Here is a 118,225-nt window from a genome sequence, read left to right on the forward strand (position 1 = left end):
GTCCCATGGGGAGGCGCGTCCACACGTATGTTTCCCCCTTGTGATAAACGCCGTAATTGTGCCTATGCTCCGGAGCAATAGGTATCTGTGATATTCAGCCACCAATATCGAGGTGAAAACTCGAGAATCGGCCTACATATTAGCTTACTGATCTTTCAAAATTCCCACCCTTAACCGCCATCTTTAATTTCCCTCCCTGCATTCCCTGCACCACCCCTCCCCTCCCCGACCATACCACTTTCCCCTATCCAGCATATTTTCAGTCTTCATTGAAGAAGGCCTCGGAGAGGGCTGAAAGCTGGAACAATTTATCGTATGAGTGTTCTTTTATATGTTGCTATTCTATTTGTGTTCTATTGTGCCGTCCCAGTATTATATATATATATATATATATATATATATATATATATATATATATATATATATATATATATATATATATATATATATATTATATATATATATATATATATATATATATATATATACTTGATATGCCCCTTTGAATCCCTGTGGACACAACAAAGCAAGAAATGCTGAGAAAACTAAAAAGCCTAACTGCCAAGGACTTCCAAGGGTGCTTTATACAGTGGAAAAAAAGGTGGGGTAAATGCTTAGCAACAAATAGAGAGTACTTTCAAGGGGACAAAATCTATGTACACTAAAGTTTGCAAAATAATGTTTTGATGGCCTCAGTTCATGTTGTTATTGGACAGACCTCATATGTATGTGTATATGTATGTATATAACCTTGATTTAATATACATCAAGGTTACTTGATGGTGAGAGGAATGGGTATTAAGGCAATTGAAATAACCTAAGACCAAGGGTGTATACAATATTATTGCAGAAATATTTGAATGTTTAAAGAAATGTGGGAGGAAGACTTTTCATGGATGTACTCATAGGAATCATGAGGGACAAATTAGGCTGGAAGTCATCATCAGACCAGTATTATTCCAAAAAAAGGGAAGGGTGGGCAGGTATCAGGAAAAGATAAGAATAAATTTGATTTGCATGCAGCATTAGTGGGTCTCTGGGTTAACAATAAAAGATTGGACAGCAAGGCAAATAATTGCAAAGGAGGGGGATAGACGCAAGAGCAATATTCAGGCTGCTAATAGAGAGGAGGATAAAATACCCCCAGGACGTATTTGGCTTTTTAAGGATTTTGAAAAGGCAATTAATAGAGTAATGAGGGCAAAGTCATTGATGGGGTTGCAAAAAATAAGAAGAGAATAGAGTGATGGAAAATTTATCTACAGTGTTTACCTGCCACATTCTGGACAGGAGTGAGGGGTTGATGGAGAGACTTGATGGAATGTACTAGGAAGAGGAATTAGGCAGGAGTGTTTGTTACCACCTGTGCTGCTCAATGTACATGAAAAGAATTAGCATAGGAAGAACTGCATACTTTTTCACCACCTGCGCTGCTCAATGCACTCGTATTAGTCAAGGAAATTGCTTAGGAAGAACTGTAGATAGAAATAAAAGTCAGTGAGAAATATTCAAGTTAGGTTTTCAAATTATCAAACTTATTTTGACTGATAGCCAGGAGATTGTAAGCATTTCTGAGGGCATTGAAAAGTCAATGCAATAGTTGTGCTGTTAGAATAAATGTAAACAAATCAATTGGGTGAGTGATCAACCAATTCAAAGTTCAATTTTTGAATTTTCACCATGGAAACCATCAAAGTATATGCAGGCACATTATTCTGATGAAAATGCACTTTCAAATTCTCCAAATGTTGCTTTTTTTGCTATTTGTACCTTCAGGTTATCAAGAAATGGTGATAAATACTCTCCTCTTATGGCCATACCTTTTTGAAGATTGTCAATGAACAGAATCCCTTGAATATTGCCATCACCTTCCTGGTTGATGGAATCATCTTTATCTTTTTTGACTTGTTTACATATAAAATGTTTGATTATTAGGCCCTAATCAACCCGTTGTCTTGCTAGAGTAGAAGGATAACCCTTCATTCTTGGTCCTAAGATGATCATGTGCCAGAGAAAGTTTGGATTTTTACGTGTGAATTGAGATTCACCACTGTTTAAAATGATACCTCTAGGTAATGGCTCAAGGGGTTCATTGCTAAATCTAAAAATGTTGCAAGGTCCACCGTTTTGCCCAGAAAAGCACAGCTTGTGGAAGTTTGCAATGGCGGGAATAACAAATCATATCAACTTATAGAATTTTACCATAAAATAAAAAATTTACATTTACTTTTCTGATAATAATGAGGATTAAGTTATTTTTTGCAGAAATAGGTAATTGGGATTGGCATTGAAGGAGGCTTTTGAAATTCAATGCATTTATGTGAACTCCAATTAAATGAGTTATCTCCATTTTTCTGATGGGACTCTGAATATAGTTTGGAAATGCATTTTTAGTGGGAAGAGGCATTATTAAAGAGATAGAAGGATACTACCATGGGGACAAATGTCGTTCTGGGGGGCTACAGTTATTACAAATCTATTGTCAGCGGTCCCATATTTAGGAACTACCTTAGTACAGTGAGTATGAGGAGGCTTTGCCGTTGATAATGCAACCTTAACTCGATTTTTTACTTTCCATTTTGAGACCATTACTTACTTTCAGTCATCTAATGAAGCCTCACTTATTTTTTTAATTCATTCAATAAATGTTTTTGTGGAAACTCTTTCAATCGTAATAGGTATGAATCTATGATTTGTTCCACAGATTTCGGAACATTGCCCATAAAATAATCCAGGACGATTTATGAAGAAACTAGTTTGATTAATTCGTCCTGGGGTGGCATCTACCTTTACCCCTAGGGCCGGAACTGTTCATGAATGAAGTACGTCTGCGGCTGTAATTAGAATTCGTACTTGGGCGGTTTCCATTTTCTGGTTATCTAATAGATTTCGGTTTGTTTGCTTGTTTCAGGTTATTGATAACATTAAGTACCCTACTATAACGGTAATAATAACTAGGATTATCATGGTGTGGTCATGAAAGTTAATCATTTGCTCTATTATAGGAGATGCTGCTTCTTGGAATCTTATTTGTGCTCAAGTTGCCATTTTTAATGGAAGAATAAATTCTTCATTCATGGGGCTTAATTCCATAGCACTTTTCTGCCACATTAAAACTTTGTTAAAAGTGGTAGTTCCGAGAATCTGTGCTCTGTTGGAGGGGTCTTTTGGTATCATTCAATTGATGTATTAAGGGCTCTTGGGGATAGGACTTGTCGTTGGGATACTAGTGCCTCTCAGATAATAAACAACAGCGCAATCACGGGACAATGTAGTAAATTGTGCCTTTAGTATCAGATTGTTTAAGGATACTCCTGTAAACAGAGGGAATCAGTGGACTAGCCCTCCTATAATAGCACCACAGTTGCCAGGACTCAAAATCTCTGTGTTGTCCATCATTTAAATCTTGGGAATGGTAATTGAGGCGGTTTACCGTTTCCTTCCTCAATAGTGTTTTTAACGTGAAACCATCACTTACTGGCCGCCCCGCTGGGGTCAGACGCCATTGCAGCCGCCTCACTGAGGAACAGACGCTGCGTGGACTACCTTTCATCTGGCTCCTCACCGTCGACCTATCTGGGGGTGGGTGACCCTACCAGGAGCAATTATTATTACTCCCGCCAGCACAGCTCTAGGGGTCATCGGAACGCACAAGCACTTCCACCACGTCAAGGTTGTAGTCCGGGGAGGCCATGATATATATATTCTTCAGATGTGAAGAATAATTGTGCGATCATAACCCCAAGAAATCTTGCTGGAAATTCTTCAATTGATCAGCTAAAATTGGATTTCATCCAGAATTTAAACAATAGGTTAAACATGAGGATCCCTTTTAATGCGGACTACTCATCGGCGGGATTTTTCTGTAATTACCTTATAGACTCTTACAGCTACAAATTAAGCATCAACTGTTATTTTCATTAATTAAAGAGTATAATATTATTACATGTTCCTGAATGAACAAGGGGATCGAGATGGTGCGGGGGCTAACGTACTGGCTTCCCACCCTGAGGGCGCGGGTTCAAATCGGTTCGCGACGAATCGACGACCGCGCACGCTCTCTGCCTCACCGAGTAAGTAAAGAAACTATCAAAGTAGTGGTATTTCACCGTCGACTGCGGTCCCCGAGGGAACTACAGCTCCCACTTATGCTACACCTCTCATGTCTCCTTACAGTGCCAGACTAGAGTCAAGCTCAACAGGGTCTTCTTTCCCCGCTGATTCTTCCAAGCCCGTTCCCTTGGCTGTGGTTTCGCTATATAGTAGATAGGGACAGTGGGAATCTCGTTAATCCATTCATGTGCGTCACTAATTGGATGACGAGGCATTTGGCTACCGACTAAGGAGGGAAGTTCTGCAGAGCACTGGGCAGAAATGACATTGCGTCAACGCCCGCTGTGGCCATCGCAATGCTACATCGATGGAAATAAAAATATATAAAGAACGTAATATTTTCTTTTCGGATATAAATTCCTTCCACCAAGTGATACCTCAAGCCATTCTATCCTACACCTGGTTAGAAAAGTGTGTAAAAATGACACATGGGAAGATCTGGAGATGAGATGACAAGTGGAAAAAGGGGCATATCCTTTATGACATTATTTTACAAAAATATTCCAAACCGATGGAAACCTCTCTAATTAAGAAAAAGCCCTCCCCACATGCTGTTTCCCACAGCCCCTGGCTCCCTCAACCACAAAAAACGAAGACAATCCGAAACGTGTCCAAGCAATACAGCCGTCAACAATCAGCTGAACAATCAAAATGGCTGCACCTCTCGGTGCAGCCATTTTGATTGGTATTGGTAAAGGTAAGTAACTATGAAAATGTAAAATTAGTGGCAACTCATCTTTGGCAGTGATTTATAATCACTTTTGGGCTTATGACCCTGCCAGCAAAGAAACTCCACAGGTGGAACTGTGGTTCATGATAGTCCCTTACTGTGAATGAAAAGGATAAAAGCAGCAAGACAAGTTAAATGACCACACTCAAGAGTATGTAATAACTACAAATAATTATGAGACTGGAAAGTATAAAAACTTTATTTGCATAATTTTATATCATTTATAAAATTTGTACTTTACATACGGGAAAACACCAATGGCACAATGGTAATTAAAAAAAATATAAAATGCCTTCAAATTTCACAGATGCCTACAAGATAATGCTCCTTAATAAAAGGGCAATTTCGTTCGACACCAAATTGGCGACAATAGATGAGCAATTAACATACTGTTGAAACAAACACAATGATCTCCATTAAACATGAGAATTTAGGGAAAATTCTATCTTGCTTATTCTATCACATTTCCACTGACTATATTTCAACACAATTACTTTCACAGAGTCATTGTAAAAAAGAAATTCATAAACCATAAGAGAAAAACACAACTGCCAATTTACTAGATGAAAAATTCCACTTAACATATGTTGGCAGGCACACATCCTGAGAACGGTATGCCAATAAAATCCCCTGCAGTTGGATCACCAATGTCCACAAAAGAAGTTATTTCATCAAGCAAATTTACTGTTTATACCCCACACAGACAGCATGTGGCATTGACAAATAAACTTAATTAAAGGGCAAAGAGAGCAATTCATTATATCCATTATTATCTATATATATAAAACATCAATCTCTTTCCATTTGGTTACGAAATGACTCTTATAAAGAAGTATAGGCATCTGGGCATGGCAATAAAAAATTAAAGATTCACAGCAAACAGTATAGGAGATCAGTTTCATGAAAAACATAAATTTCCTTGGCATCATACATGGCAGTGATGTGTAGTTTTCAAAAACAACAAATCAAACAGGAAAATTAAAAGCAATTTGTCATTAAGTCCTAACTAAACTGTAACAACAAAACCAAGCTACATATATTATTTCAGCTTTAATGGATGGATTGGAGGTTCTGGGATTCAAATTTTAGGCACACCAAAAATATTTCCCTACATTTTTTTCTTTTGTCTTTAAACGATTGATTTTTAATCATCCAATTACCCTTTACAATGTTGATTTTAACCAACTTAGGACATTTAAAAGACTCGTGAAAAAAGTGCACACACCAACAATCTAATAACATATAGTGCTACACACTGTTACTGAATAGGCTACCAACAGGACTATAATGACATCATTAACTGCTTCAATGGCATATCCGATCATCAGAGTACCCACCACTAGCCACAAAAGAGCTGATCATGGTTTTTTTCATGAAACTGGAGAAGGCTCACATGGCTATTCTGACCACTATGCAATGAGGTCTTTTTGTACAAACAGAAATAAAAAAACAGCAATAGCACTCAAATAACCATGACAAATGCACTCTTAAAACAATAAGGAAATCAAACACACTGTGATAAAATTCATTTTCAAAAATGTTTGGGCTCCAGCTCGTAACAAGAAGGGAGGGGTATTGCGAAATAAATCACTTGCAATTCCACACCAAAGCCAAGGGACTTTGACATAAAAAGATTCCGTTCATTCCATTTTTAATGGGTCTCATATCTTTTATTTCTGACAAATGGTAAGTTCTGGGGAAATACAAAGCCAGCTCGTAAGCATGATGATAAATAAGCCAACTTTTCATTATAATATATTGAGCTTTTAAACCTTATTATTGGTATGTACGCAAGTACTACAGAGATACACATATACATAAATATGTATATTGGTGGAGGCAAGATGCCAGGAAGAAAACATGAAGGGCGAAAGTGAGATTTTGCAGCAGCCAAAGGTTTGAGAAGTCATTAGTAAGGCACACTCCATACCAAAAGAACACATAGAAGACAAAAATTATTATAAAACCAAATATAAATGCATTTACTGCAGAGTAAAACATTACATCAAAATATAGGGTGTACACCATCCGAAGTATTAGTCAACCTGAAGGTTTATTGAAAAGATATGAGGGTATAGCTCACCTTGAACATAGCCTCAATTTTTATCTCTAATTCGAAAATTAAGGTCAATAGGGAAGTTGGAAGGAAGAGCAGATCCATATTTTTTACCACATATGGTTTCCCAAGAAGAACTGGAGCTCAATTAAAAACCCAGCTTGAAGGAAACTGCTAAGAGTGCCCAGAGGTGCACCAGGTGCTACGGTAAATTCATATATTGCTTTGGCTTCATAGCTTCATGGTTAAATAAAGACTGTAGTTCTAGAGTTTTTTAGTTACTTAATCCCAAAAGGATTATTCTTTCATTTATGGTTTTGAAGGCTATTTTTTTTATCACCAAAAAATTTGATTTTACATCAATCATAAAGTTGGATTCCTGGAATAGTAATTGCCACATAATTATCAATGATGCAATATTCAACAAGTAATGAAAATATTCTTTTGGAAGAAATAACATTTAAGATAATAATCCATTTTGATGCAGATCCATGGAATGGAAGTAGACCACCTATTTATAGTAAACTAATGAATGGATTCATTTATATAGTGCCTTCAATCCCCCAAATATAAGGTGGCCCTTGATATTACAGTATTTTAAGGGAAAAAAGAAAAACCTATCAAGCCAATAAAATGACATGTCAGTAGCACCTATGGTGTGTAATAGCTAAAAATCAGAAGTGACGGTGGCAGATATTGTGGAGAAGATGAGAGGAGTCTGCAGGGTGACATCTGAAGATGAGTCTAGGTATCAGTTTAGATGAGCAGAATTAAAGGGGACGATTTGTAAGTGCATCAAGTCCACTTTAGTTTCCGAACGATGATTAATGGAAAAACTCAATCATTTAAATGAAACCATTGTGCAACAGCATCAGGAGAAAAGAACACAAGCTACTACATGAATATGAATGGAAAATAAGTAGTGTTTACTTTGAGCCATTTTTAGCCATGGAAACTATTTATATCAAAAATCTGTTCTGGACCAAAATGAGCATGATATTATGTGAAATATGTCCCATTGGAAATGTCAGTGGAAGTAATTATATCATAGAACTTTAATGGAACTGGAGTCTAAAGACAAAACCAGGTAGGTATTTACCTCATCACATGGTCTCAAATGATATCAAACCCTCGAAGCTCACAGTGATTTGATGACTACTTACATTACTGTTATTGAAAACAAAAAAACTAAGACTCCAATGGCCAACAAATGATGAATAACAGTTATCACCCCCTGCACATAAAAATTTGTGAGATGAGACCTGAAAGAACAAGAACTCCAAAATTTACCTTTTCTCAAAAATATTTGAACAAACTGCTGTGACAGCTATCGCATGAAAAAAGAAACTTCATTATATTTCTTGGCATGGATGATAACAAAGTTCATCCTTACAAATTACTCCATTACTCACAATATAAGATTCGAAGTTCATTTTAAATCAGTGCCTTAAAATTGTAACTATTACATGTTTATTAAAAGGCATACCGTTTCTAGTTCCCCAACACATTTACCATTCATCACCATGGGAGCTGAACTTTAGGGGTAAGGGTTCTTATAATTAGCATATGATCATCTGTCCTTTTGCCAATGTTTAAAAAGTGAAAAATTTGAACTTCTTCCTGATTGGGCCCTGGAATCAATTCCCACAACTTACAATCCAATTAAAATTGACCATATCAATGTACATTAATTAGTTTGGTAAACAGCTGGTAAGTGAACACAACACAACATAAATGCTCACTAACATGAGGTCAAGATTTAAAATATATATGACTGTAACATTTCCTACAGTCACTTTATTTCTAATAAAGATGAAGTTAAACGGCACTTTACAAGGTGCCATTTCTCTGTAGAATATGCTACAATAGAATAATGAAAAGCAAAAGAAAGAACTAAGGTAATATGTATTTGCTGAGGAACCAAAGTAAGAGAAGGACAGATGACCAAATGTCAACACACAATAAGTGCACTACACAGGAAACCGTTAGTAACATTCTGATGCTGAGGATCCTACTACTGCAATTAAAAATGCACTAATTGTTCTTAAAAATTGCCGAGGTTATTCATTTTCACTAACATAATAAAATGCAAAAAATATAACGACCAAAATGCATCCTGTCACAGATACAACAGCAACAGACCACAACATTGACAAAGATAAAATACTATCAATAAAAACTAATAAAAATCCATATGCATTCAGACCTCCACCTAGTACATGATTCATGTCCCTCTAAATCTATTAAGATTGGAGTCACATGAGTATTATAAAAATTATAAAATGAACTCAACACAATTTAAAATAATATATGCATGTAAAGCAATTTTCTGTGCACCCATGAACGAGTTTATAAACTGTACAAAATTCAAATTTTTCTTCCCAATCGATTACTGAAATCAACTCACAAAACTGATAATCGCATTTGAATCGATGAGTAAATTTTCAAAGTTGCTCCACAATGCAATTTCTCATACTGGCTCAAATGGGTCAACACTGATGCCTCTGGCAATCCGAGTGCTTCCAGTGGCCGGAGGCTTTTGATGGATACCTACAACTATCTACACCACAACAGAATTCCAATATCATGAGTAAAGTAGTTTCACCAGAATGCCTCTGATCTTAGATCAGAACCTAAGGTCATAATTGAAACACCACCAAGCCATGTTAAATCAAAATCAGAGCCCGACTGAAAAGACCAACGGTATTCACATGGCATCAATGGTAAATGGTCACCCTGAAGTTACAGTGCCAGCAATACCTTTTTAGCAGGGTTGGCATCTCTGCTCAATAACTTCCACATGATCCATGGAAAAATTGCACATAAAACACCACTACAATAAACTAATCCATTGGTGCATTAAGACAAATCCTAAATTCCATTCAAAGTAGACATATAACATAAATAACATTAATTAATTTGTTACTTTCTAAAAGTAACGATGAAAAAACAACTGCTAACGAGAGAGTGGGCACGCAAGAGCAATATTCCAGTGCTACCCCATCCATTGCCCAGGCAACCACTCTCCCCTCACCTCACCACTCATCGCTCAGCCCTTCACCACTGCACATGAATCAATGCTATCCCCATTATGCCTTGCACCAAATCCAAATTAATAAGAAAATTGTTTGGTATTTGATGAGAGCTAAACATTAACATCATAACTTCAATGAAACAATCTAGTATTTTTCAATATCAGCAATGCTTTTCAGACACATTGTAACAATGATTGAAGTAAACACTTATTTATACACGAAAAAATCTTATTTTTCATTTATCAAGCTCTGATGATTAATTGCACATAAGGTTAATCACTTATTTTCTTTAGTTCCATGAGTTGACATATTTTTCAAATAGCCACAAACACCACAGTAATGAGTGACAGACCAAGGTGGCTTACTTACATCTTGGCCACAAGAAAATGGACTAGATGGTGATAACTCAGGGAAACTCCTAAAACCAAATTAAATGCCATAAAAATGACATAATTTAACACTATCTATTACACAAGGGCATAGTACTTTGTTTTCAAATACGTTTTAATGCTGAAATATTTTCCATCCTTAACCAGAAAGGGCATGAACCACCACATGTTCACCCACTCTGCCCTCAGTGAAATGAGCATGGAAGAATTTTGCTGCAGGAAGGTAGCCATGGGCATTGAGAAACCCTTGCAAATGTGGCTGCAAGACATCAAACATAATGATGTGTGAGGGCAGGCTGCCATTGCGAGGAAATGCCTTATTCATCCAAGTAAGTGGGCCCAAGTAGAACAACTCTGCTTCATCCATGTATCCGGGTCTCGATGAGAAGTCAGGCTCACACGAGAGGAATTTTGTGGGGATGTTGACATGAAGATGACTGAAAGGTGAATTCAACACAAAAAAAGGTGAGTGAAAGTAAGTGATTGGGGGCATCTCGTCTGGTCCCTGTGGGTACGACCAAGGGAGCTTATGGGGCTATGGCACAATCTATCAATGACTAACCACATTCATTTAGGTTTACAAAGAGCATCTCATGGCTGAAAAGCCATCAAATGCATCCACTGGATTGCAAATGTTGGGATAGCTCACAAAGGATGGAAGCGCACTCGGGCAAATAATCAGTCTTGGACAATATGCAGAGGTACCCTTAAGGACTTAAAAGAGTCCATCCTTGGGTATAATGACCCAAATCCTATGATGACCAAAAATTGGAATGCGGCTGCTCTATCAAACAATAGGCAGCAAACTGCCTAGAGGAGGGTGCTTAAGTCTAGCTCCCAAATAAAATTCAAGGTGGACACCACCACAGCATTTATTTTATTTTAAGCATGAAAAAACTTACTTTAGCAGCCGCAAAACTTCAGTGGAAGACAATGGAAAACTATTGCATTCCCATCCTGAGAAGTCTCAGCCCACCCAACCTTCCTCTTTGATCATTTATTGACCAAAATTACAGGTGTGATGATAATTCCCTTGAGGAAAATATTCTAGAGTTAAGTAAGTCTCCCGCTTGGATCCCCTGGGCTGGGGTTTAGCCAATGGGCATCATGCACATTAATCGACTTACGAGATACACATAGACAACCTAGACCACACCAAGCATGAGGGAAGTTCGAGAATGTGAAAGCACTGAGTAGAATTAGATGAGATGCCTTGGGTGAAGGAGACATGAAATGTCCTAAGCAAGGAGAGTTTATGATTCATAACTACAGGATCATTTACTCAGGTTCCATAACTTCAAACAGAGTAGTGTATATACTATAAATCAACATTACAACTTTCTGTAAATACTGATCTATTAAGCAGACTAGTTGAAGTTTTATCAATTTCTTAAATTACAAGCAAGATTCCTAAAATAGATCAGTATTTACTCTGGCTATGGTTTATGATTTTGAAAGCCATTACTATCTTCTTATGCATCCCATTTTAATACTGTTCTCAGGATTGTATCCATTCCTTTGGATCCTTGAATTCAAGCGATTACCCCTCTGATAACCAACACACTATCTTTTTGGAGTAAACTGAGAGAAGCCTAGAATTTACAGACCCCAAAAATTACATTACGCTCAAATTTGCATATTACTTTATGGCTTGGATAGCTCTCTTTAAAAAAACTAAAATAATTTATAAATGACAGCAATAAAAACCTCTCACTTACACTCCATAAACCCTGATTGCACACAAACTATCATTGACCCACTTTGATGTTGAGCTGATTTCTATTACATTTTTCCTTTATCACTTTGCTTTTTTATCTCTGTAATTTATATTGTCCTGCAAGAAGAGCATTGCTGGCCGGGGTCCTAGGTTTGATTCCCAATGATGCCTCTGTTCACAACCTTAGGAGTTTCACCCAAGCTGTGAGACATCTTTTGGGCACTAGACATTCCTGGGGAGCTACCGTTGGCACAAATTATTCTCCCCTTCACTACTGATGAGTGCACTTCATACACCTTATAAGGCTTGGAATGAGATGAGCTCTACCCTTGCCTATCAAACCAACCTTCAGGTTGATTACTGTGGTTTTTGTGTATATTCGTTCATTCCATTAAGTTTTTGCCAATAAAATGATAAAAATCCCAATTCCCAATGTACGACAACCGGCAACTACTGAGACATACAAACACAGAAAGTATTCTACGTTATCGAATAATTCATCAAAACTGATGGTAAATGAAACTGATGCTTCAGGGTGAATCATAACCCAAAATCCATTACTCCAATGAGCAAAACTTTATCTAACAGCAAGGATTGTATTTCTTGTCACCCATCCACTCCCCAAAATTGGAAATAGGTGAGCATAAAAATAGTCTCAAGTGAGAAGTAGATGAACTACACACCTAATCGGCTGCTGCCTACGGGGAAATGGTTAATGATTACCTCCTGGAAAGCATAATTGAGGACCTTAGTGATTGCAATTAGCAATAGATATATAACACACATCATATGGTTGGTAAGAGTGCCACATGAATTTCCGCATTTAATTGGCAGGAAGTTGCATGTTCCCAAAGAACAAATCAATTATAAAAATCATGAATTTCCTTGACTCTCTGGACCTCACTTGGAAATCAGAAGGAATGAATCGACTAACACCTCAATAAAAATTATTAGCTTATTTATTAGATTTACAAAGGCATTTTTCCCATGAACAAGGGATCAGAATAACGCTGTCTGACCACACTAGCAGGGAAAAGTAATTTGGGTCAAAAGTAGCCTGGTGTGTAGTATTCACCCCCTGCCACACACCCCAGCGGTGACTTGCAGGGTGCAATGCAAATAAAAAATTATAAAATAAAATAGACTGCCCAGAATTAGCACATTAACCATTTCAGTAATGTAACCCATTAAACCCAATAAGTTTTTCAAGTTGTTAAAACTAATTATGCAATCAATTCTCCCATAATTAGAATCATGAAAATTGGTAATAAATACAAATTCCATTAACCTGCTTTGATGTTGAATTAAAGACGTGAAAAGTACAAAAAGGCAATCAAATAAAAGGTATCCCAATTTTGAGAACCATATACCCATATGAAACAATTATTTTATATCGTAAACATTGATCTTATTTTATGCAAATATAATTGGTTTAATGTTGGTTTCAATTTGTCTTCTGTTAAAAGACAAAGTAATAAGATAAGATATAAATACCTAATTAAATGAAGAATACAATGTATCTCTCCACTGTCCTTTATTCACGTACAACTAGTTTCAACGCTCAAGCGTCATCATCAGGTACAAATTAATCAAGTTGTCAGGTACAAATCAACTAGCTGAATGCGAATAAAGGACAGTGGAAAGATACTTTGTATTCTTCATTTAATTAACATGAATTTCCACAGTGTTGAGCCAGGAACAATTGAATACAAAAATACCTGTAGAGTGGTGTGGAATGGCAAGGCATTAGAAACAAGAAGTTTGGTTTTGGCTGAGATTTGCCGGCCTCCTTGGCTAAATAGTCCATCACATCCACGGTTCCTCGCTGATGATAGAATCCAAAGTAGAACGCAGGAAGTGCATTCCCAATAATGAGCGTAATACCCACAATCCACAGCAGCGGACTGCACCACCAAGAGCATAACAGGAATCATGAAACGGGGTGGAAAATAAAGTAATTCAATGCCATGACTTAACATTACATTTTCATCATAGAATTATGATTAGAATAGTATGAATTAGATTACACATTACCTTTTTGGTTCCACATTTTTATTGCACTTAGAATTAACATTAATGCAAAGCGGGGTGGGGACCCATGAGCAGATTGCTTCCGGAGAGGTCACAAGTCGAGCAAGAGGGGAGGGTGTGAGGTTTCCTCGCTTACGCTTTCATGGGAATCAGATGGTGGCAGAGGGATCACCCAGAATTTCTAAATTTACACACCTCATTCGGAGCTTTGTATTTGGAGGTGAGTTGCCATCAACTGTAAGGTCCACCCTTAGGACTGATTACAGTGGACTGCAAACATGCAAGGGTCCAATGAAACAGTGTCACAAGGACATGGTAAAAATGTCACCTATTACAGCCTATATTTTGAGTAACATTTACCCCGTGAATAAACCAGTACACTGGAAGAAGTTTAGTGATATAATTTTAGATCCACGACTTTATTATCAAGAGAGGCACTCATTTTCTGGAATCCAATTTCTGAACCCACCCAATTCAGCCAGATGCATGCTAGATATAACAGTGATTTAAGTACATTTTGACTCATACCAACTTTCAGTCATACATGAGCTACAAAATGATATTTTCGGGATCATCACCTGGCTTCTGTAGTTTTTATAAACTAATTGAAAATTCTAACTTTACCTTGCCTGTATATTCATTACTTAGGTATGTATGTTAAGGATAATATGAACAAAAAATTACCAAAGCTAAAGTACATGCACATAATGCTCGGCAGAGTGCTGATGGATATTAGTTCTGCCACTCTTCTGCAATGTATAATCTGAGTCCCTTTCATGTGGCCATCAACATTGTCAACTATGTGCCACCAGGCATAAAATCTGCTCCTGCCAGGGGTACTTTCAAGAAATATCTCAAGCATTTTCTGATAGATAAACGCTATTAAAGAGTCGAAGAGTTTCTGGAATCTTTGGAACACGGAAACAGCTGATTGTTTGTTCTCTGATTTGTCCTATATTTTAATTTTTAAAGTCCTGGGACCAATAAATATTATTATTACAGTAGAGTTGCACTGCACACATTAGCGTGGAGATGACATTCATTTAAGAAATTTGGCATGAATACATGACAATGCACCAACTCAATCCTCTACAGTTGTGGCAGCAAAATAGATAGAGTTATATCCCCCAATTTAGAAATATTTATTGTTAAAGCTGATTCAAAATAGCACATTTGACCGTCAATGCTAGCAGTTGCTTTCAACTTTGCTGATGACCAGCAAGTCAAACAAGGTTTGGTGTAACTAGTAAGGCCCTTTTTGGAGTTTTCAACTAAACTTGGTATTCATTTGAACTGCAGGCTGTGTTGGCTCCTTTGTTATAAACCTTCAATTACTGCTAATGAAACTTTTTCTGTCATGGAGGAACTGCTAGTAACAGTTTAGACCTGAGAGTGCCATGTTTCCTCTAAGAGATGGCGTGCTCTAAGGTCTAACAACCACAGGCTTTTTTGTTTTTCATTTCATTCATATTCCCTTAGAAATTACACGCAATATAAATACTAAATATATAAAATAAAAATTAAACGCAACATGTAATTATCAATTTAACAACTAGGAAGTTATGAAAACATAAATACTGGAGTAAATAATACTGATTTTACTGCGGTACTATGCATATGAAATTACATACATGCATTGACCATTTACTCCACATTTTTGGCTCAAAACACACAAAAATATTAAATGCATGGAAATTCTGTAAGAGTATTCTGTATAATTTGATGATCAAAAGACTAAATGATGCCTCTACTTTCACTGTTTTGGATGGCTGCTTACACATGCGATAAGGGAAGATAAAGATAGCTACCATTTACCTGGCACACACACACTCATTTTTTGTCTCCCCTCCCCCCCCCCTACAAAAATGTACTTCACAAAGTCCCACCGTACAAATAAGTACTACAAAATTGGTAAATACCTATTATCACAAAATTTCATAGGAGTCGAATGTTGAAGATAGTTGACGATTAATGGAACTTGACCAGATCCACACTCAAATTACACTCCATCAAACATCACTCAGGGCAGTGCTCATTAGCATTGGTAATAACAGTGGCAACTCATTTAAGAGAAATAAGTTGAAGGATGCATTTTGGAGATCAAAATCAAAACAGGATTAAAGGAAATGAATTTCAAGTAATCTTCAGGATAGCATGAAGTAGCAGTGACTGGAAAAGAGTTAAAAGAAAATGAGACTGTCATCACTTCTTGATGCTATCCCCAACTGGAAAACACATTTAATCAATTTCAAAACAAAAAAAAAACAATGTTTTGTGCACTCAAATCAACATCAAACTATCATAGGAGCAACTTGGAATTGGTTTTCATGGCTTAAGCCTTGATTCTAGATACTAAAGCAATTGCAATGTAGTACCAAACATTCAAAAGACATCTACTATATTTGTGTACCAGATATGTGCGTACCCTCATGTTTCCAGTCCTAAATAAATTATACGAAACATGTGAGGATTGAATTGGTGTGGTGGCTAATGCACTGGTTTCCCACCTCAAGACGGCCAGGATTTGAGTCCCATTGGTGGCAGAAGATATTTTTCAGTGGTATCCCAATCCCTACTTGAGGTGCTTTGTGGAGGGAACCTTTGGGTGAGTACACTGTCCGTCGGATGGGACGTTAAGCATCCGATGGGCCCCTTGGTGTCTTTCGTTAAGAGCAGGCTAAGATGTTCCCAATATCCCATTTATCCTAACCTGTTTTGACTCTTGTTTATTCCCCATGGTTATATTATTCACAGTTACCATTATTTTATACCTTTTAGTAAGCCTCAAACTTAACAGAAGGTATTGGATCATGAACAGGTCCACAAAAATCCCAAAAGAATCACTACAGATTTTCTTTGGGTTATTCCGGAGAAAATGTTGCATGAGGCACATGGGAATGCTTCATTTACAGCACAGTAATCAACCCAAAGTTTGGTATGGTGCTGGTTCCCTCATACTAAGCCCAACGGCATGCAAAAAACACATACCCTTGCATGCTGACAGTGACTTCTGAGGGACATTTGGTGCCCAAAATATATCAGACAGCTTGAGTGAAGCTGTCCGAGTGTGCAAACAGAGACATCACACAAAGCCAAGCCCAGGCACTCCACTCAGTAGCCACTCCACCCGCTGTTTGCTGCCATGCCCCAAGAATATATAGTAACTATTTCAAATAATTAATCATTAAAATATATAGAAATTAGTACATGTATTGATTGTGCATGTAATGAACCCACCACCAGTATCGTCTATTGAACATCATGGAGGAAGATAGTGTGGCATATTTCTGATTTCTACCTAAGATATAACAGCTGTGATTTAATTCTTCAACCAGTAAAAGGCAATTGTCAGATTAGAAAAACAGTGCCAAATGATCACAATCGGTTTGTCTTTTCACTCTTGATGATTAAATGTTAGCAAGTTGGACCTGAATACACACTTAATGCATTCATGTTGGATGCAATGCTCAAATATGATCTTACGTAAATATGGGTGGTATTTGAAATATACCATATGCTTGTGAGTATGGGTCATATTTAAGTTTAACAAATTGACCTTTTGAACTTTGATTCCAAACATTCAACTGATTACCAAATTGAATTGAAACTTAAAGCTTTGCAGTTTCCTAGTACAGGCAGTTGCACTTTACATATATATCCAGGCATTTTAGTAGGTGTGAAAATCGTCCACATTGACTGAGATTCAAACCCAGATCCCAGTCGGTCCAGAGAAGCTACCTGTGTCCTCTCATACATTGTGTATTTATAGAGCATTTAAGGAACATGGCATTGTGACCAATTACTGCAAGCTGAACAGTTTACAGCACTTGGTCAGATATCGAGTGACTTGGGTTCGATTCCCCGTCAAGGCAAATGACTTTGACACAAATTCCTGGTAACTACCGAGATATCTCCGGCAGTTTTTTTGATTTTATGGAAATGAATTTGAACTATCCCATTCCCTGCAGCGCCTACACTGATATCACCACAGTAGGTGCTCTGATAGTTTTGATTTTAGCAATTCGTCATCCATAGAATTCTCAAAACATAACTCTAACTGCTTCTACAATTCCTGGATCCTGGATATCATGTACCCTACTTTATAGAAAAATTAGCCCCTCCCAATTATTTTGAGTTTTCAAAGAAATAGAAAAATTCTATACATTTTCCCAAATTCCTGCTTTTCAGTACTTGGTGGCCACCCTATATGCCTGTATATAACTGGTTATGCAAAATAAATAAAATCACAAGAATACATATAGTACAAGAGGCAAATATTTTCTAGTCAGTATATTGAAAATTGAGAGCATAAATTGCCATTTCTACCAGATTGTCTGTCATGTCCAACAATACTCCACATGGCACGTCAAATTTGTGGTGCCTCAAATTATAATGGAAACACGATTCCCCCAACATCCACTCTCTGTTCCATATTCCTATTTAACAGTCATCACTAAAGAAGGCCTAAGAGTGTTGTATCCAGTGAAAAACGTGACTACTGTCGACTAGATTACTGAAAAAGGTCTTTGCCCAAATGAAAGGGCACTAAATCCAAATGAATGGAAATTTAAGATGTCAATATTCATATGCAAATTGGTTGAAAAAATGTGTCTGAAAAAGAAGCAAGTGCAAGAGTGAGGAGATAGGATGGGCCGAGCGAGCTGGAGAACAGATCAAGGAGAGTGAGCAGGAGGTCACACGCCGGCGGGAAAAGCTGGAAGGAACCAAATGGAAACGGCAGACAGTTGCCACAGACCGTTGCTGTCAGTTGCCCAGTTTCAGGGTAAAATTGTTGAGGGAAGAGAACAAGGGAAGAGGGGAAGGGAACAAAGACCCAAGGTTCAAGTGAAAAAAGTATCATGGATACTTTCACAGGGTGCTTTGCGGGAGGAATTCCCAAGTGGTCATGTGGGCTTTTCTGGGAATGGATGGTGAGGTGGTCAGTCAAACCCCCATAATACCCACCTTTTTGCATTGCGACTCCATTGGGAGAGGCGCCTGCAGCAGATGAAAAGTGCCATCGGCAACACTGGCAGGATGAATCGGAACTCTTTGTGTGGCAGGAAGCTGCATTGGCATCATCATGAAATTAGCACAATAATAATTGATTAAAAAGTTGACACAATGGTTGATTCATAATATCGAATTGACAGAGTGAGAAACCATTCAAAATTCCAGAGGGCAGATCTCAGAATTTCCAGTTTAGTGGATGGGAGTGAAAGGTGTGCTTTTCAAAACCACTCCTATGGTAAGGAGGATGATGGCTGTGGGCCACTGTTTACAGCAATGTCAACATTGAAATTGATTTCTTTGAATATTTTCATCTCAATATGACTCATGGCACAACATGGCACTTTGTTTTTGAGTTGGCAAATACATTTTAAGTTTTCAGAAATGTTTTCAAAATCCTCAGTAATCTTTTATTGTGTGAGGGACTGCATACAATTTTGTAAGGAAATGTCACCTTTGCATTTAGTCTCCCAGTTATTAGATATCTATGAATAAGGTTAGATTACATTAAATATCCCATGACACCAACACTACAACATGAAATATGTCGGTGCTCTTGCCATTTCATTGCTAATTAGATGTCCATTTGATAACACATGCATTATTCATCTGCTGATTTTCTCAGTGTCATGCTGCTCATACCTGTCCATGAAATACACTGACCCTGCCTCCATCTTACTTAATTTTCAAAGCTTCGGGAGCATAAAATCTACACCATGAAATTTGTTGCTTGATTCCTCAAGAAACATGCTAATTTGATTGAACAGGGCTATCTGCAGAACAGAAAACTTTCTTGGTTAGGGAAACTAAATTCGCACGCATTCAGAGATTTTTTTTGAGGTGCAATGATTATTCAATGCATATTTAAACCTCGAAAATTCTTAATGCTGATACATACTTTCAATTTGTTTTCTGAATACTAGATAGACTTATGAATGAGCCATGAATGATCAACAGCATTTTTGGAATGAAACCTATTTTGTACAAAAGCTAGGCATCAATAGATTTACTCCACATGCTTTTATCTAATAGTATTGTATGATAATATTTGAGGGTCTATCACTTCAACGTGGGTTTCGGGCTGACCCAGACTGAATATGCCTACATTCCTAGGCCTAACCTAACAAGGCACAATCTCACACCAAAAAATACGGAAAACCCTCTCCATACTTCATTCCTCCCTTCAATACATCCAATTTTTCTATCCTGTTCCCATGCCTTCTTCCTTTGCTTAACATTCTACCCTATATCACAGTCTCAAACATTCCATTACCAGTCAATATGCTCTGAATCTATCATCCCCCTTTTGATTTCTCCCAACATACGCCTCCCTTCCCCCACCATACCTAGTACTTCCTCATTTGTTTCCCTATCTGCCCACGTCATCTTCTCCATATCAACATTTCAAAAACCTCCAATCCTATACCATCCTGCTCCACTGACCATTCTTCCATGCAGTAGAAAACCATGCTCCACATCAAAGTTTTGACGAGACATTTGTCGATGTCCTTACTCTACTACCTTGATCAAAAATTTCCCGGAATTTATTCAGAAAATTAAAAATACAAGTTTATTCATCTAAATCTATATTGTCCCCTTCAAAGTAATCCCCATCGACTGCAACACACTTATGCCAGCGCTTGATCCAATCCTCGAAACATTTTTTATATTCGGTTTTCGGTATGTCCATCAGTGCTTCCTGCGATTTTTCCATTACTTCCTCTCGGCTGCTAAAACGCGTTCCCCGTAATGGTTTTTTAACTCGATTGAACAGAAAGAAGTCACAGGGAGCCAAATCAGGTGAATTCGGTGGCTGTTGGATGGTATTTGTTGCATTTTTCGTCAAAAAATTACGAATAATGATAGCACTGTGCGACGGTGCGTTATCATGGTGCAAAATCCACGAGTTTTCTGCCCACATTTCTGGTCTCTTTCGGCGAATTGCTTCACGCAAACGTCTCATAACGCCCAAATAATACTCTTTGTTTACTGTCTGGCCTTCTGGCAAAAATTCATGATGCACTACACCGTTGTAATCCATGAAAACCGTCAGCATTGCCTTCTTTTTTGACTGAAAACGACGTGGTTTTTTTGGTCTCGGCTCATTTGGTGAACGCCATTCGCTTGCCTGATGTCTGGATTGCGTGTCGTACTCATAAACCCACGTCTCGTCTCCAGTAATGATCCTTTTGATGAATGTGGGATCGGATTCAGCCTCGCAAATCATGTCTTTTGCGACGTCAACACGGTCTCTTTTTTGCATGAAATTGAGGTCTTTTGGCATGCTACACTACGGAAACCCAAATCATTAACCACAATGTCTTGGGCGGATCCATAGGCAATGTTCAAGTCCTCCGCTATTTCTCTGATGGTTAATTTGCGGTTATTGACCAACATTTCTTTTACTTTATCAATTTTTTCACCGACTTTCGATGTCGATGGTCTGCCACTGCGTTCATCATCTTCGATTGACTCACGACCACTTCTGAACCGCTCGTGCCACTGGTAAACGACCGTTTTTTTAGAGAATCGTTGCCGAAACACTTTTCCAACATTTCCAACGTCCGTGCGCCACTAAATCCGTTTTTTACGCAAAATTTAATACAAGTTCGTTGTTGCAAATTTAAATCCATTTCTGAAATTGTAAAAAATCGCCAACACACACAGAGATAGATGTACTCTTGGCTACGTAACTTTTGCAAATGTCAAGTTATGACACTAAGATTTAAAGGGAATATCAACAACAGATGTACCAATTTAACAAAAAAAACAGAACTCAAATCGGAACGATGGGAGCGCCACACGGTGGTTATTCCGGGAACTTTTTGATCAAGGTAGTATATCCCTCTCATCAATTCCCTCTTCCTCTTTTCTGAGTTTGAATTCTTGCGTTCTCACTACTTTGACAATCCTAGTCCAAAAATTAAAAGATAAGTCAATTGTTTCACCCGCTCTAGCTTCCCAGTCTTTCTCACACCTTTGCTTTCATCCCCAGTTCTTCTCATACCTTTTTTTAACACTTCCTCCACACATATATGATGAAAAGGAAAGGTGATGATGGACCCCCGTCTTATTCTAACGCTGCCCCTCCCAACTGCCCACATGCACCCGAGCAATAATCGCAATTAATAACTATTCTCCTCAAATTGCTATTACCTGAATTTTAATGTGTATTGAATTTTGATTTGAGGGAAAAATATAGGAAAACTGATTTTATAAGTGATAATGCATTATAAGGAATTCATACATAATTGAGCATAAAATATCAATGCATGCATACATGGTACGTCATTCTGAAATACAGAGGAACCTCATATTTACACCCCTGGAAATGGCAATTTCCCATGATATCTTCTTAAGCCCCAGGAATATTTTAATCCTTTAATACAATCGTATCCCACTATGTATACTTTCTATTTTCAAAATACCCTGATAGTTAAAACAATTAATGACCAGTAAGATGGCAGCTAGCAAACTTCATTCATAGCAAATGACAAATAAGACTTTGTTCATACAGTTAATACAATAGTTTAAATATTAAATATGAAACTAAAAAGAATGACTCGTACTTTTCCATAGATTTTATTTTACAGCACTATACCATGTAGTACCGTATAATAAAATCTGTGGAAAAGTACGAGTCTTTCTTTTTAGTATGGATATTAAATACTTCCACGAAGTGAAGCCTGAAACAATAGAATATATTAAATATGAATATTTATTTGGCCGATCTCCTAAAAAAACATAATTCTTTGTTTGCTGGAACTACATTACACCACTGTCATTGCTGAAAAATGTATGCCAAAAACTCTGGTCACTTAATTAGAATTGATTTCAAATGGAAAATCACCATAGAATGGAACATTAAATTACACTTTAAATTTAGTGCATTACGAAAATATCTTCAATTGATTGTTAACTGGCCTACTATTGCCAATACTCTGTTGTCATGATAGCATAAAGGTTACCGCTCCTCTGACCTCCAAAAAAAATGTAAATTGGTCGAGAGTAGGGGGTATTTGCCATTGAATCCCCTGCCTCAAAGGTCACATTCCAAGGTAAACCACTGTCCTTGGGGAAAGAGGGCAAAGGTAATCTCTTGCAACAATGTAGATGTATCTGTGCAACTGGGTTGCAAATAATACACAATCCCTCAATTTACTTTTCCCCATGATTGACACACAGCTCCTTCGGTCAGTAACCTATGCACTGAATTTCCTTTTTTATTCCCATGATGAACACCACATCTTCCACAATTACCCATGGAATTCATGTTGAATATATGACCAATTTCACCACACAGAGCCATAATACAAATGGATATTATAAACATACACACAAACTCACACCCAATGCACTCAAAGTCATTACTCAATAATTTAGTTTACAAAATTTTTAGGACATTTTCCTTCATTTTATTAATGAAAGAAATTCCAAACACTTACAAAACCTGATAGAGAACTATACTTGCCTAAACAAGAAGATTGTCCAGGTGATACCAAATAGGAGAACTGATTCGATGGCTGGCTCTTTGTTCTTGAGAATTCTCCATGCCCCATACAGGAAGGGAATGAGGTTGACTCCCAGTATGACGGGCAAACCACAAAATACGTACCAATACAATCCATGAATCCCATAAAATGCACCAACACCATTGAAAACATTCATCATAAAAAAGTTCCATGGCGTGAATATTAATTTTCCATAAAAGTATGTGTCAACTAATACTGACAGAGCAATGGAGAGGATACTGCAAGCACAAGAAAGTATTACTTTAGGTAGGAGAATGTCAACTTAAATTCAAGAAATTACACAATTAATGTGACATAAATCATGTAAGCATTATAAATTACAACTTACCCAATAGGCAAATATTTTTTTAAAATAACAGCAGTTTTGTTAGATACTCGAGACAAGTGATAAAGGCAGAAAGGAAGCCAAACCACAAATGCTGTTGGTCTCATGACACAGGCCAACCCGACAGGAACCAGAAATGTTGACCTTCCAACTTAAGGGGAAAAGAGAAACATTAAAACTCATGCAGCCAATTCTCAACCTCTGTAATGGCCAGAGTTACAAGAAAATTATCTATGCATAATAATTTTATAGGTACCCAAACACCTAAAATTCTGCTATCCAGGCATTTATCTCATTTCATTATTATCCAAATTGTTTCATACTTCAGAAAGAAAGTATTGAAGTCAATAATGATCACCTCATTTATGCTCTATGTCAATTGGAGCTTACTTTTAAACCAAGTTTTCATTCATAGAAAATCCAGGGTATTCTACTGCACGCCCAGTTTATTAGGAGATTTTGGTGCTGGTTAGCACAAGTTAACCAATGTGTGCAACAAAACTGTATTCCCATCCATATGTTGCCCCTCCCTTGCTGCATTTGCAAGTGGTTCAGTACACATTGGCATGGTCACATTTATGTCCTGCTACCTGAAGTCCTTCAGCTATGAATTTATGAAGTCAATGATTCTGTGTACCCCAAAATATGTGTACGCATAAATACGACGGCTGTACAGAAAGTAATTACCATTTTCGTGTAGCGTGAGGATGTGTGGAGAGAGCCAAATGGTCACTGTATTGACGCACCCATTAGGCCAATACGCCTTTAATTGCAGTGGTTGGAAGGCTTGTTGTTTGTTTGCAGCAGCCAGTCAAAATGAACAGTTCAATTGAAATTCACACCATATGCGACGTTAGTTCAGTGATAAGGTTCTTACTGATTAAAAAAAAAACTTCAAAGCTGGTGACATTCATCATAGGAAAATTTGTGCTCTCTATGGACCAAATGTGATGATTGACAAGAGTTGAATATGTCAGTGATGTCGTTCGTTTACGAGTGAAGGGACAAATGTCCATGATGATGATGACAGAAGTGGCCACCACCGTCTATGGTGAACAATGCATTGCACCTGAAAATTGATGAAAAAGTTTGTGTAAACCGGCATTTTATAATATCGGAATCCTTGGATTTATCCTCAGATTTCTACGACTCTGTTGCATGGAAACACGACTGAAAAGTTATGCTACTGCACATGTTTTGTGCTCACTTCGACAAGGAACTTCAAGATGCCATCATCACAGGTTGGCTGATATCTCAGGTGTCAGAATGTTATTCTGAAGGAATTTGAAAACTAATTCAGAGAAACGGCAAAGTTTAAATCTTGTTGATGAATAAGTATAAAAATAGTAGAGATATGTAGTTTTGAGATGAAAATAATAACTTTTTTGTGCCTATTCGTGTATTTTTTATAGCATAACGGAGGTTACTTCATAGAGAGCCCTTGTAATATGATGATTGGCAGTGGAATGTTAAAGACTGTGACCTCAGGGGAAGTTGGGGAGGCACGACAGTGGAGGGAAGAGAGGATGGGCATGTAGGATGGAATGAAGAGATGTAGGAGATATGTGCAGAGTTGAAGAGGGGTTTCGTGTGACGCAGGCTCTTTCCTTTGGTTCCATGATAGGTGGTGCCTTGAAATATGGCAGTGCTTAGGTAGTGAAACCACCAAAACCCAATATTGACCAGTAAACAGTTCTTAATAATATACAGGTAAGGTGGTTTACATGTGTAACGAGCATATCCTAACACCTAATATTTAGTAAATTCTTTTGACTTTCCTATATTTATTGTTACATGCGACTCTTTTGATAATTCCTTGGAAAATCTTCATGGTGTCAACACTCATGGTATTGGAAAAGGCTTGCTTTTAATACGGCTTATCTCTCATTAGACTGCTATCATGGTGTCAGCTATAGCCATCATGTGATTTCATCATCATAGTCCATTAAAGCAACAAACTTTTGTTTATTTCGAAATATGGAAAAAAAATGACCTCTGTGTATTGATTAACACTTTTCGTGCTGGTGCTCTTTAAATTTACCAGCCCTAGGGGCCGGCCACTTTTTGTGCCTCTGCATGAAAGGTACAAGCATTCAATAAAGCACGCACAACTCCTGAACTATTGAATATTTTAAATGAAATTTTAAATGCATATACACCAGAGAAATTAACCAGATTGTGATAATGTTCAAAGCATGTCCCTCTATGAAGTGGAACACAACAAAAGCCACAAGTTAAGTGGGTTTCACTTCTCGGTTGCACATACTTTACAAGGTCTGTGAAGAATTTTCTTGCTCCCAGCATAAACTACTTTATGCTCTTTAATCTCCACTGAAAGTCCTCCCACCAGGTCCATCTTAGGAGTACACCTCGTTGGAAAAATGTGAATGTTTTTCCCTCTTGAGTGTCCGAGATTGGCTCCTCTGTATCTCTGTGACTCATCCACTGTCTTGCAACTTCATGAAAGAATTTTTTATACACAATTTGTTTTCCATTTGCATGTGTGAGCTCCACACATGCACTCCCTAAAAGAATTAAATGAGGCACTGTTCAACGAGTACAGCACTGTCTTCTTTGACCACTTAGTGGTCTTTCTCACCATTGTGCAATGCGTGTTTCTGTTGGAGGGAGGGCCCAGTGTCTCGTGATCACTTATTCTGTTTTTAAGCACCTGCCCCACAAGGATGACCGATCCTAAACATTTGTCATTTCTCCAATGGTTACATTGTGCTACTTCAAGCTTCGAGATTCTTTGCGTTATATTTATGAGCATTTTGCTCATCATAATGATTTGTTTGCTCCACCATCATTGAAAAGAGGTCACTCCTAATCAATAAACTAACTATGCCCCTCACATTTTTTGGATCATGTGGCATAAATTTCACACCTGGTATGCCAGCAAAATGTTTCTAAAGCAGGAATAATTTCACTTTCCAACCAAAATAAAACATTGCCACTTGTCATGCTAGTCGAATCATTATTATCATTAACTTCAAGATCACCGGAATACTACAAAAGTAGAGCACTAACAGTTTTCTTGGTAATCACAAAATCTTCATCACTGTCACTTTGGATTTCGTTATTGTGTTTGTCAGGACTTCCATCAGTTCCTCCATGACTTGGGACATCAGACAAATTAATGGCAAAAACAGTTTAAAATATGATTTTTGCTCATTCTCCTTCTGGTCTCCACAGCCATGATTGCATAAGGGGTAACAATAAAACAAACACCTTAAACTTTCACAAAAATAACGTGAAAAGCTTCTAGACTTATAAAAATCAAAGAAATAGGTCTTAATAGTTCCAAGTTAGTCCACCGGTGGGCGAAAACGTGAAGATTTCATGAGCACATATTAATACCTGAGCGGCCACTTGATACTGGTGACAAAAACACATGCAAATGCATGAGCGGACAATCAAGGGTTAATACTTCTATTTGAGAGGATTAACTCCACAAGAGATCAAAGCCGAGTTGGATGAAGTTCATGGCACATCTGCTCCTGTGTTTGTGACTGTTTACAATTGGGTAAATGAGTTTAAATGTGGCCATACATCCGCAAATGAAGAACATCATTTGGGACATTCAATTGAAACGACTTCCTCTGAAATGACTGGCAAAATCCATGGCATGGCTTAGAGAGACTAAAGTTCATGATATAGTTAAAGCCACAGGCATGTCATAAGGTACGGTGCTTTCAATCTTGCACAAAAAATAAGGTGAAAAACATCTCGGCAAGATGGGTGGTGCATTTGCTCTTAGGGTAATAAGACAATCTGGCTTCGATAAAACCCTTTTGGGATGGAAGCAGAATTATCTACATAGATTAATCGCAAAATGGACAAATGATAAATAGAGAGTATCATGCATCCTTATTGCACCAGTTGAGCGAAGAACTCTAGAAAAAGTTCTCGTTTGGCAAAGAAAACAATTCTCTGCCATCAAGACAAAACTAAAGTGTCATTCCTAATCTTTTCCACTGAATGACCACCCTCGTACATAGCACAACTCCAACTCCTGGGAATGCCTGCAAGTGAATGAAAGTAAGTAAGTAAACATCTGGTTAGCTTAAATCTATTAACTTACCATAGCCATCCTTTTCATTCCATGGAAAGGAGGATAGTGCAAACACAGTGAGCACCATTTCAATAGTGTTGATTATTGTTCTGGACCCACAATAAAACCAAAACCAAGAAGTAGCTATGGTAACAACAGCCCAGTTTCCTTTGGTACCAGTTTGATCTCGAACCCAAAGCCAAAAATAATAGTCACAGACACTACTCAGAATGGCTTGGAATATTCTGGGAATCAAGATCTAAAAAAAATAAAAAATATTAATTAAATAAAAGGAATGTTGGGCAATATATTGTTTCCTGGAAAATTTATAAGGAGATAATATAAATGTCTTTTTAGTCACACTTATTCCTAATTACTAGGGCCATTATAAATTTAGTTGACCAGATAATATGGGGAGAAATAATTATTTTCAATTCTTACTGGCTTACTATCAAACTCTTCGAGGGCTAATCATTGTCCTGCAAACTCATCGGTGAGAAGATCAACATTCAATTTCATCAGACAATAGAAGACTAAATTCTATTCCATCCTCAGGTTCAAAAACCAAAATTGAATCATAACCTCAAAATAATGAATGGTAAAAATCTTGGTTTACTTTCTGTAAATTAATTTGGCATATACTTGTTCACTTCCAAAATAGCAAACAACCTGTGAGATACGTGTGTATTCATGAATGACATACAACAGGAGACATTCATGCGTGCTAGTCAAAAGTTTAGACCAAAGATCTTAATAATGCCAAACAAGTAAATACAGCTGCAATGCAATTAATCCTTAAACATGCATGGTAATTATAACCCCAATGGTAATAGTGTATACATATATGCCACTGCATTTATAGAAAAGTAAAAGTGTGCAAAAGTCTCTAACTACAGGGAAATTTACAGGTAAATCACATTTTTCTACCATTAATTCAAGTTCATTATCAATAAAATTAATGCTTAATTAGTTGGATTTTACAGTTTATGGCGATTTCAGGTTTGAGATATTCAGTTTTAAAACTTGTGCCTCCAAAAGCAGGAAAGAACTGTATTAAACTGTAATTCGTGTGTGACTGGGATATAACAGTATTAATTACTTAAATGCAATAACTACCCTAGATAAATAAGTATAAGCTAACTTTTAAAAACAAAATTACAATCAAAGAAATCTACAGTTAACCTATACATGAGAGACGTTTATGTTAAGTCAAAAAAAGATCTTATTGACAGTTCAAGCATAACTTTTACAAAACCTCACCTTTGATTGCAACAGTCAATATAATATATACATATAGTCAATATATAGTATAAACTGCATTTGTAGTTGTCAAATTGTAATACCTAAATTCCAATTTTTTGTGTTCCTTTATCCTGTCTTTGGTATGACTAAACACATTTTGTAAATAACAATAATTTTGAAATGCAGGTTTTACTTTGGTTTTGTATAGGTCTGTTGATTTCAATTGAAATACTTCCCTTGAAATGAATTTTCCACAATTTTGGAGGTCTATAGTCACTCCAAATCGGGAGTTCCTCAAATACAACATTAGAGTTCTTTGGTGCATAGATCTTAGCCATTTAAGACATAACTAGTTACACCTATGGAACCATCAAAACATGGATTACTGATAAAAGAAGGTTTACCACCAGCACTAAAACTTAAATGCTCAAGTTATTTGCATTATTAGATTAGATAAGTAACTCATTCTAACATGTGGTTAGTACCCTTTCTAGCCAATGACAGGGCCATGTTCATGACATCTAACTAGTATAGCCATCGAGATCGCTATAATAGTTTCATGACAATAAAAGGAATTTCCCAACTGATATCCTTATGGCTTTCACATAATATCCCCAAGTGATACTGACAATATCTGATCATTTACCCAACAATGCTGCTTTGAAACTTATTGAAGAGCATGCACATTTCCGAGCAGAAGTATGTATGCTGCTATTAAGGTAGTCCCTTCGGATGCTATACTATCTTGTTTAGTAGGGTCAAAGCATGCCATGCCATGCCTGAGTCATTGTAATTTGCTTTCATTGATGGTATGCCGATGAAAATGTGTAAAACGTGACTGGTAGAAAGCCATATATACCCTCAACAGGGAACACCGAACAGGTACTAAAAGGGTGAGCAACCTTTCATAACCTTCGCTTCATTCCCTATACTTAATAGTCAAAGGAAATTCTTGTGCCTTTGCCATTCTCAAAGCCTCAGATTAACAACAATCACTAAAAGTTGAGTTTACATCCTTCAAGGTCTATTTTTTAATTAAGCTGCCATTAACAGACTTACCAAGGCTTCCCTGCTGTCCAAACCAAAAAACTCCAGAGCCTTGTACAGAGCAGCAATAAATGCTGGGTATATATAACTCCTAATGCCTTCACTCCACTCCCAAGTAAGTTGGCCATACCTACATAGAGAAAAAAATAAGTGGAAAAGAGAGAGTAAGCCATTGTCACATTCAGTAATGTACAACATACAAAAAGTAATCAACATGACCGCTTCCATTGTTCACCACAAAGTAGATGGTATTCATAAAATGTGTTGACCCCTCAGCATGGTTCTCAGTGCATGGTACATCATCGTAGTCGGCAGGCCTCATTTGCGGATCAACATATGCCACCGTACGTCCTGCTCTGCTCCCTCGGTTTCAAATTTTTTTCTGCAGTGCCATCAAATTTTTTTAACATCTGTGTTCACCCTTGGCCTCTAAGATAATGATTCTTCCTAATTGTTATGTTTTGACAACATGAAAAGGCACTCTACTATAAAGAAGACAAATCGAGCAAGTCCATCCTTGTGAGAGACCGGACACTGAGGGTTCCGGGTTCATATCCCGGTCAAGGCAAATGATTTTTACACTCTGAAATTCTTGCATAGAAATGCACATTAGCAGATGAATCCGTTAAGAGTTACTCTTGCGGCATCTCCCGCAGTTTCTTTGGAACAAGTTAGTTCTTTGTATGTACACTTTGCCCTCAGGTTATGTTCGTCTTTATTGCTTGATATGATCTTCCTATTAAATTCCTCTGCAACCATTCCTGCTTCATTCTCTCTTTTTGTTTTGTCATAACTGTTGTGAGATCAGTATCTAATTACCGGCCTAATTACTCTCTCATAAATGCTAAAAATTAGTCCATTAAGACTCTTCCCCCAACAATTTCATAAACCATTCAGTAGTTCTTCAGAAATGTTGTCTACCCCCACGGCCTTATTTGATTTCATCTCCCTTAATGCCCTTTCTATCTCACTATCAAGTAAGCCGGGACCTAAGCTATCATCATTTACATCATATTCTTTCGGTCTCCCCTTGGACCTATCTCAAGTTTTTTATCATAGTTCTTCTATACTTTCCTTCCATCTCTCTTTGATCTTTTCTGGTTCAACAAGTGTTTTTCCTGAGCTACCACAGATTGTTAACAAAGATATTCCCTTCTCACTTCTCAACAGTATTTTAACCTTCCTGTATAGTACACCAATTTTGCCCTATTGCACTGTATCTTCCACCACGCTTCTTTTACTCTTATTTTTTAGGTCTCAATTTATTATTTAATTCTTTATCTAACTCTGTATGTACATTCTTCCATTTTCTTCTCATAACTATCTTTCTAATCATTTTATCTGTTATCCATGGTTTCCTTATCCTTTTCCTATTAACAGGTCCTCTGATTTCTATTGTGGTTTGAGATATCTTTATTTGATATATTTCCATTTTTCCTCAATAGCACCCTGCTCCTTTCCCTCACTCATGATTTCCTACACAGCCTGCTGATACTCCTTCCTTGTCAATCCACTAAATGCTTTCACATTCCATTTCCTAAATGTCTTATCTTTTTGAATCAGAAACTGCATTTCATAACTAGTAAATGGTAATCAGTGCCTGCACGTGCTCCCGTGAAACTGCAAATTCATCAAGCTGTTCCTAAATCTGTACCTACACATAATATATCTGATACCTATCTGAGACACCTGGCATTTTCCATGTGCCAGGAGTGCGCCACACTCCCATATCTGCACTGGTCTGACACGCGTTCCGACATCAGGCAGGTCTCCCATGGCAATTCGACCCCACTCTATTATGCAAACCATTTAATGCAGGATGATGAATTTTTTCCCACCCAACTTGTACAACCCCACCGCTGACCTTTTGGTATGCTGCCAGCCTAACTGGCTAAACCTCTCAGTTGGGTATTAAGGTATCTGGGTTCAAACTCTGCTTCAGGTAAAAATATTTTATGCTATTATACCATAATCAATTCTTAATACTTTTGCCTGTTTGATGTATAAACTTTGAAACTAATTCAATGAATGATTTCAAAACAGCTATTCATGTTTTGTTTGAAACAAACTTTGCCATTTCCACAGTTTTTCATCAACTAATTCATTTGCAATTATCCGCTGAGTAATTCAGCACATATTTTTTTCCAAAGAAACTCAGGGAGATACCGCAACAGTAACTTTTAAATGTGACAATGCTTGTGCCATTGCATGTACAATATTTCTTTATAACATCTTGTTACTTTAAAGCTCACAAAACTTTAGAGTTTAAGAGGATACCTTGATAGCTTAACTGGCTAAAGCACCGACATTGAGGGATCTGGGTTCAAATCCCGGTCAAGGCAAATGATTTTTACATTCTGACATTTTTGCATTGAAATACATATTTTTTTAGTTTAGCATGATGATTCATAATTAAATCGTAATAAGCAAAAGTAATAGAATATTATTGGTAGAAATGAAAGCTGAGCCAGCAAACCAATGTTTCTCCAGATCTACATACCACCAAATGTTCATAGGGAGGAAGAAGTTGATAGGATCAATTAGAAGAAAAAATTGCTGGTGCTTCCTGGAGAGAAACGTTTGATAGTGATGGAGGGTTGGCAACAGTTAGGGAAAAGATGGTAGACTATGGTTTAGGGATGAGAAATTACCGTGGGGAAGCAATACAACCCTGACGGAGACGGGGGTTATCCAACAAAAATTAGGTCGAAACATTACAATAAGTGTTTTATGCATGGAAAATGACTGATTTAGGGAGATATGAATTAGACTATATTATGCTTGAAAACAGATTTGGGATGAGCATTAGGGGATCAGGATGGTGGAGTAGCTAACCTATTGGCTTGGACCGGGTTCAAATCCTGGAGGAGGCAGACTTCTTTCAGTGGTATCCTGATCCCCATTTGAGGTGCTTGGTGGAGAGCACATTGATGTGAGTGCGTCGTCCTTAGGACGGGACATGTAACTGTTGACCCCTTAGTGCCTTTCATTAAAAGTAGGCTAATGCCAAAGCAGGGTTTCTCTCCACCCTTCCTCCATTCCCATCCATCCCTAACGGTGCAAATGACCTCGGCCATTGGTCGCCTCCCCAAAATGTACCACTGCTCCTAAGAAGAGCATGATTAAATCGCACGGGGAACGAATGCTGATTCAACTCATAATTTGGAAAAAAATGAAGAGTAAAGAGTAGATTTAAGAGGATGCAACACGGAAGACAGGGTCGAAGAAATGGAATGCAGAATTATTAACCAGGACGATACAAAATAAGAATCAGTAAGCAAAATCTATTTCATTTCCTCTATATGCGTTTTAGTAATGTTAAGATTAATAGAATCTGGAACCTTTGAATCACAAATGGGAAGAAATTAATTTGCACATTAATTTAGTATGAAATTTCCATGGCCCCCCTAGATATTCATCATACCCACAGCCCCTCACTAAAACCCCGGGGACCACCAACCATTGCGTGAGTAGTGAGTGCATACACCAGCGGGGAAGTTTGAACCAGAAGCATAAACGTTATAGTCATCTTGCCAGAGACCTATGTGTGGCCCAAAATCTTCACTCTGACCATTTTGAAAGACCAACTGAACTAGCTGAAAATAAAATAATACCAAAATCCAACACACACCAATAACAATAATAGCTGGTGACCTAATACACCCAACCATAGTGACCGTTGCAATGCATATAAATAATTAAAAGTAAGGTTAATTTCTGACACAAAGGTTCTGGTGAAAACTAAGTAATTCCTATTCCACAAAATATAATTTTTAGCTCTTTCAGTTCTTACATGGTAACAAACAAGCTTCCATATACCCTCACATTTAGTGGTAATGGTAAAAATCCTTAATGTGCACTAACACTGATCGATGAACATTTTCCTTGGGGTGGCTTATCCTTAATAGTATGCTAAAAAATGTCTCTACACTCAGTCATAAGCACTTGATTAGTATGATTACATATCAATTCAAACTGAAAGCTGTGACTTCACTACCTGAACTTAAAAAAACGATGGCTTAACCATTACCCCACAGTACAATTACTATGAATACCTTCGACTACTGTAAGCATACAATCTTTCCAACAACACACCAGTTGACCTTTAAGAAAATATTTACCCAAAAGCCAGTTTGTGGGCAACTTCCAAGGACTGCCAATACTCATCAGGCACGAAATAAGTTCTCACAACGATCACGGACAATAACTTCAATGTAAGAAAGAGAAGAAAGAGCCTTATTTTCCCCATTGCGCTCGGCAGCTGTTCACTGTAAGATAAAAATAATTACTCGGTAAAAAGAAGCAAAATTCCAGCTAAAATTCAAATTACTGAATGAAAATATGAATTTGGTTGGAAGGTATGACATAGATTTACCGCTATGAAAGTTTTAAAAATTGAGTTTTTCGATTCACAACAAACAACACGACCATTTCAATATTTTTGCTTGAACAGAATAAAATCCACGACACTTCGACCTCTTCTTTAATTACATTAAATTAATTAACAGTTTTAGAAATTTGCTAAGTACAGATAAGGTACTGTAGTTCGTGAGAAATATAATTACTTAGGATTCCGTTTACATGGTAAATCAAACACCAACCATGTGGTCAAAATATTTTTTCTATGTACAGCACATTTTGAATGATTTTCCTCGGAATAAACGATGGGCAAAGTTTTATGAACTACCCCGACACGTCTACAAAGGAGTGGAATTCAAACTGCGGCTAATAAAATATTAATAAATTAATTTTGTAAACAGTCGCACGGTCACCACAAGATAAAACGCCTACAATTCTGTGATTTCACGAATGTTCTTAGTTAAAATGCATAGCAACATAACGGAAACAATAATTAAAAACTTAAATTATAAGAGTCTGAACCCTTGCCCTACATAAAAAAATCACTGGAGTAATGCCTCCCTAAAGCTAATAAAGCTTAGTCCAACACATACATATCCGCGGGAAGCCGCGAACCAAGTTCGACACAAATTTCCACCATAACAAAGCGATAGCAATTAAAAACAGGGCTTACATACAGGCATAACACACATTACCTCACCTTTTCGGTGACGGTTTACAAGGCACTCGGCTTGAGCACTAAAATCCCGATGTTTGAATGAGTTAACTCAAAATTCGTTACAGAGGCTTCTCTGCGTGGGGGAACACCGCCTGCTATTTTTTATGGATATGCACACGGAAGGATGGAATAGCAAGATGATATGGAAAAGCTAAAGGCCGGGCATCCTATAGCTGGCGTCCAGCTCCAACAGTCCGGGCTCGGTCGTCTCTCACGTTTGTGTTATAAACAACCTCCGGAGACTATGAACTCGGAACTCGGAAATCAACGATCACACTGCCAGAAATAGCCCTATTACGAAGGGTGTATTTAGTGTGTAGCATTGCCACGTGAAAATTTGTAGCGCTGTAACCAAGGAGCAGGATGATATATATATATAAAATGTCTCATCTACATTTTCTTTGGTGAAGCTTTGGAAAACCCGCTCAAAGAGGACGCTGTTTTACAACAAAACGAATGTCGTATTTTACATCGTTCCGTTAATAGATGCTCGCGTCACATCATTGCCGCGTAGCTTAAATTTCCATAAATTACCGTATTTTCCCATCGATAACGCGCACCCAGAACTTTGCAGTTATCATGAATTTGTATGGATACCGCGCGCCCATGGCTCCATACTTATCTTGAACGTGTATAGATGCCGCGCATCTGTATAAACATATATAAATGCGCGTAAAAATTAATTATAGTTTGTGTAAAAATACGTCTATATTGGATGTGCGTGTGGAAAAATACGTCTATGTTTGGATTAGTTCAATTTTCATTAAATACGCGCATCGTCATTTTTTCGATCATTGGAAGATTTTTGCATAGATAACGCGCGCGTTGTCGATGGGAATATAATTGCCCGCGATAATAATTTCACATTGGGTCTCACCTTTCAACGCAAAATTGATACTTATTTCATACTAAAGGAAGGTCATTTAGGTTTAAACCCAAAAAACATAAGTTAAATATAATGCTGCAAAATTATAAATAGGATACATATCATCAAAAAATAAACCTTCATATCTCATCGCTTCCAACTGATGCATGTACTCCTGCGGAAACATGATTACTAAATACTTGTGCTGCCTTAGTTTACGCTCATGTCCTGGATTGGTTTGGGGAGAATAAGCCTATATAAATGAAATGGGTTATATATATATATATATATATAATCTCAAAAAACAATAATAACAAGACCAGTTAATTTAAGTGAAACATAAAAAGCTTATTTTATGATCATTTTCGATCCATAATAGTGTATAAATACTGCAGAGTTAATTGTTTAAAGTTATTAAATCTTCAATGCAACAATTTCAGAGTGTAAAAAGCCATTCGCCTTGACCGGGATTCGAACCCCGACCATTGATGCAGATGACTCCTTTAAAAGCCATTGTCTCCCGCAGTTTCTTGGAATTTATTAAATCTTATTAAAATTTAAAGTGAGAAGTATATATTAAAGAGTGCATGGGAAATTTAATGAATTAACCCATATTCATACTTTTGTGATAGTAACACGCAGGTGAATCAGCAGATATTGACCCACTGGAAAACACTCCGGTAAACACTGGTAAATCGAATTGAAAAACATACCGCATAGGAAGATATTGAAAGTACATGGAAGTAGGAAATGATGTAATGTATTAACAGAATGAAGAAGTTAATACAGAGAGATAAATAGTAAACAGAGCAAATTAGGACAAAGAAAGCTGCTGGAAGATACAGAACAGAGATATGGAGAGTTTACAAAGGGGAAAATTGTAGCATAATACAGAAAGGTGAAAGCACTATTAGGATGGATGCAGTGAAAATTTTGCAAACTACAAATTTAAAATATAGGTCAGGAAAACTATTAATTGAACCAGGATATATTCAATTAAGATGAATAGAATATACAGAGGATATATATAAAGGTAGAATACCAGCATATTTAGACATAGAAAGAGAATATAACCTAGGTGGGGATAGCATGGGATCAGGTATATTTGATTGCAATATAAGAAGAGTATTAAGTAAAATTAAATAAAATAAGTATGTGGAGGCACATAGCATTCCTGCAGACCTGATTAAGGAATCAGGAAAACTTGAGAGGAAGAGTTGGAGGAGGAATCTCACTGGAATACATATACGAGTATAGTATATCAATGTCAGTTCCTATTCCAACATAGGAAATTGCATAGTCGTATGTGCAGACTAGACTAATAAGTTTGATTTCATACAGTAAAAGTGGTACTTAGGATCATTAATAAAAGAATGGAGAGAAGAAAAAATGATTACTTAGGGGATGATCAATTTGGGTTCAGGAAGAGGACAGGCACACATGATGCATAGCTGTGGTGAGATCCCTAGTAGAAAGGAACATAAAGAGTACAATCAGGATGTATTTGTTTGTTTGGTAGATTTTGAGAAAACATTTGATAGTGTGGACTGAGTAGAATATATTGCGAGAAAAGGAGTTGAGAAAAGTGAGTGGGAAGAGGGATAGGAGAGTAGAAGGATAGAATTACACTCTGCTTAGGTGCAAGTGGTGGAGGTCTGAGTAGGCAATGTTACAAAGAGGGATGATACATGGATATCCATTATGACCAGTGCATTTCAACATCAATGTGGATGAAATTGTTAAAGAGCCGTGGAAAGACCTGGAGATAGAATGAAAGTCGAAGAGGAATCCATAAAATTATTTAGGCTTCCTGATGATCAAGCTCTAGTTTTCCAGTCAGCCAAATGCAAGTCCGGCAAGTCGGTAACTATTGCTTAGTGCATTAGAAAATCAGTGCGATAGGTTCGGGATGATGGCCAAAGTAAACATAAAAACTACTACGGGGTTTCTGAGAAAGAGCAAGGTTAATTTGAAAGTTTAAATGGCAGGACAAAAACTAGCACAGTATCTTGATTGGCAATAGAATACCCATGACTGTGATGGAGGGGAGCATGTTAGGCAAGCAAGGAAAATGATTATTGAATTGGATGGGCTGTAGGGAGGTAATAAGCATATTTGAAAAAGTTTGAGAACAGAACAGGTTGCATCTTTTTAGGTAAGGCAAAGAAGTGTAGGACACATTGTATCCATTCAAAACTTCATTGAAAGTACTTCCTAAACAATTCCCAAATAAATCATAAATTTATACAATGTAGCGATTTGAGTTTCAGCTCACATATGGTACTGCTGTGAAACTTCCCATTGGGCTAACAGGGATGTTGCCTCTCAGTTAATACAGACATATATAGTATCCCTCCCAGTAAACTCACGAGCATTCAGCCTTAAGTAGTATGAGTGAGTCATGAAGGTGCTTTTAATAAAACTTTTGATAATATCAAAATAATAACAAGAGCTAGGCATCGCATGAAAAGTAAAATGATAATAACTTCATAGAACCTTAAGAGAGAAGACTGCCATACAATATTGCATTTAAACTTGAATTCATGAATAATGGTTCAGAACACAGAAAGGCCGTTAAAAGGTGTTTCGACCCATTCATTCCAAATTTCTGGGATTCTTCACTGAATAACCATTGACATGCATAGCTGCTTATTTATTAATTTAACAATTCAAAAGTATTTGTATAAAGCATTAACATCAAAATACTTTGATTCTTTTCTGTCTGATCCAAGTATTTTTCATAAATCTAACATAAAAAATCAGGGTGCACTTGATGAGGCAGGAAAAACAGAATATGGTTGATCATTTAAATTTGATCCAACTGAAACCTGAAGGAAATTCATAATGAGAAAAAAACCTTTGAGAAAGAAAATTGGAAAAGTAATATGTGGTAAAGAGAACTTTGCATTGAGATGGAAAAAATTGTGCACAGGACAATAAGGAAATGATAACCTGGAAAAAGAGAAAACTGTTTCAAATGAAGAAATTAGAATAAAGAATAATAACATAATTAAATTAGATCAAGCCCTCAAGGAGTAAAAACATGGTAAACCATCAAATGATCTAAAAGAGAAAGAAGCTTAGGCCAAATTAGCACTTCCCCTTCTCATTTTGCAGAGGCAGAAGGAAGAAGAGGGGTTTAGGTCATGAGGGAAGGGAGGTTGGGGAACAATTGACGTTGTTTAGTACCAGGAATTTCTTAAAAATGAATGAGGTGTGTAAGGGTACATTGTAGGTCTCTGTCCATCCACAACTTGGGCCATTTGCACCGAACCATTTCCCTCGGTCTCTTCAAAACCTTCAAGTAAAACTTCTTCATGATGATCTAACCAGATGTAACTAACTCCTTATGCGCAATTCTTTGAATGTTGAAGAAAATCATCATCATCGATTTGATGCTTGGCATGCTTTTTCCGGCCATGGAGAGCATGATGCCTTCCACTGTGTTGATAGCTGCTTCGCGTTAGAACCATACCATAGACCTACCATGATTCATCACCCGTGTAATAACTCTGGACAGGAAGTTTGATTCAGCAGGGAACTTTTCCTTCAGCTCAACACACCTGAACCCAGGGGTCTCATTGTTCCCTGATAAGAAGGCAAGGGAGGAACTTAACTGTAATTTGTCTCATGTTTAGCTCAATGGCTAGAATTCATTTGTATGTTTTGTATGGCAGTCCCAAGTATTTCACAAACATTTCGTATACATGTACAATCACTTCATGTACTTCGGAAATTGTTTACAGTTTTATCCATGTGGATGGTTGACTCGAGGGCTCGTCAGACTTCACAGACTCCCGCAAGAAATGTTTGAACTTGCGAAAGTTAAAATGCTTGACTTAAGGCATGCTCACTAAAAGCATCCTTCAGCATGCAGTGAGTTTCAGCAGCAGTCCCCTTCAGCTTGAAACAGAACTTTCTGGAAAATCCATTGGATTGCATTGGAATATAAACCTTTACATTTGAAAGGCTCAAAAACTTTGGGGCCCCTGTAGGACAATACAATTCTAATACTTTTACCAAACAACCAAGTTTATCAATATATTTTCTGTATTGTGAAATTTATTTCAAGAGCTATATCATATACAATTTCAGTTATAATAAATGATACATAAAACAACACAATAATTATTATCAGGACTTTAGTTACAATAAACAACTCCTTAAACTAATGTCTTGTAGAAAACACCTTCAAATCTTCTATACTCCATTGGTGGCAGAGAACAGGGAATTGGATTCTACAGATATTTGGAAATGGAAATAAGTTAACCATACTTCATTTGGATACATGATTCATGGATTATTCAAGTCTTCTCAATTAAAGGCTTAATACTGCATCGACTGAAATAGAAAAGAGACCCCAAATGGGTTCACACATTACAGTGTGTTTGTGGAGGGAGGCATTCAAGGATTGAGGTAATTATGGCATCCAAGTCAGATCATTAAAAAAATAATTCTACCTCAAACTAACAACAGAAGCTGAGAAAATGATAAATTTATTTATGCAAGACATATTTCTGAGGGAACTTTTGCGTTACGAGCATACTATTTTTGGTTGTATGGTACTTGTCACATTGCACAAGCACATTCTTAAAACTAGTCAGATCATTACAAAATTGTTTAAAATATTAAGGCATATATATGAAACTTGATGACTGCATTGCCATAAATAACCAAAATTTACTTCATGCTTTACTGACTGAGTCACACTGTGAAAGTAAAATGCACAGCATAATTGCCATCTGTTCCATCTCTATATTTGCTTCACATTGGAACCAATATTTTCCCACAAAATAGCTTAGGGTCAACAGGACAAATAATTAGTTTTAATTTCCATTTGAGCTCTGTAAAGACTCATTTCTCAACATTGACGTGCATTTAAATACAATTTTATAGGCGAGGAAAAAAAATGATCTTGATTGAGTCACTAAAATAAATGTTAGGAAAGTTAGTACGAATATAATCCTCATGTAAACATTTTTGGAATCTGCAAAATTCATGTATACTGGAAGAGTTGAAGCCATTTAATTTCCAATGCTTCATCCCTGGGAATGTTCTTGCTTGTACACAGCATGGTAGGCATTTCTGATGAGTGCGTATGGGAAACAGGACTCGAGCAAGTCCATCGTCAGGAAAGGAGACTCCTGTACAATCTGTGAAAGCGAAACACATACACTGAATCAGAAAACATGGAGAGCACATGAATACATCCATTTTCTCCTGGGCATGACAGGTGGAGAGGGTGGAATTTAATCTTTGCCAATTCTGAATGAAATATTATACAATTTTTGTTCAATCACAAATAGCTTTGGTCCTTATGAGAAACAAAATTGCACTTTTCCGCAGATTTCTTGCAACGTACCATGCGTTTCAAGAAAATTTTTGCTCCTTTTTAATATTTTAAACAATCCTTTCTTGTTTGAAGAGTAGCTATGCAAAACTGTTCACCCATTATGCCATACGTAACACTTTACAAAACTCCATGTAAATTTAAGGGGAATTATGCAGCAACTGCATTGCTTAATCCAGGAAATTATTGATTAGTACCAAGTTTCAACTATGCTAAATTGGTAGGCCTTTCATTGCCAACTTACAACTAATTTGAACTATGAACAGGTATTTGAAATATACCTTAGTCATAAGTCCAGGAATGCCTATATCGGTGTAATCATGGCGTTGTATATTTGCTTTATACAGGAGAGAGGAGAAGCTATCAACCAATTCAAATCAATCAAACAATTATATTCTCACACACTTTGAATGGTACACACATAATGTATTTTTGGCTTTTGGACACCAGCAATCCTACATCAGGGAGGAAACTTGGTCAGTAGCTCACAGTTCATCCAATTTCACAGTCATTCATGGCTAATTACTGTTGAAAAATGAACAATTTTGAGGTAATTATTGGAGTTATCTGGTGAGTCACTGGACATTTTCTCTTATGTGGTACGAAGATTCAAAACTGACACGTAATTCAATGAGCAGGAAGTCTCAATAGACCATCATTATTCCAAAAAACTATTAACTTATGCAACACACATTTCTAGGAGGATAGATTAACTTATTCTGTAAAGGAAATATATTTAGGAAATATGATGGTAATTGATGTGGCTGACTATTCATGCTTGTCTGGCTGACAAAGGGGAATGGCGGCAGAGTGGGAAGAATGCTAAGCGACTGACTGACTTGGAGGCCCTGGTTTTGATTCTGTGTGATGACTTTGGGCACCCCAAATTTCACCCTAAGTTTGAAATTTTTTAGGCGTCAGATCTTCCTAGTCCTACAGACACAGGAAAAGGAGCTGGCCTCCCTTCTACAGTGAATGTGTGGATTTCACATGCTGCACAGGGCTTAGCATGAGGTAAGCCATACCCTTGAATGATGTCCACCAATCCAACCTCTGGGTTCATTATTGTGCTTTCACACCTAGCTGTCCAAAGTTTTAAAACCATTGCCAAAGTTTCTTTCTTCGTACCATTTATTTCTGAAGGCTTTTAGAACACGATCAAAATGATTTGCACACAAACAATAAACTGATATGCCCATGAAAATTCTTGACACTAGGAGAGGCCTGGATAACTAGCAGTATGGAAGTAGAAGTAGAAAATCAGATGTTTACCAAGCAGAACCTGAGAAAAATGGTGGCAAATACCACAGAATTTCTTAGGGATGTTGTCCCAGAGTTAACGGAATTTAGGGGAAAAACTGTCGGATGGGGGCAAGTTTTTCGTTCGTGAGAAAAGAGTAAGAGAGTTGGTTGGAGAAGAGGACAGATTGCAGCAAATATGGCATATTTTAGTGAACATTAAGATGGAGCTGGTGAATTTCTGACAGATTTGAAAATACAATGTGCACAGTAAACTCAGCAACATTTCAGTGCAGTCAATTCTGTTCCTTAGATTGCTTTGAATGATTGAGAATAATATTTATTTTCCATTGTAAATGATTGCCCTGATCCCCTGAGATCACCTATTCCTCTTTATATTTCATGAAATGGTCTAGGCATCAGCTGTAGTTGCTGGGAATGAGGGGTGACGACATCCAGTGTACGTGCAAGATTGTATTTTGGAAAGAGTATCCCCATTTCCTAAACACTGCCTTCCCACACTGCCTCTCCCTTCCTCACCCTCACTCTTTCGGGAGGCATGTACGAACAGTGCGGGTGCAAAGGATTGGGAGTTGGGATGAGGGCTAGATGGTGCAAGCACGCATGTTGATTTTATTTAGGTTGTGAAAATATATCAATTTATAAAACTGAAATGTGAAGTGATCCATGCAACCCTTCCTCACGCTTTCCCTGAGTGATTCTCCAGTAGGTCCCTTAGCGAATTGACAAAGGACATCAAATTTAATAAAACTTATTTACGGCAGGTGTTAGGGAGGCAAACGAAAGGAGAAGAGGAGGATATTATAGTGCATGAAGACTCCCACTGTCACCAATGGAACCACTGCAATCTTTTTGGGCAACTTTAAAGAGAAACCTATCGAATGGCACTTGCTTTTCTACCTCCTCTTTAGGATTATTTGGAAATATAACATTACAGTGTTGTTAAACCAATTCATTATTCACATTGTTACACTCATTCAGTTAAGAGCCATTCAACAAAAGTTTACACTGTTTCCCTCTTTTACACAAAATGTTTTCACCACATTCTGTGAAACACTACGGTGAGTGGCAAGGAGGTACCTATGTAATTATATTTTACACAAAATAGGTGATCAATTGATAACTAGCTGGTATTGCTATTTGCATTAAATAGTTCCAATTGCCATTTGTGAGAATGGAAACTTCAAGGTCTTTGATAACTGGAAGAGGACAGATGATAAGTAGGTCATATGGTTGCAAAAATCCCGAAATTCAAGTGTGGCATAAAAAGATGTGTTCTGGATATCCAAATATTCCACAAATATGGATAGCAGGGATATATGTATAATGAATGAAGAGAACTTTCCATGGGGAATAAAGCACACTCAACATTTTTAGTCAGGAGTATACACAATGTCTTCTAGCTTTTTAGTCCCATGAAACCATATTTATTTGATTCATCATTCCAAATTATGAATGATCATTCTAGTAATTGTAAATACGTATTTTCACTCCTTTTGGGAGAGAAGAGGAAATTAAGGTTTTAGGTAAAAGTTTTCAAATTAAATAATCATTCAGAATAAGGTCATTAATTTAACCCCAGTCATGCTGTGCATTAAAACCTTTCGAAATTCAGATATAATACGCTCATATTCACATGATACTCATAAATGCACAGATATCAGCAGCTATTTCACAGCCATACCAAGTAACTAATAAGTTCATTCAATACGCTTGTGAAGGAATGTAATACTGTAGGTGCTAAAAAAATTCAATTTTCTCAAAATCCAGAAATTTATTGGACAGAAGTAGTCGGTTGCCTGCATTAAAAGCACCTATTTTTACATTGTCAGTGAGATAAAAGTGGCATTACCTTTTGTTTATCTAAAACATGCGAACAGTTCCTGAATTATTCACTGCAAATGGGGGTTCAGTCCACAGTGGATCATTCATTGTCTGCAGCACTGAACAATTCACTCAGTTCACTGTAGGAGATATTTCCTCAAGAACTGATCCCTCATGAACTACCCATCTCTAATAAGCATAAAAATTAAGAAATAACCAGAAAAAACAATTTATGTTGGAGCCATTTGGTTTCTGAGTACAATTTATCTGAACTAGAATTAAAAGCTCTGTGAATAGTTGCAACATAAGGTTAATGGAATAAGATTCAGATCACTTATCAAAGGACATTATTGAAAATAAATGCCTCTGTTTATTACCAGAATATAAGACAGCAAATGTTGGAGACATTTTCTCTAATTAATAAATAAAGTTACCATAAATTATTCCTGGTTTACCTAATTGCCAAACTCCCAAAAAAATATTTTTCAAAGAAATGTATGGCAAATGGGACCCAGGGATTTCTCTCTGCCTTACCTGATCAAGTAGAAGGTATACTGATTCCCGGTTCTTAATTACATCTTTATCAGCTTCTTGGCCAAGTCTTAGCAGGCTGGAAGATGCAAGCTGTGAGTCCAATATAGAATGAAAAAATATCAAGGAACAATTTACTTCCATTAGTAAAAATCACAAAATTACTACAGAGTAAGGTATCTGAGAAATTACATCCAAGCACAATTTACCGCTAGAAACTCCTTCATTCTGTCCTCAATGTCACCTTGACCACAAATGGTAAACAAGGCACCAAAAATATTATTCACAGCTGAGGCCATGCAGTGAATGTTGTTGGCATGACCCTCTAATGAGGCACGGTAAAATGAATTCTCATTTCGTGCCAATTTGGGAATGGAAACGGCAACAAATACCATTAGCAGGCATGCCAGCAGGTGCTCATCCTCATCTGTTTCTAAGGAACAATAAAAAAATTGAGATAATACGAATGACACTTTGATACAAAAAAGTTTCTAGTCATTTTTTGAAGTTTATTCACCATTTTTCTGATTCTTCAGAGCAGAAACAAGAGTAGGATCAACTTTACAGCTTAATCCTGCCGCCGAAGCCATCTCACACACAACCTACACAAAAACAATTTATGAAACAGTTATTTACATGAAATATCCCTTCATCCAAACAGGAGATTAAATGCATCTGGGAAAGCACAAGCTATGTCCGGACTGATCATTTAGGCGCCTGAATCACTCGATTTAGGGTTGATGCCATCTTGAAGGGTGTCCAAACTCATTAGGCAGCGAGAGGGAGCAAATTTAGGTGCCTATTTTAGCCCCTGGATTTAGGACGCCTGAAGTGTAGCTTAAAACACACCATATTGCAATCCCATAATTCCAAGTGCCAGAAGCGAGACACCTAGTAGAAGAATAAATGCCATGGCGGGAGTGTATTATACATGTTGGTCACAATAACATTAGTTATTTCCATGAGAGTGTACACTTCTACTGGTTGAAAAGCAGAGGGCTTTATTCACAAGAAGTTGGAATGAGCAGAGCTTTCTTAAGGCAAGAGAAATTCGGTTCTCTTCCACATGAATGTAGTTTAATTCTCGTAATAACTTTATTTAATCAAGTTATTGGATGCAGATATTTGAAATGAAGAGGTAAGAATATATTTATTCGTTTGGTGCATCATTTCATGGCTAAGAACATCGTCTTTGTCATCATGTTTGTTTCCATGCCTTTTTTGTGTGCTTACTTATTCTTATTTTGGCATATAAACATCACGGAAAATAATCTTCAAGCGTAATGTTGTGTTTGGAGAGTGTAATCATTTAACAATGCCCTTAGTAACAATATAGCTGTCTTTATGAATCCAACTGGTTAATCATAGGTCATTTGCTAAATCTTTGCAAAAGGAGTCACTGTTTAACAATGCAAGCCCACAAAGTAATAAAACCAATAAAAATGAAAAATCACCGGCCAAAACTAACTGTAGGATAAATATTTGATTCATACTAAGCTTAACTTAAAAATATGAAACATTCAGCAAGAAAAGTACGCATAAATATAAATGAATAACACACAACACAAAGCATATCTTAAAACAATTAACAAGTGAAAAATTACCCAGGAGTAAAATACCATAAAATAAGATGAAACGTTTAAAATTATTGAAATGTAATATGTACCATCTGACCTAATAATTACAGCAAAATGTAAAAACAGTTAATCTATAGAGTTAAATATAGACTGCCGAATGAATTGTAAAGTGAACTACAAACTATGCAAAAACCATTACATGATTTTGCAACTGCATGCAAAAGCCCTTGTGTGATGGTCGAGGTACGGTCAGTAATCTTAAAGTGTCATTGTACATAAAGAGCATTTTGCCTCATATCTGTTCTTCTTGTGTATGTATGTACGTGCATTATATGAGTGGCCGCTGACCAGACTTGAATGTTGCCACCAGGACAATTGCCTAATTGCAACGATATAAATTCTTAAACAATAAAAATGTTTGGATAAGCTAACACCTCAAATATCAATATATTTACATTCGAGCATTGTCTGTCCATCCCTTATTCTTAGCTACATGGAATACATGGATGGCAGCACTACTGCGCAGGGGGTCCAAACTCAAGCTGCCTTTTCATTAAATGCCTTACATTTAGGCACCTAAATGCATGCTCCCTGATGCCTTACGAGTCTGGACACAGCTACAAAGTGCACTCAACAGAGTGTAATAAAAAGACATGTCACAAAAGTTCGTGGGCATGTGGGGAGGGTGAAGGTGGGCGGAGAGGAGGTGGTGGTGGAGCAGAAGGGACTGCAAACACCTTTCAGGCAGAAGATCTGTTTTGCTCCCGATCAAGCAGCAGATGGAGCGGTATATTGTTGGTGGTGGTAAATCTTGGCTGTACTCACTCCTCGTTCAATCAAATCATCCAAACCAGCTGAGGCCAGGGAGAATTACGTGACCCACCCAACTTCTTCAAGCGCTCAGCTTTGCAACAGTTAGACACAACTCCCTAACTGACTTCTATGCTAAACATCCATCTTTCCCTCTTTCCCATGATCCCAAATGTATTCACGCCCAATGTTTCAAATTGTCTATTGAGCACCAAATTAAGCCTTTGTGGCAGCTACATCTTTGTCTTTACGTATCTCAACAGATATCATTGAAAGTTATCACTACAACTACTCTTAAGTACCAGCAAACAAATATTTATCTAACATAAGAGATCGAGTCAAATTTAAAAATAAAAATTTTGATACGAGCATCTTTTGGGAGGAATGATACAAATATGGAGATGGTCACTAATCAAAAGTGGTATAATAAATAGCACATTAGGTAATGTGGGAGTATGCCACAAGGTTCACCAATAAATTTTAAGACTGACACATCGGTGACTTTCTGCAAAAGAGGAAACAAAAGTTCTTCAACAAGACCGCCACCACAAGAGTAGAGACCAAATCAAGTTCCCAGGAGAGATGGTTCTATAACCTCATCCATAATTTGCAGACATCAGAATTACACAAAGTGTACCAAACATACTCAAGGTTTTAACATTGAGGGGTTCTAGGAATACTAAAAAGTCCTGTTAATACGAACTTCGTTAACTATATAACCAAAGTAAGAAACCAAATTAGACAAAAATGCTTAAGGAAGAGGTTCAAATAGATGCCAATAAATCCTAGGAGATAAGTTTGAGATTCAAAAATAATATCAGAGATCCAAGAAAGGAATAATTCTTCTTTGGAATTGTTCTCTTGCTTGTAATCTGGTGTCAGAAACTAAAGTTGGGAGGGGAACATGGATGGAATTCCATCCCAATTCAATTTGAAATTTAATTTGGCCCTGGTTTTAATTTGATGAATAATTTTTAACAAAAATCTTCAATGTTGAATTTACAAGTTATTAGTCAGTCTCAATTCCAGCAGCAATATATTAATTGAGCATTGGACTTATAATAACTGCTAAAGCACATATGAAATCTTAAAAGGTTTTCCCCCAGGTCAGATGGAAAAACTGAAAAGACTTCATATACATATTAACCTGGGAAAATTTTAATCTATTTTTACAATACCCTTTGTACTTGTCATGTATTTCACCTCCTGGGAACTTTGGTGAAGATTTGCCAAATATATTACTTGCATGTATTCACACAGCCTCCTCCTCTATTGGCTTTCAATTGAAACTATTAAATAAAAGTTAAATTAATTAGAAATCAAAGCATTGCACTTCAGCTACTCAGTATGGTCATGCAGCATGCAAGAATGGTTAATGCAGACAGATAACAGCCTCAGCCTCAGGGTGACACAATGAATTTAGATTCATAACTTGACTGAACTGCATTGAGCTATCCAAAATAAAAGGCAAGGCAGGCCAGATCAAGCAAGGAGATTATTTAGCTTCATTCAGACAATGCCAACCTACAAGTGGCTCTTCAAAGCCAATATTTCATTGCATCATATGGCTGGGAACAACCTGACCGCCCTCCATAGAGCCCTACTCTAGCACACAGTCACTATCACTTGTTCACTGGTTCTTGCACTTGAAAAAGCATCTACGTGGTCAGCAGTTGTATCATATGATAAGTACCCTTAATATTGGAGGAAATTATGCTCACAAGTAGATTAAGGTACAATCTTTCATATAAAAATAAAATTGTTAGTGAATGCAGGAGTGAATTCATTAACATCAAAATGACACTAGCTTAAAAAAACATGCCTCATATTTTCGCACTGTTGCACATAGCTTGCATGCACATCCTCCTACCATGCATTACATTAATGGTACTGTATTTCTCTGAAGACATCCACATGAATATCCCCATGGCATGACTGAATCAAGGTTATATGTAGTTATAAAAAGGGTCTGATACAGGCTAGTTTTGAGTTTCCATGAGTACTGTGGTTTCAGTACATTGTTTTGTTGCTTAGAGCTTGAGTCACAGTATAAGAAAGTAACAAGTAATCATGTTACCTTAATGGATTAAGGAATTTTACTGCATCAATTATGGAATTTGACTTGAAATCTGATGTAGAAAATTATAAAGGCATTTTTAAATATTTTTTATTGGTATTCTACCAGACGAGGTGGTTTTGGATGGACATAGACTACTACTACCAGACTGAATTAGTTTTGCATACACATAAATAAACGTATTATTCATATTCTCAAAAATATGAGCCTTTAAGAAGCACCATTCCTTGGGGGATAAGACAAAAGAGGTCAAAATACATTCACTTCAAGCTAAAATACATTACATGACAACCACAATGAAAATTGCCAATGCAATTACAGGCACACATACACATAATATGAGAAAATTTGATCCTGACCTGCAGCTTAGGACTCTCAAGCTTTGCAATGGAAAGAGAAGAATGAGCAAATTAGTGAATGAGCACAATAGAACACAAAAATAGGATGTGAACTCACATGTAAGTGAACACACCATTTCCCCAGTCAACAGTGAGAATGATTCATTCATCTAGTTAATTCACACCTTTTCAACTGAAAAAATAATGCTCCCGAAACGTCTTGCATCCTATTTTAAGTGGTATGATACACTTTTCTCTTAAGGGAGAAGTATAAGACAAAAGTTGTATTTGAAATAGCTGTCAAATTTAAATTCAGTAAATATCCAAATATGAACATTAAAACAGCAATCCCTTTGGCAAGAAATCAGTTAGCACCAAAACTCCACATTGGGTAATGAACAATTATACTAAGAAAGGAACGTATGATTACATGTTTATCAATGAAGTGGTCAACATGACTGTGTTAACTCTTATCAACAAGATAATACCCAGACCCTTCAAATATACTGCTCAAGGTTTACGCAGTAGTGATATTTTGAAATATGAGGAGTAGCCAAACGAAAACCAAAGACCCACCATAATACACAGTCCGCGCGAAAGGTGTCAACTTTGTTGTTACGCATCGATACTGCCATCACTTTGGTAGGAGAACTGCTAAGTGATAGCTCATAGGCACACATAGTTATGTCCTTGTTCTTGCGTGGACTGGTCTAGTGTGTTTGTCCAGCTGCATAAATGGAGGCAATCAAAGAATGGTAGAGCTGCAGTTTGTTTTCTGGTAGCAGAGGGTGCTGGAGTATGCAAAATTCATCGTCGCATGTCTGCTGTTCTTGGGAAACACTGCATGTCCCTGACAAGTGTGCACGAGTGGCACAGGAGATTCCAAAAGGGTGCATATCACTCCAAGACGATGCGCACCCAGGTTGGGTCCATCGTGCCACTGCCCCTTACGTGATACGGTGGATACATGTCCTCATCCAAGAAAACCAACCAATCACAGAGGTAGGAGTTGGTGCTCAGGTCGGCATTAGCCATGCCTCTGCGCATGCCATATCAAAGACCTCTGTTTGTCAACTTCCTCGAGCATGGAACCACAATCAATGCACAGTGCTATGGACACTTTGCTGAAACTGTGATGTACCATAAAGTCAGAACCTCCCTGAATGCTGTCGGATGGAATCATCCCGTTGCATGATAATGATTGCCCCCATACTGCCAATCTGATGAAGTCGATCGATTTGCTAAAAAACACTTTAACATCCTCCGTACAGCCTGGATCTTTCACCTTGTGTGATTTTCATATCTTTGGCAACCTAAAGAGAGATATTCGTGGATGTCGGTTTCATTCGGATGAGGAAGTGCAAGACTGGGTGCAGTTGTGGATTGGCCAGGGACCTACCTCTTTCTACAAAACTGGAATTGATCGTTTCATCTCCCAGTGGCATTAATGTATCGATTAAAAAGTTATGTCTTTTCGTCATTACTTTTGATGAAAACCATTCCATGGTCACATTTTAGCGGGTGTTAGGTTTTCATTTGATTTCCCCTCATACAGCACACATTCAAGAATAAGTTGAGAAATGTGACTTATTAAAGCCCAAGGAAATATATATTCCATGGAGACACAAAAAGTACATGGACTGTAAATGATGCTTTGTTGGTGACACAAAATAAGGCAATGATATTTTGTCAGTATGCCAGAACTAATTTAATAATAAGCATTGGTAATAATCACTATTAAGAGTGGTCGGTAGATCAGATTAGGTTTTCGTGGGGCTCATTTACTTGGCACTTCTCCATTTTCAGGCCCCAACACTAAATAATTACTCCGACATCTGCATTATAACAAACCTTTTGACAATTTAACGTACTTACTGCCGAACTTCATTCCATTCAACATGCCTATCCTTTTCTTGCTCCTTCCTCACTTGCCTAACAATCTATTCTTCACCACAGTCTTCAACACTCCATTGCCAATCAAAATGCATCTATCTTTCCTGCCTCCTTTCCATTTCTCCCAGAAACCTTTTCTCCTCCTCGCTTACCACGCAAAGCACTTCCTTGTTTAATGCTTCTTTCACTTCACTCTTATAACTTTCATTCCCCTACATGCACGCATCTCAAAAAAATCCAAAATAAGAGGCATATTCAAAAAGTAAAGGTCGTTTGGTCATAAAAATACACACTTGAAGGAAAAGGTTTTTATAGGCATTTTAGTTTACTACAAAGCCACTTCATTTTTCCACATGACCGTCGTTTACTTCTAGGCACTTTTCATATTGCTGCACCAGCTTCTTTAATCCCTCAGCACAGAAATTCCCCACCTGGGAATTGGATCAGTTGATAAAGGTGGTCTTGAGTCCCTCATCTTCTTCAAACCATTGCCCACCATGCCACTGTTTTAATTGCAAGAAGAGGAAATAGTCGCCAGTTGTGAGGTCAAGTCATCCATTCATCTAGTCGACACATGCCCAATAATGCTCGTCCACATTCGAAATTCTTTTCTGGAACGATTGCAAGCACAGTGTTTCAACCAACAAGAGGAAATGTTTCCGCCAAAGCACTAATTGTTGATCTGATCCACTTGTTGAATGATTTCATTTTTCCAGATACTGGACCAGCCATTCCACTCTTCATCATACACTTAAGTGCGGACATTTTTGAAGCCTCCTCGCCATTCCTTTCGACCTTTCCTTCACTCATTACCGTAGATCCATAACCTAAGCCCAACTTACGAAGAATCTGAGCAGAAGATTATCCTTTGGCATGCAAAAATTGAATCACAACATGCGTTTTGCAACTGGCAGGAGCAAATCTTTTTATAGACTTTTGTTATCTGCATTAACCAATAGCCGAACAACTATTGAATGGCTGAAAAAATTACTTCAGTGGCTATAGAAACAATTAATACATGGCCTAGTGGGCATAAAACTTAGTTCAACAACAGCCCTTACTCTTTGATTATTACATTTGAGAATAAACTTCAGGAATGGAATTGTTAAGATTCTGGAATTAACCAATTGTTATGAAAAAAAATTAAAGGAGAAATGAAGACACACTTTATTGAAAAAGAAGCACAAGGACTCTAATCTTGCGAAATAATCTGGATAAATTGAAATAAGTGAAAATGAAAATAATCTTTATATAAACCTTTACATTCTCGTTCAGTTCAACTGTTTTGAAATACTCAAAGGATTCATTTGAAAATACCATACATTCTAAGAAGTAAGATGCTACTTTACTTCTCATTTTACTCTTTTTATGAGATGTTTATTTTACAAATTCATTTGAATAAATGAAACTGGTTTAATCTTAATGGGCACCCTCTGACCCAGCGTCCTTTATAAAGGCAAAACCAGAAGCATTTATCAAATAAATACCATAGAAAAAAAACCACATCTGCTACTTCCTTGAATACATATCACTTCCAGATAGTCATGCCTGAAATTACTAAGTTTGTAATTGCTTACTAGCCTAGCAAATAATCAACTATTACACTAACACCAATCAACTTTACTTTATCAAACAATGGCGAAAGTCTTCAGATCTTTCCTCAAATATTAAAGCTACATTTCTGCCATTCTGATAAAGTATTTATGTTCGTTTCATACCAAAATATAAAGTCAATATTCATTGAACTTACACCATGACGGTATATTTCACTCTATCTGTTAAATTCCAAATACTCTATAGATAAGCCCTGGTGCCAATAAATCACCATTTACCAGTCCTTCTTTAATGCCATTTGAACACAATTAATTTATCTGGTTGATGAGAATGTTGTCACTTGTGTTAATGATAAAAGAAAGTTAATAGTTTGGTATAAAAAGCTACTGAACTTGAGAAACTCACCATTGGATCCAAATTAGGCAACTGATGGCGAAAGTCAAGGATAGAGCTCAAAAGGAAAGGGATCCTCTCTTCTAAAACATCAACCAATGCATCTTGAGAGAGATGGCGGAAGCAGAGGATAACACCCACAATGGTCATGCGCTGCAGCACATTGTCGACATCTGTGAAGGGAAGGCATTTCAGACGGAAGGATTACTGCAGTTTCTCCCATTTACCAAATGCTTTCACTGTTTTACTCTGGACATATAACACAACATACCTTAAACTAAAAAAAGCTAAAACATCAATGCCAACAAGCACTAGCAACTAATTAAGCAAAGCCTATGATGTACTCTTGAAGAATGAGACCTGGCTGATTCATCAAAAGAAGTTTTTTTTATGTGAAACCTTTCTATTTGAATGTTAACAATTTAAAAATGTTCAAAACAATTTTTGAAACAGACGTGCATCTGAAAAATATGGGGAAGTTTCTAAAAATGATGAATTTCAACCACACAACTATAAGTCCTAATTATTTTAACTCCTAAGATGAATAAAAAACTCACTTTGTAATTTCTTGAACTGCTCTTTCATTATGTCCGGCTTATCAAAATTAGTCCTCAATGCAACCAGAACATCTTTGTTTCCAGCAACCAATTTCTAGAAAAGATGACAGGTACATCAGCCGTGAATGAATATCCTTAAAGTATGCATCACAATGAAGCTCGTTCAATTTCAGCGAGGAAAAAAATTTCACCTTCAATTCCTGAACTTGACTTGCAATATGCCACATAAGGGTTTCATTCAACAACTTCATTCCGTAAGGTCCAATAAGTTCTGCCAACGCTCGCAACTCATTTATGTCCGAGAATTCTTCAGCGTTGAAAGGTATGGCTCCCTCTGCAGTTAGACTGACAAATGCTCTTTGGTTATTAGAAAAGCAAATATTTCCAGCACTTACTCTTCGCAGCAGCACTTCCGAATACCTATAAATTTCAGAAAAATTTGCTCAAAATTTCACCCAACAGACATTTTTACACCATGATTATTTGATGTTTTTTTTTGGAAAAAGGACAAGGAATGGGAAAAGAATTTGACACATCGATTGAATTGCAAATAATTGTGTGATGCTGACATGTTGGGGAGGAGAGTCATTAATACCGGATGAGAGAAAGCACTGAACGGTAATGTGAGATTATTGATTTTTCCCATTGTCTGACTCATTACATCATAGGATTTACCTTAGACTAAAAATACGTACGCAGACATGAGTTATCATCACATGCACTGAAGGAGTGTACTGTTATGAAGAACATTCATCGAGAATCTTTTACCCCAAAGGAAATATTCACTGGTGTTGGAATAAAAGTAATGTAATCCATGCATGGGATGTGCAACTGATGCTGAAAACCATTTTGAAACAAAATAATTTAATGTAGTGAGAATATTTTACAGTAATTTTCAACTAAATGATATCAATGTGCCGTGCAATACCAAAAGATATAATGGATATTCTTTCCATTATAGAAAATTATGTGCAGAAGGCAATACTCTTCTTCTTAAAACTTAATTCCTTAGATTGGTGGCGTTACATGAGACTCTGGCTTCCTTTCTTCCTACATCCCTATTCTCCAGGTTGCACGCCCATAGAAGGCGATCCTCCATGCAAATGTTCTCAGGAATCTCTTCCTTGCACACAAGCTGATTCTGTTTGCAGCCAAGCGGTATTTAATATTATTAATGCTCTCTTTGCTTGGCTTAATCCACTTCTCCTTTCTTGCTTATCCAATCTTTAATGAGTCGACTTCCCAGATGAGTAAATTCCTGAACAACATCAAATGTTTGTTCACTCTTTTTCACTTCCACTCAAGTGTTTACTCAATTGACACGCAGTTTAGTTTTAGCATTATTGATCTTATATTCCTACCCCATAATGTCCTCCGTCATTTTCCCGATCAAGATCCTCCTCACTTTCTGCTCTGCAAATCGAGTATTTACTTCATTACCTTGGACTGTAATCCCCACATGTTCTCTCATCTCATTTGAAGGAGGGTGTGGTTGGCTTGGCAATGAAAGGGTTGAGAGGTGAGAGGTAAAGGTTACCCCTTGATGGTGGTGGAGAGGGAAGGTTGCTAGTGGTGCTGCTTTAGTTAGGGAAGCTCAAAAGCCTGCTGCACAAATATATTTGTTATCTCTAAAGCTCTTACCTCAGTGATGCCAACTGATTCAGGGAGGGCTTCAATTCTTACTACAGTGAAGGAGTCAACAGAAGGATATTGGTGAGAAGTGGTGTTTTTAGGAATGGGATGATTGAAATATGCAGCACAAATTGCGGAATAATGAGGATTCTTAATACAAATGGAAAAAGGGTGGCGTAAAAATTGGTCTCTTTAAAAAAGGGGAGGCAGAGCTTACATTCTGCAAAAGCACTGCATTAGTAATCTCTGTTACCCTCTTAAGTGGCTGAACACACCACTACCCTTTTTCTAATCAAAGGAATAATCTTCCCCCACATTTATGCACATATCCACGCACAGGTTCCCTTGACTACCATGGTTTTCTCTTCCTTGGCACTTCTTTTGCCCTTGTTCATACTCAGCCAATATTTTCAGTAATAAACTCTGGATATTTTCCCTTACATTCACACAGTTTTCCCCAATCAAATGTCAAGTGAAGTCATTCTTCCCAGATATTGCATGACATTTGCACGTATTCTCACTAAAATAACCATTTTTACATATTTTTTCAACTCAAGTTGCTCAGTTAAATATTAATTAATTATAATTTGTATAATTAAATACAATAGAAAAAGTAATGAGGAAAGAGTTCAGCAGTGTATTTATACTTTTCCTTGGATAGTTGAACACATTAAATAAATCTTTGGCTGAATGAGAAGAGGTATACAATTTGGTTACACACCACACCCACAAGGCTTGCATAAAAAGTATCAGTGGCAATTTTTTTCTGATGTGTGCACAAAGTGCTGAAATCAGACTGTCAGTTCCATGTGCGCATGATCACAGATTGTATTGTCATTGATGACAGCATACACCATTATCACCAAAAATTTGGTATTGCAAAAGATCTGTGCTGCACTCATTGCGAAGGCCTGGAGTGCTTGAGGCTCCAAGGTAACCGACTAGCTGATGAAAAGTGGAATTGCAACGATTCCTCAACCCCCTTACTGCCCTCACTTGACACCAGCAGACTATTTCCAATTCCCAAAAGTGCAATCCTCCTTCAAAGGACACCACCAAAGGACCTTAAGAGCTGTCAAAGAAGCTTGCACATGTACCATTAAGGACCTTCACGGTTCCGCCTACCAGGAAGCCTTTGAACCGTGGAAAAGCCACTGGCAAATGTGCGTTGATGCTCAAGGATCAAAGTCATAGGATGCATAGTCAGCTTAAAATATTCTAATTCAATTCTTATGGTATTACAAAGAGATTTAAAGTAAAATACAATCACCTCTTTATAGGATACATATCTAATTCTAATTGGATTATACTGAACAGCTATTTCTCAGGCTTTCCTTTCCAAAAAAGGAAATTACCTTTTCAACTGACTAGGTCAGTGGCAAGTTAAGCCATGAGAAAAGATCTATAAAAACAGCCCATGAAAGAAGAAACTCTTAAGGTCATGTCTCATTAAATTCAGTAATTAGTCAATGTGTACATTGCCACTGTAGCAACATCCTCTCTCAGTTATTGAGCTGTTTAACTGTTGGTTTTGAACTTGACTAGTGGCCATAAAACTGAGTTTTGGCCTTAACCAAAGGTTAAAGTTAACCTTCAGTTTTAGTGAAACAAGTGATTTATCCTGCAACTGACCCTCATTCTTTATGGACACACACAGACAGTGGTACACCAAATGAAGCTTAAGGTCACACACAAACTTCGATGACTGGCAAGTTATTTTCATTGCCAGTCAAATAAAACCTGGGGCACATGAACATTAATGCAACTATGGCCGAAACTGAAAAGAAATATATAAACAATAAGATAATAATGCTCTCACCATTGATTGTAAAGCATCGCAACAGTTTTTTCCCCATGGCTGTCCATTTGCTGTGTTTGCTGAAGTAACGCATTGTTGAACACTCTGGTGATATCAATGTGAACTGTAATTGAAAAAAAAATGCACCAAGCTGTAAAGAGATAACTTCTCTACATTTTGCAACCAAGCACCAGCATAGCGGAACAATACTTAGTGCAGCAAGTTTCCATTCTAGTCTCCCATGACCGTGCCAAAACATATTAACCCCCAAAAACTCATCCTTCCTTGAATTTACTCAGTTACTGAATTTATTGTTTTAACTTAGTCATTTCCAGAAAACTATCCCTTCTCATTTGATGACAGTGAATATGTACATCAGCGCACCAATCAACGATTTTGAATAAGTTTCACATCATTAGTATTTTGATATCCACATTGATTCAAACATATTTGCATTTTTCAGGTAAATTTTTAGGATATTTACCAAGGGGGATCGGGATAATGCGATGGCTACCCACCAAGAGAGCCCGGATTCGAGTCCTAGAGATGGCAGATCTTTTTCCGGGCCGGGCCCAGGTATCTCAATCCCTACTTGTGGTGCTTTGTGGAGAGCACTTTGAGTGAGTACGTAGTCTGTCAGAAGGGACGTTAAACGATGGACCCCTTGGTGCCTTTCATTAAGAGTGAGTGGGCTAATGCCAATGCTGGTTTTCTCTCCACCCTTCATGATTTCCCATCCATTCTTAATGGTGCAAATGACCTCAGCTGTTGGTCCCCTCCCATAAAGCTACTACCATTAAATTTAACAATAAATACTCTTGCATCAAATAATGCAAAAATGCACCTTTCATAAGAACTTTTAGAGAAAAGAAATTGTATTATTGGCATATTTCATCATAAAAGTTAAATAAATTAAAAATCCAAACCTACAACCTATCCAAATTATATTTGCAAGGAGTCTTTACTTAACAATAGGCTAACATTAAATTCATTCCATGACGTGATCCATCATGCAGCACTCTGGGTCAATTTTTAGCATATTTTTTCCCAGACTTGGTCTCTAACTGTTACATATTTTGTTAACTCTCTCCCCTTTCCCTCATCAACCCACCAAGCAGCAAGAGGCAGAGGAGCAGATGCCTCCTTCCTTTCCCTTGGCATCGCCAAGAGAAGACCAGCAATGCCAGTAGGTCAACTGCATTGAAATTCACAACAGTTCACAGCATTCATGGTTCTCCTCTGTACCACAGAATCTATGATAACAAGATCACATGAAATGCATAACATACCATAATTTTCTACAGTCTGAAGAACATTCATGTATGCACGAACACTTGCTAAGAGTTCAGATGGCTTAGCGATTTCACTAGTGTCTTGATTGTACATGACCATGCCCACCAAGGCACGCGCAAAGCGATTCTCCAGATGCTGGTGGAGGTATTCACGTGGTGCAAATGTGTACTCCCATACGTTTATTGTTGAGCAATAATTTATAGCAAAGCACAGTTCAGTCAGTGCCATATGTAATTTATCCATTCTGCAAGAGAGAGAGAAGGAAGAAAGTAGTGACAACATTAGGAAAACAGTGACAATATTTAGTATCATGGAAATAAATTTTGTTCATCGCTCATCAGTGCAAGGGATATAGCAAACTATTTTTTAATATCATCAATACTTTGGTTTGCATTTACTTGATGTATAGCCGGAGTGTCATCATTAGGCCATCAAGACAACCGAAATGCGAGTGCAAATTAAGTAAAACTCAGCCTTACTAAATCTAAGTCAAGATTTTGTATTTACCACGAAGGTCTTCAAAATATCAGTTTTATCGATTCAATCTTAGAATGATTAGAAGCTATTTAAAAAGTAAAAAAAAAACAAATTATCCTTGAATATTTGGCACTACACCATTCTATCATTAGAATACACACATTCCTTGAATACAATTTTACCCGGACACTTGGGATCTGATGTAGACGCAGATCACAATCTAGTGCTCAAGAAGTGTACTTTCATACTCCAGATAACAAAACAGGAAAGACAGTAAATGGAAAGGAGAAGCACTAAAAAAGATGGACTGAGGAAAATTTTATGAGTGAAGACGGAGATAGCTCACATATAAAAGATAGGAACATCTCTAATAAGGGAACTCTAAAGTCACAAAATATTAGCAGCAGAAATGAAAGCTAAACCAACGAACTGAAGAACTTGGTAATTATTCAGGTGTACATGCTACCAAGCCATTGTACGGACAAAGAGGTCCACAGGGTATACTATCAATTAGAAGATATAACTGCATATGTTCCTGAAAGGAAGCATTCAATAATGACATAGGGGACTATAGTTTAGGAAGAAGGTACGACCACGGGGAGAATGCCATAGAGTTATGCAGCAAACAGGCCTTAATCATAACAAAAACTTGGTTTAAACACCACAACAGGTATAGATATACATTTAAAATGCCTTGGGATTTAGGAAGATTATAAGACTATATTACAGTTAGGGAACAGCTTGATTAATTCGCACAATTTCCCGGGATCAGACTCCGACCATTTCATACAAGATTACAGGTTCCCACAATGATAAAGACTGTGGTGTACCAAAAGTGGGTAGTAATTCAATATTGTCCCGTCTCCTTGAATTACTTTTTCCACTAAATGTTTCACTAAAAAAATGCCACGATGTAAAATTAATAAAGAACACACACGATTAATTCAAATAAACTGCAGGAGATGCTGCGACAGTAACTTTTAACGGAATCTTCTGCTAATGTGCATTGCAATGCAAAAATTTCCAGGTTTAAAAGTTATTCGCCTTGACTAGGAATGTCCCAAAGATTAAAAAAACCAAAGTCCAATCATACCCCAGGGCCAAGCATCCACTGGGCATTATCCCTTCTGAAAAAATTATCACAACACACAGCCACAACACGCTCCACCATCAAAGGGTATACGTGAGAGTGTGTACTGAAGCACTGGAATGCATGTAGAAGGAAATACTTATCATTTACAAAATTGATAGCAAGTAATAAATTATTCTTACGTTGTCAAATCTTCACGGGTCTTCCGAAAGCTTTCAACTCCTGGCCTCGCAATCTCTGGTGAGCTCTTCTTGTTTTTGTCTTTCTTCTTCCGATTGACAACTTGTGAAATTAGAATGGCACAGTGCTTTGGGAGGAGCTAAAAGTAAATTTAAAATTGTCATTAATACGGGGAGGATGTAAGAGCGGCATTTGTTTCAACTGAAGCAAAACTAACTGGTTAATTCTCTCATCACAAATCTTTCTCAAATTGCAATCCTGTTCTCTTCACATTCCCAACAAACTTTGTGTTTGTCCTTTTACTTTTTAATTACCACATTCCAAATAACTAAACCCTTGAGAATTAAACTAAAATTAATACTGCATTTGGGTTAATTTAACTGGTGCACATTGAAATGTGGTGATTGACCATGAAAGGTTATGGGGGAGATAGTTTTGAGAGGGGACATGTTGAAAAGGGGATTGCACAGCGCAAGTGACCCCATATTAGGAAGAAATAAGATGATATCAGGATTGATTTTCTTAAGGAACTGCAAGATCCCTTACTTCTTTCCAAAATATTATGCACAATTGTGATATAGAGGTATATGTGGTGACACTTACGGATGTCCACCAAGCCACATCATTCTTTCTTCTAATTCCTTTAGTGACCTTTTTATAACAAACTAATTAAGTGGCTTCAAGGGTTAAGGGCTCCCTATGTGCATCTTATATACACTCACACACATACACACACAAGCATACACAAACACACAGACACAAGCATGTACTGCAAATCCTCATATAATCCGCATATGTTATTAGCTATGTCATCAATGATATATACCACTTATTTTATCTATTTACATGCATTAAGTCAATCAATTAGGTTATCATCAAATTAAGCTAATTTAAAATTTAATCAATTAGACTAATTTTCCATCAGCAGTGTTCAGTCAATGCTAAGTCAACTCTATTCTCAGCCGTGTTTCAAATATACCACCCACAAAGAAATATGCAATACTTAAGTGTAATACTTGCTCAGTTACGGTTTATGGTATTCCATATGACAACAAGGCAGGTTAATGGCAATGAATAAGCAGTGAGTGTGTTTGTTCTCATGGTCATTTTGCTCTAAATTTATTATTAACAATCTCCTGAAATAATGAGTAAAATTAATGCATAACACTAAAAACCATACAAAGATTATTCCTAAATGAATTTCTAGCAAGAGGTGACTATTTTCTCAAAATTTGAAAGCTAGGTGCTGATGACACAGTCAGTAAATGAATTATATCCAACCCAAAGTGTGTTAAAATTATGAATACAAGTTGATACAATATGATTAAAGAATCAATGCGAGGGAATAATATTTTTTTTTCACTGCCCTAGGAAAATATTTAATTAATGCAATACAAGTACATAATTCTAGATTTTCTACATTCCATCATTGGAATATAATGATGTGCTGTGGAGATGCGCAGAAAGAAGACGGAATGGTTTAAAAAATGATAATTACACAAATGGAGGTTAATTTTTGGAGGGTATGCAAGTCTTCTCAAAACCTGGATCTTAAATTTTTTTAGAACTTGTTAAACATCACTTTGCTTAAGTCTGAATCTGGATTGAAAGCTTAGAGAAATGAAATTGTGCACTATTAAATTGTAACCCACACGACACATATGAGCAAAGTCAAAATAGCCCCAAGACAAGTACAATTAAGACTAGTGTAGACCATTAAACACTCCATTCATTCGCTGTAACAAATGAAAGAGTAACATCACTAAATTTATATTCCTGTGTGTTTTGTAAACATTTGTAATGAGCATTTTGCAGCAAATACACAGAAGCCCTGCACGTGTCCTACGCATTCTGATTCAGCATACTGCACTGATTACATTAATTTGATGAAAGAAGAGCCAATGAAGAGGGGTCAAACTAATGCAATTTCTACCTAAACTGTTTGATTTACATTGTATATGCCCCTCCCTGTCTTACTTCCATTAGAGTAAGAATATCACGATGAGTCACAGAGGGATTTTAAATGACAAAGGAACCATTTGATTGATTCCAAACCTACATGAAAAACCATTTACCAGGAAAATCTACCATGATCCTAGTGCATCAGTAGCAGCGGATAACCAACCTATTTACCTACCTTATCACTCATTGTACACTGCTCATCACATATTGTTGTGATAATATTCTTTGCTTCTTTTGCCATCTCATCCAGAAACATATTCACCACAGATAAACTCCTCTCCCTGATGTGATGTCGCTAAAATGAAAGACAACCAATTAATATGAAAGCAGACCGGGCTATATAGACCAAAATACAAATGAGCTCATCAGCAACATAAACTTTCTAACCAATAGCCTTAGGTTACAAAGCATTACACATATTAGATTATTAAAATTTAAAGGTGATAAGACGTCAGTCTTTTCTAATCAGGTACAAATTACTGCCAATCAAGCTACTGGCATTTCTCACTAGATCGTTGAATTTTGTTTAGTTATTGTAAATAAATATGAACTGAAGTTTCTTTAACATTTTTTTTTCGTTTTTGCTAGTTCTGATCTTGTTTCCTCTTCAACAATTTCACATATTTTATGACAGATTCTCGTATCTCATTATGAAACAAATATTAAGCAAGAGGTTGGGAATAAGAATACAACCCAAATGTTACACCATCTGTAGTGGTCACTATGAATGTTTCCACATGCTATGCACAACTCAACTCCTTGTCACAAAAGGCAAACCTTGGCAAAAAGGAAAACAATTTTAACAGAACTATTTGCAACATATTCCAGACATCAAAGATGCCTTATCTACATAGAACATCGCCAAATGAAATTACAAGAATGGACATGCACACAATGCTTTTATATCTTACCCTGTAAGCCACCACAGAAATGTGTGGCAGAGGGTATTAAGACACCGACCATCAAAACGGTTAATGGCATTTGGGAAGCTCAATTTGATGCTCATTACATTCCCTACTGTTGTATCAAATTTTGCACACGGAGGAATGATTCCTTATCTATCAATCAGTCTGGCATTCAAATTCTCCTTCTCACAACCATCCCACCATACGAAGGATTCCTCAGAGCCATCTATAAGGCATCATAATATCAAGCCTACCAGGGCACTCTCGAAGAACACGGGACCTGCAAGAGGAAGTTGGGATATGTGCCCACAAATTATCCAGGGGAACACTGAGCCCTTGTGTCTGCCTTGGTGGCATTCTCTTCTCCTATCTCTTTCATCACTATTGCTTGACCTATTAATGCACGTCATATGCGTGTGAAACACATAATAGTTGGCATTAGCAAATACAATATTGCTATCCACCTCCAAGGCTGATCAGGCTGAGACGTAACTGAGTGAAGTGCACTAGCATTCAGACAAATACGGCACAATGTTTTCTGCAGAAAGATATAAGTACTGACTTTCAAAATACGGCACCACCAATATTATATGAAAACTTGCGGGCAATCCCATAAGTACCCGACCCAACAAAGAAAACACAAAAATTTTAGAAAAAAATGTATTCATTTTTCAACATAATCTCCTCTCAGCTCTATACACTTTTCCCAGCGATGTTCAATAACTTCGATATCCTTTTTATAATAATAACTGTCTTGCTCCTAAAAAAAGCCATTAACTGCCGACATCACTTCTTCACGGTTGGAGAATCTTTGACCATCGAGCCATTTTTTCAAGTTTGCGAACAGAAAACCATCCAAGGGGGCTAAATCTGGCGATGCATGAGGTTGCAATTCAAACTTTAATTCGTGAATGTTGGCCATTGCAATAATGGATTTCTGAGCTGGTGCATTGTCTTGATGAAACAACACTTTCTTCTTAGCCAAATGCGGCCACTTTTGCTTGATTTCTTCGCTAAAACGTTGCAATAATTTTGCATAATACTTGCCGTTGATAGTCTTTCCTTCTCCAAGATAGTACATGAAAATTATCCCAAGCGCATCGCAAAAAACCAACATAGATTTCAGGGGGTTACTCAGATTATTATTGCCTCTATCCAGTTTTGTGAGTTATTTATTAAATTACCCTCGTACTAAAATTAGATTTACAAAATTTTTCCAAATTTCTGGGAGGCTAATGCTATTCAGTTAGGTACATTATTATGCCGCAAAAATATGCATTAATGTAAGCTAAGAGCTAGAGAGGGAAAATGCAAAAATAAGGAAAAGCATGACTAATTCTCCCAATGAAGAACTAAGTACTGTGTTGCCCGAGGGGTTTCGAAAAACGCAGTCTTAAATGGAGTGAAGAAAACTCACCAATAGGATTGCCAATCTTGCAGGGAAAAGGAATAAAAAAGAAATAAGCACTATCTTCTATTCTTACTTTGTATTAATGTTTTCCACTTTGCAGGAAGATTAACTTTAAAAAAATATGTATTTTTGTAGATAATAACTGTGAGTAAAAAGCGATTTAATAATAATAAACTACCACTTGGTCATAAAAGTTTAGACCCTGCCAAGTTTGGAGATTACTTCTTTCAATGCACAAAAACTACATCCCCGGCAAATGTTAAACGGGCACTCCATTGCATATAATGGCCTTCCTGAACAAATGGCACGCCACAGGGACCCAAGTCAATGGGTAGAACATTCATGACTGCAGCAAGACAACATCAATGAAATGTTGTTGCATACGGATGTCGTGCTATTCTGTTACCTCAGAGAAAAGACACTTTTTCAATTATCTTCTTTACAAGCATTCCACTAGAGTAAAAAGATATCTATTACTTTTCACTATGCCCATACATACTCATTAATTATATGCTATGTATACAATGTGAGCACTTACACCCAGTTGACACCTTCACCAATTGAACCTTTGTAATTAGTTAAACGCGTGTTTGCAAACTGAAAAGAGATCACAAACCCAAGTTCTTTAAAATGAACAACATTTATCAATATTGCGAATCTGAAATGCTGCCTTCAGTAAATGAATACTAAAAAATTCCCTTACCTCTTCAGGACATAGCTCATGCGTACAACTTTGGAAATGCCCACATATCAATGGGAATGCTACGATATAGCGATTCTGGGCAGGAAACTCCAAGCACATGTGAAACTGGTCCTCAAATATTTTGCTGTAGAAACTGAAAAAGGAAGTACAAAACACCATTCTAGAAGACTAAAATACAGATACTGATTTAGTGGGAAATATAAATTTATAATTAATCTTCCCAAAGAGTTTGACAAACAATTTCACATTACTGCTTCTCAGTTGAAAATGGCAAATGCGAAATTTTGTCATTAGAAGAGAAGAACATTATTTCAAATAGCTGAGTCTTCCATAGGCTTTGAACATCATTCAAATTTAAGAATATGATAAAATGATGTGCATGCAATCGATGGACGTGAGAAGATTCTGACACATAGGTTGTCACATCTGTATTTTCTCATTACAGGAATTCTATTAAAAGAAGATGCCCAAGATGCTGCAGCACGACTAAGATTTTAGAGACACATCAAATACACCTAAATGACAACACTAATTCAAGAAGGGTGCCCAGAGAGGCTTTCCTGGGAATCAAACTACTTGTAAACATATTAATGGTAATACTGGGGAGATATATAATGTGGACAAGACATTTTTCTTAACACCATTAGATCCTCAAATTGTTAAGGAATACAACTGGAGCATGACAAACAAGAGATTTTTCTTGTCACCACACGAGACTATATTCTTCCGGTCATTGAAAAATTATGCAAGGCCACAATACACATGTTTTATTGATTGATTGACTCATTGTTCCTGTATTTCCCACAAAGATGTTTAACAGCCATTATATAAGCAAACACTTAAAAGCTAGTCAAATTTTATGAATACCACTCCATCAAAACTAATTTCAAGAGGATTCAACACAACAATATTAGTCATTCTGAGACTGGATTCTAAATAATTCAACTCACCAAAATATGGACAAATCTGATGTTTCAACCAACATTTCATCGAGGTAGTCAACCATTTTGGTGTGAAATTTTATTGTGTCCATAGTGATTGCTAAATCTTTATGATCAGCCAATACCAATTGTGACTTACTTACAGATGTATATGCCTGTAGCCTAAACCAGTCTATTCTTATGGCAATAAGATCAAATATTTCATTATCTTCAACTGAAATGAAAAAAAAACAATTTAATTTTACATGAAATCTTTCAACAGACTAGGATATACAACTTAGCATTTCATCCTATGTAAAATTCATTGATAACATAATTAACACAGTCATGTGAAATTATGGCCATCTAAATTGTCTGGAAGTTTTTGGGTTTTTCAAGACTTATTTGCACACTAATTTAAAAAATGGCATCCAATTTAACTCATCATGTAAGAATTTCTCAAATCAATTTTACGACAAAAATATCCTGCATGAATTATGCAAAAAAATAAATGAAATTACTCATTTCATTACTAATAATTTTCAATACTCTACCAATGGAAAGGGTAAACAATTGCAATACTTATCTACATTTACCCATTCCCTGTTATGCCTTCTCCCTTTTCTCTCGACAGTTCTTTTGCACTATTTCTTTTGAATTAAGCTTCTGAATCATCTCCTTGCAGCAGACAATAGTTGTCTCCCATGATATGGGCGTCCTATTAGTCATGGGCCAGTTGCTCCAGCTGCTTGGCTCTTTTTATTTGGAACCTTTCTTTTCACTACTCACTGAATGCCCCTTGTTCACAGGAAAAACTCTTCATTGGCAACCATAAAATGAACATTACAGTCTGTGAACAACTCAAGTATTTATACTCTATAGTTTTCCACCCCTTTTTCATAGATGGCATGCTTAATATCCTCCTTATGTCTTCACAACTTTCTTGAAGGCATTTCAGGCCCATTAAATTTTTCTTAGTTTTTCATTTTATTGTTCTTACATGAGTTTCCGAACATCTCGGCTAACATGAAACATCAGTTCCTTCTGCCAACTCACCCTGGAGCTTTGCAACAGGCATCTCACCTTGTTTTCTCAAGTCAATACAGTGGAACCTCACTTAACGAGAACCTCGCGTTGCGAGTGAGCAAACATCTAAGTCCCAAAAATGACTCAATAATGAGTGACTTATTGTATAATGAATGACAAGGAGAGGGGGAATTCCCGACATGATTGCGAGCCTGCTACTTCAGTTTGTCTATGGCACTCATTCCGCTAGTATCTTAGCATCCCTAGTGATCGCACATTCCAAAACTTGCGATCAGACTGATTATTAATGATTCTTTTGTGCAAAGTGTAACAATAATTTGTGCATAGTTTTATAAACGACCCCAAAGAAAAATACGTAAGCAAAAGTCACAAAAGAATAAAAATGAAATAGAAATGGAAGTAAAGTCATTGGAAATCAGGAACAAGGTGTGAGTGTGGATGATCAAGTATGCACACCAACAAATCGGTTGACACCAAAGAATTGCATTTTCTTCAAGAACAAGGACAAAATTAAGGAGATAGACGCTTCAAAGAGAGTGACAAGAATATCTACACGATGTATGTCCACATCCTCAACGATGTTAAAAGATTGCTTCTCATATGGATGAAGGAAAAGAAATTGCAATGCAACACTATTAGCGAGAACATCATTTGTAATAAGGGGAAAGTGATTTTTGCAGACCTCATTAGAAGATGCCAAGATCACCAACAGCTGAAGAAGTATTTAAGGGTAGATATGCATGGCATGAGAAGTTTACGAGAAGAACCGATATCCAAGGCATTGTGAGGCATGATAAATCAGGAAGCACTGAGTCAAAGGCAACAGAGAACTTCAGCAGTGACTTCAAGAAGCTCTTGGATTCCGAGAGCAAACGGCTCAAGAAGGTGTTTAATTGTTAAGGGGCAGGTGTCTTCTGGAATAAGATGCCAAAGTGAATCTATATTTCTACATGTAACAGCAGATGAGAATGCATTCCTCGGTCATAAGCCAATGATAGACCACCTCACGCCACTACTTTGCACAAATACAAACAGCAAATCAGAAATTGAAGCCCTGCTTGTTTACTGTGTTGTGTGCTGGCAAAAAGGCAAAAACAAATGCCTCTAGACAGTTTTCTATTAATGGGGAATTAGGTAGTATCATAACTGATTAACAATTTTTTTCAATTCTTTTTCACTTTCACAAAACGAGTCAGCATTCCTGGTTGCATAATTTCAGAAGAAACAAAGTAACTGGGAATCGAACCGGAAGATAGAAGAAAAGGTGAACATGATTTAGAATCCTAAAAAAATGTATAAATAATTTTCTTTGCATACACCTTGCACCTAATTTATTTTTTTTTGCATAGAATGCATTATCGAATTTTACATTTATGAATTTATGAATTAGTGAATATTCTTCCAAGTTTATTTGTGACCCAAATATTTCTAATTCCAAAGTTGAATTTTTTCCACCTCTGAGACACAAGATATAACAGCAGGTATTGTATAACATTATCTGCTTATGGATATGCTGTGAAAATTTTCATGAATTTTTTACGAAAAATTTAAGCAGGGCAGAGAAAGCTTATGTAACTCTGTCTTCGAAACTGGGGATTGAGTTTATTAAACTTAAATGATCCTTGTTCTATGACGTTTAAACTTAAATTAATACAAATTAATTCAATGTAAACATATTCATTTATTAATTTTAGCACATATAACCCAGATAACAACATATATAATAACTAAACAAAATGACAAATCAAAACTATTCTCTTACCTTGTTTGACATAAATGTTGGAAATATAATTGCACACAGAGGAGAGAATAATATGCTCATCATCGGGACAGGATAGTAAACCCTGAATTATGTGACTCAAAGATACAGCATCATATCCTGATAAATACTGAACATAATACCGCTGCATAACTTGGTTATACTTGCGCACCAAAACTGAAAAAGAGATAAAAGAGTAGAGATAGATAAAATGCTCTATCAAAGGCCAACAAAGTAATCACTATCCAGAAAGAGCAGTAAATACCCACAGATCATCAACAGTAATAGTACTCTAGATTAGGAAACCAAGGGGGAGGGAGAAGTTCTGAGCACCATTACTGGTGACACCCATAAGCATTACCATGAGAGCATCACCGCTGAGGTCCAACTCATACTAATTCTCAATGGATTCTCTGCACAGAGAATCCCGTGATCATAAATTTATCATAAATCTAACATGATTTTTAACAATGTGATAGTCAACTGGTCACTGATCAAGTAGGTTAACTCACCCTCTGTTTATTATTTTTAAATAATTTTAGAAAATGTACATTATCCTCAAAAGGTATTGCAAGCATTGGCATTTATAGAAAGAGATGCATCAGATATTTGAATCATGAGGTTGGCAATGAATAGGCATATTGGACATTCGGAAGGTAGGAGGGGGTATGCGGAATGAAAGAATGGTTTATTGTACTGTCAGATGTTAGGTTGTTTTGTTAGGATAGGCAAGGAAATGTATCATTGTACTATTCTATAGCCTGATTCCATCACATACCTATCTTTACAAGTACAATACCAATAAAAAATCAGCACTACCATGGCCACCCCACTAGGATCTGATGCCTTCGCAGCCACATCACTGAGGAACTGACATTGCACAGAAGATATATGGTCCAGCACCTACCCTTAGACCAATATGGTAAGGGTGACCCTGCCAGTGGCATTTATCATTCACCCTAACTGGCACAGCTCTTAGAGATCATCAGAGTGCACAATCCCTTCCCCAATCCCCACCCCATCTAGGTTATAGTCCATAGAGAGGGGGGATTATTAGAAAATCCAATTAAATTTAAGAGTCCTCCCCATGAACATTTACTAACTGTTGAAGAAGACGATATGGGATATCAAATTATTAGCTGATGGTTGCTAACCATCTAGAATTTGATTGTCCTCAGTTTCTACCTTGTCCCACTGAACTTCAAGTTTATTCGGGGTTTGTTTAAAGAAGAATCACCTTCGCCAAATGTGATACCTCTTATGAGAGACAATCATCCAGGGATTTCATGATAATTTTGCAAAAAACTGAATCCCGTTCAACATCAAAATAATTTTTTAGAGAAAAACTTTGACCTTAAAGTTAAGGTAGCTACTGCATCAGTAATAGCATTGATAGCATCATCATAGAGACAAACAAAACAAACCTCTGAATTTTACTAATGACAATTTCAAAATTAAAACACCTCTTTGGGGCATATTGATTATTATGTTCTTCAATCCCACGTGACTTTTAGTCAGCTTCTCCAAATCAATTTATATAAACTTCATTCCACTCCCAAGTACTGCCAAAGATATTGCAACAGTAACTTTCAACCGAATCATCCGCTAAGTGTGCATTACAATGCAACAATATCAAAGAGTAAAAATCATTTGCTGTGACTGGAATCCCGGTCAACGAAAATGATTTTTACATTCTGAAATAGTTGCATTCATTCCACTCACCAAATCTGATCTGATTTTTTACTGAAACAAAATTAACTGGATTTTTAGTCTATCTAAGGCCCTAACAGATAATCAAAGTACAATAGTAACAGTGAAAGCTCAAAAATTACACTAACTAACCAAACAGAGAAGTCAAAATATTTTTTAGAAATTTTCCAAATCATTTACTACTGAATACCTGAGGATGAAAGAGGCAGGTTTCCAGTTTATTTCATGAAACAAAGAGTATGCAGCATATTTACTAAAATCTTTGATGAGCATCAAAGTTTTCAATTGTTCCAGGCTCAACTTTGTGGAAGTTCATGTTCATTAAATGGAGAACACAATGTATATTTCCACTGTTCTTTATTTACGTACAACTAGTTTCAACGCTTAGGCGTCATCATCAGGTACAAATTAATCAAGTCGCAGTCCATTTACATACCACTCATGAGGGAGAGGGGGGGAAGGAGGGGAAAAAAGTGGGGTTGTTATCGGCGTAGATGTTTGGGGGGAAGAGGGGTGTTAAGCTTCAGGGAAGGTGACTGGTGGGTTCACAGTGGGAAGGGAGGGGGGGTTTTTGGGTCTTTCTGTGAAGGAAAGGAATACTTCCAGGATTGGGGAGAGGTAGCATCATTGACCAAATGACCTGGTTTTAAATTCTTTCTGATTTCCAGCTCTTCCCACTTGTCCATCTGGTGTACGAGTTCCTGGTTGAACTCACTCCCATGATTTTCTTCCCGTAGATGCTTGGCGAAGTGAGATTGCTTGAGGTCACAATTTCTAAAACGGCATTTATGTTCCTCCGCCTGTGTTTTTAATGATCTCCCCGTTTGGCCTTTGTGTCTAGCACAACAGTCCTTACAAGTTAACTTATAAATGCCACCTTTATTTTGTTTTGCTACTTTGTCTTTGTTAGTATACAAGATTGATTTTAAGTTACTCGAAATTTTTCCCTAGGAAAGAGGTTGGCTGTTGAAAATAGTTGTACATAAATAAAGAACAGTGGGAATATACATTATTTTCTTCATTTAATGAGCATAAGTTGCCTGATTAACACTACAGGGAATCATACTACCCTCTCCTTATGGTAGAATACGGGAACCAAGCTCACCTGAAACCTATATTATGCTGACTTGGGAACTAAGAACAAAGATACGGTTTCCAACGGCAATTTAGCTTACACTGTTAAGGTTTGCCCACCTTCACCATACTCAACCTCTCGTCTACTGCCAAAGAGCCCATTTCCTCCTGGGAACAGTCACTGCATTCTTTTGAGGAACCTTTTCCCCAAAGGAATCTGGACCCCCCCCCCCCCACCCTCTCACACGCGAGCAACAATTTGCCAGAGCTCTTCGTGAGTAAAATGCAGTCCCCAAGTATTATAAATGACACAAGCACACAAGGAAAAATTCCTGCTATCTCAATTCTGGACAGGTGCTCATCTTGGAAGCGAGGGCACCTTGTCGCATACCTCAATTACATGGCTCACATTAGCACATCTCAATGGCCTGACCAAATACTATCACAGAAAAAAGGTCCACATATGAATGCAACTACAACTGTATTCATCAAAGGCAATTTCAGGAAGAAAAAGTGATGAGATATTGGAAACTGAATCCTTCATCTTCAAACTATTTCCATTCATACCAATGTCTAAATGAGGTAGGATGACCCTCTATATCCCAAACATTACATACAAGTGCATTATAATTACGACATGCCCATTTACTTACATCTTAATTCCTCCATGTGAAACAGGAGTTCAGGAAGTTGCCGATCGACCAAATCTTCAGCTGTCTTTCCTTTGCTCTTTTGTAGGGGAGGGTTGTCATTATGTCGCAGTAGCCAGTAAACTTCATCTCTCGCAAAGCAGAGTCCAATAAATATTAGGAGTGCCTGAGACAAGATACAAATGGAAAAGGATGTTTCTTGCTTCCGTTCAACATGGCGCTTCAACACATAAAATTGAATAGATAACTAGAAATTTATCTACATGAGTGAATGCATATAAGTATGTATTTTTAATTATTATTATTATTATTTGGTAGTCTTAAGTTTAAGGTAGAGTTTCAATGGACACAGACTGTACATTCCTACATTTATGAGCTCTACTGACAAGGAAAAAACCTTAAACCTAATACCAGAATGAACTGTATTTCAATTATGCATACTTCCTTCCTACTGTCATTCTGTCCATCATGCCCTTCCTATTTCTAGTCCTTCCTCATTTCCTTAATGTCCTCCCCTCTATTACATTCTTCAACAACCCATTGCCAATCCAAACTATCTGCATCCATCTTTCCTGCCTCCTTTAGATTTCTCCCAACAGTCCCCTCTTCTCCATCACCATTATGCCTAATACTTACGCGTTAGTTTGGTTTCCTATCCATTCATTTGACCTTTTCCTTCCTTCTCCACACCAACATCCCCAAAGCCTCCAAATCTATGCCGACTACCTTGCTTCAACAAACATATTTCCAAATCATATAAAATCACACTCCATACCAAAGTTTTCGCTATCTTTTCCTTAACCTCCTGTGACTATTTTGGCCCATGACACTCCCAGAATACATTATTAGTTCTACCAACTCTAGTTTTCACTTACCTATTTGAACATTTAACTTACCAAACTTACCCTCTTACCAAAAACCTTAGAAATGGTTTTGCTTAAAATGATTCTAATGCCATATCTTTCACATGATTTTCTAATGTACTCCACCAAGACAGTAACAACTTGGTTGACCAGCAAGCTAAAGCTTGATCATCTTCAAATCTGCTTCCCCAAATTAATGAAACCATGAGAGTGTGACTGCTGGAGAATACCATGCTGCCAGACACCAGAGACTTGTGCATTTGTGGAAAATTCACCTTGAATTTCAAATATTTCTCATTGTTATGCCAACCCTTCATTATATTACCTCTTCCTTTTAAAAAAGGTTCTACTGCAGTCATAAACCCAACTAATGGCGTAGCATCCCTGGGAAGGAGACTTAAGGTGATGGGAGGAAATTTTTAAATGACCGAGGCAAGGGAGCCCAGGGAATTGTGGGTTGGGGGGTTGAATGAATAACAACAGTGAAACCCTCATACACGTATTTCTTGGAATCATATTTATTTACCGATACAGGCGTTGCAGTGACATGGAAAGTAGGTGGGATGGGAGGTAATCACTTGCTCAATAGCCAATTGAATGTTGTTCTTGGAATGCCAGACAATCTTTAGCGTCTCTAACGCATCAAGTCTTCTTCTGTTATTTTCCCAGAGGAGGATATTCAGCACAAAGTCACTTTGGAGGCTGCTATTCAGGAGATGATTGGCAAACATGGAATGCACCTTCTTTTCCTTGAAGCAATTTTTGCATACATTCACTTGAACATTGGGAAATACAATGTATACTGTATACGATCAGTTAGAGGACATAATCACGTGTGTTGCTTCAGGGAAACATTTGATAGTGATGGGGGATTGGAATGCGATGGTAGGCAAAGGAAGAGATAGTGATGAGGTGGGTTACTACAGGTTAAGTACGAGGAATGACCGCGGGGAGAAAGATCAAGTTCTGCAGGAGAAAGGGGTTAATCATCACCAACACATCATTTCGACACCACAAAAGGTGCAGGTTTATATGGAAAATGCCAGGTGACTCAGAAAGGTATCAGTTAGATTATATTCTGGTTAGGCACAGGTTTAGAAACAGTGTGATAAATTCGCACACCTTCCCAGGAGCAGATGCGAACTCTGACTACATTTCAGTTGTTATGAAATGTAGCGTCTGTTTCAAAAAGATAAGGCAGGGGCGGCGGATTAGGAAATGGAATGTAGAAGCATTAAATGGATTGACAAGGAAGGAGTACCAGCAGGCTGCAGAGAAAACCGTGGAGGATGGTAAAGAGCTGAATACTATCAAAGAAAAATGGGAAAATATCAAGAAAGGGATATCGAAAGCCATAAAAGAAACTTTAGGAACCGTTAACAAAAAAAGGTCAAGGAAACTTTGGATAATGGATGGGATTACTAGAAAGATAGATATGAGAAGCAAGTAGAAGAATGCTAACACAGAGTTGGGCAACATGAAGTATAAAGGGTTAAATAATAAATTGAGATGGGTATCAAATAAAGCAAACGAAGCATGGTGGAAAACGCAGAGCGAGGACATAGAGATTTACAGAGGAAGGGTGAAATTGGTGTGCTGTACAAGAAGGTTGAATAACTAATGGCGAGTAAGAAGGGAAGAAATGCGTTAACAGTTAGAAAGATGTCGGGTAAGATAATAGTTGGAACAGAAAAGATCCAAGAGAGATGGACGGAATAAAAAGAAGAACTGTATAGTAAAGAACTTAGACCAACAAGGTAAGGCAGAAAAGGAACATGACATAGAGGAAGACAGCTTATGTCCAGGCATACTCGACAATAAAATAGAAAGGGCATTGAGGGTGATGAAATCAAATAAGGCCGTGGGGGTAGACAACACTCCTGTGGAACTACTGAAAGGCTTAGGAAAATGTGGTGGGAAGAGACTATATGGACTGATTTGTAGTAGCTATGAGGAAGGAATCTGGCCAGAAGGCTTTGTGAGATCAGTGTTAGTTCCTATTCCGAAAAAGGTAGAGGCTACGTCATGTGAGGACTACAGAAAAACAAGTTTGATATTCCACGCAGCTAAAGTTGTTCTCAGGATCATCAACAAAAGTATGGAGAGTAGGGCAAATGATTACTTAGGGGATGATCAGTTTGGGTTTAGGAAGGGGAGAGGTACACGTGATGCCATTGCAGTAATGAGATCACTAATCGAGAGAAATATAGAATTCAATCAGGGCGCATTTGCCTGCTTCACAGATTTCGAAAAAGCATTTGATAGAGTGGATTGGGAAAATATAATGAGTATATTGCACAAAATAGGAATAGATTGGAGGGAAAGGAGGCTAATCCGCAACCTGTACGTGTATCAGACTGCTCAGGTGCGAGTGGAGAACAATGAGTCCGGATGGGAAGTGTTAGGAAGAGATGTAAGACAGGGTTGCCCACTATCACCATTGCTGTTCAACCTGTATGTAGAGGAAATGATTAAAGAGGCATGGGAAGAACTGGAGGTAAGAATAAGAGTCGGCGGGGAAATCGTGAAATCAGATAGGTTTGCTGATGACCAAGCTTTAGTTTGTCAGTCAGCCAAGGGGCTGCAAGCATTGCTTAATGAATTGGACATTCAGTGCGACAGGTATGGGATGAGAATCCATATTAATAAAACAAAGGTTATGCGATTTTCTAGACAGAAAAAGGCTAAGCTAAACATTAAAATAGGAGGGCAAAAACTAGAGCAGGTAGAACAATTTACGTATCTCGGAAGTGTTTTGGACCAACATGGTCAAAGTAGTAGGGACGTAAGGAGAAGAATTGCACTGGGCAAAGAGGCTTTCACAAGGAGGAGGGAGTTGATGACGGGGACGTTGAGTAAGGATGTAAAGAAAAGACTCGTAAAAACTTTGATATGGAGCATAGCTATGTACGGCGCGGAAACGTGGTCATTGAAGCAGGAGGATAGACGTAGACTGGAGGCTTTTGAAATGTGGGTGTGGAGAAGAATGGAGAAGTTAAAATGGACAGAGAAGAAAACAAATGAGGAAGTACTTGGTATGGTGGGCGAAGAGAGGGGTTTGTTGGGAGAAATTCTATGGAGGCAGGAAAAATGGACGAAGGGCGTATTGATTGGCGTTAGAATGTTGAAGACTAATTGATTGGAGAATATTAGGCAAACGAGAAAAGAGCAGGAACAGGATAGGGATGTGGATGAGATGATGGGAGGAAGGAAGTACACAGAGATGAAGAAGGACTTGTTATAGAGTAGGTTGCTGGATTGTATTTTGTTAGAAGTCACAAAATATTTAATTGCTGTGTCCATCCAAAACCTACCTTAACTAGTAGATTACCTAATAATAAAATAGTAATGTATACTGGGAAATTATCAAAAATGTACCTGAAGATGATATAACGTATTGAAACCCAGGTCGTAAGATTAAGAATTAAGTTGAATCAACAAAGTTGCATTTTTTTCCCCGTAATGGATAAGTTCCATGAAGTCAAGTCTGAAATTACCAATTTTAAGTAAATTTTTCTTTTGAGCTTCTTATTTTGGACCACATTCAGGGAAACTGGGCATTTATTGCTCTGTGGTCACTAATTCCTTAAAAATTTCTATATTTAAGATTTCTTTGGGCATGTTTGTTGCTAACAAATCAAGAATATTATTTCCCCTAGTTGATGAAGTGAAAAATCGATGCAAGAGTTCAATGTAAAAGAATATACTAGTGACTAAAAGGTATCATTCTCTTTGTCCCTGATTTTAAAATACAATGTGCTCCAATCAATAGATGGAACATTAACATCTCCACTGATTATAGTCGTATTGGGATGAGAAACTTTTGATTTTCTAATATAGTCCAATCCTTTTTTCAATTACCTTCATCACTACATTCCTGGCAGTCCCAGATATGTAGTAAACACAAGACCGGTTCAGAGGGTTCCGAAACAATTGGATTGCCGACTAAAAGTCAATGAAGGAGGCTCCAATATCTCTACAGTAATTATGCAACCTCTGATTAATACCTTCCATTCAGGTCCAAACCAGATGTCCACAATCAATCCTCCGGACAAGGCTACAGATCATGAGAATTGCATCAACCGAATTGACACTCGTGAGTTCCTTTCACTGAAGGAATGTAAATGATCAATTATCAAAGTAATGGGCATGATTGTGACATGACTATCCATGGCGGCACAGAAAAACCAGTCGGGGAATGTGGTGGGGGGTCTACCATTCCAACGCAGTCGGTTGCTAGTTTGCTCCGAGCAGTCTGAGCAGAAAGAAGTCCCCCCCCACGACGTGTTTTCCCAACTTTGTAGCACACGCTGGAGCAATGGAGCACCCAGCCACATGTTCTTCATCGTTACTAACTTCCTGGCCTGTGTGATCCCCCAGCCCCCTTACAGTCCCCCCCCACGACGTGTTTTCCCAACTTTGTAGCACACGCTGGAGCAATGGAGCACCCAGCCACATGTTCTTCATCGTTACTAACTTCCTGGCCTGTGTGATCCCCCAGCCCCCTTACAGTCCCGACTTAGCTCCATGCAACTTTTTTTAGTTTACCCGACTGAAAGGAAAGCATTGGGAGACCGTGTAAAACATCAAGAAGCATGTTACAATGTTCCTGAGAGACATTCCCATCGAGGAGTTTTAGGGTGCCTTCCAGGCAGGGCAGACACGTCTCCGCAAGTGTACTGATGCAAGGGGAGAGTATTTTGAAGAATTTTAAGCATTTGTACCAGTACGATCAATTAATCTATTTTCCCAGAAAATGCACATTACTTTTATAGAGGCCCCTCTAGAATTTCATCAGATTTGTGGTTCACGGTATCACTGACACCTATATGAGCCACAACCCTCTAGCCTGGAGTAGTAGCCTTAGTGCCAACAGACACTGCTCCAACCATCTCTATCACCATTTCACTCAATGTCCAAATTACACAGAACAATGACCATGCAGGGCATATATTGTGATTATTTTTTGTTTAGATTTTACAGTTTTTGACCTACCTTTGGTCCCAGAAGTCCTGGTTGGTCAGTAAGTATTAATCCAAGTTCTTTTAAGGCTGTTCTCAAAAATTTCCTTCGTTCTCTATGCTGAAGAGCTCTGAAAGAAAAATGATTCATTAAAAATGCCAGCAACAAATTTTTGAAAAATCTACCAACCTAAACGAAAAACAGATTGAACAACACCATCTTTCATAAACTCCATTAAAAAACTCTATGAATATTTATTAAAATACATGGGTACCATAAGCACACCAAATATAGGAATCTCCAGATGGTGAGGTGAAGATACTGGTAACACTGGTTTTCACGGTGGTCACTTCGGAAGGGTTAATGGCTCGCTTCGAATAGTAATTTCATGTCGCACCATGCAGGCCGTGTAACTTACCATCTCAAATTTTCATCCAGTTCATACTGTAACATTCTTTCATGATAACTTTTAAATTTTACCAACTTTTGGCAAGCCCTTCAGGAGTTACTACTGTACTGTCATCCGCAAACTAGAGCATGTGAATTTACCGAAACTCCTTTGTTGCCCAATTCTTGCACTTCTTTTATTACCTCTTCCAGATAAACATTGAATAGGGCTGGCAAGTGATTTCATCCTCGTCTAAGACCTTTGTTTATTTTGGCTGATATTTTCCTTTAACTGGTTTATTAGAATTGTTAATGCCTGATTTTTGCTAAGGCGATGGATTATTCTTCCAGTCATTGTACTCAATTCCAAGCACTTCTAGTATCTTGAACATCTTGTTCCGTTTGAAGTTGTCAAGGGCTTTCTCCAAGTTCACAGATACCACACATAATGGTCTGTTCATAAATATCTTTACTGCACACAAAAGCTTAATAACTATTAAGTTAAAACATCTTTCCAAATAAATTGGTTTTTTAAAGAACGGGACACAGATTTGAAGTTCATTGCTCATGTATGTCAAATCATCAGTGCAAAAAGGATGAAAAGCCTCATTCCTAAGTTAGGATTCTGATACTGGCTGTCAGTCACCTCCCCTAAACAATACTATGAAAGGAAACTGAGGCTGCTGATGTTTTGACTGCTGTGAAAACAACCCTACATATGTTCCATCAACAAGAACGCAAACAATATTAATTACATCCCAAAACTTTTGCTTACAAATAACAGAAAACAGTGATGTTATTGAAATTTGCAATCAAGGCAACCATTTTCTACGCTTGATGCAGGAAAAAATACTTAAAGAGTAAGTATTTTCCCAGCAAATCCGCTTTCACTAATATCTCAAAGTAATACCCTTACACCATCAGCCCACAAGATGCAGGCTAATGTTCGAGCACATTTGGGAGTTGAAAAAGTGCATATTATGGGCAACGAAATATGGTATTTATGCCTCATAATTAATTGCAAAGATTACAGTGAAATATAACCAAAGAAAAAATGTAAATTTCAGGTAGAGATAAAGCTGAATACATTGTGTACTTACGCTTTTTGAATGGCTTGGTTATAGCAGTCTTTGACTTCAGATATCCTTTTCCCATAACCTTTTAAACTATCAAAGAAGCTTTGAATATAAGCATGAATATAGAGAACTTCATCCCGGAACAGCGCAACCACCCAACTGGATTCAAGTGCACTGGTCCATAACTTATTTGCAGTTTCTTGTGCCAACGCTTGGTGGTTTAACATGAACCCAACTGAAATCAAAGTGGAAAATGAAGACCAAATAAGATGAGAGGAAATGAAATTTGAACAAAAAATACAAATGATCAACATTAATACTCACACACAATCCACCTTTCCATTACCTCCAGGGAAAGATATTCACAGGACATGGTATCAGTTTGTAAGGGCTTCAGAAGCTGTCCTGGGTTTCCAACTAAACTCAGCTTTTGATCAGACCTATGCAATCAAGTATTTATAATCATGTAACTAATCATAACACAAATATAATTCATGAATATATATAAATAATCCTGATCCCAAAACTCTGGTTGATGATGAAATACCAATTTTTTGTTCAGAGTTACAATATTAATTGCATCATATAGCCTAGTTCACACTTAGAATTTAAGCAGTTATCAAGAATTTTTATAATATGCGCTATCCAGAGAATTTATGCATCTTAGCATGCTATAATCATTTAGACCAAATTTACAACTTTCAGCTGCATACTTTACGACACACGAATGAAGCCAAAGAACTGAATTTCATGTAAGAAAAGTGAAGTCATCAACACACAAAAATAACTTACAGAAATTCATTTTGGAAAATTAGGATATAGGCGAGAATCTTTAATCAAACACTTTCCGAAACTTTGTGATATCCTAACAGGCTTTTTTTCCAGAAAATGAGTTGCTGAGTGAATTGTTTTCTTATTAAATCAATCGATAATTTCAAAAAGGTAGTCAATAAAGCCTCCCCACACACAGTTACCTAGATGTGGTGCATTCTGATGACCATTAGAGCTGTAATGGTGGGAGCAATGATATTTGTTCCAGGTGGGGTCGCTTATGCCAGATAGGTCAAAGGGTAAGAGACAGATGAAAGGTTGTCTGCATGGCTTCTATTCCTCAGTGACGCAGGCGGCTGCAAAGGTGCCTGACCCCTGCGGGGCAGCCATTTGAGTCACTCAGGTGCCAATGCCAGATGGAGAGTCAGAGTGGTAAGAACAGGATTGATTCTTAGTAAATGAAGCACTATTCCACTCTCAATAAAATATATTACCACCTAGGTTTCGATGACAATTCATCATCTTTTGGTCTTCACTCTCGTCATCTTCAAGTTACCCGCAGATGACATCATAACCTCAAAACCTATGTCATTATATATTTTATTAAAGTGGAATAGTACATAGTTATTCACTATGAATTGAGGGGTCTCCATTATCATTGATACATGATCAACTGAGATCACATAAGTGGTCTTTGATTTCCATACGGCTTTCAGATAAGCACATAAGATGATACATGAAGTAGGGATAATCAAAGAGTATAGAAGAGAGATTGATAAAGTTGCTTCTCTGTCTTGTCTGACACCAAACCACAATTTTCAATCAGAATTTTGGTTTGCTTCGTACATGTGGAGCTCACACAGTACTAAGCCGAATGGCATGCAAAAGTCACATCAGTGTGGGTGGGGGGGGGGCAGTTCTTTTCCCGGTTCCAGCTATGGTTTCCCAGGAATATCTGGTAACCAAAAAATGACATAGCTTGGGTGAAGTTGAAGGTGCCCGGAGGCGTGCCCCAGGGAATTGAATCTGGGCCATCTGGTCAGTGGTCCAATGCTCTCCCCTGGACTATTACACCCCTCTTTTCAATGATAAGTAACTAAATTATTGTAAGAGTTGATTTGACGAAAATAAGGAATATAATTATAATCAATCTTAAGCCTTCTACTAGAAGTGTAAGTGATAGGACGTCAATTCAAGTGAGACTTGGAATATAAACAATACAATTACAAAGTAATAACTCTGAACATGATTATTATATGCATGGCAAAATCATGCAGATTCCTCCGATTCCAATATCACATCGGACAGCATTGAAGGTTAAAATAACTTCTAAGTTTTAACTACATGACTTATCATAACCATTATTCTCATTTTAATAAAATATTTAATCCACACATGAGAAAAATACTTAATGGAATCCAGGGGATAGAAAAAACTTGGTACAAATTTTGGAGAGACTCGGAGATTTCCTCAGTCAACTCATTGGCGAAAATTACCCTTACCTCCATTTTTCTGCAGAAAGGTTACGACTCGAATAAACTGGCCACAAAGAATTTAGAGCCGACTGAAGGAGTTTATTGTGAGGAACAAATTCTTCAGAGAGTTTCTTGATTGGAGGGTCATAATCCATAATCATTTGCCCGAGGCGAGGAAAGCTTTGATCACTGCAAAGAGAGAAAAAAATGTCAGCGTTAAAAGGAAAATGCTGGCACAAAAATACACCTTTCCTTCTTTCAATTATGCCATAAATGTACCAAGTATCACAAACTTTAGACATCTCTGGGTGGCAGCAATTAGATGGTCTCTGATTCCATATTTTGGAGGATAAGACTTCATTTTTGAAGGTTTTGTCTGTCATTTCATTTCCCTAAGGTAAACTAACTAACTGTACTAAGGTTACATGCGCAAATATTTCAGCTTTTACCCCTGTAGCATAGACATTCATGGGATGATAATGAATCAATAAAAATAAGACACGTCTCATTCACCTCACTCGAATTGTTTTCTAGAGTCAATCCCCTTGATGAACACACACAACAATGCGTTTTCCTTTCACTGCCCAGTGCGAGTGGTCCTTCACTTCTCAATGCACCAGATGCATCACACTACTGTCCAGATGTCCTTGCATGGCCACCCCACTTCAACTTGCAGATGAGCCATATTCCAAAAGGTTTCTAATTAGGGCAATTTGGAATTGACTATGCATTAAATTGGCATCACATGAAGATGGAAGTATCCAACCATTTACTATACTTAGACACACAACACAAAATTTAGGTGGAAACAGATTTTTGGTGTATTTACAAGTACGACAGCTGATGGAATTTGCCACCCGGTATTTAATGTCCACATATCCCACATAGCAGTTATAATCCTGTACAATGTTTCCCCATGGTCATCACAGGAGCTTCCTTCCATTGGTGTTTAATGAATATTTGAGAGCATGTACACTTCTCTTTTGTCTTCCCACACCATTGTTTTCCAGTTATCCCATGTCAGCTCTTTTCAATTATAGTCACTATTATATTAGAAATTCAGAAAGATTTCAGTTGATTTCAATCTTCAGACTAACAAGCGTTGCTGTGCAAACATTGCAATGAACTGTGAGCAAGGTCTCCTCTTTCAGGATAATTTTGAGAGGTGAATTAGTACATGGCCATTAGGGCTGGACAGGAGTGGAAGGGTGGAGAGAAACCTGGCATCGGCATTAGCCTACTCTTAACGAAAGGTGCCAAGGGGTCCGCAGCTTAACGTCCCATCTGATGGACGGCGTACTCACTCAAAGTGCTCTCCACAAAGCACCTCAAGTAGGGATTGGGATACCACTGAAAAAAATCTGCTGCCACCGGGATTCGAACCTGGGAACTCACAGTGGGAAGCCTGTACATTAGCCATCGCAACATCTCAATCCCCAAGCACAGTATTCAAGAATGTTTCTGGCGAGTCGGGAAATGTTTCCTGTTATATTACATCAGGATGGGTGATATCAACTTGGTCTAAATTTCTCTAAGATTTTTCACCAAAGTGCATTTTTTTAAATGGGCTAATTTCACCAGAGTGAAATTTTTTGCGAGTTATTTTGCACATTAAAATGTTGTGCTATCGTATTACAGATATATTCCAGTTGTCAAGGAAAGATATGAAATGCCTTCTCATTTTGTATTCATGTAATTCAATGGGAAAGAAAACATATAGGATGGAATTCTGATAGAGGATAGATTATGATAGCATACAACCATGGATACTTAACTGAAGGATAGAGAAAACATTTAAGAAAATGAAATTGGAGAACACAGGGAACAGATAACATCCCTGAAGAATTTTTGAAAATGACAAAAGAAAATTTAATATGATACAACATTTTCAGCATTTATGAGAGATGAATTTGATAAGAAGTTTTTTTAAACCAATATAACATATATATAATACATACCCAAAAAAGGGATATGCAGCATTGCGTGAGGACTGGAAGTTTGTCTGTCATAAGGCAAAGGTATAACTAAGGATGAATAACAAACGAAGGGAGAAAAGAGTAAATGAGTACTTGCTCAAGGATCACTTTGGAAGGGGAGGGCAACAAGTGATGCCATAGCAATAATGAGGTCACCAATTGAAAGGAATATATAATACAACCAGGATGAATACATATATCTAGTAAATATTGAGGAAGCATTTCAGAAGCAATGAGCTCAATTAATGAACATTTTCAAGATGATAGGAGTAGACTGGATAGTTAAGACAACTGATCTGGTATCTATTAAGGTCTGAGAAAGTCTATAACGGTCTATAAAGGTATATAAAAATCTAGAAATGTCTATAAAGATCGACAGACGTTCTGATAGAAAATGTTAAGCCAGCACAGGCAGCACTGGGCAAGGGAGTAAGAAAGGGTTGTCCATTATTACCTGCTCATTTCCATAAATAAGCGGGGGGAAATGGGATCAAGTGTTAGTTAGACAGTCAGTCAAAGGATTAATTCTTACTTAGGTCATTGCTGAACCTGTGTGATTGGTATGGGATGATATGTGATCATAAAAAACCAAGTTAATGAGATTCTCAACACAAAGGACGGATAAGATAAAGATACGAATTAAGGTAAAGTAAATATGATATGAACAATAAAACAAGCAATACTTCTTTGTCAAAAGTGCATTGATATTCCGTGCGAGACACCAGTTTTTGTAATAAAATTATTGAACAAGACTTTGATTGCAAAATGTCGACATGACCCTCAAAATACTAGCATACTATCATAATATGCAGGCTTGCTGCACATTATCCTCGGCAACTTGACCGACCTTTGACTGTGAGCCATCTCATAAGCAGCATTGAACAATCCAAGAACAGCTTTTCTATCTTCCACTCTAGAGAGCAATATCATTAATGTGACGTATGTGGTAACCAGATCCAAATATGACTTGGTGAGATCGAAATTCAGCGTCTGCAAAGTAAAATAATTATTAGGGCACGTAATCGAATAAAGGGTAGTCTAAAACTGTATTAATAATAATAACAATATTTAATAAGTAGGCTATAGTTTCCATCCAGAAAGCCATAGTTTACAACATAGAGTTCAATTAAAATCTGGTGGGACAAAGTCTTTTAAGTCATTGAATAATTCCGAAAAAAGGAAGGATCGCAGTCTCTTTTTAAAGATATTGGCTGTGTTTACAAATACTTACAATATCCAGATGAACTTGACATGCATCCATTGTAGTCAGGAGCTCACATACATTGTCCTTAAATTCCATCAAGTCAACGAAAGTGTAGTAGTAGAGTGAGAGGGACTTAATGATCTCATTCTTGATATTTGTAATAGCTTGAAGCTAAAATTCAAAATACATGTAATGAACAAGTTGTCATTGTAAAAGATTACCTCAGAAAAACATATTCTTATGTTACAAACCACTTCAATTATTATTGCGACTATATTTGCTAAACATACTAATTCCGACAAAATATTGAACCCTAAAAATGTATACAAAAGGTCGCATTGTCTTAGGAAAACGCCAATTTCAAAGAAACAGCTATTGTAAGATTATTATGCTCACTTACTCCTTTAATGTCAATGTTGGGAAATCTTCTTACAATATATTTGATTGAAGATTCGAGGTTTTTGTCGGACAGAAATCCTGGTTTAGACTTCGCATCTCCGCAAGCCTAGACATGAAGGATAAATTAATTGCCAGAAAACGGTTCGCAAATTGAATTCCAGGCTGAATTCTTACCTTTTTAATATTATATATCCTTGTCAACATTCCAATACCCCTGTCATTGTTAAGGGACAGCTTCTCAGCCAACTTCTGTTGACTTGGAACCAGTGGTCTCGCCATTGGGAGCAATAGATGAATACTTTTTCATTAATCGCCAACACGAATTTCTGCAAACACACGCTAGTTACTCGTATGAATCACATTTTTACCTAAAATATCCACATCGCTATCAGTTCCGCTAAGAGCCTGTTTAAGGCAACACCACAAACCCTTATGACAATTGAAAATAATATAACCCGACTAAACTCATACGAAAAGATGAGGCACTCCAAAAGGAAGTACTACACACTATTAAGAGGGAACAGAAAAGTCGTAGGTTCTGTACGAGTACAGCGATATAAACGACAGTAAATGTAACTGTTAACAGATTATCGTTATTAACAAAGATACTCATTTAAAAATTATATTTAAATACTTAATATGTTTTAATGTACCTATTTTGTTTTTATAATGTCTAAACATTGTATCTGAAATTAACACAAAGCTTCTCTCTCTTTTAATTGACCAATCAAGGCAGGGCATCGTTTGGTGATTTGACCAATGGACAAATGGTTGATATTTTGAAAGCACGGATGGTGCTGGTCTAACTTTGATGGATAAACTCCTAATGATATATTTTATGCCTATCGTTGTATTCTGACGAGATTTATGCCATGTGTATATATATATATGTGACCTAAAGATCAATAATCGAATGTAAAGCAGCCACTGGGTAATAAACTTCATTGTAGTTATTAAAATATTGTTTCTATGTGATGTGGAAGTTTGTGTGTATGTGATGTGTAAGTGTCATTGTATGGAAAAATATTTTCTCTTATCTGTTTTTATGGTGCGTGTATGTATGTAATTTTCGTCGTAAGAGTTATCTTTGACCAAACTTGACCGTTGCCACCAGGAAAATCGCCTATTTGCAACGTAATTCTAAAATAATAAAAATAATAATGTGTTCAAATATCCCGTCGAGATTCTGATTATATACTGTGAATCAATATCAATTGTTAGTTCTGTCAGTAAAACATATCTTGTTTGGTGGGGTGCGATCCATATATTTCATAGTAATCGTCTGATGTAACTTGTTATTCGAGAGTTATTCCTATTTATGAAAGCAAAAGAAGCAAAAAATACCCTAATAACTATCACCCTACTGCTATAAAGTCAGTGTTCGCTAAAATATTCCAGAAAATATTTCTAAGTAGGCTAACATACCTCATCATTAAAAATTATTATTTATTATCAAGTATTCAACACGGGTTCTTGAGAAAACATGTCCACCATTTCAGCCACATGTGAGGCCATAAACTTCATTTTAACCTCTCTGAATATAAAGGAGGATGTAACTGACCCTTTCTTAGATTCAACCAAAGCTTTTGACTAAATAGATCATTGCATTCTTGCCAAAAAAAACATTGTAGTGTCATGAAATAAAAGGGGTACCATGCAGTTGATCCAGTTATATTGAAAAGATCTTGAGAATAATCTTGATAATGGACCAGTACTTTTCTTAAATAATATTAATGATCTGCATTCAGTTTCAATGAGAATAAGAGGGATTAATGCAATTTTAAATCATGATGATACCAATTAATTAGTTTCTGCAAACCCCATGAATGAATTAACTTCAAAGATTGCAGCAGGAGTACCACTGGAAGGATATTGGTGCAAAAAAATACTCAGAAACTGAACAATTAAAAATCTCAGGCAATATATATCTCTCTCTCGGCCCATCCAAACCCATTCCTCCAATAACAGCAAATAGCCAAAAATATTGAATTTATTACATTCACAGAGTTTCTTGACATCATTGGGACTCAAACTTGACATGGTCAACCCATATAAACTGCCTTTCAGGAAAATTAAGTTCAGCATGTTCCATCCTTAGAACTTTGAAGAAAACGGTGAGCAAAGATGTACTACTAATGCTTAACTATGGCCTTTAGTCTACTTCAATATTACATGTGTTGTCATTATATGGGGTTTATCTCTTTTCTCTCAAGTCATATTTAAGCTGCAAAAGAAGGCTATTTGCATAATTGCATCTAAACCTCCAATTTAATTTGCCGATCCAAGATATTGGGCTCCTCTCCTTCCCATCCATACACTTCCTTTTCACAGTAACATACATGAAGCAACGTCGGTCGGACTTTCATGCAAATTCTCACTACCACATTCACACATATCAAATATAATGGAGCCAAAGCTGCAAGCCTAGGGCCAAAGTCAATGGGAGTAAACATGTGTAATAAATTACCAGACATAAGGGATGTGACACAGTTTAAATGACAAATAAAAAAATTTCTGAGAGAAAGTATTAAAATATGTCTGAATTTGTTCATGATAAAAAATGACCTATGTGCAAAATAAAGTGTTTGAGTGTTTGTAAAGACATATGTATTTATGCATATGATAAAATTTGGACAGCACAATAGAATACAAAATGTAATAGACAACACTTTAAAGGACCCTCACATTTTAGATTGCTTGAGCTTTCAGCCTTCTTCAGGTCAGTCTCCAAGGACTCGGTCAGGAACTATGGAGTCTGGAAGGGCAGGGTATGCTGGGAAGGTAATTAAAGATGGCCATTAAGGGAGGGGATTTTAAAAGATTGGAAAGCTAGTATAAATGCAGATTCGCAAGTTCTCACCTCTATATTGGTGGCTGTATCAGGTAAGGATTCTAGGATGGTTAGGCGGAAACACTTGTCTAAGGAAAGGTTGTAGGGATTTGTGTGATAAGACGGGATAAGAAGAGAAAAGAGTAAGGAGGCAATTAGGGGATGTGGGGAGAATGAAGCAGATGTGAAAAGCAGGCATACTTTTCATCAGAGGAGTTGCAAGCAGAGGAAAATTGTCAGGAGGGGCCTCAAAGGGTTGGTGGATCTCAGACGGTTTTTGAGATTGGTGGGTCATCTGCATGTTGGGGCAGAAAGGATGAGGTAGTGTCATTGCCATGTAAAATAGGAAACAGTGCTTTAAGAAAGGTTTTTAGTCTGTGGGATCCAGGGAAAAGGGTGATGAAAAGGTTAAGTAGTGAATCAGATGTGGGGTTGTTTTTCTGTGTTGTGTGAGGTCGGGTGGAGCGGTGGATTTTATTCTGTAGGAGCTTTTCTGGATAGCCGCGTTTGTGGAGTGTATATTGTGGAGGTATTTGCTGATGGTGGCTGGGGTGTTGCAAATCCAGTGTTTGCAGATTGAGAGAGAGTCAGGAATCAAGCGTTTGAGAAAAAGGAATCAAGGTTTGAGAAGGGTAACAGCTGTTACCCTTCTCACACCAGTAAAGTGTAGATATTGCCGATGGTTTTGATATGTACTGCGATGGTGAATACATTATTGTGAATTTATATGTCTGTGTCAAGAAAAGTTATGGTAGAGTTTGAAATGGTAGAAGAGAATTTAACTGTTTTAGAAGAAGTTAAGGCCAATAAGAAATTTTTGAGGGACTTAGAGCCGTGTGTCCAGAAAATAAAAATTTCGCCTATGTAGCATACCCAGAAAAGAGGTAGGAGGGGTTGCAGTGAAAGGAAAGTCTCTTCAAGGTGGCCCATGAAGAGATTGGCATACGATGGCGCCATCCTCGTTCCCATCGCTGTGCCTTTGGTTTGAAAATAGAAACAATTTTGGAATGAAAATGAGTTTTTTGTCAGGACGAAAGGGGCTAGATTGAGGATAAATTCAGTCAAAGGGTACTGGGATGGGGGGGCATAGAGAAAGATAATGTCGGAGAGAGGATAAGCCTTCTGCATGCGGAATAGAGGTATAGAGGGAAGTAATGTCGACGGTAGCCTTAAGGAGGTGGAGGGAATGGAGATAGTGGAGGAATTGATATGTGTTTTGTAAAGATGGGCAAGGAGAGTACAAGAGGCTGTAGGCAGTGATCAAGGAATGCGGAGGTTCTTTTGGTGGGAGAGTTAAAACTGGAAACTATAGGGTGACAGGGGATGTTAGGTTTGTGTATTTTTGGGAGAAGATAAACCTGGGATGTTCTGGGATTTCAGGGTAAAAGTAGGGATATGTCTTGGGAGGTATGGCCTTCCTCTGGTCAAAATTGGAAGAGGAAAGCTCAAATTTCTGTTTGGAAAATAGGTGTCAGGGTTGTTAGTGAGAGTGGTATTGGTAGATGTAGCATTGAGGTGACAGAGGACTTTGCAAATGTAATCATTGGTGTTTAGATTTACCACTGAGGAGCCTTTATCGACAGTGGTGACTACAATTTGGGTTTGGACTTTAGGGTTTTTAGGGCATGACGTTCGTTCATGGAGAGGTTATTTTTAGGTTTGAGAGATTCTATTAAGGATTTATTGACAACTTTGTGGAGAAGGAGAGGTATGAAAATTTCAACAGGATGGCACTTGGGCTACCATGGACTATATCCTTGAAGTGGTGGTAGGGCTTGTGCATTCCGATGACTCCTAGGGCTGTGCTGGCAGTGGCAATGATAATTGCTCCTGGTAGGGTCACTCATGTCAGGTAGGTCATAGGTTAGGAGCCAGACAACAGGTAGCCCATGCAGCATCTGTTCCTCAGTGAGGCGGCTGCAAAGGCATCCTACCCCAACATGGCAGCCATTGAGTGATGGTGTCACATGAAAAACACTATTGAGGAAGGCAAAGGGAAACCACCTCAATTATCATTCCCAAAAATATAATGATGGTCAGTATGAATATGATAAGAGTTCTGGCAACCACGGCCTGGACTTGGCCCAATCGACTGTGTGATATGCCCGGCAGTGCGAGTGGCAAGGCTTCCACAGTCGTCATCTCTCGAAACCCATGTAAAAGAAAACCGACAGCAACAGGGCAGGAGAAGCAAAAGAAAAAAACCAATTTAGTTAGAATAGGAATGTAGAATGTTAAGACAATGTTAAGGAAGGGAAAATTAGAGAGTATTAAGCGAGAGATTGAAAGAGGAAATATACATAGATATTTTAGGTCTATGCAAGGTGAGATGGAAGGGTAGTGGGTATTACTGGAGCTATAGTCATACAGTAATATACAGTCGAGGGGACAAGAGTCAGCTAAGGGTTGCCTTAATATTGAATAAAAAGTTAGGAAGAAGTGTAGTCAACATAGAGAAAGCAACAGAGAGAATATTACCAGTAGAGATAAAATGAGAACCGACAAACTCAGTCATTGTTCAGGCATAGATGCCACCAATCATAGGGAGGAAGAAGCCGATAGGTTATACAATCAGTTAGAAGACATAGTCACGCGTTTTCCTGCAGGGAAACATCTGATAAGTGTGGGGGATTGGAATGCGAGAATTGGCAAGGGAAGAGATGGTGATTAGGTGGGGGACTATAGTATAGGTACAAGGAATGACTGCCTGCAGAAAGCAATTTAGTTATGTACGAGACAGGGGTTAGTCATCAACAACACTTTGTTTAGACACCACAAAAGGCATTGGAATACATGGAAAATGCCAGGTGTCTCAGAAAGATATCTGATGGCTAGGAACAGATAATCAATCCACACAGTTTCCCGGGAGCCAATGTGGACTCTGATCACAATTCAGTACTCCTGAAGTATAGCGTCCGACTCAAAAAGATAAAGAAGGGAGTTAGTCTAGGAAATGAAATGTTGAAGCATTAACTGAATTGAAACGGCAGGAGTATCATCTGGCTCTAGAGAAAATTATGAATGAGGGAAATGAGCTGAGTACTATTGAGGAAAAATGAAAATATACCAAAAAATGGATATTGAAAGACGCAAAAGCGCCTATAGGAACTGTCGATGGGAAAAGGAAACTTTGGATAATGGATGGGATTACTAGAAAGATAGATATGAGAAGCAAGTAGAAGAATGCTAACACAGAGTTGGGCAACATGAAGTATAAAGGGTTAAATAATAAATTGAGATGGGTATCAAATAAAGCAAACGAAGCATGGTGGAAAACGCAGAGCGAGGACATAGAGATTTACAGAGGAAGGGTGAAATTGGTGTGCTGTACAAGAAGGTTGAATAACTAATGGCGAGTAAGAAGGGAAGAAATGCGTTAACAGTTAGAAAGATGTCGGGTAAGATAATAGTTGGAACAGAAAAGATCCAAGAGAGATGGACGGAATAAAAAGAAGAACTGTATAGTAAAGAACTTAGACCAACAAGGTAAGACAGAAATGGAACATGACATAGAAGAAGATAGCTTACATCCAGGCATACTCGACAATAAAATAGAAAGGGCATTGAGGGTGATGAAATCAAATAAGGCCGTGGGGGTAGACAACACTCCTGTGGAACTACTGAAAGGCTTAGGAAAATGTGGTGGGAAGAGACTATATGGACTGATTTGTAGTAGCTATGAGGAAGGAATCTGGCCAGAAGGCTTTGTGAGATCAGTGTTAGTTCCTATTCCGAAAAAGGTAGAGGCTACGTCATGTGAGGACTACAGAAAAACAAGTTTGATATTCCACGCAGCTAAAGTTGTTCTCAGGATCATCAACAAAAGTATGGAGAGTAGGGCAAATGATTACTTAGGGGATGATCAGTTTGGGTTTAGGAAGGGGAGAGGTACACGTGATGCCATTGCAGTAATGAGATCACTAATCGAGAGAAATATAGAATTCAATCAGGGCGCATTTGCCTGCTTCACAGATTTCGAAAAAGCATTTGATAGAGTGGATTGGGAAAATATAATGAGTATATTGCACAAAATAGGAATAGATTGGAGGGACAGGAGGCTAATCCACAACCTGTACATGTCTCAAACTGCTCAGGTGCGAGTGGGGGACAGATAGTCCGGATGGGCTGTGTTAGAAAGAGGTGTAAGGCAGGGTTGCCCATTATCCCCAGTGCCGTTCAACATATATGTGGAGGAAATAATTAATGACGCATGGGAAGAACTGGAGGTAGGAATGAAAGTTGGGAGGGGAATTATCAGTTAAAGCTGGGATGAAAAATAGTTAAATTTTTCTGTGGGTGATTATTTTTTTCAAATAAGATGTGTATGGACATCTAATTTCAATTGTCAGATTTTGCTGCAATTATGTATGCAATAGTTGTTTACATGAAATACATGTATTTCCATTCAAAAGAATTCGCACATCTCTTCAACTATGCAAACCACTTAAAATGGAGTGAAGAACTAGAACAACAACGGGGTCGTGAGAGGGGTAAAATCTGCTTTTAGCCTTAGTTATACCCACTTCCATTGCAAATGAGACGCCTACTTGACGTCACCCTCAACCTTTATGAAAGCTAGGCGGACTATTTATTTAATATTAAGTCTTGCTAATATGGCATTGCCCAGTAAGTTTTTCGATGCGAAATCAACGTTCTATTATTTCGGAACGGCCATTGAAAGAACTAGAAGTGAGCACCCAATGTTCTGGTAAGTGTATATTCGCTGTTCTTAATATCGTATTTGCCGTGTCCCACACGCAATGTATAACTTCATATGCGACTGAAAGCTCGCTGCTATAATGCCCTCGAACGATACGTGTTTGGAGTTTTTATCTTTGTGCGACTGGTGTAACACCTAGGGGAATTCTGCCGCAACGCCGAAAATGTGAATAAACCTTTAATTTGCCACGACAGTACGAAACAGTTTGCCGAGATAAGGAATTGCTGATATTACTGGCATAATGTTTCGTCAATCTTTACTGTCTAAATACACACAAATAGCCGGTGTTGTCGCATTGTACTGGTATGTATATTTTTCGTAATAATGTTTTGGAAATATCTGCCGGATGTACATAATTGTTATTGTTTTTTCAGGGCCGTGTCCATAACGACTGTTTTCGTAAACAAAGCTCTTCTGAGTAAGAATGTTGTTAATTTAGAAGCACCTTTATTTGTTACGTGGTACCAGTGTTTGGTGTCGTCTTTAATATGCTTCGCAATGAGCAAAGTGTCAAAAATATGTCCTAGTATCATATCTTTCCCCGATGGATCACCTCTTAAATGGGATGTTGTTCGAAAGGTAATTTTTTTCTGTAAAATTATTCACGGTTAGTGTAAAAAGCAATCGCAAGAATTGCAAATGTATCCGTTTCGTCATTTTATCAAATGTCGAAGGAACTACCCAGTTAAAATTTTAAACTACTCGTTGATTATCATATTGCTGAATACATTATTTCACCTTTACTAGGTTTCGGCTATTTTTGTGGAGCTCGAGTAGGAGGAGATATTTTTTATTTCGGTTAGGACTTCATCATAGACGGTGGATGCTACATTGCGGGGGTCCTTGTGTCTCAATGTTTTTATATTCACGTGTTTGTTTATTTTATTGCGCGTATATCATATTTCCTTCAAGTATTGAAATGATGATTCTTGGAATTTATTTGAGAATAAATATGGACATAAATCGCAATAGAGAATGTGCAGGCAGAGTTGCGCGACTATTCCATAGAATCGAACGCCAGGCCATGGGTCTGTTGTGGAAATTCACTCTACTGATAGTCTAATAATAAAAGCTCTCTTTGATATTTATTTTATCTCCACATTATATTAACGACTTGCTTTCTTCGTGTTTCTGGTATCGATAGCTATATACTCCGTTATTTCCTTCTTGGACAGCCAGCTATTAAAGAAATCAGTGTTTTGAAACATTTGATTAATTCTAAGGATATATTTCATTTCCCTATTGTCCACTATCCCCATCTACCATGTGTTTCTAGTGGTTTTTAGGGTACAATGTAGGCATAGTGAGCAGTTATTGATGGTTAAATATTCACGCAATATCATTATGGCAGAAACTTGGTATAATGATAGATCTGCCGAAGTGGAATAATATTTTTACGTAACATGCAAGTTGAGAATGTGTGCAGCTGTATATTTGTTGAGTTGTTAGGTGGAATATAGTGTAGGTGAAGGGCTGTCTCTACATTTTAGTGGGGCAAAAAATTGGCAAAACACATGATGAATGCATGCTCACTGCAATTGATTATCAAATAGAAGAAAGTTGTCAACATTCTTGGCAATGCAACAAAATTAACCGTACTGTGATAGTTTTAGTGTTGAGAAGTGTGGGCTTAAATAATATTAGAATAAATATTATAGTTAAAATTATGTATGGTAAATGTTACTAGTAAGTGTAGGTACCTGAATTTAATCTGCATCACTGAAATTATATGTAACCCTTTCATCTAAAAATGATTGGAGGCATTTGAATTGAATTATTATAAATAGCTGAAGGACTTCACTGTGGCAAGTTTATATCTTTCCTTGAATTGTAAATAATTAAGTTTTTTGGCTTTCAGATTCTCCCTCTCTCATTGCTATTTACCGGAATGATAGCTTTCAATAATTTGTGCCTGAAACATGTTGGTGTTGCATTCTACTACATTGGGAGGTCTCTCACAACTGTTTTCAACGTTGTTTTTTCATATGCAGTTTTAGGTAACATTGTATTCCTTTCTGACTACTTAATTTTTATGCCCTGATGGTATTTTGCCTTCAGGGCAATGACTAGGCATTTACTCACACTTAAATCATTTTGAAACAACATGAAAATTATATATAGTTGACAGGAAGTACGTATACTTTTTCTGTTAATCTCTCTCAAATAAAAATTCATTGGATAACTGAGTCGATCAAATGCATAATTGAACACCTTGCGGAATGAACAGAATTGAACAAAATTGCGGGCATGTGTTGTCGTGTCTCTTCTCCTTACTGTATTTTAGCTGAATAGTTTCATGAATGTATTTGGAACTCATTGTTGTGTCCTTAAAAATTACTCTGCATTGACTTCTTTACTTGATATATTAGTATGGGGGAGATGTACTATTGTAAAGGCCATGAGTACATCAGAAATAGATGCATACTAGCAAATACATATGTACATGCATGCAGCCTTGCACCACTTTGGTGTTATCGAGTTAGTCATCATAGCTTAAGTGTACTGAGCAAAAGTTGTGATGAGAAGTATTGTAGAGAGAGTGTGGTCGTCATTTGTGTATTTGGATGTGGACCTGGAGGTTTGGGTTCATATTCGGGAGTTTTTCCCTCTTGTACTTCCAGCATCAACCAAGCTGTATGAAGTATTTCAAGCACCATGTCTCCATTTGACAGAACTGTTAGAAACAAATGGGAATGAGGCCTTAGAAATAGTGTTTAGTGGCAGGATGTGTGCTTTGGTTTGGTCATAAGTATCTCGAACAAAGGAAGAGCAAGGCCTTATCCTTTTGTTCCAAATTATTGACTGAAACTACTTTATCATCATGGAAAACATAATTGAAAATCTTTTATGTATCCTAAACCTCTAGGGCACAGAAAAATATTTCCAGAATCCTAGAAACAATTATTATGGCTTGAGTAGACGAAAATTGAGTAATTTTTACCCTTGGCAAAAGATAAATGTGACCATTTGATGTGAGAAGGATAGTGATTGTATGATCCCTCATAGCCACAGGAAAGCATATCTGAGACAACTGCAACATCCATCAAATGCATGTTAAAAGAACAGCTAAAAGAAACAGGGCCATGACCCTGCCAGGCATTACTTTGTGGTTTCAAAACATAGCCACAAATTAAAATAAAAACTTGTTAGTACCCAGTTATTTATTAAATCAAATGTGATGATACTAAAAAGTTTATTTTAATTTTGTGATGGGGCCATGACCATTCACTTCTCTAAATTTGATGTTTTCATCGATGTTGGGAACGTTTGAAGATTTATAAATTTAAAAGATTTATTTAGGGTCCTGGTAGTCTAAGGGGTTTGGTGCCAAACTGCTCACTAGAATTCTGGTTGAGTGCTGTGATTTAATTTTTTGACCCAGCCGCTAAAACCTGTGAATAATGTGAGCTCAAAGGAAATGGCATGCCTGTAAAAGCAGGGGAGGATAGATGGTGATTAGTAAAGACCCTTTGTTCATCAGTCACCACCCATCCATCATCAGACACCCCTCTCACAGAGTTGCTTATCAGATGGTGCTCGTGTATCTCAAGCGTATAGCGGCTTTGGTTCCAGCCTTGAGATATTTCAAGGGGTAAAATACTTCCAACAGTTTCATCAAATTGGCAAATGCTTTTGAAAAGGCTCAAAAAATATCAGTTGTGAAGATAAGTTCACAGTTAGCTTTACTAAGAAGTATTTATTTCAAGGAAATGAGAAATTACTGAGTAGCATTTATTTTAAGTTGAATTTGAAAATGGTTGAAAGGGCAGCAATGGATGAATTCAATCAGTGAAATGAGATTCAAATGTTGTTAATGTATTCCAAGGAAATTTGTAAAGTAGACTGGAACAATACTAACACATTACATTTGCATTTGGCTAATTTGAAATAAGTTTGCCATTGGATATGCATTTAGAAAGCCATTACAATTTTATTCAGTCATAGACTTTGAAAAATGCATTTTTTGACCTAGCTGAGGACTTGAAATGTGTGTTCTTAAATTCCTTTTACAATTAGAATTTCTTTGTTGTTGTGTATTTTTAATTTGGTTTTGCAATTAATTTTTTTCAGGACAACATACTTCACGGGCTTCGGTTTTATGCTGTGCTGCTATAGTATCTGGCTTTTGGCTTGGAGTTGATCAAGAAAGTGTAGCAGGTAATTAAATTTGCAAAAATGGGGATTGCAAATATTTTTCCCGTGGTATTCATCAGCAGACACACTGTTTACCGCTACGATTTATTCATTCTCTTTGATGAGCCAAATGTTCAATATTTGTGTTTTGTTGAAAAGTTGATTGGATTTATGAGGTTGTTCAAAAACTTCCTGAACTTAATTATTGCAAAAAAATACTTCGCGAACAAATTAGTGGTCAGGGTCCTCTTCAAAGTAGTCTCCTCACCAATGTATGCACTAATCCCAATGGTGTTTCCTCACTTTAAAACAATCTTGGAATGCTCATAAGCTCCTCCGTTGAATTTTTCTCTATGTCTGGAATGATGGAAAAACTTTTTCCTTTTAGCAGGCTTTAAAGTTTAGGGAACAGGAAAAACTCACAGTCGTGGGTCTGGTGAGTAGGGTGGTTATGGAAGCACAGCATTCTTTTTTTGGGCTAAAAACTCATGAGTCCTGGAATGAGCCTGCGCATTGTCGTGGTGACAAAACCACTCGCCACTCCTCCAGGGCCGCTTTCGCCTGATTCTCTCTATTAGGTGTTTCCTAACCCCTAGGTAGTCCTCAGTGTTGACTGTGTGTGTGGGCCTCAAGGCCCATATTGGTGATGCCTAACCCTCTTAACTGAAAAAAAACAGTCAACATCACCTTGACATTTGAGCGACCTTTTCAAGCCTTTTTAGGGTTCCAATTCCATCCATTCCATTGTTTCAAAGTTCCGCCAATCCATTGTGAGGATTGCACTTTTGTTTCGATGTCATTTCAATAAACCCATCCTCTCTCATCTAGACTCATCACATGGACATGAGGGAAGGACATGATCCTGGACGAGACGGTCTCATCCTCCTCAGCTGAATCAAACAGTTCCCGAAACACTTGAACTCAATGCTGTTTCTAACCTGTTGTCATCAGGCGAGGAACAAATTTGGTGGCAACTCAATGCGTCCTCAATTTTGCTGTATGGATTTAATAGCACGAACTAATTGAGATACCACACTCTTAGGTCAGTCAAATGTCGATTTGATTGAACGAGATTGTTCACTGTCTTGATGTGTGGGTTATCAGTTGACTTTGATGGGGTTCTGGAATGCTTTTTGTCTTCCTCTGATGGCCACCCCTTTTTGAACTGGGAAAACCATTCATAACACATGGTGCATTTCATAGCATCCTCATCATTATCCATGGTAATGAACTCAAAAGTTTCTGTGAAGGATATTCAGAGTTTCAGGCAGAATATCACAGAACAATGCTGCTCCTTCAAAGAGCTCATTTTGGGGATTCGATTTTCCTCTTGCTCTCTCCGTGGACACCCCTTCACTTAAACGGCTGTAACTATTCAATAGAACAAGACATCAGCAAAGTGGTTCAAGTGGGTTATTCAGGAAGTTTTATGCGGACACAAAGGCTCAAACAGATTAAAAGATAACAATCATAGTTTCAGGCATTATTTTGTGGAACTTATCCATTACAGGAAGAAAAAAGCAGCTATGTTAAGTCAACTAATTTTTTTTGTGTTTTATGACCTGGGTTTCAACACGTAGTATTATGATTGGGTACTGTCTTGAACTTTAGCTTCCATATGTATACCTTTGGTCATGGGCCAGCCGTATTGAGGGGTGAAAGAAGGTGTTTTGAGATTGGGCAGGAAAATGGAGCAGTGGGATTTCGAGGGAAAAAAGGTTTTGCACATCACTTTTTAAAAAAATGTTACATTTTTCTCATGATTTTTACGCTGCATTGTCCTTCTAAGTACTGCGTTGTCCTCTTGAGTCTTCACATTACATTGTTATCTAAAAAAGGTTTCCACTATGATCACCATCAATGACATTTCTCTCCTGAGAAGGGAGACGAAAGGAGGGGAATTTTAATAACTGCGAAAAAAGAAGTCTAAGAAATTGGGTGGTGTGTTAAGGAAACAAAAATGAATTCCTCATACATCTAATAGTATGAATCATGTGCTTTTAATGGCATGGGTATTGTAGTGGAAGAGAGAATACGGGGAATGGAAGGGAAGCACTTGCTCATTAGCCAATTGAACATTGTTCAAGGAATATTGAAAGATCTCTAACATCTCCAATGCAGCAAGTCTTCTTCTGTTGTCTTCCGAGTGGAGGATGCCCACCACAAATTCACTCTGGAGGTTGCTACCCAGGAGGTGCTCGGCAAACAAGGATTACACATTCTTTTCTAAACTTTTTTTGTGTTCACTCACTCGAATACGGACACTTTGTTCTCTTCTATCAATGTATTTTACAGGGCAATTATCAGAATGGGGGGAATAAATGTCGCTTTTTTTGAGTGGGAAGAGAGAAGTCTTTAGCATTGAACAAATGTGTTTTCAGGGTCGAGGGGGTAATTCAGTAATTATATCTGGTGAAGCATGAGGAAACAGTATGTGAGATATTGCCTAAGAATGGTAATCTCCACTATTTTTTCGGATCTTTGATGAGGACCAAGGATGGCTGCGTAGGTACTGCTAACCTATTATGGGTTTTATTAAGAATGAGGTTGACAATTTTTGTTTGTATCCAGTCACCATGGCCATATATTTGATCAAGTTCAATTCTTTTTTAATATTTTTTGCATTAAGTGGGAATTTTATCATTCTGTTTATCAAAGCATGAAAGGCTGCTCTCTTATGTTGGATTGGGTGGCATGAGTCTGCTGGGATAATTTGGTGAGTGGTGGTGAGTTTGCGATAAATATTGAGGTAATGCTTACCTTTCGTGAATTGAATCGATGAGTAGAGAAAGTTGATGGAATTATTTCCTATTTCCATCGTGAATTTGATTCAATTGTTAAGTGAATTAATAAGTTTATAAAATATATCCAATTGTGTATTTGTGCCCTTCCAGCAATATCATTGGGTATAGATACATCAATGATGCCCTTTGTTGCATTACTTAGTGGAGTGGATTTAGATCCAAGGTATCCATAGATTTTGGGTGTCTCACCAAGTCCAAATTCATTTTATAAACTTTGAATATATGTATGGCTCTTAATTTTTCTGATGCGCATAAATTCTTTGTATATGAATCTTTATGAAAACTGTTCCAAAAAACCTTACAACAAATGTTGCTGCATGCTCTCAACTTGGTGCTTCTTCGTAAGTGTGCAGCTGGAGGTCAGTGTGCATTGTAGAGCCTTTGACTAAGCACGGCGTTTCACTTGTAAATGAGCATTCACATGCATGTCTTTCTTGCAGGATCATTATCAGCAGTGGGAACAGTATTTGGAGTTTTGGGGTCACTCTCTCTATCAATATATTCCATATACATGAAGAAGATTATGCCTTTTGTGGACAATCACATATGGCTCCTATCCTACTATAATAACCTGTATTCTAGTATCATCTTCATTCCACTAATGTTGATCAATAATGAGTTGTTTGAGGTGCTAAATTATGAGAGGCTTTGGGACATTAAATTTTGGATATTGATGACATGTGGTGGCTTGTGCGGCTTCTCAATTGGATATGTCACTGCACTACAAATAAAGGTAATCACGCCGATTCTCTATTGTTACATTCTTTTACATATATCTCGTGAACTCTAAAATTGAGTAATAGTGTATTGGGTGTAAGATTACCGCTTGCACAGGGTGCAGCAGCATAACTTCCTTTTTTGAAAGCGTTTTGAAATTGAAAAAAGGAAGTTATGTTAGCGCACCCTGTAATTTATTTCCCCGGAAAATGGGCGGACCCACCCCATACCCTTATAACCTTGATTTGATGGAAGAGTTTGCATGTTCATATGAGCCCTAGAGCTGTGCTGCTGGGAGCGATGATGTTTGCTCCTGGTAGGGTCACCCATGCCAGGTGGGTCGTAGGTCAGGAGCCAGACAGCAGGTAGCCCACGCAGTGTCTGTTCCTCAGTGAAGTAGCTGCAAAAACATCTGACCCCAGGGTCCCCGTTGGGACCCCATTGAGTGATGGCGTCCCAATAAAAAAACTATTTAGGAAGGCAACGGGAAACCACCACAATTATTTCTCCCTAGAAAATATGGTGAAAACAAGTGTGAAAGTGAATCATAGCGACTACAGAACATGGCCACTGTTGTGCTCAGAAGAGGGGGCCATGGTTGTCATCCCAATAAATGCTAGCACTACTGAGTAAATGGCGACAGCAAATAAAGACATAAGAGGAACATCAGTGTGAGAATAGAGAATTGAAATGTTAGGAGAATCCTGAGCGTAATAAAATTGAAAAAAACATCAAGTGGGAGATAGGGTGAGGAAATGTAGATATATGAGGCCTATTTGAGCTGAGATATAAAGAAATATAATGGCATTATTGATGCAATAGCGACTGATTAATGTATAGCAAAGGGGCAGAGCCTAAGATAGCCATGTTAGTGAATTGGATTTGGGAGATGGTTACCATATGTTGAGCTAGTGAATTGAGAGAAAATTGACTGAATATAGAATGACAGCATGTAAGCCTCTCCCATTGGACAAAAGGATCATCCAGAATCTCAAGATTTTGTTCTGAAATCAACTTCAGAGTCCTCATTTTTAGGGATTAGCAAAATTTTTAAATATTTGCATACAATGAGTAGTTTCTTTGAGGGTATGGGCAAATGAACAGGTAATTTATTCTTCACAGTTAATTAAAATCTCAGAATCAAAAATGTATCACAAGAGAAATTCCAGAATTTTTCATACATTTTATTAACAGCTCAACAACTGGGATTGGATTGTGATCTTGTTAATAGTTTTAAAGGATAACAGGCTACTAATTGATATGAATACTTAGCAAAATATGTACCGTATTTTCCCATGGATAACGCACGAGTTATTTAACAAAAATGTTCACATGATTGAAAAAATGATGATCCCTGTTATGTAATGGAAATTGAAAAAATCCAAACATTTACATATCTATGTTCACAATAATTTATAGAAGAGTCACGCAAAAATAAATTAGTCTGGAAGCATGCGTTTCTAATTACATTCTATTTCATACAGATCTGCTACTGTTACAGTTATTTCATCTCATAAATCCATGAGAAAAAGAAGAAACATAATTTCTATACGTCGTTTATTCTAATACATAGTACTTCACATACACGTAGAGTACGTCGTATTATATACACATACGTATAAATATATGATAGGAGAGGTAGATCACCTCATTCACAATTGATAAGTTAAGTGCATTTATTACCTCTTCAGGCACATCACCGAGTTCACTCTCCGAAGTTAACTCTTCCTCATCTTCTAGCTTTGGCGTTGAAATATTGCCTTAAGCTTTTTCAAATCCATTTTTTTCACAAGTCACTCTGACACCCTGCCAACTTCCCAGGATCTGCCTGTTTATTTCTTCATGAGACACTCTTTTAATCCTTCCCAATTCAGTATAGTCTTTTATTCCAGACATTATCCACGTATCCCAACTAGAACATAACTTTGATTTAAAAGATGGATAAATCCTGGCAGCCTTGCGATTTCCTTTTTCTTTCGCGGAATTGATGACTTCTAGCTTAAACATCGCTGTATATGATTTTCTACTGCATGGGTAATTTTCTTGAGAAAATTTTAAATCAGACATTGGATAGACCAAACTGAGCTCAATAGATGAGCATTTTGCTGAAGATTGGAGTAGACTGGAGGGATGGACCACTTATCTTGAAAATGTAAATGGAGATTGCGCCGGAAAATGGAGAGTTGGGATGGGGAATGCTAGGAGGAGGGGAAAGGCAGGGATGACCATTATGACTTACTCTTTTCAGTAAAGATGTAATGGTTTTGGTTGAAGAGGCATAAAATGGCTAGAGTGAAGGTATGTGTGGAACTCTTCAATCCAGTCAACCAAGGGTCACAATCATTATTAGTGCATTGTAGAATAGTATAATAGGTATAGAATGTGAAGTAATCATAATAAAATCAAGGAAATGGGATTCTCTGGTAGAAAGGCTAATATAAACATAAAATTGTGGGGCATAAATAATAACAGGTGGAACCGTTTAGGAATTGGGGAAGTGTTTTGGAGGTGGGTGGGCAGAGTAAATGAGGGCATCAAGAGAAGAGTTGTGTTGGTGAGGAAATGTTTACGAAAAGTTGGGAGTTAATGAGAGGCATGTTGAGTAAAAGGTTAAAGAAAGGACTAGTGAAATCTCATAAGTGTAGTGTAGTTTTGCATGGCTTGGAAAATTGGTCATTGAGGAAAGAATATAAGTATAGATTGCTGACTTTTGAGGTGTGGGTGTGGAGGAGGGTGGAGAAAATAGTAGAAAGAAAGGAAAATTAATGAAGTTCTGGGCATGTTAGAAGGGGAAGAGAAAAGGTTGTTGGTAGAGAGAGGACAAGAGTAGGCTTTTGGGTGAATTTAGGGGAAGTTGAAAGTATGAAAAACTAAAGAATGAGTTATACGGAGTGTGCCGGTTATCTCCGAACAAATTTAAATTTGAATCTCCCGCCATATCATAGTTCCATTTGAGGTATCGATTGGTGCTCTTGAAAGCTATAGACATCTAGTAAACAGTCGTAACCTCAAAATGGCCGAGATGTTACGTACAAGTGCGGACTACAATGGAAGAGCCGCTAGTATCAAAAGTGTTCACGCTGGGTGTTCGCCCAGTGAAATAGTTTGATTCTTCGGGTACCCCAGATCAGCTGTTTGCAATATTTTGGAGAAGTATACTTTGGAGAAGTCTGGGGAAGGTTTCGCAAACCGAGTGAGGAAACCTCATTCTAGGAAATGCTCAGGTGCTGATTTCAGAGGACATTTGCAAATTTTTGCATATTTGCAAATTTCGAAGAATGTCGTGAAACCGTGGATGGTAACTGTTGCCTTGGGGAGGCAATATGTCTTCCAACAGGACGGTGCACCAGGTCATATGAGTCATTTAGTCCAAAACTGGCTCTCAGATGACATTGGCAGGCTCTGGTCAAAGGAGTTCTGGCCCCCGAGTAGCCCGGACTTGAACCCCCACGACTATTATGTTTGTAGCGTAGTTGGCAGAGTTACCAATAAGACAAAGCACCCTAATGTTGCATCTCTACAAACCGCTATCGTAGCAGCATTCACGAATATGGACAGCGCTGTTTTAAAGAGTGCGTGCGATCGATTCAGGACAAGATTGGAGGCGGTCATTGCAGCTGAAGAGGGTTGCATTGAGTAATGTTACTCGTAACAGATACCACTACTTGTGTGTAAAAGGATTTTCATTTTCATTTGTATTTTTTTTCATGCATTTGCTTTTAAACAAAAGTTTCGTTTATCCGGATTTAACTGCCATACCCTGTATGATGTTATATGATGTATAAGGTTTAAGGATATTTTGTGTTTTATTAGTCAATGCTCAAAATTATCATAATGTGTTACATGTGGGTGAATCAAAAGTCCACCCTAACCCAGTAGACTACTGCTATTGAAGGGAAATTAGCAGAGCCAATTTCTGTTATGTGTGGAGTCATAATTTTGTAGTAAAGTTTCTCATACAATGACAAAAGACCAAATTCTCTCAAAAGAATTTTAATTGTTTTTTTTTGCAAATTTGCCCCCAGAGTATTTCAACAGCAAATTTGCACATTGTTGAAGGATTTTCAATTTTAAGCTAAAAATTACTGCATCATACTATTTTTGGAATTTAGAGTACTTAATCTGGATAAGTACTTTCACTGAGATGAAAATTATTCCAGTAAGTCCTTTGATTGGAGGCAATGAATCTAAGATCTGTCTCAAATTCCCCTAATCTATCTGCTGTAGCCAATGAACAAATGATCACAGTGAATTTATTTCCCACTAAATTTCACTTCCGGGCATTGCTTTTCCTTCCCTTTTGTGTACGTACAATCTTGAAATGTATAAATTCATGCCTTACCTACTTTTTCTTTCTCTTTGGTAACTCTTAGTTTACCAACAAAAAATATACCTTTTTCCTGTTTTGTGTGTCCATTCCATTATGGCAACAATATTAACATGTGATTCCAAATTGAAAAAAATTGATGACTTGGCATTACTCACATGTCTTCCAGGTAACCTCCCCACTTACGCACAACATCTCGGGAACAGCCAAGGCGTGTGCTCAAACTGTGATTGCCACTGTGTGGCTCGAAGAAGAAACACAGCGAAGTGCCCTATGGTGGCTCTCCAATGCAGTTGTATTGGGTGGTAGCACCGCGTACACAAGAGTTCGCCAGGTTGAAATGGAAAGGTCTTATGATCTGTCTAAGGAAGGGAGGAAGCAAGGCCAAGTATGAATTGTAAACTGCCCTGAAATGAACCACAGTCAGTTTATATGCTTTGAAACGCATCTTTTGCTTGGCTGTTTGGTCCACTCTCATTAAATTTTATTTGCACCAATTTGTTACACAATGTGTGAAAACTTTTTAAAAAACATTAAGTGAGTATGAAACAAAATATGTGAAGCATTCCATAAGTATTTTTTGGACTGATCCTTGCTCCCAATGAGGCACAAAAAGATGACTTGGTTTAAGTGTGTGAAATTGCTTTAATTACTTGATACAGCCAATTAGGAATACTGAATTCTTTAAATATAATGATAATGTTTACAAAATATGTACTGTGGGTCCTAGCTTCATGGTATCAGCCCATTTCTCTCAGCCAATTGCATTGTGAATCTATTGTATTGTGAACCCATTTGCACATTTATTTATGATAATTATTCCAGATGATCTCTTGCTTTTTGCATATGTTAAATGAATTTTATATTGCATATTTATTTGTAAAATACTGGGGAAGATCCTTGGTTTACATTTGAACTGCATGCCGAAATGTGTTAAGCAAATTGAGACCTAGTTTTCGAGACCAATTATAATCTTGATGTTCCTGAATCTGGTTTTGTTTTGTTAATACCCTTTTGCCACACTGTGTATTACTGGCATATCTTGTTTTTATGCTTGTGGTAGTGGCCGAAGGAAGTAGGGGACAAAAGTGAACTATGGACTGTGTTTTGATGGGAGCTGAACAGCCGATGTATAGTAAGCATCTATTTTGCTAGCTGCCACCGACTATGGTGAAGGTTGAGAGATTGGACAGCACTTGCTCCACCACAACCTACAGCAGCAATCTCTCCTATTTGAATGTTCAGTCTGTGGCAACACAAAACCAGATGTAATACCATAACACAGTAATCAACCCTGAGGTTGGTTTGGTAGGTGATGATAGAGTTCACCCAGTACTAAGCCCGACCGCGTGTGGAATTCAGACAACAGGGTAGGGGGGCCAGTTCCTATCCTGTGCCGGTTATGGTTTCCCAGGAATAACTAGTACCCGAAAAATTACATAGCTTGGGTGGAGCTGCAGGTGCCCAGAGAGGCTTGCCCGGGAATCGAACCTGGGTCCTCTGGTCAGTAGTCCAATGCTCTACCTATGGATGACCGTGGCTCACAGATGCAACACAGTATAGATTAATTCAGTAATCAACCAGTGCAAATTGTTTATAGCTAAGTTTGTATTTCCACCAAGGGTATGAACAAATTATATTGAGTCAAAGGTGCAGTTTCAGTCTGAAAGCTAAATAATTTGTTCCAAAAAGCATTGTGCTATAAACTGAAAAGAAAATTATTTCCAAACATTAGGGGATAGATTTCTGGACATTGCAGTAGTGAAAACAAAAATTGCAGAGAGCCAAATTAAAAAGTAGCTCCTTCTTTTATAAAGAACTGAAATTGAATTAAAATTTTCTATTTCAAAAGGAATCTCTCCATAGCTGAATTTAAATGTGAAATTCCTGGGAATTTTGTACCTAGTCTCACAAATATTTGTGATTTCACAAATATTTGTGTCTCACAAATATTTGTGAAATCAATGAACTAGGGGGCAGAGAAAATATTAAAAATTTGGGATTTTCACTGGAGTGAGTGTCGTTCGATGCCTATCTTGATTCCGAAGCTGATGTATTTAACCTTAGTTCACATTCCCTGTAATCTCCAAACGAGGCCTCTCCTTTTAAATCTGTGAATGAAGATTTCAGAAATGCATATGTTCACAAATTGTATCAGGTTGTCCCTTTCAACTCTGAAAAATGGGAAAGTTGCTCAGGTAATTCCTCTGCAAGAGGCTCTATTGAACTTGAGTTAGAGGCCTGGTCCACCTTGGGCAGGTAAGGCCAAACATCTCTTTTGGCCTGGCCTAACCCAATCAAAGAAAAAATGTTGAGCATCATTTTTTAAGTTTCGCATTTGCCGTTGAGAGAAAATTTGGCATTGTATCTTAAAACACAATTCATGCTTGGTAGTGTCATGATTTTATCTTGAAGTTATTGCTCATAAAATAATAACCAATGATAGGGTGATGGTGCAGTGTAATAAACAATAGTGAAGTTTGATTGGTCATCTCTTTGATTGATCTAATTAAACAACTTAATTTTCTTAGAAACCAATCGCACCTCTATTGAAACATTTGATCGACCTCATCAAGTGAGAAGATAGATTTCAAAAGCTCAACATAGCCCTCATGAAATAATGTTCACTTTTTTAATTTTAAGTAATCCATTGCATGCAATAAATCCTTCCTCTTTTAATAATGTACTTGTTTTTATTAGTATAAAATTAAAAATCAGCTAAAACAAAATGTTTGAAATTAAACAATAATTGCAAACATTTTGGGATGCCACAGAATACCTTCTCACTCCCTTACCCCCCACATTTTAACAGGTCGGATCCTAGCTTCGAAACCCTCTACCCTGGGTTTCCCCACCTGAGGATTTAGGAGTGTGGTGGCATCAAGGGGGGTCATACCACCTGAAAAACTCAGGTATGAAATGTTAGCATTTTCAAGGGATTCAGTTATGTACATCTGTCCTAGAAATTGTGCGCTAAGACATCTGATTATCCGTGGCACTGGGGTTGAGCAAAACCTTTGGAAATGTATGTACACGAGTAAATCAGGGTTTCATTGGTGGGAGTGACCTTTTGTTTAAACAAAACATCGCTCCATCCACTAGGTGGTAGGCATTAGCACACTACATACATACTCAAGGGATATCATTTTAGAATCATCCTCACTTCAAATCAGTATTTCAAAGGCAGTGTTTGTTGAGAATCAGAGGAGGAAGTTTTGTGATTGGAAGTGATTCCCATCATTTTATGTCTGAGTGGCTATCATCCTTTGGGATAATATCTTTTAATAATGTGCACAATATCTCAGAAATCTTATTTTGGCCATCAAACGCAGATTGATTTGAGGTCAGTTTTAGAACCAATCTTTTGCATGCTTCTGAAGAAACATTGTATAATGACTATATCTTCTTTTATTCATGAGTAACCATCTCCTTTATGTCACTAGCGACTCAATTTTCACCTAAATTCCACAAAAAATAATTATTTGACTTGAAATTAAGTTAAATGTCAAGAAACCAGCGAACATTAGTTTTCATAGTTGTCAATGTGTTTGCAAAATGGGACTGAAATACAAAAAGAGGTCATTCATTCGCTGTCCCAAATTCCATGCAATGCCAGAAAGGGAGAATGCTGTCATATGTGGAAAGGAAGAGGGATGGGCAAGGAGAGGAGCCTACTGGTAGTGGTATGCGAAAAGGTCTTTGGAAGGAGCTGGCTGGGGAGCAAATCCTCTTGGGGGTCCATGTGTATGTACTGTTACTTGCACTTTGTGTTGATTACATGTTTAATATTTGGAGGAGAGGCTCGGCATTTTTTTCTGCGAAGTTTGAATCTTGATATTCAACTTGTACTCACTGGGAAATGTGTGAAATGCAGCGCAAATATTTGGTACCGTATTCTAACCGCAATACCCTAGTCCTAGCAACCTCTAATGGAACGTTGGGCAAATTTTTTAAGTAATTGTTCTTGAAATGTGACTAGATCAATGAGTATTTATTAAACAATTTGAGGGGATCGAGATGGTGCGGGGGCTAACGTACTGGCTTCCCACCCTGAGGGCGTGGGTTCAAATCCCGGCGGTGTTGAATATTTTTCAGAGGTATCTCGATCCCTACTTGAGGTGCTTTGTGGAGGGCACTTTGAGTGAGTACGCCGTCCGTCGGATGGGACGTTAAGCCGCGGACCCCTTGGCGCCTTTCGTAAAGAGTAGGCTAATGCCGACGCCGGGTTTCTCTCCACCCTTCATCCTTTCCTGTCCTTCCCCTATGGCGCAAATGACCTTAGCTGTCGGTCGCCTCCCATCAAAACTACTACTACTTAAACAATTTGATGATCCTCATTGCCAATATAACCAGTTGGCATGAGATATGATATGAAAATATATTCCTGTTGCGTAAAAATTCTATAGATTTTTGTGCCAGTAAAACCTGTAGTGGGACCTATAGAACTCATTTGAATGTGTGTTTGCATTTATGTATTATATGTACAGTAAGCTGTCGAATGTCTGAGTGTGGATTATCCATTTTACAGATTATCCATGCTACTCTTTCTTCCCGGCACGTCGACATTTAAATAAAATTACTATCATAAAAATAATTATAAATGCTTTGAATCTTCGGTATACTTTTTTAAAAACACAAGTTTGAAATGCTGGGGCATTTTTTTAAAGTTTTTACTTTTACGGAATCAAAAGTTGTCAATAATATTTAATGTTTTAATTTAAACATTTTTATATTATCCGTACTTTCCAATGATCATTTCCCTTGCATTCATTAGACTTGAGAGTTACATATTCTCCCTCAAGATGAGTGAATACATAGTTTAACTATGCAGCAAGTCATTAACTATCAACACTGCATTTGTTTAAATATTCAATTGTTTCTGGCTCAACCTTGTGGAAATTCATGTTAATGAAATTAAAAATACAAAGTAACTTTCCACTGTTCTTTATTAGCGTACGACCGGTTTCAACGCTCAAGCGTTATCATCAGATGATAACGCTTGAGCGTTGAAACCGGTCGTACGCTAATAAAGAACAGTGGAAAGTTACTTTGTATTTTTAATTTCATTAACTGCATTTGTTTAATTGGTAAAATGTGTCGAATATGAATCCATATCAAGGATTCCTTTTTAAAAACTCATCTTTTGCTAGTCATTTGTTTTTTCATGGTGATGTGATTGTTTGAACTTTCTGAGGAAAATACATTCTGATGTTCGCACAATGATAGCTCTGAATTCTTGTAAATCTATAACTTTACCCTTGAAAATTACAGAAAAATAGGAAAAAGAGAAAAAAAATGTACTTTCCATGCTATTAAACTCTTATTAATCTCATGGAATGAAAGGGGAGAGTTTCCGTGCATCTTTATTCAGATCATAACCCGCTATTCTGGAAAGAAATGAAAACAAGGGTGGCAGGAAAAGTGGATGCAAGGTATTCAGATTGGCGATGAGAGTTGAAGAATGTGCAAGAGGGGAGAATGTTAGGCAAGCGAGGAAGGGGCTGGAGTAGGATAGGGATGTTGGATGGAATGGACGCAGGAAGTAAGTACAGGGTGCGGTGGTTAAATCCGGACATTTCAATTTGAACTTCCTGCCATATCCCAGTTCTACTGGAGGTCACGATTGCCGTTCTTGAAAGCTGTAGGCATCCAGTAAACAGTCATAACCTCTAAATGGCCAAGATGTTACGTACAAGTGCGGCGTACAATCGAAGAGTCACTATTACTGAAAGTGTTCGCACTGGGCGTTATATTTCAAAATAGTTCGATTCTTCTGGTACCCCAGATCAACTGTTTACGATAGTGTGGCTAAGTATAATGCTTCGGAGAAGTCTTGGGAAGGTTTCGCTAACCCGTCGAGGAAATCTCATTCAAGGAAATGTGTGCTTGTCCAGATTTGAGCACCGCAGCCTGTATGTGGAGATGAAGTGGAGTTTATTTTATGGCTGGATGTAGCGTTTTCTTTTCCTATAAGAGACAAGGGAATTGTTGCTGTACCATTTGGTAGCTTGTGTTCATCAAAAACCTACCTTAACTGGTAGATTACCGATGATATGATATAGCGACCATTTTTTCCGTGTATTTTGGTTTTTCCTTGTCTTTCAATTATCAGTGCTTTATCGTGCAGCCATCAGCACTTATGATCCAGAGTTCACTGCATACATATGTGTGTATCTGTGTGTATTAAAAGTATGCATATAAACTTGAAACATGTTCAAAATAGAGGATGTGGAGCTATTGGCTGTTAAAGAAATAATCTCAAGGAAGAAAATCCTATAGCCAATAAAAATAATTAAGAAGAACTCCAATACCGGTATTTCGGTCACCAGGTGACCATCAACGGGGAGAGCAAGGAGGATACACACCCCAAATTATAGGCAAATTAGTTAGAAACAAAAAAAGAAAACTTGCTAATAAACATACAACACTCCTACCACAACGGGAAGACAACAATAATAAATTTATCGCATTACCTTTCTACCTCACATTAAACCGAGGCCTTGAGGTCTTTAAACAAATTGGCACCAAAGTCACTTACTCTAACCGTAACTCTCTTCTTACGTGTTTAGGGAACCCGAAAGACATAACACCACAGTTAGACAAATCAGGTATTTACGAAATAACTTGCTCACACTGCCAACTCTCCTACATTGGACAGACGAAACATAATCCCAATATCAGATTTAAGGAACACATAGCACACTTTAAGAATGGACGTTTCGAAAGATCAGCTGTCGCCAAACACATTTTTGAAACGGAACACTCCATCACTCCTAACGACTTAACATTATTAAAACCGATACAACACTGTAAACTCGATGCATGTGAGAGTTTACACATTCACTTAAACAAGAATAAACTTATGAACAATGAACCAGGCATCATCAACAGTTCACTTTTTAACTTCGTTAGTCAATTCAAAAATAGGCAGCCCCCTCCTAATAGCCACCACTCTTCCCCCTCTCCTTCCCACGTGACCTCAACAAACTCCCCCCCACCTACCGTCCATCACTTAACCCCTCCCCCCTTGCCCCTCCGGGTATATATACCTCACCCCCCCCGACATGAACACCCACTTGACTTTGGACAGTGCCTGGTGCATATTCTTCCTCCCAAGTTCAAGTTCCCATTTGATTGCTCTCCCCGTTGATGGTCACCTGGTGACCGAAATACCGGTATTGGAGTTCTTCTTAGTTATTATTATTGGCTATAGGATTTTCTTCCTTGAGATTATTTATTGAAACATGTTATTATAAAATGCGAAATAAAACAGAATGTGTGAAGGACTTATTTGAAGGGCTTGACAGAGGGAAAGGGTGGAGGGCGTAGGGAGAGGAGTGAAGGGGGGTTTGCATGGTGGTTGTGGGGGAAGGGGGGGGGGAGGAGACCACGTCCAAATTTCAAGCGATGCGGGAGTGCCATCTTTCTTTTTGCATAGTTCTCTGTGCATACATCAAACACAAAACAAGACTTCTTCAATTTATTTTGCTGAAATATCACTATTTCTAAAATTTGTCTTTTTCACATTGCTCTTCTTTGTCTACCAGTTTTCTGGGCTGTTGGAATGTCTTGGGTTTTCATTATGTATGCAGGTGCCAGAAAGTAATTTTTGGTATATTTTGTCCCCTGTCGATCTTGCACTTTTCATCGCTAGTCCCACCATATGTGGCTACCATTGTATCCACTGACTCCTCCTAATTTGTAAATAATAATTTCTCTGAGTACCCTGGGTGAGAATATCCCTGAATTGCTCAAGATGTACTGTGCCAGATATAAATAATCAATTGGCTGTTTTCTGCATGTGGGCTGTTATGTATTGTTGACTGGGGCTTTCTTGGATTATTGCGACAAGGTTTTCTTTTTGAAGTTCAGATAGATGGCCTAGATATGATTCATTGGAGCCAAGCTGTAAGAAGATACAAATTTTAAAATCTTATTCAAATAAAATATACCTCGGATTTTCTAGAAAACTTAGGTTGCTATTATTTTATATTGTAATCTTGAACAAAACAATTGTAATTCACTCCCATTTGTGTCATACCCTTTATTTCATCTATTTACATTATAATGTAATCAATCGATGCAAGTTTTTATTTAAATTAAATACATTTCGAGAATTGGTCATTCTAGCTGATGTTATTTGGTGTGACAACATAACTTGATTTTTGGCACGCGGATCCTTAGGCGAGGACCCGAGCAACTCTAGCAATTTCTGGGTTGGTTTAGCAGGAGGAAGGAGAAGTGTAAGAGAAAGGTATAAAAAAATAAACTCAGTCCCAGCAGCTTAGGCGCAAGTCTGCCATGCTCATTGGCGCTAATGAATACACTCCAAGTAACGGTCACTTGAATGTGGTACATTTGCTCCGTGGGAAGGGTTTTGAGAGAGTTGGTTTGCGATTGTTCAGTGGTTCAAAGAGTGATTGAATGAGTACAGAGAGGGCCCAGAAGGTGAAGGTAGTGGACCAGCTTTCATAGGCATAAAAATATATTGTGACGTGAATATGGGTAGTTGAAGCCCAGGTATATTAAATGGCTAGAAAGGGAGGGCATTATGGGAATTGAATTGAGGGAGCCATTGGGAAAACACTTTAATTAATTATCCCAGAACACAATTATTGATATGGATGAATCCGCTCCACTGTGGAACTTGGCCCACTGGGCCATGGGTCTCGTTCCTGGCCGTTAAACCCTCTCTTACAGCCAAGCCTAGCCTACCTACCCTTACAGTCACATGACAAAGAGTATGAACTACAAGGCATGCATATAAATGGTATGTGATGTTTTTAGTCCTCAAGTTATTTCACAGGGATTTAAGTTGCTTTATTCCTCAGTTAAAATAAATTTGTGAATTTGTTGTGATCTTTCATATAGCCGATAGATAAGACAAGGTTATTATGTTCCCAATGGAATATGTTCTGACGATTCATATTATATCAGGATATGAACTCTCAGTTATGAATAGTTAATCGGAGGCTCATGATAATCTTTGGGTGAATGAGGTTGAGGGAGGAATAGACAATAAGCATGTTGTATGTGAAGATGAGGGGCAGGAATTATGTGATTTAAGGTATTGCTTGTTGTAATGCATATTTTAAGGGTGTTTATTGATTATTTTGTCCAATGGGACTAGAAATGTAGCAGATGTATGTTATGGTTCCTTCAAAAACTTACCATGGCTGACAGATATATGTGAATAATAAATTTTAATAATCATGCAAAAGAGTGAAATGTGAGTGATATTCTTCCATCTCTAATAATGATGTATGTAAATGATAGTTAATCATGGTTATCCATATCAGCTGAAAGGTACTCATAATAAATTAATTAAAAATAGTTACATTTGCCATTCTATGGGAGTACAAACTTTTCTTAGAGGCTAGTTAATTAATTTAAAAAAAAAGTATATTTATCCTTTTAAAAGTTTTAATAATTTTGTGCTGTTCATTGACATTTTCAACTTAAGAACACAGTCCTTTAAATGTGTATTCCCCATGTGTTATCTGTTATTTATAAAGCCTACCTTTATTACATGTATCATTAAATATCAGCTTTTTTTTATCTATAATTTCCTGTGTCATGCCTGAATCCTAATTGCACAGTGAAGAATAAAGAGTCATTTACGGGTACACATAATCTCTGCTAGACTAAGACTGGCTGAACATGTGTTCATTTTTTTCACAGGAACATAAGATGTTTCTAATATAATATGATGATCATTAAAACAGTTTCCTTCACTTATGTATGCGTGTATGCCATGAACAATTGCTGCTTTGATGAAGCGTGCAATGCCTTCAAAGGAAGGCTTGAATTGGCTGGAGTTGGGGTGTTATGTGATGAACAGTTTTATTTTATTAAAGAAATTTTCTGATAAGATTGCTGGTGTTTATATTCCTAAAACCCTTTCTATCCAAAAAATGGCACTGACTTTGACGGTAACCAATCCTTTTTGTAGGAAGTATTTACTTCTTGTTCTTTCCCTAAAATCCTATAAGGTTTTGTTTTTTATTTGCCTGTTTCCAATGAGCGTGATGCCCATCTGGTGCATGATCACCAGATGCTTGATGCTAGTAATCAGGGAAGAACATTTTTCATTGATGTTTAGGCACTTCTCAGTGCACTTGCTGTAGGTGAACCCAAAGTTCTTGAAAAATATGTTTGAGAAATAAGTCAAATATTTAAGTTAAACTTTTTCTATAAATATACCATGCTTTTTATATGTTCTCAATCATTGTTCTACATTAAATTGCTGCCGCTGAATGATTTTGCTGTTTTCCATGGGTGATCTAAGTTTTGTGTACTTGAAATCAGTGCTCTGTTTCAACGTTTCATAGGTTTGCCATGATCCTCACCCTTAACTGTGAATCATTTTGATGCTCTGTACCTTTAATAATGGTGGCTTCTGTTTGTTAATCAGTGTTAAAGGACTGATAAACATTTATAGAAAAATCTGTGGTGGTTTATATTAATTGTCAGTTAGCATTTATTATTATGTAACTCATTTGTGTTTCCTAAACTGGGACCTCAAATTGTGACATCTCTATGTTTGAAAATGCTTCGTTCTCCTGATTCTAAGCAATTCAAAATGGATCATTGCTGATGGACATTTTTGAGTTTTTTGTTTATTACCATTTGTGATTCAACTCTACTGGGTTAATGAATTCTTTCCTATGGTAGAAATGAAAATATTTGAGCATTAAAAGTGTGATCAAATTCTTTCAGAAGAAAAGAATGAACATGTATTTACTTGAGGATTAATAATGCTGTCATCACAGATGTTATCTTGTTATCCAGAATGAATGAGTGAGAATGGATAACTTTCGTATTTGCAGTTTATATTTTTCTGCATTTCATTCCGCATCCACACAGGCAAGAAGGGTTTGTGAATTGCACTGGTGGCATTGTGGCGTTGTCCTTAAACCTGTGATGTGAAGCATTTGTATATTATTGTCTCTCATCATTAATTTACTTGAATATTATTTTTATGATTGCCCTTTGGAAACACTTGTAGAGTATATGATTCAATGCTCATCCTAATCAGTAGGTGTTTCCTTGTTGTAGGCATGTGTTCATTAAAATTTATTTAGTGCACCTGTGGTGTATAAATAATCGACCATCCTAGTAGATTTCACTATGATGCAATTAGGACACCGCTTTCTCTGGCAATTCTTTATATTTTATTTCCAAATGTCAGTAATGTTTGGTGTCCTGCATGTAAACTATCGCATGAATTTATCTGTAATTTTTAAAATTGTGATTCCAGCATTTCATGTGTTTCTCTGGGTGTATGCATTTCCACGGCTCTCTATTCAGCCCATTAAGTTTCCTAAGTCAAGAAGGCCACTCCCAGGTCAGCTCCAAGATGAATATTTTGCTCAGTAACCTCTTGTGTTCGGGGTAGAGCTACTCCAGAGCACTGATCTCCCACAAAACCTATGGGTCACCAAAGCCTTTCGAGTTTCTTGACTATCGTATTAAACGAAATGAGCTTTATATCTCTGAGCAATTTCTTCTTAAACAGTTTTGCACCAGAGTCGCAGTTCTCAAGTTGCTCTGTACTGTAATAAATTTTAATTAGATTAAATATAGAAGTATATAAATTTAAAAGATCTATGGTATACATTCTATGCCGCAATCCAGTGGCACTCCAGAGATCTAGTATGTGACTAATGGGAAACCTAATTTTGCAGGGAGTATTGATGTTGCCACTTTGAAATTACATATTTGGGACCAATTCAAATGGATTCTTATTAAGCATTGACTCAGCTGAGCATGGGATGGTATAATTTAAACATGCAACAGAACAGTGTATTGCATCAATACTACTGAAAAGTGCAAAATAAAACGCAACAATTCCTCAAGTCAGTCTTGCAGTTATTGAAATAAAAATTTGATAAAATCTCTTAATGTATGTAAATACATTCTCCCACATACTCTCATGTTTTCCTAAATCCTTAAGTAGTTCCGTGGGGATTCTGTGTACCCCCACTGTCACATTTCATTTAATTTTTCTCAATGCACTTTCTATCTTGCCATACATATGGGGTGCATAAATGGCAATGCAAAACTGAGTGCATGGAAATATAAAAATTCAGCCAGAGCGGGTCTGTGTGTTGCAGGTCATTTATTAAAGGATATAGTACTGTACCTAGCATAAATAATGTTTAGTGTCTTTGAGCATGGTTGACATAGTTATGATATATCAATTAATATTTCAGCTGGATGTTTTAAATAATGAATAAAGTATTACTACTTGGAACATATATCATCTAAATGCTTCATGTTTTGCAGATGTGACATATGTATACAAAATTTGTGGCTAACATTTTCCATGAAATTCCAATCCACCCCGTATACCTATGTACTTAATCATGATTGGATCTTCTCGCAGAAATACTGAAATAACTTTTCCAGCTTGTGTTTATTATGTCATCTCCAATTGCCTCATTCCCTCTACATAATTGAAACATTTTTCCCCAACCCTCCAATTCATGTCTTCTTTGATTTGTCCCATGATTTTTTTGACCATTATGTCTTTCTTTGTCAATTAGTCAAAATTTTAAATTTATGATTTTAATGGCCAAA

The 118,225-nt window shown here is 37.4% G+C and overlaps 3 protein-coding genes across 5 annotated transcripts; 1 reads left to right on the top strand and 2 right to left on the bottom strand.

Moving 5' to 3' along the window:
* Positions 1-5,030: 5,030 nt before the first annotated feature.
* PIG-B (phosphatidylinositol glycan anchor biosynthesis class B) lies at positions 5,031-35,514 on the bottom strand. Its single transcript, XM_071582546.1, has 9 exons — positions 35,341-35,514; positions 34,403-34,549; positions 30,294-30,411; positions 28,023-28,251; positions 23,942-24,089; positions 23,553-23,831; positions 19,037-19,138; positions 13,759-13,944; positions 5,031-10,760 (listed from the first exon to the last, which is right to left on the bottom strand). Exons 2-9 carry the CDS (start codon positions 34,528-34,530, stop codon positions 10,463-10,465), a joined length of 1,488 nt encoding a protein of 495 aa, XP_071438647.1. The 5' UTR covers positions 34,531-34,549; positions 35,341-35,514; the 3' UTR covers positions 5,031-10,462.
* A 4,751-nt stretch (positions 35,515-40,265) lies between these two features.
* On the bottom strand, positions 40,266-86,565 carry Hem (Nck associated protein 1 Hem). 3 transcript variants are annotated; one of them, XM_071582549.1, is made up of 24 exons: positions 86,286-86,565; positions 86,113-86,217; positions 85,740-85,883; positions 85,356-85,498; positions 82,560-82,721; positions 80,611-80,726; positions 80,311-80,521; positions 78,857-78,953; positions 73,002-73,164; positions 69,568-69,741; positions 66,789-66,993; positions 65,839-65,971; positions 62,995-63,114; positions 60,860-60,996; positions 59,107-59,354; positions 57,839-57,941; positions 54,579-54,807; positions 54,388-54,481; positions 53,843-54,003; positions 50,012-50,032; positions 45,706-45,790; positions 45,398-45,615; positions 45,192-45,281; positions 40,266-41,376 (listed from the first exon to the last, which is right to left on the bottom strand). In XM_071582549.1, the coding sequence occupies exons 1-24, from the start codon at positions 86,388-86,390 to the stop codon at positions 41,263-41,265; spliced, it is 3,378 nt and encodes a 1,125-aa protein (XP_071438650.1). In that variant the 5' UTR covers positions 86,391-86,565; the 3' UTR covers positions 40,266-41,262. The 3 variants fall into 3 exon arrangements, with proteins under 3 accessions (XP_071438650.1, XP_071438649.1, XP_071438651.1); XM_071582548.1 differs by having other exon boundaries at positions 45,398-45,621; XM_071582550.1 differs by lacking the exon at positions 50,012-50,032 and having other exon boundaries at positions 45,398-45,621.
* Positions 86,566-93,687: 7,122 nt separating this feature from the next.
* On the top strand, positions 93,688-108,858 carry nac (GDP-fucose transporter nac). The gene is made up of 6 exons (XM_071582551.1): positions 93,688-93,964; positions 94,036-94,240; positions 95,520-95,658; positions 97,733-97,819; positions 101,040-101,332; positions 105,813-108,858. Exons 1-6 carry the CDS (start codon positions 93,903-93,905, stop codon positions 106,035-106,037), a joined length of 1,011 nt encoding a protein of 336 aa, XP_071438652.1. The 5' UTR covers positions 93,688-93,902; the 3' UTR covers positions 106,038-108,858.
* The last annotated feature ends 9,367 nt before the right edge of the window (positions 108,859-118,225 follow it).

The sequence above is a fragment of the Hetaerina americana genome, unplaced genomic scaffold, assembly GCF_022747635.1.
Source record: "Hetaerina americana unplaced genomic scaffold, ioHetAmer1.1.p SCAF_119, whole genome shotgun sequence".
NCBI lineage: Eukaryota > Metazoa > Arthropoda > Insecta > Odonata > Calopterygidae > Hetaerina > Hetaerina americana.

Bases quoted from the DNA above. Each gene is read 5' to 3' on its own strand.
- nac (XM_071582551.1), top strand. From the start codon at position 93,903: ATGTTTCGTCAATCTTTACTGTCTAAATACACACAAATAGCCGGTGTT. The intron at 97,820-101,039 runs GTAATTAAATTT...TCTTTCTTGCAG, and splicing joins TGATCAAGAAAGTGTAGCAG to GATCATTATCAGCAGTGGGA. The intron at 101,333-105,812 runs GTAATCACGCCG...CATGTCTTCCAG, and splicing joins TCACTGCACTACAAATAAAG to GTAACCTCCCCACTTACGCA.
- Hem (XM_071582548.1), bottom strand. From the start codon at position 86,390: ATGGCGAGACCACTGGTTCCAAGTCAACAGAAGTTGGCTGAGAAGCTG. The intron at 65,972-66,788 runs GTGAGTTGAATT...TTCCTTTTTCAG, and splicing joins TCAGATTTGTCCATATTTTG to TTTCTACAGCAAAATATTTG. The intron at 60,997-62,994 runs GTAGGTAAATAG...ATTTACTTTTAG, and splicing joins AGTGTACAATGAGTGATAAG to CTCCTCCCAAAGCACTGTGC.
- PIG-B (XM_071582546.1), bottom strand. From the start codon at position 34,530: ATGGGGAAAATAAGGCTCTTTCTTCTCTTTCTTACATTGAAGTTATTG. The intron at 23,832-23,941 runs GTAAGTTGTAAT...TTGTGCTTGCAG, and splicing joins AAAAAATATTTGCCTATTGG to TATCCTCTCCATTGCTCTGT. The intron at 13,945-19,036 runs GTGGGTATTATG...TTGGTGGTGCAG, and splicing joins TGGAGTCGCAATGCAAAAAG to TCCGCTGCTGTGGATTGTGG.